Source organism: Felis catus, chromosome X, assembly GCF_018350175.1.
Source record: "Felis catus isolate Fca126 chromosome X, F.catus_Fca126_mat1.0, whole genome shotgun sequence".
Classification (NCBI taxonomy): Eukaryota; Metazoa; Chordata; class Mammalia; order Carnivora; family Felidae; genus Felis; species Felis catus.
The window spans coordinates 110,888,670-111,032,540 of NC_058386.1; the positions used below are offsets into that span (position 1 = coordinate 110,888,670).

The 143,871-nt window shown below is 48.0% G+C and overlaps 2 protein-coding genes, 3 long non-coding RNA genes and 1 other non-coding gene across 11 annotated transcripts in view; 4 read left to right on the forward strand and 2 right to left on the reverse strand.

Moving 5' to 3' along the window:
- Window positions 1–21,330: 21,330 nt before the first annotated feature.
- On the forward strand, window positions 21,331–21,403 carry TRNAR-UCU. The gene has a single exon. It is a non-coding gene; the product is annotated as a tRNA-Arg (tRNA).
- A 3,027-nt stretch (window positions 21,404–24,430) lies between these two features.
- On the forward strand, window positions 24,431–49,117 carry LOC123383350. Its single transcript, XR_006592956.1, has 3 exons — window positions 24,431–25,286; window positions 47,411–47,622; window positions 48,591–49,117. It is a non-coding gene; the product is annotated as an uncharacterized LOC123383350 (long non-coding RNA).
- Window positions 34,694–39,371, reverse strand: LOC123383349. The gene is made up of 4 exons (XM_045050723.1): window positions 38,871–39,371; window positions 37,113–37,304; window positions 35,331–36,524; window positions 34,694–34,930 (listed from the first exon to the last, which is right to left on the reverse strand). The coding sequence occupies exons 1-4, from the start codon at window positions 38,919–38,921 to the stop codon at window positions 34,694–34,696; spliced, it is 1,674 nt and encodes a 557-aa protein (XP_044906658.1). The 5' UTR covers window positions 38,922–39,371.
- A 9,352-nt stretch (window positions 49,118–58,469) lies between the features above and the next one.
- LOC101095962 (small integral membrane protein 10-like protein 2A) lies at window positions 58,470–59,480 on the forward strand. The gene has a single exon (XM_006944025.5). It carries the CDS (start codon window positions 58,731–58,733, stop codon window positions 58,956–58,958), a length of 228 nt encoding a protein of 75 aa, XP_006944087.1. The 5' UTR covers window positions 58,470–58,730; the 3' UTR covers window positions 58,959–59,480.
- Window positions 59,481–79,683: 20,203 nt separating this feature from the next.
- On the reverse strand, window positions 79,684–116,072 carry LOC109496775. Of its 4 annotated transcripts, none has more exons than XR_006592820.1 (4): window positions 113,119–116,072; window positions 109,124–109,215; window positions 108,192–108,398; window positions 79,684–108,033 (listed from the first exon to the last, which is right to left on the reverse strand). It is a non-coding gene; the product is annotated as an uncharacterized LOC109496775 (long non-coding RNA). The 4 variants fall into 4 exon arrangements; XR_006592819.1 differs by lacking the exon at window positions 109,124–109,215 and adding an exon at window positions 109,258–109,404; XR_006592818.1 differs by having other exon boundaries at window positions 109,124–109,404.
- A 22,582-nt stretch (window positions 116,073–138,654) lies between these two features.
- Window positions 138,655–143,871, forward strand: part of LOC123383310 — a 10,114-nt gene continuing 4,897 nt past the window's right edge. The window contains exons 1-3 of one of the 3 annotated variants that reach the window (XR_006592888.1): window positions 138,655–138,972; window positions 142,682–142,962; window positions 143,688–143,871. The exon at window positions 143,688–143,871 is cut by the window's right edge and continues 23 nt beyond it. This is a non-coding gene — a long non-coding RNA (uncharacterized LOC123383310). Of the gene's footprint in view, window positions 138,973–139,034; window positions 142,963–143,687 lie in introns of those variants that run through there. The other 2 variants (XR_006592889.1, XR_006592887.1) reach the window with 2 other exon arrangements.

Genomic DNA, 143,871 nt, shown 5'->3' on the forward strand with positions numbered 1-143,871 from the left:
TAGCACTTAATGGTGATTTGTTGTAACTGAATAAGTGCTCTGGCAGAAGCCCCTACAACTTTAAATAACTTGAATGAGATTGTTAGAAACAGGACAAGTTAATTTCAAAGCTGGAAACATTTCCACCTCTTAAGAGGTATGAATTTGCATACTTCTCTGAGGCAGATATTCCTTTGTTCTGAAAAAACAAATGAAGTGTCCTTCAGTCTAACAAAATACAAGCCTGTCAGTTCCCATCCATCCCACTCCATCCCACCCCAAAATCCTCAGGCCTTGGTAACCTCATGGCCTCTTTCTCCAAATCTAGGCTGAATTCTGGAGGTCTGTCTTATTAACCTTAAAAAATAAACTGCCAGTTATTTTACCAGCAAAAAAAAAAAAAATGTGTTTATTCAGGAATAGCAGAGAATTGCAATCTGGGACAAGGAAGCTGCAGCAAAACCATAGGCAGGTCCGGAGAACAAAGCTTAGGAAGGCTCTTTATAGAGGAAAGGGGGCAGTTGGAAGGGCGGTTGTAAACAAGAAGTCCATTGGAGTAAACTGGGAGTTGGAAGTATAGTGGCCTCTCATTGGTTGAGCTGTGACTGCCTCTCATTGGTTGGGCTGTTGCCGGGGTGTAAGGGGAAGAGGAAGACTTCCTTCCTCCTGCTGGGGTAGTGAAGCAGTAGCCATGTGCAAGGTCCTTCTCTTCCTGTTGAGCCTGTAATTGAGAGGAATGGTAGGGCGTGAGAGCCCCCCACCCCCACCCGGTCCAACCTCCTGACCCCAGTTTAGTGAGGTTTCCCTTTATTAATTTTTATAGTCTGGTCCTCCCCGAGGCTGTCAGGGCTAAATCTAGGGTAGTTACAGACTTATTTTCAGAGGTGTTTTCCCAAATCTAAGTCTCTCTAGTCAGATATTCCCTCTCCCCCATCTCCCAAGTATACTCCTCAACATAATACTGTTTCTTCTCTTGTTACCCAAAGTTCTACTCTTCTCTCAGCAACCAAAAACTTCCATCATGCCTATTCTGGAATGGCCGCTGCATAACTATCACTCTTTATATTCTCAACACCTTTTCTGAACAATTTTTTCCACCTCCTTACCTTTTTTTTTTAATTTTTTCATGTTTATTTTTGAGAGAGAGACAGAGACAGAGCATGGGGTGGGGGGGGCAGAGAGAAGGGGAGACCCAGAATCTGAAGCAGTCTCCAGGCTCTGAGCTGTCGGCACAGAGCCCCACGCGGGGCTCGAACTCACAAACCGTGAGATCATGACCTGAGCCCAAGTCGGAGGCTCAACCGACTGAGCCACCCAGGCGCCCCACCACCCCCTTACCTTAATGGAAACCTGATTTCCCTCTGAGGACACCATTTCCCTTGCAGCCTTCGCAACACAACATATTCCATAGGCTGGGAGGTGGGGTTAGTGTCCTCCACATTGGGGAACACCGCTGTCAAACATTGCTCCCTCCTTTGAAGTCCATTCTGTTCAGCTGTGCTAATGCCTCCTCATCTTGGTCCCTGTGACTGACTTAACTTCTGGCCACTCTTCTATAACCACTGGAGACTTTAACGACTGGCTCTTAGTCTTCCTTACTACTGTAAGCCCTGCCGCCATTTTCCTGGGGGCCTCCAACGTCCACATGGCCAACCCACCCATTACCTTTGATCTCCTTGTTTCCAAAGACCCCGCTCCTCCACTCAGCCACCCACTCCCAACAGTTATGCTCTAGATTACTCTTGTAAGCAGCAGAAATATATCTTAATTCAAACATCTCATTAGGCCATTGTCCCCTTAATTATCCCACACCACCTGTTTTGTTTGGTTTTGTTTCCCAAATGAAGTCACTTATGTTAAGCTCCACCAGGCCTTAACGCCTAATTACAGTTTCAACCTCTCCCGGGAGTGGAGTTTTAAACCAATCAGTCTGGAAGGTCCTGATCAGCACTAGTGAGGTCATCTGCACGATAAAAGTGACTTTGCTTGGAATAAATCTTTTCTTCTTTTGCTAATAACTTCCTTATCCCACCCATTTCGGCCTATAAAAGCCTTCCATTTTGTATGACTACCCGGAGCATGCTTCTGTTCACTAGAAGGGATGCTGCCTGATTCATGAAATCGCTGAATAAAGCCAATTACATCCTTGAGTTTACTCAGTTGAATGTTTGTCGTTTAACTCTATCAACACGATCCTGTTCCTTCTTCCATGTTAACAGAACCCACTGTTTCCCACTATCCACTTCTCAGGGAATGTGATTCATCAGTTTAGGGGTAAACCTTGATGAATCCAAAAGAATGATTTTCAAATTGTTGTCCCCAGGAGGTCCCTTTCCAAAGTCCCACAAGGTCAAAACTATTTGCATAAATAGGAGTCTTTTTTTGTTCCTGTGTGGACATTTTTAAAAACATTTTTTTAATGTTTATTTATTTTTGAGAGAGAGAGAGAGAGAGAGAGAGAGAGAGAGAGAGAGCATGAGCAGGGGAGGGGCAGAGAGAGAGGGAGACACAGAATCCAAAGCAGGCTCCAGGCTCTGAGTTAGCACAGAGCCCGACGCGGGGCTCGAACCCACGGACCGTGAGATCATGACCTGAGCCGAAGTCGGACGCTCAACCACCGACTGAGCGGCTCAACCACTGACTGAGCCACCCAGGCGCCCCCAAAATATAATCTTTTAAAAATAGAAAGTATGGTGGTAGTCTCAAAAAAACAGAACTGGCTCAGTGGAGTTGCAAACTCCACTCGCTGCTTGCTTCATGTAACTTGACTTTCACCTGAAGGAATGACAAGCTGTGGTCATTTGGACTTGAGTATTTGTCAGATACTTTTTTGCATAAATTAATAGTGTGCGTCTGGTACTTTCAGAGAACAGTCTTTGTTCTGAACTGCTATCGACTGTGACAAATGCCCCTGAGATATCAAAGATCAGAATCAAACGATTCCCAGTAGATGTGGGAACATGGAGGTCCTGCCATCTTTCTTGAAAAATTTCGGTGGATGGTGGGGGTGGAATACAGGTTAAGGTAGGTTGAGAAGCGAATGAAAAAGAAAAGGGAAGCAGTGAGAATAGACAGCTCTTGGGAGAAGTTTAACAGTGAAGAGGGATGCCTGGGTGGCTCAGTCGGTTAAGCATCCACCTCTTAATTTCGGTTCAGGTTATGATTTCACAATTTGTGGGTTCGAGCACAGAGCCTGCTTGGGATTCTTTGTCTCTCTCTCTCTCTCTCTCTCTCTCTCTCTCTCTGCCCTTCCCCTCATCTCTCTGTCTCTCTCTCTCTCAAAAATAAATAAATAAACATTTAAAAAAACAATGAAGGGGAAAACATAGAATAATAGCTGGAGGGGGAAGTAGGGTCAAGGAAAATTGTTCTAGACACGTGAAAGGCGTGAGCATGTATAAATAATGATGGCATGGAGAAAATTAAGAGGTATTGACTGAAGATACAGAAGAGAGAGGGAGTAGTGGGCAAGATTCAGGAGAAGAGGTTGGGATCTGGGACTCAGTTGATGATGGAGGTGGTGTGCTTGTGTGTTGGTTGAGCAGGGGTAGTAGGAGTTTCGAAGAAGGTGGAGAAAGTGTGAAGTTGTCATTGCTGAAATTGGGAAAGCAAGTAGAACAGAGAAATAAAGTAGTCTTGCCCGGCATGGTGGATCTCACCCATTCCCATTGCCTCTACCATTTCTATGTTGCTGGTTCCCAGACCTATGCCTCCAGTCCATGCATTTCTTCTGACCTCCGGGCCCACGTATCTTTTTTTTTTTTTTAAGTTGTATTTATTTGTAGTCTCTACACACAACGTGGGGCTTGAACTCACAACCCTGAGACCAAGTCACATGCTCTTCCGACTGAGCAAGCCAGGCACCCCCAGGCCCACATATCTAATTGACCGTCGGATATCTCCACTTGGGATATCCAAATACAGGCGTTTTACTCACCACATCCAAAATCAAACTCATGATCCTCTCTCCCAAACCAGGTCGTCTTTCAGTGTTGCTGACCCCAGTGAATGACCCCATCATCCAGCTGGTTATGGAAGACACGATCCTAGGAATCATCCTTATTTAGTCCATTTTCCTCACCCTCCACATTCAGTCAATCACCAAATCCTATTGGTTCAATTTTCTTAACATATCTTAAATCTATTCACATCATCCCATCCCCTACTACCACCCTAATTCAGGGCGGTATGACCCTGAATCTGGGCTATTGCCATATTCTCCCACCTGCCTCCCCAAGTCTTCATTCTATTTTCTATGAGCAGAGTGATCTTTTTCAACAAACACCATGTCACACTGCCGTGTAAACCCCTTCGATAGCTTCCCATTTTCCTCCAGGATAGAAACCAAAACTCGTAACTCTCCTTTACTTCCGTCCCCCCTCCACCTTCTGTTGCACAGCTCATATTCCCAATCTCTCATCCTGCTGCCCTACTTCCCCCCCCCCATCGTGGTTATCACTTTCCAACAGTCCGTGTACTTTATTATGACTGTTGTTTATTCTGTCTCCCACCTGTAGAATGAGACCCCCTCTAGGAGACCCTGCATCTTTGTGGGGTACACAGCTTGATCCGTGTTATGATCCGAAGTGTGCCCCGCCTAAAATTCGTATGTTGAAATCCTGACCCCCCAGTACCAGAGAACGTGACCGTACTGGAGAGAGGGCCTTTAAAGAGGTAACTAAGGTAAAGTGAGGTCACGTGACCAGTACCCTCGCAAGAAGAGGAAATTAAGACACAGATGTGTACAGAGGAACACCACGTGAGGACACAGGGAGGAGACAGCTATCTCCAAGCCAGGGAGAGAGGCCTGAGAAGCAACTAACCCTGCCGACGCCCCGGCATCCAACTTCTCCCTCCAGAAACCTGAGAAATTAAATTTCTGTGGTCTAAGCCCCCCGGTCTGAGGTGCTTTGTTATGGCAGCCCTAGAAAACTGAAACAGTCCCGAACAGGAGAGCTCCTGATGCATAGGAAGCACTCAGCAAACGTTTGCTAAAAGAAGAGATGAACGTGCCACCTTCCGCGACCCAGCCCCTGCTGCCCTCACTCACCTCATCTCCTGCCACTTTCCCCCTGGATCTCTCAACTCCTTCCAGACGGAACTTTTCTGAACTCCTCAGATGTGTCAATCCCCGGTCCCCCACTCAGAAACTTCGCGTGTCCTTCCCTCTGCCCGGAGTGCTCTCTTCCCACGTCACCCTATGCTACACATCAGCACCATGACTTCCCACTATGCATCCTTCGGGGGTCAAAGTCAATTTAAAAACCATATTCTCCAAATAGATCAATTAAAGTATAATGGGTGTGCAATACGCCGCACTTACTTCAAGTGTACAGTTTGACACGTTTTGACATGTGTACACAACCGTGAAACCATCCGCACAATCAAGACAATGAACATATATGTATCCGTCCCAAAATTTCCTCATGACCTTGTTTAGTCCCTGCTTCCCTGCTTCCCCCCCACTCTCCAATCAACCACTCATCTGCTTTTTGTCACTGTAGATTAGTTTGCATTTTAGAAAAATGACTCGGGGGCACCTGGGTGGCTCAGTCGGTTGAGCATCTGACTCTTGATTTTGGCTCAGGTCATGATCTCAGGGTCGTAGGATCGAGCCCTGCATTGGGCTCCATGTTGAGCGTGGAGCCTGCTTAAGTTTCTCTCTCTCTCTCTCTCTCTCTCTCTCTCTCTCTCCCTCTGCCCCCTCCCCTGCTCACTCTCTCTTTCTCTAAAAGAAAAGAAAAAGAAAAATGACTTTATTGAAACTAATATGACACTACGTGAACTCGACTGGAATGAAAATTTTTCTAAATGATTTTACGGAGATGTAATTGACATACAAAATACTGTACATATTTAATGTACATAGTGTGCCTTTTTTAGAGACTTACATAAACGGGATCATGCAGCGTGTTGTTTTTATTTTGCTCTGGCTTCTTTGACAGCGTAATTATTTTGAGACTCACCTATGTTGTTGTGTGTATCAATAGTCCATTCCCTTTTATTGCTGAGTAGTATTTCATCGTATGTACTTACCACAGCTTGTTTATCCATTCACCAGTTGGTGGACATTTCTGCTGTTTCTAGTTTGAAGCTAGTTTGAAGCTGCTGTTTCTAGTTTGAAGCTGCCATGAACACTTGTGTACAATTAGCTTTAATCCTATTACTTTCTTGGAAATGTGTCCTATCTCCCAGATTAACTGCGGCCCTCCTGTTCTACTCTCATTTATTCATGTCTTCCCTTTCTGTGAATGTGTGTTTGCTTAGGAGGACTATGTTGGTTTGGGCGAATGACTTGGAGAAATCGCTCATGAGATAAATCACCACGGTGAGACCAGAAGGATTCGTTTTTCTCTTGAGGAGCGAGATGGGGATAAGAGGAAGCAGAGAACAAAATCTTTGGATCTGTCTGTTATAATTTGACAAACACCCAGTATTTGGACAGTTTCAAGTGTATTGGCCTTTTTGTTTGAGAGATTGGTAAAAGACAATAAGATCAATTTTAACTATATTTTTTTAACTTTTTTTTTGAGAGAGAGAGAGCATAAGTGGGGAAGGAGCAGAAAGAGAGAGAGGGAGGGAGAGAAAGAGAATCCCAAGCAGGCTCTGGTGCCATCAGCACAGAGCCCAACACGGGGCTCAAACTCACAAACCATGAGATCACGACCTGAGCAGACATCAAGAGTCAGACGTTTAACTGACTGAGCCACCCGGGCACCCCTAACTATACTTTCTTTTAAACAAAGAAAGTGTCTAATGCTGTGCATTTTGCTTGCTGTGGGGTCCTACCCTTTACACAATCTTCCTACGTCCTTTATCCAAATATCCACCAGCGAAGGGCTCCTACCCACCCTCTTCTCCCTGCGTTCCCCCCACTAACATGGACAAACCTCACCTCCTCTCAGAACTCCCTCTTCTCTTCCGTGACTGGCTGGATTTGATCCAACAGCTCTGGACCTAGTGACCCAATGGAGGTGAGAGACCCACCCAGCAGCCTGGCTCGAGTTCCAGGCATACAGAGCCCTGTTTCCAATCCTGCTGGTCCTAAAAATATACCGACCATTGGCAGGTGGCTAGGCTATTTTCAACCTTGGGGGCCTCAGGAATCAAGGGATTCATGCCAGACCAGGAAGCAAAAAAGCAAGCCCTTATCGGTGGGCTTCAGATAAAAACAGCTGTCTTGTGGCATGGCCTCAGCTGAGTCTCGATTGTCCGTGTACTGGCATTGCTAGTTGTTTCCCTTTTTAGGCTCAATCATATTTTCCGTTCCCTCTCTAAGCGTGAACCTGGGACAGTGAATGCAGATATCGGGAGGGGAGAGTGGGAGGCCAGAGAAACATTTTGTTTTTCAACTTGCCCAACTCCGTGTAGTGCTCAAGTTACAGAGGAGCTCCGAAATAAGTTAGAGCTGCTCAGAAGTGTCTCTACAGTCTCAGGCGTCAACATCATGCATGTCTAGAAAGTGGGTCATGGTGTCTGTTTCTGCTGGCAAAATTAAAGGACTATTATTATCATCTCCATTTTATGGAGGAGGAACCCTGAGGAACAGAGAGGTTAAATAACTTGTCCGAGTCAAAAGGAGCAGCTAGGAAGTGGCAACGCCAGTGCCAGGGTACAAACTCAGATCTGGTGGACTCCAAAGCTTATGCTCTTGATCACTGGTGTTTCTAAACCTGTGGTCCTCAACTTGTCTCCCAGAATTGTACTAAGTGGGTGACCACCTCATATACAAGTACAGTTGACCCTTGAACAACACAGGTTTGAACAACGCGGGTCCACTTATACGCAGATTTTTTTTTTAACGTTTTATTTATTTTTGAGACAGAGAGAGACAGAGCATGAACGGGGGAGGGGCAGAGAGAGAGGGAGACACGGAATCGCAAGCAGGCTCCAGGCTCTGAGCCATCAGCCCAGAGCCCGACGCGGGGCTCGAACTCCCGGACCGCGAGATCGTGACCTGAGCTGAAGTCTGACGCTCAACCGACTGAGCCACCCAGGCGCCCCCCCTTTTTTTTTTTTTTTTATAAATATACTGTGCAGTACTGGAAATGGATTTTCTCTTATGACTTTCTTAATAACATTTTCTTTTTGTTGTTGTTGTTTTCATTTAAACTTTACTTAGCCAACATACAGTGCAATGTTCGTTTCAGGAGTAGAATTCAGTGATTCATCACTTACATACAACACCCGGTGCTCATCACAAGTGCCCTCCTTAGTACCCATCACTCATCTAGCTCATCCCCCACCCCCCTGCCTCCATCAACTCTGTTTGTTGTCTATCGTTAAGAGTCTCTTGAGGTTTGTTTCCCTCTCTCCTTCCCCCCTCCCTTATATGCATCTGTTTTGTGTCCTAAATTCCACATATGACTGAAATCATATAGTATTCATCTTTGTTTGACTTATCTTGCTTAGCATAATACCTTCTAGCTCCATCTATGTGCTTGCAAATGGCAAGAGTTCATTCTTTTTGATGGCTGAGTAATATTCCATTGTGTATATAATATATACACAATAATATATAATATATATACCACAACTTCCTTATCCATTCATCTGTCAATAGACATTTGGGCTCTCTCCGTAGTTTGATAATGTGGTTATAAACATCGGGGTGCATATATCCCTTCAAATCAGCATTTTTGTATCCTTTGGGTAAATACCTAATAGCGCAATTGCTGGGTCGTAGGGTAGTTCTATTTTCAGTTTTTTGAGGACCCTGCATACTGTTCTCCAGAGTGGCTGCACCAGTTTGCATTCCCACCAGCAGTGCAAGAGGGTTCCCCTTTCTCTGCATCCTGGCTAATACCTGTTGCTCCTTGTGTTGTTAATTTTAACCATTCTGACAGGTGTGAGGTGGTATCTCCTTGTGATTTTGATTTGTATTTCCCTGATGAGCATCTTTTCTTGTGTCTATTAGCCATCTGTATGTCTTCTTTGGAGAAATGTCTATTCATGTCTGTTGCCCAATTCTTTTTTTTTTTATTAATTTTATTTTTTTTAATTTACATCCAAATTAGTTAGCATATATGTTGTCCATTTCTTAACTCGCTTATTTGTTTTTTGGGTGTTGAGTTTGATAAGTTCTTTATAGATTTTGGATCCTAACCCTTTATCAGATATGTCATTTGCAAGTATCTTCTCCCATTCCATAGGTTGCCTTTTAGTTTTGTTGATTGCTTCCTTTGCCGTGCAGAAGCTTTTTATCTTGATGAGGTCCCAATAGTTCATGTTCGCTTTTGTTTCCCTTGCCTCCAGTGACATATCTAGCAAGAAGTTGCTCCCGCTGAGGTCAAAGAGGTTGCTGCCTGTGGTCTCCTCCAGGACTGTAATGGTTTCCTGTCTCACATTCAGATCTTTGATTCATTTTGAATTTGTTTTAGTGAATGGTGTTAGAAAGTGGTCCAGTTTCATTCTTCTGTATGTCACCATCCAGTTTTCCCAACACTATTTGTTGAAAAGACTATCTTTTTTCCATTGGATATTCTTTCCTGCTTTGTCAAAGATTAGTGGACCATATAGTTGTGGGTTCATTTTTGGGTTTTCTATTCTGTTCCATTGATCTGAGTGTCTGTTTTTGTGCCAGTACTATACCGTCTTGATGACTACAGCTTTGTAATATATCTTGAATTCTGGAATCGTGATGCCTCCAGTTTTGTTTTTCTTTTTCAGGATTGCTATTTGGGGTCTTTTGTGGTTCCATACAGATTTTGAGATTGTTTATTCTAGCTCAGTAACATTTTCTTTTCTCTAGCTAACTTTATTGTAAGAATACAGTGTGTGATACATACAACATACAGAATATGTGTTAATCGACAGTTCCCATTATCAGTAAGGCTTCCTGTCAATAGTAGGCTATTAGCAGTTAAATTTGGGGGAGTCAAAAGTTCCATGTGGATTTTTGACTGTGCAGGAATCAGTGCCCCTAACCCCTGCGTTGTTCAAGGGTCAACTGTACTGTCATGCAATTTCAGCCTCATAATTTGCATTTCTATCTACAGTCATAATAATACAAAGAGTACCGTCTTGATTATTTTGGATCCAAGAGAAAATAACAGATCTAAAGTGTAAATGATGTATTTGCTCCAAACAAAGGCAGATAATATCATAGTTAATTCAGAGGCAGCGTTTTAATAATGCACATACCAATATACACTTGGGGAAAGTGATGTAGTTTCAGCAAAACACCATCATCCATCAAGTTAATGTTAGTGATTTTGAATTTTATTGATTTTATGGTTTCGTTTGCATTTAATATGCAAAATCCTTCTGGTTTTAAAGTTGTTTAACTATTGTAAGCATAAGGAGTATGTCTCATTTTACGTTAGCGTATATTTAAGTAATATTAAAATAAAAAATCAACACCAAGGGTCCGAAGCATTTTTTTTTCCCAAAAGAAAGCATCCACACACTGCTCATATTTGAGAAGCTGCCGTACAGGGTGTTAAAGACTGTAAAGAGTTGCATGAGTGTCCAGGGATCCCTGCTATTGGAATTTTGTTTTTGTTGCTGTCATTACCTTGGAGATATCTCAAGGGTGCAAGGTGACCCTGGCCTCTTCAACCACTGGTACTTGTATGCAATGCAGCTGTGGGTCTTTGGCATTCCTCAACTCACGAGTCTAGTTACCAAATCTTAGTAATTTGCGTTTTCTGCCACTGGTAGTAGACTGTACTATTTTCTCACTTATTTATCCAAATAAAAATGACGCAGGGACGCCTGAGTGGCCCCGTCAGTTGAGCGTCCCACTCTTGATTTCGGCCCAGGTGATGATCCTGGGGTCGTGGGATCAAGTCCCACGTCGGGCTCCACATTGAGCATGGAGCCTGCTGAAGATTCTCTCTCTCTCTTCCTCTGCCTCTCTCCCCCACTCGTGTGCTCTGTCCCTTTCTCTCTCTAAAATTAAAAAAAGAGAGAGAGAGAAAGAAATGGAACCAAATCAAAGCTCCCTAAGGAAGAACCAGAAAGCAGACACGTGGAAAAATGCTTATGGTGTCATATTAAGCACCCCCCAAGAAAGGTGTGGGGGAGGAAAAGCATTTGGACCCAGGGCTTACAGTCAGGGCTGGGACTTTGTGGTGCTCACTGTTGCATATTCAGTTCCTAGAACAGTGAGTGCCTGGTACATGATATGGCCTAATAAATACCTGTGGAATGAACGAACGAACTGTGGAAAAATCTGGAAGCAGCTGAACAGGGACTGAAGGAAGCATCTGTGAATGAAAAAGATTGGGAATGTGTTAGAGCAGAGGGTCTTGGTCTCTCTCTTTCTCTCTCTCTCCCTCTCTCTCTCTCCCCCCCCCCCCACCCCACCTTCCTCTGTCCTTCCTTCCTTTCTCCTTTCTTCCTTTTTTCCCTCTCGTCCGTCTCTCTGAAAAATTGTGCTGTTACATTTATAATTAAAACATGGGAAAATAAAGACATTCTGTCGGTCTTACAGAAAAATGCACAGTAAATATTTCAGTAAGGCACACCAAAGGAACCAAGGATGTATTATTAAAGTATAATCCGGCACTAAGCAGGCTTTACTGGGAATGTTCCTGGGTCCTTTTATTATGCTCTAAGGAGGAAATATGCAGAACATTTTGAAGCATTCATGCTTGTCAATTAAACATAAAAGAAAGGGGCTATTTGGCAATGGGTGAAATGGCATGCGTGCTTCAACACGTGAGCCTAATAGACCTGCTGCAGAGAGCTTGACAAGTGACTTCGTTAGGATTTGTTCTCGAAATAATTTACTTTATGGTGTACAGGTAACAGACCTTACTTCAAGCTTTTGTATTTAGACCCTTGCAGTTTTAGATGTACCTTGAAAGTGTTCCACCCTCCTTTTCTTTTCTTTTTTAATGTTTATTTATTTATTGAGAGACAGAGAGACAGAGACAGAGACAGAGAGAAAGGGAGAGAGAGAATCCCAAGCAGGGCTCCTGGGTCCGCGTAGAACCCGACATGGGGCTCGAGCCCATGAAACATGAGATCATGACCCGAGCCGAACGCTGAGCCAACTGAGCCACCCGGGCGCCCCAAGAGTATTGTAAGAATTAAATGAGATAACTTAGCCTTCGGTAAGTGTTAGTTATTGCTGGTGTCTTTACTGATAACTATCTCAGAGAGTCTTTTCCACAACCTTGGAAAGCAGACAGCATAGGCTAACATTTCCCCTGTGAGCATAGTGAAAGAGGGGTTAAGTGGCTTATAAGTAGCACGCTCACATCTGGAGCTCTGATATTCTGCCATGTGGTGCATTAGGCAACACCTTCAAGGTCCTTTCCAATGCTAAAATTCTGTGATTTCTATAGAAAGGAGTCTCATGGCCAGCCTTTTAAAACGTTTAGTCTGTTTCATCTCAGAGCACAAGAAAGTAACAAAGTGTAGGGCTCTCACGTAGGTGACACCGAAGGGAGCCAGCTTCCTAATACTAATAAACCAGTGGTGTCCCATCTGCTGCATTTAATTTATGCAAATTTAACTGTGGGTTCATGCCGCCCCTCCGTCTCCAGCCAATGCAGGAAAAGAAAAGAAATACAAAGAACAATTCCATTTGCCATCCTATTCCGTAAGTGGATGCCACAGGATGAGCCGGAGATAGAAGCAAAACATCTGGACAGGACACACACAAAAGCGCGCTTTTGGGGGGAATTTGTAGGACTCTTCAAGAATAGTCTTCATGTGACTTGGAATTGACATGCTGACTTTGTAACTTAACCTTGGCATTAGATAGAACACTGCCACTGCTACTAATAACTCCTACCATTTACTGAGCGATTAGTAGACGCCAGAGTGCTAAGTGCCTCATGTCACGTAATTACCAGAACAATCCTCTGAGGTAGGTACTTAATTATCCTCAGTTGAAGCAGGAATTTATAATAATAGTAGTAATACTAACAGCTACAACTTCTTGACTGTCTAACAGCTCAGAGAGGTCACTTGCCCAGTCTTCATAGTCTTTAACATCAGACCCAGAGGTAGAGCCCACATGACGAGCTTATACAGACATCACTCGTAAAATGTGAAAGGCACTGACAAGTGATTTCTCGCAGGACATCATAGTTCTGTGGGAACTCGTGACCACAAGCCCTAGAACGTCATATGGAATGTGCACGTTTATGTGAGAACAGACGTTTAAATCTTGGTCAAGGGGCGCCTGGGTGGCTCGGTCGGTTGAGCATCCAACTCCTAAGTTTGGCTCAGGTCACGTTCTGTGTAAGATTCTCTCTCTCTCTCCCTCTGCCCTTCTCACCTGCTCGCATTTGCTCGCTCTCTCTCAAAATTAGAGTAAAAACTTACGTTAAAAATATATATATAAATAACTCCTGGTCAAGAGCTGTTGGCATCCCTGTCAGCCCCATAGCAATTGAGCTGAATTGTTTCTGTTTCTCTAAAACTATCCGTATGGGTCCTTTGAAAAGTTTTTTACATTTTTAAAAAGGGTTTATTTCTTTTTCTTTCTTTCTTTATTTTGAGGGGGAGGTGCAGAGAGAGAGGGAGAGAGAGAGAACCTCAAGTAGGCTCTGCACAGTCATCATGGAACCCAACGCGGGCCTTGCACTCATGAACTGTGAGATCACGACCTCAGCCAAAGTCAGACGCTTAACCAACTGAGTCACCCAGGCACCACCTAAATATTTGTTTATCTTTGAGAGAGAGAGAGAGAGAGAGAGAGCAAGCAGGAGAGGGTCAGAGAGAGAGGAAGACAGAGGATCCCAAGCTGGCTCTGTGCTAACATCAGAGAACCCGATGCGGGACTTGAACTCATGAAACATGAGATCATGACCTGATCCGAAATCAAGAGTCAAATGCTTAACTGAATGAGCTACCCAGGCATCCCTGTATGGGTCCTTTTTAAAATTTATGTTGGGGGCACCTGGCTGGCTTGGTCGTGGAGCATGCGACCCTTGATCTCAGGATTGTGGGCTCAAGCTCCATGTTGGGTGTAGAGATTACCTAAAAAAATAAAACCATTTTTTAAAAAGTTATTTTGTAAGGTAGCTATTGTTTTTTCTTTTTTATTACTAAAAGTCTGTTCAACTGAATCAATCCCCAAAGTTTTGAAAAGCATATAATTTAGAAACTCTGAGACGGTTTTAAGCTAACTTTAAACTGTTTTCCATTCCACAGTGGGCTAGAAATTTGAAAGCCAGTCTCAGCACTACTCTCTATGGTCCTCAGCTTTCTTTTCCTAAAACTGAGATAGTAAGATTTTTGTCCAGACCTACTGGTATAAATTGAAATATTCCTGGATTCTCTTAAATACGTGGATAATTCTACTCCTTATACATGGCTAATTTTTGTTTTACCAGTTACTAATTCTAAATATTGCCTGTGATACGAGGAGTGAAACTGTCAAAAAGGTCTTCAGGATTTAAGGGATGCTGGTTTTCACAATGATGTGTTGTGCCATCAAATATGGAAACAAGTTGTAGGCCTAAAAGTTAATGGCAAGAGTCCATCAACACTGAGTACGGAAGCAGGGATTTTCCGAACAATTGTGGCAACAGCTTGGAAAATATTTTTCCCTTCTATGAGCTCGATGTTATAGGTAAAATCTATTTCATACTTTTTATGTCTCCCTGAGAATCCAATTTAGCTCTTGTGCTGTCTCACACATATTTGTAGTACCTTCTGATCATATCTTTATCTAAGAGCTTTCTTGTTTTCTGATTGCTCTTTTTGGTTTTATCCACGTGATGTGTTTTCTAATCTTCCTGGGGGTGCTAAATAAAGTATCTTTTAAACAATTTTTTAATGTTTATTTTTTGGGAAGGAAAGAGAAACAGAGCATGAGGGGGGGAGGGGCAGAGAGAAGGAGACACAGAATCCGAAGCAGGCTCCGGGCCCTGAGCTGTCAGCACAGAGCCTGACGTCGGGCTCGAACTTACAAACTGCGAGATCATGACCTGAGCCGAAGTCAGATACGTAACCAACTGAGCCACCCGGGCGCCCCAATAAAGGATCTTTTTAAAGATCATTTTTGATCCTTTAGATCCTTTGATCTGCTCCCTTCAGGATATTTCTTTGTTCATTTTGGACTTCTTTTTTTATTTTTTATTTTTTATTTTAGAGAGAGAGTGCAAGCAAGGGATAGGGCAGAAGGAGAGAGAGAGAGAGAGAGAGAGAGAGAGAGAGAGGATCTTAAGCAGGCTCCACCCTCAGTGTGGAGCCCGACGTGGGGCTCGATTCCATGACCCTGGGATTATGACCTGAGCCCAGAGCAAGAGTTGGACGCTCAGCTGACTAAGCCACCCAGATGCCCTGTCTTGGACTTCTTTTATGTTGCCATTTCTTTCAAATATTTGGTGTTCCTTCGTTGGCTATTTATATTTATATTTATATTTATATTTATATTTATATTTATGTATTTATGACTAGGGGATTTTGATGAATAGGAGATACAGTTTTGCCTTTGAATAGAACTATTTACCCCAAGATCGTCTGCCTTGAAAGGACTGCCTGACTGCAGGCTCTGTATAAGTAAATGGGTCCCCAGCAAGCAGGCTTTCCTTTGGGTAATGGACGGAGCAGCCAGCGCGGGTCATTCTCCCAACACCGCACTGCTGACGAGAGGTGGACTTTATTCTTAGTTCATTTTATCCCTGAGTGCTGCTTTCTTTTCTTCTTTAATTCTGGGGCTGCTGTGGAGGTCAGAAGGCTCTGTTCTGCCTCTCTCCCTGGTCCCAGTACTCATTCTTGAGGCCCCCCCAAGGTATATTTTTTTGCTTTGTAAAGAAAGCAGTCACTGGGGTGGGTGCTGGTTACCAATGCTACTTCTTACACCTTCTGTTTCAGCCATTCCACTCTGACTTCCATCCCTCAATGCACTCAGTTTTCCATATCTGTTAATTTCAGGACCTATGAGCTAGTCCTATGAGCTTTCTGTTGCATTCGCTATTGTGCCTCTAGAACAGCTTCTGGCATTGAGTAGGTGCTCATGAAGCGCTTAATTCGTGATCAAATGACAAGTGGACGGGCACCAAATTATGGAAAGCCTCGGCGCCAAGTTTTTGATTAGATGTGCCATTTAATGCAGGTCAGCTGCCCTTAGGTTGGCTGGTTGGTTTGGGTTCTATAATCTTGGCCCCAAAAGAAACAACCACTCTCCAGGCAGGCAATCACTACAAGAAGAGATTCTGAGAAGGTAATGCTGGCTAAGCAGGGACCTGGACGCTAGAGAGTTGGGAAGGTTGTCTTTTTTTTTTAATGTTTATTTTATTTTTGAGAGAGAGCACATGTGGGGGAGGGACAGAGAGAGAGGGGGACAGAGGATCCGAAGCGGGCTCCGATGTGGGGGGCTGGAACTCACGAACTCTGAGATCATGACCCGATCCGAAGTTGGACGCTCAACCGACTGAGCCACCCAGGTGCCCTGGGAGGGTTCAGTGTTGATCCAGGGAGCTAGTGTCCCTCTGGACGCAGGTCAGCAGTGTGAAGAGAGGGGTTCTTTCAGAGACTTCTGGCAGTAGTATTGTGGTAGGTCGAATAATGTACCCCCAAAGATGTCCAGTTCCCAATCCCCAGCATCTGGGGATATGTTATATTACTTGGCAAGGAGGAATTAAGATGTAGACAGAATTACGGTTGCTAATTAGCTGACTTTGAGATGGGAAGATTATCCTGGATTATCCAGGTTGGCCCAAAGTAATCACAAGATTATAAGTGAAAGAAGGAGTCAGGGAAGTCTGTGTTGGGGTGATTTGGTATGAGAAAAATTCAACCCATCTTGCTACCTTTGAAGATAGAAGAAGAGGGTCACAAGCCAAGGAATGTGATGGGCTCTAGAAGCTGGAGAAAGCAAGGAAACAGATTCTACCGTGGAACCTCCACAAGGGAACGAAGCTGGGCACCTAAATTGAATCAGCAAAAATAAATACAGTAAGGAAGATTCAGAAGATCGAGGGCCTTCTTTTCTCTGGCTTCAAATTTCTCATCAGCAAAATGGTGGATTTTTAATAGATCAATGATGTTCAAATCTTTTTTAGTCACTGTGATGGGTAATCTTATGTATTGACTTGACTGGACCCCAGGGTGCCCAGATATTTGGTCAAACACTACTCTGGATGTGGCTGTGAGGATACTTTTGGATGAGATTAACATTTAATTTGGTAGACTGGGTGCTTGCTTCAGCAGCACACATATTAAATCGGTAGACTGATAAAATCGGATTGTCTTCTCTGGTGGGGGTGAACCTCACCCGATCAGCTGACAGCCTGAATAGACCAAAAAGGCTGACCCTTCCCAAGTAAGAGAGAATTCTTCCTACCTAATGGTTTTTGAACTGGGACATTGGCTTTTTCCCTGCCTTCAGACTCAAATTGAAGTAGCTGTTCTTTCTACGCTTCACGCCTGCTGGCCTTTGGACGAGAAGTACATCATTGGTTCTCCTGGTTCTCAGACCTTTGTACATGTACTGGAACTAAACCATCAGCTCCTGTGGGACTCCACATTGTCAACTCACAGATCTTGGGACTGATGAGCCTCCATATTCATGTGAGCCAATTCCTTATGATAAATCTCTCTCTCACTGATATTGTGATTTTTTTTATTTTAGAGAGAGAGTATTGTGCAAGTGGGGGGAGGGGGAAAAGGAGGGGGTGAGAGAGAGAGAGAGAGAGAGAGAGAGGGAGAATCCTAAGCAGGCTCCACACTCAACACGGAGTCTAATGCAGGGCTCCATCCTATGACCCTGGGATCATGACCTGAGCCAAAATCAAGAGTCAGACACTCAACCAACTGAGCCACCCAGATGTCTCTGATATTGTGATTTATAATAAGAAATATACATTTGGTCTTTGTCCCCATTCCTGACACAGGGCTCCTGAAGCTCCTGAGCATTAGTAGTATCTTTTGTTCTAATGAGATGACTCTGGTTGGGGTCCTGGATTAGGACTGGTCACCAGAAAGACCAAGCCAAGATTAGAAGCTTGGAATTTTCAGTCCTGCCCAACTCTACCCCCCACCCCCACATCCTTCAGAGAGGAGAAAGGAGCTGGAAATGGAGTTAATTATTGATCGTGGCTACATGAGGAAGCCTCCATAAAATCCCAAGTCAGTGAGCACATTCACATACCAGAAGGGTGACACATCCCAACTCCACAGGGACAGAAGTGCCTGTGCTCAGGACTCTCCCAGACCTGGCCCAATGTATCTCTTCATCCGGCTGTTCCTCTGTGTCCTTTTATCATATCCCTTAATAAACTGGTGAATATAAATGTTTTCTTGAACTCTATGAGCCATTCTAGCACATTAATCAAACCCAAGGAAGGGAGTCTTTGGAACCCGCAATTTATAGCCTAGTTGTTAAAAGCACAGTATCTGAAGTGGGATACGAGCAGTCCTGTGAGACTAAGCCCTTAACCTGTGGGATATAATGCCCCATCCAGGTAGATAGTGTCAGAATTGAGTTGAATTGTAGGACACCCAGCTGGTGTCACAGAGAGTTGCTAGGTAGGGGAAAACCCCACCATATCTGGTGTCAGAGGTGTTGTGAATATTCTGTGTGATAGTAAGGAAAGACACAGAAGGAGGAAAGGAAAACTGTAGGTTTGTCCAATTCTCTCTCTCTCCCCCTCTACCTAGAGAACTTGGCCTAATACAGCCACCAAAGCCCAATATAAATAACAGATACCAGTGAAAATGCTTCAGCTCTGACACGGTTGAGTGGGTCAACCCACTCAGAGCCCCTGTCTCCTTCTGGGCCCCAGAGCTTTGATGAAAACCATTTGTCTCAGGTCACCACTTAGCTCTTAAATTTGATGAATGTGTTTCGTTTTCTCTTAAGGATATAAATCGAAAAGTAAAAATATCCCAGTGTATCCTCTTGCCTTGATGTCCATTTATGTTAGTTGCCTATCACTGCTGTAACAGATTACCACAAACTTGGTGGCTTCAAACAACAATTCATTATCTTATAGTTTTGTAGGTTGGAAATCCAAAATGGCTCTCAGTGGACCAAAATCAAGGTAATGAATTCCTTCTGCAGGCTCTAGGGAGAATCTGTTCGCCTGCCTTTCCTGCTTCTAGAGGCCATTTGCATCCTTTGCTTCGTGGCCTCTTCTTCCATCTTCAAGTCTCTCTCACCCTCACCCCCATTCTCCTGTCTCCCTCTTTGACTCATAAGGACCCCTGTGGTTACATTGAGCATGCCTGAAAAATTCAGGATAATCTCCCATCTCAAGGTCATCTGATTAGCAACCTTAATTCCACCTAGAACCTTAACTGCCCCTTGCCATGTACCAAAGCATATTCACAGGTTGTGGGAATGAGGGCATGGACATCTTTGAGGGGACGTTATTTTGCCTACCACACTATTCCTTAACGGTGGCCGCTGATAGTTTTTTTCAGAAACGTTTTATGTATATACAAGTGCTGATTCATGTGCAGTGCTCACAATTCATGCACATATGCAGATATTTTTAAACGTAACATGGTTCTGTAACTTTATTTTTTCTTTGATTAAAAATATATTTTGAGGGGCGCCTGGGTGGCTCAGTCGGTTAAGCGTCCAACTTCGGCTCAGGTCATGATCTCGCGGTCTGTGGGTTCAAGCCCCGAGTCGGGCTCTGTGCTGACAGCTCAGAGCCTGGAGCCTACTTTGGATTCTGTGTCTCCCTCTCTCTCTGCCCCTCCCCTGCTCATGCTCTCTCTCTCTCTCTGTCAAAAATAAATAAACATTAAAAAAATTAAAAAATATATATATATATATTTTGAGTCTGTCGGGTTTTCCATGTATAGTATCATGTCATCTGCAAAAAGTGAAAGCTTGACTTCATCTTTGCCAATTTTGATGCCTTTGATTTTCTTTTGTTGTCTGATTGCTGATGTTAGAACTTCCAACACTGTGTTAAACAACAGCAGTGAGAGTGGACATCCTTGTAGCAACGTGGATGGAACTGGAGAGTGTTATGCTGAGTGAAATAAGTCATACAGAGAAAGACAGATACCATATGTTTTCACTCTTAGGTGGATCCTGAGAAACTTAACAGAAGACCATGGGGGAAGGGAAGGGGGAAAAAAGTTACAGAGGGAAGGAGGCAAACCATAAGAGACTCTTAAAAACTGAGAATAAACTGAGGGTTGATGGGGGGTTGGAGGGAGGGGAAAGTGGGTGACGGGCATTGAGGAGGGCACGTGTTAGGATGAGCACTGGGTGTTGTATGGAAACCAATTTGACAATAAATTTCATATATATATATATTTTAATAACATCCTTTATAGAACCACCCAATATTTTTATCCACTTAAACAGAAGAGGGTTACTACTTTTAACCATAAAGGGCATCGGTTAATTAAAATTATCCATCAGAGATGGGTCTCAGCCCATAGTAGCGTCAGCAGGCCATCAGAGTCTCATCCAACAATGCAAAGATGAAAGTTACTCCTCAGGGTGCAGCAAAGCAAGAGGAATCAGATGCCGGTACTCTGATGATGCAGTACATCTGACTCCAGTGACTACAACAATGTCTTCTCTGCAACGAATTTTTCTTTTTTTATTTTAACATTTATTTGTTTTTGAGAGACAGAGCATGAGCAAGAGAGGAGCAGAGAGAGAGGGAGACACAGAATCTGAAGCAGGCTCCAGGCTCTGAGCTGTCAGCACAGGGCCTGACGTGGGACTTGAACCCACGAACCAGGAGATCATGACCTGAGCTGAAGTCTGACGCTCAACCGACTGAGCCACCCAGGCGTCCCTAATTTTTCTTTAAAATTAAAAAGGAGGGGCACCTGGCCAGCTCAGTTGGGGGGGACGTGTGACTCTTGATCTTGGGGTTGTGAGTTTGAGCCCCACTTGGGGTACAGAGATTACTTTAAAAAAAACTTAAGGGGCGCCTGGGTGGCGCAGTCGGTTAAGCGTCCGACTTCAGCCAGGTCACGATCTCGCGGTCCGGGAGTTCGAGCCCCGCGTCGGGCTCTGGACTGATGGCTCAGAGCCTGGAGCCTGTTTCCGATTCTGTGTCTCCCTCTCTCTCTGCCCCTCCCCCGTTCATGCTCTGTCTCTCTCTGTCCCAAAAATAAATAAACGTTGAAAAAAAAAAACTTAAAAAAATGGATAAAATCAAAAAGGAAATATACACATTGTGAAACTAATTGAGAGTGTAAGAGGATGTATATTGAAAAGGAGGTCTCCTTACCACAGGGCCACAAAACTACTGCTACTAATCATACCTTGTATGGCCTTCTGGAAAATTTTCAGCATAGAGAAACACATATCTATGTGTGTATCCTTTTGAGGGCATGAATAGAAAGCGAATCAATCATCCCACACTTATTTCTCTGTGAAATTGGCTTTCCAAAGAACTTTTCACTTTGACTTAATTATAGATTCACTTGTAGTTGTAAGAAATGAACCCAGGTCGGGGCGCCTGGCTGGCTCAGTCGGTAGAGCATGTGGCTTCTGATCTCAGGGTCATGAGTTCAAGCCCCAGGTTGGGCACGGAGCCTACTTAAAAAAAAAACAAAAAAAATGAACCCAAGTCTGTCTGAACTTCGAAACCACTGTTTCTCAACTTTGGCTGCACAACACTGGCACCTGGAGAGCTTTAAAAAATACTGATGCCTGGGTTCCACTGCCAGAGATTCTGATGGAACCGGCTCAGGTTACAGCCTTGGCATTGGGAGTTTTAAAAGCTCCACAGGTGACGCAAATGTGCAGCCAGGGCAGAGCTCTTAATTTCTACAGTCCCCAGTCTCCAGGGCGGGGAACGGGGTTAGTGTGGGTGAGATGGTGAGAACATCTGTTCCCTGAGCTAACTCAGCCCAAGCAAGAACTTGGAGCCAGAGGCGTAAAATTAGGAGAAAAGCAGGTTCTCCTTAGAGTGCCCAGACACATGGTAGGGTCCCTGTGGATGTGGGACAGGGGGTTAAGCCAATTCTATGAGAATCTCACGTGACAGGGTGATCCCAGTTGACATCTGACTTTTACGGACCCCTTGCCCGCCCCAGGCGGTCACGCATTCCCTCTATAACTGCTCTTCGATAGCCTTGGGCAAGGCCTCCTTTTCCAAAGTGTCAAGGCTCAAGAGCTTGAAATATGGAAATAAAATATTTCAAACTTTCCGTTGAAAACAGGGAGGCATGCTCCATATGAGAATAAGTGGGTCTGGCTCAGGGTGGGGTCCTGCGTCTCTGCAGGAGGGTCGGGAAAGGCAGCGTGGAGGGCAGGGCCCAAAGTACCGACCCGGCCAGTCTCCCGGGAGGTCGTAGGCAGGGTTGTTTCCTCTTCGGAGGGCTTCTGCACCTCCGCCCGGCTCCCAGCCTTCAGGAACCCCCTGCAGGAACGCTGAAGCGGCCCTCCCTCTGCCAGAGACGCACCGAAATAGGAACCTCACCAGCGTGGGCATTAGAGGTGCCACTCTCACAATCACAGGACAGCCCAGGAGAGGCAGCGACAGGGTGACTGGATGCGTACTTTGAGGAGTACAGCTGGCCCACACCGGGGACAGGAGCCACCATTTCTTGACTGCTATGTGCCAGGCGCAAGCGCTTGCCCTTGCAATAGGATACCGTTCCCCAAAGAGACGATCTTCCCTGTCCCCTGGCTTTTTATTTCCTTTTGATTAGGGTATCATTTAGATTCAGTAAAATTCACCCTTTTTAGGTGCACGGTCCCGTGAATTGTATCACAGAATCGCCACCAGAATACGATGTGGAATGTTCCATCACCTCCAGAAGTTTCTGCACACCCCTTCCCAGTCAATGCCCTAGCCCCATCTGGAGCCCCTGGAGACTACTGGTCTGATGCCTATATTTCAGGGACCGCAGCTCAGGGCCCAAAACTTGAGGCAAAAGACACTCATTACCCCATATTCTGAGTTCAGAGGACCAGCAGCTGTTAGGACCAGCCACCAGCCCCCCGATCTCGCTGGGGAGAAACCAGCTCTCTGCCCCAGTGCCCAGCTGATATAAGAGGTCTAATTTGGGGCTTCACAATGTTTTCCTTCCCCAAGCAGAGAGAGGAGACACTCTAAGAGACCTGCTCATAAAAGTAAGGCTTGGAAGTGACCCAGCGTCTTATTAAGACGGGGTTTCCCTGAAACCTGTGAAGAGAACGCACTGGCACTGTGCTTGCTGCTGCCGGGGCAGAGAGGAAGAAGCTTCTGGAGCAGTGGAGGCCTGGGGGATTGGCAGGCAAGGCCAAGAATAGGCCCCTGGATGTCCTGATTCTTGCGTATATGGCTTATGTCTGCAAGGCCAGCAATTGTCCCAAAAGGAGAGATCAGATTGACCCATGGTCTGGCCAAAAACTACCATAGTATGAGGGCGATGAGTTTCACAGCTCAACAGAATGTGGTATTATGCCTCCATCAGGGGCACAGCGCAGTTGAGGGATATTTACTGGGAAATAGGAAATAAATAAAATGAAACCATTTTACATATGAACCCCAGTGAGTTGAGACACCTCAATAACTGTTACACTTTCTTTTAAAAAAAAATTTTTTTTAGGGGCGCCTGGGTGGCTCAGTCGGTTAAGCGTCCGACTTCAGCTCAGGTCACGATCTCGCAGTCCGTGAGTTCGAGCCCCACGTCGGGCTCTGGGCTGATGGCTCGGAGCCTGGAGCCTGTTTCCGATTCTGTGTCTCCCTCTGTCTCTGCCCCTCCCCCGTTCATGCTCTGTCTCTCTCTGTCTCAAAAATAAATAAACGTTGAAAAAAAAAAATAAGCACACATACCAATTTTTTTTTAATTTTTTTTAATGTTTATTTATTCTTGAGAGAGGTAGAGAGAGATAGAGCATGAGTAGGGTAAGGGAAGAGAGAGAGAGAGAGAGAGAGAGAGAGAGAGAGAATCTGAAGCAGGCTCCAGGCTCTGAGCTGTCAGCACAGAGCCTGATGCAGGGCTCGAACCCACGAACCGTGGGCTCATAACCTGAACTGAAGCGGTACGCTTAGCCAACTGAGCCACCCAGGCATCCCAATTTGTTACACTTTCAATGCCTCTAGTAATCCTAAAAACACCTTATAAGGTAAGTATTCTTGTTATTCCTAGTTTATGGATGAAGGAATTGAAGAACAGAGAGGGCACGTAGTGTGTCCAAAGTCACAGAGCAGATAAATAAATGACAGGACCATGACTTGAAGGCAGGTCCACTCAACCCTGAGACCTATGTGCCGTCCATGACATGTGTGTGTCAAGGACGTGGGGAGGAGAAGACGTCATCATGCGGTAACAGTGAGATTCCAGTGGAGACTCAAGGGCGTCCAGTGTAAGTGTTAGGTCTCTGTATCCTTCCCATTTGGTGACTTTCCTCCCTCTTTAGCTACCAGGGGCCTGCTTCTTCAGAATAAATCTGCACAGGCTCTGGTTCATTCCCTGCTTTAAGATTCTGTCAAGATATACTTCCCGGTGCCTGGGTGGTTCAGTAGGTTAAACGTCCCACTTTGGCTCAGATCACTATCTTATGATTTGTGAGTTCGAGCCCCACATCAGGTTCTGTGCTGACAGCTCAGAGCCTGGAGCCTGCTTCGGATTCTGTGTCTCCCTCTCTCTGCCTCTCCCCTGCTCTCTCTCTCTCTCTCTCAAAAATAAACATTAAAAAGAGATAAACTTCTTGTCACTTCCAGTTGGAACCCCTCAACTCACTCTGACCACACACCCTAACCGAAAGCCACCTCCTTGCTTGGGACTCTACAGTTGTATCCGTCCCTCATGCCTGTTCCCACTCTTTATGGAAGACTCCAGCTTTACTTCTCAGATCGTCACTGTCTGGGTGGCCCCACTGCAGTAAACTGGGCCTTGGCCCTCAGATCTAACATAAAGGTTTTCCCTTCCGTATGAGCGCACAACTCAGTATGAGTCGACAGGTTAAAAAAAAAAAAAAAACACACATGTGGTACTCAGTTTATGTACAGCACAAAAGTCTCTTCCGTGATAGAAAACAATAATCTTAAAAATATGGTTACAATAGGGGCACCTGACCGGCTCAGTCGGCAGAGCCTGCGACTCTTGGTCGCAAGATTGTAAGTTCGAGCCCCATGTTGGGTGTAGACATTACTTAAAAATAAAATCTTAAAAAATATATATGGTTACTGTAGCCCTAGAAGAAGGGGAAAAAAAACTCCACCTTAAGCTCCTTGCTAAGTGCCTGCTGCATGACTTATTAAAGTGTTGCAGGAATCCCATTAATGTCAATATGAAAATTCCTTTCTTCAGAGCATTCGTGTAAGAATAGCAACAAACACTCAGCATTCATTTACGAAGATTTTAAGCTGCGAGCAACACCATCCTTTAAGCCGATCCAGTTGCACGGGTGCTCCCAAAGCCATGCTAAGATCGTCTCATCAGGATTCACTAGGCCTGAGGATTTTCTGTGTTAAAAGGTGGGTGTCAGGAAATGCCATAAAACTTTGTTAAGCTGATATGAATTAGCAAAAATGCTGCAGCCACTGTGTATAATCTTTGTTTCTTTGGTGAAGATATTGGCCAAGCCACATCTTGATGCTGTGGGTCTATTGTCTCCAGCTACTTACATTTTATTTGATTGATTGATTGAGACGGGGCGGGGGGGATGAGAGCAAGCAGGAGAGGAGAGGGGCAGAGGGAAAGAGAGAGAGAGAGAGAGAGAGAGAGAGAGCCGGACACAGGGCTTCACCTCACGACCATGAGATCATGACCTGAACCTAAGTCAAGAGTCAGATGCTTAACTGACTGAACCACCCAGGCGCACCACTACTTGCATTTTAAATGAACAAGATGGTTTTACTAAATGATGATACTTTCTAGGCAGTTGAGATATCATAGAATGTGGCATCATTCCAAAAAAAAACAAAAAACAAAAAACAAACAACAAACTGTAGAAACAAAAGGATCGCAAATGAGTCAACACTCAAGTTTGTACAGTCCAGGACCCTGGTATTGATAGCGACCAAGAGACCAATGATAGAAAAGAATGTAATCAGACAGCTTTAGACTCAGGAATTCATGCAAATATTTTCTTAAAGTTATCACGAGTCGAGCTTAAACGATCGGGTAACAGAATTGCCAAGAATTACGCGCCCTTCTGTGCTGCTGGGTATTAACTGCTTTTGACGCACTGTCTCGCCTTGATGTCTGCCTTCTGGATGCTCACTGATGATGATTTGTCTGACTCTGAGATAAGTCTCAGTCGGTTCAGGCTGCCATAACAAATACCATAGACTGGGTGGCTTCAACAACAACAAACATGTATTTCTCATGGCTCTGGAGCCTGGAAGCCCCAAATCACGGAGGCAGCATGACCAGATTCTGGTGGTGATTGGTGAGGGCTCTCTTCCTGGTTATAGCCTCACATGGCCATTTCTTGGTCCATGCACTATCACCTTGAAAGTGAAGGCTTCATGGAAACCCATTTGAAAATAAATTTCATATACTGAAAAAATAAAATAAAATAAAATAAATAAAATAAAAAAAAAAAGAAAGTGAAGGCTTCAAAATATGAATTGGGGGAGGACACAAATATTCAGTCCATGGCAACGTACTACTGTCCTGTTTCCACCTACAGCTTCTTTGTTCTCCTCGTCATATGAGTGCTGGCCTTGGTGAGTAACCAGCTTGCTTGAACCTCCTTCCCAGTGGTAACTGAAGGTAAATGGACACTGGAACCTTTGGAGAAGCATCGGGGGAGTATTCATTACATATGATTTCCATGGCACTGCAGAATGCTTCCCCAAAGGTACTCATCCTTCCCTTCAATTGCCGGACTCTGGGTCTGTGAACTGACTTAGATCTCGAAACCGGACGAAGGATCATGATTTTCTGTTGCAATGGCTGACACCGGCCTTTTGCTCCCCACATTGAAATTTCTAGGGCGTGTACAAGTCAACTATCACCCTAGTTGGCCACACTCTCGCTTGTCCCTAAGAATACCATGTCTATTCACCATCACTACAGATTACTGCAGGTCAAGGCATCCTGGGTGCTTCTCCAGTTTTGTGGCCTGTATTAGTCTACTCAGGCTGCCATATTAAAGTACGACAGACTGGGTGACTGAACAACAGGAATGTATTTCCTCACGGCTCTGGAGGCTACGAATCTGACATCAAGGCGTCACGAGGTTTGGTTTCATCTGAGGCCTCTCTCCGTGGCTTACAGATGGCTGCTTTCTCCGTGTCTTCACATGTCTTCCCTCTGTGGGTGTCTGCGTCCTGATCTCCTCTTCTTGTAAGGACACCAGATATTGGATTAGGACCCACCTCTATGATCTCATTTTGCCTTAATTATCTTTTCAAAAACACTATCCAAACTGTATCCAAACACAGTCGTTTGAGGTACTAGGGGTTAAGACTTCCACACATGAACTTGGGGAAGACGCAATTCAGCCCACGACAGGGCCTATTTTGATAATGACTTCGATCTTGCCTAGGCCAGTTAAGTATCGTCATTGGCTCCTGCCAGAACCTTCATTGACGTAAGGGGGCCCAGCTCCACCACAGCATCTCCTACTGTCAGTCCTGGTCTACAGACGACAACCACCATTGACCTTCACACACAGGGAAACTGGTGCCCCTGCTTACTGGTGCCTTCCTGGTGAACGACTGTCTCCTGGGCCCTCCAGGGAACATAGCCAGGTAGCAGATTATCTGGGCTCACATTGTAACTTCACTATCAAATTGCCACATCTGTGACACCTTGAACTTTCTGATTCCTTCCCCAACATGTAATCTGTTCTGGCATGTTCACTTCATTGATTGCAGCCATTGTTTGTCCGCCCCATTCCCCTGTTCCCCAGCTTCAAGCAGGACTGGATCCACAGGTCATTGCCAGGACATTAAACCTTGAACCCTGGGAGAGTGTTCCTATGTCAGTGAGTTCTCTCCTCTCCCCCTTATGTTTCTCCCCCTGGGAAAACCTGACAGTCCTAAGATAGGGGCATCCCCAGGCCCAGACCCGGACCCAGTGCTAACCGTTTCCTGTTACACTCGATGGATAAGGAGAGGTCAGCTGGGAAATCACTATTTATGGAAAATGTGAGGGTCTCCCTGGGCCCCTGAAGAGGAACCATGGACCCCTAAGAACCTGGAGGAGAGGAAGGTGGCCCTTGATATCATGATGATGTAGGACATGTCTGTGAGAAGGCTTTGGTTGCGTGACCGGATTCAGTGGCCTCTGGTCCTTAATTGAGCTCCTTACCTTCCCCTTTGCTCCCGTCAGTTGTCTTACTGGTTCCACCACCGGCCCCCAGTTTTGTAGCCTATATTAGAGCACTGGGGGGGAGTGCTCTTCATGCCCACGCTCTTACTGGTGCCTCCTAGACAGTCCCCACATCCGTTCGGCCCCGCTTTCGCTTCAGTGGGTCCCCTCTGCTCCAGCCCCAAGGCACCAGCCCCAATTCCGATCTCCTGCCCCCTCTATCCGGGGATTGCAGGGGCCCCGGCGCAAGTGCCCGGCTGATTCAGGAACCTCTTTTCTCTTCCTGCTGTTGGTGTCTCCTTCTGTCTCGTGGCAGCTGAGAGCATGTTGTCATATAGTCAAAGGTAACAGTTAGACTTGCACGGAACCACTCCTTTAGGGTCCTACCAAAGGACTTGTGAATCTTGAAAGTTCTGCCTTGGAATTAAAGCCTGCAGTTTTGTCTACTCCCTAATTTGGGTGGATGACGACATTCCTCCCTCGGACTAAAGACAGACGATTACTGAATGAGCCACCAGGGGGCAAAACTGCCTTAGTTTAGTAAATTCTAACTGTCTCCCTCTGTGTCTCTTTTTTTTTTTTTTCTTTAATGTCTTGAGAAATATCCACGTTTTTAATTTTTTTAACTTTTATTTATTATTGAGAGACAGAGCGACACGGAGCATGAGCAGGGGAGGGGCAGAGAGAAGGGGAGACGCAGACTCCGAAGCAGGCTCCAGGCTCTGAGCTGTCAGCACAGAGCCCCATGCGGGGCTCGAACCCATGAACAGTGAGATCATGACCTGAGCCGAAGTCGGTTGCCCAACCGACTGAGCCACCTAGGCACCCCACTAACTGTCTCTTTCTTATGACTAAGTATGCAACATTTGGAAAATATAGATAAACCAAGAGTAGAAAATAAAAATCACCTGATAGCCCATACCTCTGATAACCACTCAGAACATTACAACATTTTGTTTACATTCTTTTTCCCCTTTACCTAAATGTAAATAAAACTTTTTTTTTAATTTTTTTTTATTATTTTTATTTTTTTTAACCTTTTATTTTTTTATTTTTGAGACAGAGAGAGAGCATGAATGGGGGAGGGGCAGAGAGAGAGGGAGACACAGAATCGGAAGCAGGCTCCAGGCTCTGAGCCATCAGCCCAGAGCCCAACGCGGGGCTCGAACCCACGGACCGCGAGATCGTGACCTGAGCTGAAGTCGGACGCTTAACCGACTGAGCCACCCACACACCCCTAAATAAAACTTTTTAAATGTACTATTTCTCTACATACTATCTTGTTTCTACTCTGTAACAAAATCTTGTAAAAATCTTTCCTAGGTGTTATATATCCTTCTATGGCATTATTTTCTATTTAATTATCAAAAAAAAAAACCCTATCTAACATCATTGTGGTTAAATTTTTGTACATATAGAAGGGGAGGAAAAATTTTCCCTCTAACTTTCTAGATTATAAGTTCAGAACTCTCCCTGATAATAAAAGATAGAGGGGGCGGCTCAGGTGGTTAAGCATCCGACTCTTGATTTCAGATCAAGCCCTGATCTCACGGTCTGTGAGTTCAAGCCCCAAGTTGGGCTTTGTAGTGACAGTGTGGAAGCTGCTTGGGATTCTCTCTCTCCTTCTCTCTCTCTGCTCCTCCCTTGCTAGTGCTCTCTCTCTCTCAAAACAAATAAATAACCTTAAAAAAATAAAAGATTAACAGAAGAAAAACAATTTAAATAATATGTATATCCAGGAAAATGGACTAATTCCCCCAAATGGCCTAAGCTACCACTTTCAATACTATCTCCAGCTAAAGATAATGATGTTGGAGGTAGGAGGTGCCAGTTATGAGAGACTATGAGAAAAAGATTTAAGTTGCTGTCTTTTCCTTTGGTAAGTTTCTGGAGATTCAGAGTCATACCCTTCCTGGTACAGCGAAGGAGAAACCCATTCAAATGGAGATTTCTAGAGTGCCTGGGTGGCTCAGTTGGTTGAGTGACTCTTGATGTGAGCTCAGGCCTTGATACCAGGGTCGTGGGATCGAGCCCCATGTTGGACTCCACGTTGAGCATGGAGCCTACTTGGAGTTCCCTCTCTTTCTCTCTCTCTCTCCCTCCCTCTGCCCCTCTCCCACACACACACGTGCTCCCTCTAAAATAAAAAAAATTTTGGGGCGCCTGGGTGGCTCAGTCGGCTAAGCGTCCGACTCCGGCTCAGGTCATGATCTCACGGTCTGTGGGTTCGAGCCCCGCGTCGGGCTCTGTGCTGACAGCTCAGAGCCTGGAGCCTGTTTCAGATTCTGTGTCTCCCTCTTTCTCTGACCCTCCCCTGTTCATGCTCTGTCTCTGTCCCAAAAACAAATAAATGTAAAAAAAAAATTTTTTTTAATAAAAATAATTTTTAATTATTTTTTAATAAAAAATAATTTCCAAAATGGAGATTTCTCTTATAAATGTAAATGTCTCTTGCAGCTCCTGGGTGGCTCAGTCAGTTAAGGATCTGACTCTTGCTTTTGGCTCAGGTCATGATCTCACAGTGCGTGGGATCGAGCCCCTTGTCGGGCTCTGCGCTGACATTGCAGGGGCTACTTGGGATTCTCTTTCTCCCCTCTCTCTCTCTCCCCCTCCCCCTGCTTGTGCTCTCTCTCTCTCTCTCAAAATAAATAAATAAACATTTAGAAATAAGTAAATGTAAATGTCTTTTATGAAGGGGTAACTTCTTTGTTTTCAGAGCCTCTCCTATGTCTGCAGCCTCTCAAAAATAATCAGCCCAAAATAAATATGCCAAAGAGGCAAAATAATTGGGGACAGCAAAGTCTGCTCCCCTTCAACATCATTGATAAGCCCTTCATTGTAAGTTACCGATGACTCTAAGAGGGATGGCAATGCCATCCTTTTATGTTCGGGACACACATTGCCAAGTTACTTTCCACAAAGAGGGTGACAGATACTCTTTGCCCTGTCATTTGCAACGCTGTTCCTATTGTTAAAACAACGAAATTCAACCCAGTAAAATTTAAAGATCTAATTGGCTTTATTAAACTACTTATGAATCGGACAGCATTCCATCTAGCAAACAGAAAGGAGATCCCGAGGGCTACGGAACGGGAAAGGTTTTTAAAAGTAAAGAGGGAGCAGGGGAAAAAAGGAAATCATTATAGCAAAGAATCCATTGTTTTAGGCAAGGTCATCCTCCTAAAGGAAACGGAAAGCGTCTATCAGTAAATTTCCTAGTGCTGACCAGGAAATTCCCGTGTTGACTGGCGAAAGGTTACATTCCTAGGATGGTTGAAGCTGCAGTCGGGTTGGGTATTAATCCTGGGTTTACTGACTTGGGGCCTTAGTTTAGTGGCTCCATTATGGCCCTGCGGTTTTCTTTGTAGCACTAGCTTTCGAAATCTCTGCCAATTTGACAGGCAACATATTGCATCATAGTTGGTTTAAATTGTACCTCTTCAACAATCAGATGTAGAACAAATATTTACGGAGCGTTGATTCGGTCTCACGCTCCGGACACTGGAAACCCAGGGAATAAGGCACCAATAAGCCCGCAGATACGGGTTGCAGAGGAAATAAACCGGGTAGTGTGTAATAAATAGAATGTAAGGGGCATGCTCCTTAGCTACTGTTGGGAAGAAAACAAAAATTCCTTTCCACCTTCTAGGTTCTTTGGCTGGTCTATTAATTCAATTGATGTAAAACAGATGTAAAAGTAGATTTCCAAACCGAGCAAGCCAGCCTACCGAAGAGAATCTCTCTTAAAATAGGGTAGGGAGGCCACGAAGGAGGCAGAATTTATGCGCGTCCTCAGTGGGTGAAACTGTAAACGACAAACTTCTCAAGCCGGGTGCAGCCCTCAGCCTGGACTTAACTCCCTCCACATTCTCCACTGTGAAAGCCAACCCGGGAACAAATTTCAGTCCCACATTTACATATTAACCCAACCAGTCCCAGTTAACCTAGTTTCAATCCCTGTTTTGCTTTGAGGACCTACAGGAGAACTAGGCTTGTTGTTAGGAACCAAGTTCCTAGGCCCTAGGGAACGAGATTTGGCGCGAAGAACCACACGGCACTCCGACTTCGGCAGAGAGTCTGTACTGGTGCACCAGGGCTCCCCAGTGTTAGAAAGCGGGAGAGCCCCGATAAACGAGGTTACAGGTCTTTTATACCATTTGAGTTACATTTGCATACAGGCTGGTGGTAGGCTCCCTTCCCGGTGGTGGTTAGGGGTGTGGGTAATTTTGTCCTGGGGAAGCTTGGGAAATGAAGTTTCCTTCGGCTGATGCAACTTGGAGCCCGGGTTGCGAAGCGGCTGGGAACTTTCCGGTTAGGGTTGGGCGCGTAAGCAGGGTTACAGAAGCGAGATGAAAGCGGTTATTTATGTAGCAACCTGTACCTGTCTTGCGTAGGGAAAGGTGGGGGGTACAGCTCTCCCGGGGTCCGGATGTCTAACCGCAGATATCCTGTTTGCCAACTGGTTTTGTTACTTATGTGGAAGTACAAGCCCTGCAAGTGCGGCGTTACCGAAACTGAAGATAGGGTGGGGGTGTGTTATTAAGCTAAGCAGGGGTCTTTCATTCCCCCATTTTCTTTTGGCGTCGAATGAAACCTTTCATTCGATTGTATCTGGCCTTTCTGTGTCAAATTGTCTTAGTTGGTGGTACTGTTGAGTTAGGACCAAGGCCTGGATGACAGAGAGTCTCTCCCTTATGAATTGTACCAAGCGGTTGAGGATGCAAGGTCCGAACAACAGTATTAATAGTAGGAGTATTAAAGGGCCTATGAGGGAGGAGACTAGAGTGGTAAACCAGGGGGATTTGTTATACCATCCCTCAAACCAGCCTTGTTGAGATTCGAACAGCTTTTGTCTCTGTTTGAGTCTTTCCCTCAGCTTGGCCATGCTGTCTCTCACTATTCCTGTGTGATCAGCATAGAAGCAGCACTCTTCTTTGAGGGCAGCACATAACCCGCCTTCTTGTAAGAACAACAGGTCAAGTCCCCTCCGATTTTGTAAGACCACTTCTGAGAGGGAGGTTAGGGATCTTTCTAGTGCCGAGATGGATTCTTCTAGTGCCTGTATGTCAGAATGCATAGCAATTTGTAATCGCTTGAACTGATTAGTCTCTATGAGAGCTGCGGTGCCTGTCCCTATGCCAGCTGCTAAACTTCCCATAGTTAATCCCCCTAGGAGCAGTGCTACGGTGAGGGAAACTGGCTCTCTCCGGAATCTGCTGCCGGGTTCGTAATGGCCATAAATATATTCTGAGTCATGGTAGAAGATTTTTGGCCAAAGTTCAATTAGGATGCAATAATCTGTAGTAATATTGAGTACCTGGAGTGAGATGCATGGCGTGAGTCCGGTGTTACAGACCCAGTATGTTCTGTTGGGAGCGGTCAAATAATAGGGGCCCTGCCCGACTGATGTTACGGTCTGGCTGCAGAGATTCTGGTGTGAGGGTGGAACTTTGCCAATGCATAAGCCTTGGCCGGTGACTTCAGTTAGAGTGAGGCCGTGTCGAGGTGTAGTGCTACATTTCAGTGGGGCATTAGTGTGGTTAGTAAAATTTCCAATTATAGCAACTCCCTGATAGTAAGGGGGTTTAGCAGTTAGGCAGAGCCAACAGTTCTGAGTTTGATTTGGGGCCGTGAGGTTGAGAGTTAAGTATACCCCTTGTACAAGGTTTAGGAGTCTGTCTCCCGTGCCCGGTCGAGAGGGGGAAGTTGGGTGTCCTAGATTAGGGCTTAGAGTGGAATTAGCAGGGTTGACCCTCGGTGTCTGAGTTGGGGCCCTTGGTGGCTAGACTGGGATGGCTAGCTGGACCGGGGCCTTTTGATCGGCCAATACTAGGTTGGGCCTACGGTTTGGGTGATGGTATCTATTTTTAATTTTATTTTTAGAACAACTCCTCTATCTTTTCCCGGTAGATACCATCGGAGTCCCCATGTATAGCCCGTCTGCCATCCGAGAGCCCGTTTTCCTGAGTCTGTAAAGGTAATCTTAAGAGGTAGGGACAGGGGACTTTCCCAATAATGATACCCTTCAGTGCCCTTTTTATAGTAGCAAGTGTGTCCATCAGGGTCAGGTTTAGTGTAATTTCTTGTAATGGTAATTAAGTCCCAAGAAGAGGTTGGTTGCCAGTAGGCATCGCCAGTAGTTTCGCAGCCCCATGCCGAGCAGAAATATTCTTCATATCCCCCACATCGGTGTGCAGTGGCCCTATCTCTATTGTCTCGAGGGCAGACATAGAATTCTGCCTGGGCTAATCTACATCTGGCAGTGGGACTACTGCATCCATGGGCAGTCATCTGTTGGGTTCTTTCCCCCATGTGGGACTGCAGGTCCTTGGGGCTTTTAGTCGGGATATCCCAAGTGTCTAATCCAGCTGCCAGTTGGCAAAAATCAGGGGTAAGTGGGGGCCACCAAGTATTAAGTGCATGGTTGCCTTGGACCTCCCAGACAACTTCCCCACTCTGGGAGTAGACTTGCCAAGTCAAGGTATAAACCTGGTGTGGGTTCCCCTCCCCGACATTTTTAGCTCCAATTCCTGCCCCCAAGCTTGTGAGGGCCCACAGAAAGACCATTCCTGTTGGGGGTTTCATTTTGGGTTTGTACAGGGACAGGGTGGATTAGCAGTCAGACACGGGAGAGTCTTATCTTAAGAGGGTCCTCCGAACGGTGGAGCTTCCAGGTTTCAGGAGTTTCCGGTCCAGGGGTCCTTGGGGCTACCTTGGCGTGCGATGCATGAATCCAGGTGGCGATCCCGTCAACCTTTATGGCAGTGGGCGTGGTCAGCAGGACGAGGTAAGGTCCCTTCCAGCGAGGCTCCAATCCTTGAGAGCGGTGCCGCCGGACGTACACGGAGTCTCCTACCTGGAATGGGTGGCTAATTTGTGGATGTCCTGGCCGGTACAGTTCGGCCAGGGGGGTCCAGATTTGGGCCTGCACCGCTTGCAGCCCTTTTAGTCGGGCCTGTAAGTCAGTCTTAGGATCGGAGGGGGAGAAGGAATTGAGCAAGGTTGACAAAGGGGGGGGGTCCTCCATAAAGGATTTCATATGGGGTGAGCCCGAAACGGTTGGGCGTATTTCGGGCTCTTAACAAAGCCAGAGATAGGAGGCGTCTCCAATCTTTTAAGCCAGTCTCTAAGGTCAATTTAGTAAGGGTCTCTTTTATTGTTCTGTTCATTCTTTCTACCTGTCCTGAGCTCTGGGGTCTATAGGCACAATGTAATTTCCAATTAATCCCCAATGTCCTGGCGAGTCCCTGACTTACCTGGGAAACGAAGGCCGGCCCGTTATCTGACCCAATTACCTTGGGAAGTCCAAATCTGGGGAAGATTTCTTCTAAAATTTTCTTGGCTACCATGTGTGCCGTTTCTCGTCGGGTGGGGTAGGCTTCTACCCATCCTGAAAAGGTGTCTACAAACACTAGTAGGTACTTATATCCCGCATAGTGAGGCTTTACTTCAGTAAAGTCTATTTCCCAATAGACTCCCGGGCGGTTACCACGAGTCCGTCTCCCTTCTGGCACTCGGGTAGCCCCAGCGTTTACCTGTTGACAGACCTTACAGGCGGAGGTCACCTGTTCTATGAGGGTACTTGCCTTAGGGATTAAGAAGTCAGTTTTTTCAATCAGTAACTTCAGCTTCCGACTAAAGTGTGTCCAGGCGTGCATTTGTTGGATCATTGCCATGGCTTCTTTTTGGGGAAGGACTATCTTTCCTTCTTTTTCCCAGTCTTTAGTGTTTTGATTCTGTATAGCCCCTATGGCCTTTGCTTCCTCCTGGTCTTCTGGGGTATAAGTATGTATGATGGTTGTAAGATTGGTCTCTTCGGGTTTTGTGGCCAGGGTCAACGTTTCTGCCACAGCGACTTGCCTGGCCACTTGGTCTGCCTGTCTATTTCCTATTGCAATTGGGTCTTGTCCTTTCTGATGCCCGGGGCCATGAATTATGGCTACTTTTCGGGGAAGAAAAAGGGCCTTTAACAATGCAATTATTTCAGCTTTGTTTTTAATTTCTTTTCCTTCTGAGGTTAGTAGGCCCCTTCTTTCATAAATACTCCCATGTGTATGAGCCGTTGCAAAGGCATATCGGCTATCTGTGTATATGTTAGCCTTTTTCCCTTCGGATAGTTCTAGGGCCTTGGTGAGCGCTATTAGCTCAGCCTTTTGCGCAGACGTACCAGGAGGTAGTGGTTGTGCCCATATGATGTGGTGGCCATCTACTACCGCCGCTCCCGCCCTTCGGGTACCTGAGTCGATGTAACTGCTCCCGTCCGTATACCAAGAGTGATCCGCATCCGGGAGCTCTTGATCTTTAAGGTCTTCCCGTGTTCCATGGGTCTCAGCCAGTACCTGCCGGCAATCGTGTGTGCTCGGTTGGTCTTCTGGCGCCGGCAGCAACGTGGCAGGGTTTAAGGTAACCGGAGGGCCAAATTGGACGCGGTCCGTGTCCAGTAGGAGGGCCTGATAGTGAGTTAGGCGTGCGTTGGTTATCCATCGGTCCGGTGGCTGCCGCACTATGGCCTCTAAAGCATGTGGGGTGATAACAGTTAGTGGCTGTCCAAGGGTTAATTTGGCAGAGTCCTTGACCAGCATAACAGTAGCTGCCATGATGCGAAGACATGGGGGCCACCCGGCTGCCACAGGGTCCAACTTTTTGGACAGGTATGCTACTGGTCTCTTCCAGGGCCCTAATTTCTGGGTTAGGACTCCTTTTGCAATTCCTTGTCTCTCGTCTAGGAAGAGGACAAAGGGCTTGGAGGTGTCTGGCAACCCAAGAGCCGGGGCGGAGAGGAGTGCCTCTTTTAGGGCCTCAAAGGCTGACTGATGTTTTTCCTGCCAGGTGAAGGGTGCACTCTCTTTCGTGAGGGCATATAGGGGGGTGGCTAGCTCAGCGAATCCGGGTATCCATAAGCGACAGAACCCAGCAGTTCCCAGGAATTCACGTACCTCTCTGGGGTTCTGGGGCGGCGGAATGCGAGCCACAGTCTCTATACGCCCAGGGGTGAGCCATCTTTTCCCTTCACTCAGTATGTACCCCAGGTAGGTTACCTTGGTTTGGCAAATTTGGGCCTTCTTGGCGGATGCCCGGTATCCTTTTTCTCCTAATTCCCGGAGCAGATGTCTGGTACCTAGTATGCAGGCTTCCTTTGTGGGGGCGGCTAGAAGAAGGTCATCCACATATTGGAGTAGAGTTACTTCTGGATGTTGGGTCCGGAAGTCAGTCAGGTCCCTGTGAAGAGCCTCATCAAAGAGAGTGGGGGAGTTTTTGAACCCTTGGGGTAAGCGGGTCCAGGTTAATTGGCCTGAAATTCCTTTTTCAGGGTCCCTCCATTCAAAGGCAAACAGTTCCTGGCTCTGGGGGGCCAGGGGTAAACAAAAGAATGCATCTTTTAGGTCTAGTACCGTGTACCAAGTGCGGTCTGGGCTCAGGGTGCTGAGCAAGTTATAAGGATTGGGGACCGTAGGGTGGATGTCCATTGTCCTTTTGTTGATTTCTCTTAAATCTTGGACGGGCCTGTAATCCCGGGTGCCAGGTTTTTTTACTGGCAAAAGAGGGGTATTCCAGGGTGAGCGGCAAGGTCGCAGGACCCCAAGCTCTAGAAATCTGGTAATGTGTGGCTGAATGCCCATATGGGCCTCCTTGCTCATGGGATATTGCCTGATGGATACAGGCATTGCCGTGGGCTTTAGGTCAATTATGATTGGGACTTGGCATTTGGCTCGACCGAGCCCTCCCGTTTCTGCCCAGGCCTGGGGAAAGTCCTGCAGCCAGGCTTCGAGGAGGTTAGTGGTGACCGGGGTTTCAAAGAGTCTGTGTTCGTCTTGTAAGGACACAGTTAAAACTTGGATAGGCTGGCCGTCCCGGTTTAGCACTTGGGCCCCCGCTTTAGAGAAGTGGATCTGAGCTCCAAGCTTGGTTAGGAGGTCTCGTCCTAGAAGGGGGTATGGGCATTCGGGTACTACCAGAAAGGAGTGTGTCACCGTCCCTTGCCCTAAGTCAACTGTACGGCGGTTAGTCCATTTGTGAATTTTTCTTCCTGTCGCTCCTTGGACCCAAGAGGTACGAGAGGACAGAGGCCCGTTTGCCTTGGTTAAGACCGAGTGTTGAGCTCCTGTGTCCACCAGGAAGGTGGTGGGATGCCCCCCTACAGATAGGGTTAGCCGGGGCTCGGGGGGGGGCTCCGGAGCCCTGACATCCCTATTCGCTCTCTTCGCCTAAGGCGAGCACAGAGGCAGGTTTCTTTGAGTTCCTGGGGCGCTTAGGGCAGTCTTTGATCCAGTGCCCGCGTTCTTTGCAATAGGCACACTGGTCTTTTTCTACTTTGGGCCGCCTCTTCATTTCCCCTGACTTTCCTGTTCTATTTTCTGTCACTACAGCTGCCAGGATTTTGGTTAGATGTTTATCTCTCTTTCGATCTCTCCGTTCCTCCCGTGCTTCCTGCTCTTTTGCTAGCCTAGCCTCCTTTTCCTCTGGAGTCTCCCTTTTGTTATATACCTTTTCTGCCTCCCTAACTAGTTCCTGCAACCCATAGGTTTGAATCCCATCTAGCCTTTGGAGCTTTCCTTTTATATCAGACGCTGCCTGATCTATGAATGACATGGCCACGGTAGCCTTATGTTCTGGAGCCTCGGGGTTAAACGGAGTATACATCCGAAACCCCTCTAGAAGCCGTTCCATAAAGGCTGCGGGGCTTTCCTCTTTTCCTTGGATTATGGTCCTTACCTTGGCCAAATTGGTGGGCCGTTTTCCTGCCCCCTTGAGACCCGCCAACAGAGCCTGGCGATAGATTCAGAGACTCTCCCTACCTGGAGCCGTTTCATAGTCCCAGTCCGGGCGGGTGAGGGGAAACCCCTCATCTATTTCGTTGGGGAGCTGAGTTGGAAGACCTCCAGGCCCCGGCACATTTTTCCGGGCCTCTAGGAGAACTCGTTGCCTTTCCTCGGTAGTCAAAAGGACCTGTAAGAGCTGCTGACAGTCGTCCCAAGTAGGCTGGTGTGTGAGGAGGATAGATTCTATCAGTGAGGTTAGGGCCTGGGGTTCTTGGGAAAAGGAAGGGTTATGAGTTTTCCAATTATAAAGATCAGATGCAGAGAATGGCCAATACTGGACAGTCCGGTTGACAGTCCGGAGAGGAAACAGGGAAGATTGCCAAGTGGGAGGGCCGTTCGGGTCGTCCGATCGCCGGAGACGGAGGCGGGGGGTCCGAGGTGGGGTCTGGGGAGTTAGATCGGGTGGGGCTGGAGTAGAGGATGGGGCTGACGTGTAGGCGGGGGAGGAAGTTGGGGAGGGGGAGGAGGAACTAGGGGCAGAAGGGGAAGTAGGGGGTACCGGGGACAAGACGGGGGCCAGGGGTAAATTATAGGGTGGGGGTTGTAAGAGGGGGTTGTGGGGCGGCGAAGACAAAGCGTCTAGGAGGAGAGGGTCCCTTTGGGACTCATCGGGAAGAACTGGTTTGGGCGGATCTGAAGTTTGGGCTGAGGCTCGGTTTTTTGAGGTTTCCAGGGGTAGGAGGGTAGACTGAGATGTGGGGCAGGAAGGGAGGAAGGGTTTCACCCATGCCGGAGGATTCCGGATGAGATCCTCCCAGGTGAGGATATAGGCCACTTGATCTGGATGACCTTGTGGTCCAGGATCCATTACCTTCATCTTAACCTGTAATATAACAGAGAGGTCAAAAGTCCCGTCCCGGGGCCACCCTACGTAGAGGGTGGGCCACTCCGACGAACAAAAAGTTCGCCACCGACCTTTTCGAACCTCAACGGATAGATTGTGGGCTCTTGCCTGGACGTCCGAGAAATGAGTCAGAGTGAAAGATAGAGGAGTAGTCAGTGTCTGTCCCACGGCTGCGTCGTCCCGTCCACGCGTCCACGCATGCGCACTCACACACACACGAATATGACTACAATATCGATACAGATCAGACAACACAGACTAGACAACAACCAAGGAGCCGCGCGGCCAGGTATTCAGATTCAGATGGCAGGGGAGGCCTGCCTTCGGATTTGGGGAGTCTGACGAACTGGTCAGTTCTCCCCTACAAGCACCACTGAGGCGTCCCTCGGGGCCGGGGTGTGAAGGTTCAGGACACGTCTGTCCTCCTTCAACACTCCTAATGAGGTGGCCGGCCGGCCTCAGAGTTCAGAGTACAGAGACAGAACACAATACCTGTATGCAGACAAAGGTACAAAGGTCCGTCCTCGGTCAGTCCGTCAGTGGTGGCCCGGGCCGAATAGTCGTCTACCGACGGGGCCGGGGTTCTCCGGCCGCCTCTCGATTCCTGGCCAACGCACCAAATGTTGGGACCCAAGCCCCTAGGGAACGAGATTTGGCGCGAGGAACCACACGGCACTCCGGCTTCGGCAGAGAGTCTGTACTGGTGCACCAGGGGTCCCCAGTGTTAGAAAGCGGGAGAGCCCCGATAAACGAGGTTACAGGTCTTTTATACCATTTGAGTTACATTTGCATACAGGCTGGTGGTAGGCTCCCTGCTCGGTGGTGGTTAGGGGTGTGGGTAATTTTGTCCTGGGGAAGCTTGGGAAATGAAGTTTCCTTCGGCTGATGCAACTTGGAGCCCGGGTTGCGAAGCGGCTGGGGACTTTTCCGGTTAGGGTTGGGCGCGTAAGCAGGTTTACAGAAGCGAGATGAAAGCGGTTATTTATGTGGCAACCTGTTCCTGTCTTGCGTAGGGAAAGGTGGGGGTACAGCTCTCCCGGGGTCCGGATGTCTAACTGCAGATATCCTGTTTGTCAACTGGTGGAAGTACAAGCCCTACAAGTGAGGCGTTACCGAAACTGAAGATAGGGTGGGGGTGTGTTATTAAGCTAAGCAGGGGTCTTTCCTTGTCTCTTCGCCGTTGGAACTCGGCCCCCTCTTAATCTTCCTGCGAACACGAATCTAGTGTCTCTACCGGAGTCTGTGTCTCCCAAATTGCAATTTTAGTTGCCCAACCCAATGCCCATTTGCTTATATTCTCAGTGGATTCTTTCTTGGTTGAGACAGATTAGCAGGAGGAAAAACCAAAGTTTAATAACATGTTCTTTAACAAGAAAACCCCAGGCCCAAGTTGGTGTCACGTAGACCGAGTTCCCGAACTGGGGGTGAATACCTAATCTAACTGCAGTTTCAGCCTCCCCCCAGAAATGTGGTCTTAAACAGTCAGGAATTTTTCGGTCAGCACCAAGGAGTCAGCGTCCTGATTCTCCAAAGAAAGGTGAGGTTTTTTTTGGCTTTGTTTTTTCCCTAGTGACTTCTTGCCCCACCCCCCTGTTAAAACCTTCCACTTTGTGGGACTCCTTGAAGCGCCCTCTATTTGCTAGATGGGATGGGGCCCAATTCATGAATCGTTTAATAAAGCCAATTGAATCTTTTAAATGGACTTGGTTTTTTGTTACTAACAATGTGTATCTCTGGTGTATGTGGGAAGAGACCCAGAAAACCAGGGTAACTCTACAAAATGGCTGAAGGCATCACCTTAACTACCGCCTTCAGCTGAAGACAAAAGGGGGGAGTGCCTGCTGGCTCAGTTACGAGAGCATGTGACTCTTGATCTCAGGGTCGTGAGTTCAAGCCCCACATGGGGTATAGAGATTACAAAAAAAAAAAAAAAAAAGTAAATAAACTAAAAAAGAGGAAGATGTTGGGGGTGGGGAGTCAGTTTGGGGAGGCTAACAATGGGGAAAAGTACGGTGGACCAGGGTAAGTTTGTTAAGTTTGTTATGCAGATTTAAATCGTTACCCTTTCCACTGGTAAACGTTTGTATAGGTTTCGAGCCATCCCCCTCTTCCTGGAACAGAGGAGGAGACACTCTTACAAATGGAGATTTCTCCTATAAATGGAAATGTCCGATACAAAATGATGAGGGGGATAAGGCAAGCTGATACCCCACAAATGCCACCCCCGCCTTGGGATATGTGTGATATTCCTCAGGCACGCCTGGCTGCCCAAGGACAAAGGAAAGGAAAGAAAACGAATGGTTAACTGATAGAGATCACAGTCCTGCAGGACAGAAATCTCCATCAGTTTACAAATATCTCAGTAAACTACAAGCAAAGGGCAATCTTATCAATAGCCTAACCTCCAGACATCTGTGGACTCAGTTTCCTGGAGCCCCAACGTCACCCTCCCCTCCATAGTGATGTGGGGAACAAAGGCAAGAAGGAAGTGGCAGTCAAATTAAATTTCCTTATAACTTGCAGCCCTTTGACACATCCTTGAGGCAAATACGGAGTGTGACCTTTCTCCGGGAACCCCCTACTGTCTTAATGTTAATGCCTAACTAGAGGGAAAAACAATCTTAGCTTGACAATAGCTAGGCCTCCAGTAGCCTGGGAGTCTTCTTTAGCATATGAAAATCTCTGGAAGCTTCCCCTAGGTTTTAGGTCCCCCAACTCCCAACTATAGAGCCAGTCTCTCCTCAGGGTCCCAGGGCAGCTCTTCCGGCCCACGGGTCCTGTCCCTGTGCTTTCATAAAATCACCTTTTTCGCACCCAAGACGTCTCAAGAATCCTTTTTTTGGCCGTCGGCTCCGAACCAACCCCATCACCCCAAAAACCTCATCACAAAATGGCAACTTATAACTGGGTTTGGGGAGAATAATAAATATGCCAGAGAAGCGTATTTTGGGGTGGCGAAATTTGCTCCCCGTCACTGCTGATGAGGTTAAACGTTGCCTTCCCTTAGGCTCTTCAGCTACCCTGTTTCTTCTATCGTGAACTGGGGTGCGGTGGGGAGTGGGGGTAAAGGGAAGCTGACAAGAAGCTTGCTGCCATGATACGGATGTCCTACATCTTGGAAAGCGCACACTCCAGTCCTCGGCCATCCTCTCTGGGCTGCGACAGTGAAATGCTGAGGTGGCCTGCCTCCTGTCTCACCGCAAAAGCAGACACAAGTGCATCAGGCCCAGAATGGGTACACCCCCAACACACACACACACACACACACACACACACACCCAGGGTAAGCCACTGCTTGTGATGAGGGATGGCCAGAAGGAAATGATCACCCCAAACCCCTGAGCAGAAGCCCCGGGCTCTCTCTTCAGCCTCACACGGACTCACAGGTGGGAGGCTTTAAGCCTGAACATTTATAATTATAACGACAGCGCATGATGTGGAAAGGTTGGGGTTCAGAGGTCAGGAATTCTAAGGAAAGGGAAAGACCAATAGTTAACTGATAGAGGTCACAGTCCTGCAGGACAAGTCTCCATCCGTTTACAAATGTCTTAGTACATTACAAGAAAAAGGCAATCTTGTCAATAGCTTAATCTCCAGAAACCTACAGACTCCGTTTTCTGGAGCTCCAACATCACCCTCCCCTCCATAGTGATGTGGGGAACAAAGGCAAGAAGGAAGTGGCAGTCAAATTAAATTTCCTTATAGCCTGCAGCCCATTGACACATCCTTGAGATAGGCAGAGTATATAACATTTCTCCAGAACTGCCTACTGTCTCAATGTTAATACCTTACCACCCAGAAAACAACCTTAGCTTCTGGACAATAGCAAGGCCTCCGGCATCTTAGGAGTCCTCTTTAGCATATCAAAGCCTTCTGGAGGCCTCTCTTTTACCTCCCTCTCTCCCAATTCCATAGAATATAATCAGTCCCTCCTCACAACCCCAGTACAGCTCTTTCTGCCCCAGGGTCCTATCCCCGTGCTTTAACAAGATCACCTTTTTGCACCAGAGACGTCTCCAAAATTCTTTTTGGCTGTCAGCTCCTGACCCCCACCACTCCAAAACCCCATCAGTTTTATTAAAGTACAGGCACAGGACTTGTGGGCAGAAAGAGCTGTGCTGGGGTTGTGAGGCATGGCTGATTCTATACTTGCAAGTTGGGAGGGAGTTAGGGATAGCCTAAGTCTTTAAGGAATTTGGAAGCAAGGTTTCCAGGACCTTGAGGGGTCATTTACTAGTGTCTAGTAAACTGTTAGTCATGAGACCCTTCAGATATATGTCAGTGGGCCGTATGCTTGGAGGATAATTGTTCACATATATGGGGGGGGGGGGCGTGTAGAGATAAAGGAAGTTTCCAAAGGGTTTTTATATATTATGGGGCACCTGGGTGGCTCAGTCGGTTAAGTGTCCGACTTCGGCTCAGGTCATGATCTCACAGTTCGTGGGTTCAAGCCCCGCATCGGACTCTGTGCTGACAGCTCAGAACCTGCAGCCTGCTTCGGATTCTGTATCTCCCTCTCTCTGCTCCTCCCCTCCTCGATCTCTCTCTCTCTCTCTCTCTCTCTCTCAAAGATAAATAAACATTTTTTTAAAAATTAAAAAAAAAGAAGACTTAACAGGATCCTGGAGGTCAGGATAATGTTAAGCTAAGATTGCCTTTTGCCCTTAGCAAAGTGTCAACATCGAGGCAGCTGAGCTCCTAGAGGGAGGTCAGTCTGCCTGTTTCAAGGACTTGTCAGTGGGCTGTAAGTAGTAAGGAAATTGAATTTTTTTGTCTTGCCTTTGTTTCCCACATCAATGCACACTCCAACTGTGGAAAAGTCCACTGGGTACCATAGTTCTCCCTCTGCTCCTGTGGTTTTAGTGGGATCACTGTATGAGTTTCAGGTGGACAGCATAAAGGCTTGGCCTACATATATTGTGAAATGATTACCACAATAGGTTTAGTTAACATCCATTATCTCATATAGATACAATAGAAAGAAATGGAGAAAAAAATGTTTTCTTTGTGACGACAGAACTCTTAGTGTTAGCGAGCCCTCCTGCTCATCTGTAGACCCCAACAGTTACAATCAAAAAGAGACAAGACCGCTTAACTCATGCTTCAACTAGGACCCATTGCGCTTATTTCTTATTGCATTTTCTTGGGGCATTGACAACGACTGGAACATTCCAACCGCCAGACCAGAAAAGCCCCGACAGCAGTGGAATGAATGCCCAGAAGACCACACCCAACGCATCCCCTTCCCTGCCCGCGATCATGGACTGAATACATACGGACCGCACCCCCACCCCCACCCCCATACCTCCCTCCCACCCGCCGATGCTGGCACCTGAAATACATTTCTCTCTTTCTCTTTTCCAAACCTTTGTCTCTTGAGTTATTTGGCTTCTCTCGTGACGAACTTATCAGAGTTTGGCAACAATTTGGCAAACTCCACCAGGAGCTGTGGTCTCGATTTGTCCAGCACCCTCAGGATTCTCTGGGCCAGAGCAGTTGGCCCCACAGCACAAGGGCTCACCTGTTCCATTTCCAGAGTTAGTAGCCATGATGGATCAGTCGGTAAAATTAGGATTCACTCTCTTAAACTTCCCTATCGCACAGCTGTTTAGCTGTAGTCATGTTGTATATTACATCCCTAGTACTTACTTGTCTTATACCTGGAAGTTTGCACCTTTTGAGCACCTTCCCCAAGGGCACCTCCCTGCCACCACCCCTGCCCCTGGTAACTACAAGTGTGATCTCTTTTTCTGGAACTTGAGTACCTTAGTTCTTGATCCCTGTCTTCTGGGTGGGCAAAGGAAGGGTTGTTACCATGACAGTAGGACAGCAAGCCATGGAGCCCTACGTAGAAGCGACTATGACTGTGGTGGCTGATTCAAAGGGGTCACCGAAGTCGAAATACAGTGTCAGAACCAAGGATGAACAGGTAGGTAGGTAGGTAATGAAAAACATCAGACGTTCATTTGTTGAGCCCAAGTGGGCAGCCATTCAGAATCGGAAGCTTGGCTTACTGTTGCAGACCTCTGTCTCCCTCCACACCCCCGGATGACTGCTTCCTCCCCCACCAGGACTTCAGCTGCTTTATAAAGGGGTACAGAGGGGAACTTGCAGGGGGGAGGACTTCAGCTTTTATGACTGTTGGCAACAAGCAGCCGAGTCCCCAGCAAAGGGCGCTGGTCACAGACGTGGCCAAGGGCTTGAGGTGTCCGTGTGTGAGGAGACACAGGGGGAGGAGAGAGATGTGCAGGTACCTCTCGGGGCTGGGAGAGGAAGGAGGAAAAGCCTCCAGCCCTTTCCCCCATGCTGACCTCCTCCAGTCCTGTCCCCTCCCCATTCCCTCCTCCCAGGCAGAAATGCCCAGAGCTGCTGAATTTAACTGATTAGGGTCTGGGTCAAGCTCTCAGTGAAGAGAAGCACTTCAAGTGACCCTGTGGATGGGGCCCTCTGTACCGATTCAATCCACTGTTGTGAAAATGTGTAAGGACAGTGATGTGTTCCAGGCTTGTACTACAAATGCTCATAAAGCATAAGAGAATCTCCCGCTCAGGGCACTGACACAAGTCGACAAATGCCCCTGTGATTTATTACAGTGCGTGTGAGGGGGTGGCTGTCAGTATTTAGCGCGATCAACTCCCTGGCTCCACACTCCCGCTCCATGGGCAGGACTCGGCTGCTCTCACAAGTTCGGCCAATCCTTCCCTTGATGAAACCTGTTATATTTTTACCGACCCTGGGGCTGTTGTCGATGGCCTAGCCATTTAATCTGCCAGTTGAAAGAGTTAGACTGGCAGATTAAAGACACCTTTCGGGGCACCTGGGTGGCTCAGTCACTTGAGTGTCCGACTTCAGCTCAGGTCATGATCTCGTGGTTGGTGCGTTTGAGCCCCACGTCGGGCTCTGTGCTGACAGTGCAGAGCCTGCCTGGGATTCTCTCTCCCTCTCTCTCTGCCTCCCCCTCACTTGAGCTCACTATCTCTCTCTCTCTCTCTCTCTCTCCCCGCCTCAAAATAAATAAACTTTATTTTTTAAAAAGACACCTTTCTTGGGGCACCTGGCTGGTTCGGTTGGAAAACCATGTGACTCCGGATCTCTGGGTTGTGAGTACGAGCCCCACTTTGGGTATAGAGACTACTTAAAAAAAAAAAGACACCTCTCTTTGGAGTCACAGAGTGTGGAAACCGACTACGGATGCTTATGGGACTGTCTGGGTCACTCACAGAGATGCCCACAGTAAAGGGCCGTTCTCCAATGAGACCAACTAAAATCAAGCTGCTGATCAAGCCTGCACTACCCAGATTGCCATCAGACATGGCGGCACATCTACCATCAGGGACTGGGCACAAAGTACAGGGCCCTATGTTTCTGATGCAGAAGCCACGGCGACAGGCCACATTTGTGACTCTTGCAACGAAGGAGACCACGTTGCACTCGGCATTGACCCTGCTCGCTCCTGACGGGTTGACTACATCAGACCTCAGACTGTGTGTACCTCTCGGTGCTACCAATGGTCTCACCACTTTTGATACGTTTTCAGGTCACACGTTGCCGTTCCGGTCTGATCAGCTGACTCCCAGCACACTGTTGCGGCTTCCGTCGGTCTTATCTGTGGCGTGCTTTCCGCTCTCCAATCCACTTGCAGCCTGGCAAACGGTGCGTCTTTTTTCCTCAGGCGTCACCCCGGAACGGGCCAATAGTCAAAACGGTTTGATGCACTTTCCGCACTGCATTAGTATCTGCTATCGTGGAGCTCTGGAACGCCACCTGCCTCTGCTTCCTCTGGGTCCTCACACCTTGGTGGGGCAATTTGGTCACTGAATGCAGGTCCCCAGCAAGGGATCTCTTGGCGACGCTTAGGATGAAAACAGCAGGGGCTGATTGAAGGTAAGACGAAGTTACAGGTGTTTGTACGGGACATGGCGACTGTGTGGCGGTGGAGGAAAAGTGCCAACGCTAGGAGCTTGGGAGAGAATTCCGTTAGACCTCTGAAGGATAGGGGACAATTAATACTGCTTTTGTTCCCTGGGTCCGGCATTGCCACTGGAGTCCAACAGCAGCTGCACTGGCACTCCGACCTGCTGCTGAGTCTGTAGTCCCCTTCCACGTGCTATGAAAACAGAAAAACTCATGTGCATATGCTGGCCGGAGACTATTTTATTCCTGACGCCATGAATGGCAGCTCCTGAAAAGTCACACGTGTCAACACGGGATGCAGTACAATTCCTATGCTTGTGACACTTGGGTGGCCCTGGGTTATGTGTGATGGCTAACAGTCTGGCCTTGGACTATATCCTTACAGTTTCTTTTTTTTTTTTTTTTAATTTTTTTTCCAACGTTTATTTATTTTTGGGACAGAGAGAGACAGAGCATGAACGGGGGAGGGGCAGAGAGAGAGGGAGACACAGAAATGGAAACAGGCTCCAGGCTCTGAGCCATCAGCCCAGAGCCCGACGCGGGGCTCAAACTCACGGACCGCGAGATCGTGACCTGAGCTGAAGTCGGACGCTTAACCGACTGCGCCACCCAGGCGCCCCTAGCCTTACAGTTTCAAAGAAGACTTAGTCCCCGGGGACTTTTTCAGAGTTGGGTGAGACCAGGACTCTGGGAGGCAGGGATGAAAATCGTTTATAAGACAACTTAAGCAGATTTGACCCCACACGCTGGTGTTCTGATGAATCAGTGGCATGCTCATGTAAAAATTCAAATTTGGCTAAGAATGTGATGGGCTAAAGGGTGCAGTGTTGGGGGAGGCAATCCACCACGGGCCGGGCCGTCGGTGCCTTCGCACATTTTTTTGCCGGGCATGCCAAGACTGGAAGGCCCTGACTGCTCTTTACCTGGCTTTTCTCGAGATGGTTTTTGCGTCACGGCAAACAGCCTTGAGGGATGAGGTGATGTCTCCCCCCACACAGACAAGGCTTGTTTCCACTTGCTGTCCTACACTGGAGTCCACTGCGTGCGCCAACACCCATGATAAGTCTGCTGCATCACCTCCGTGGGACTTCGGGAGCGTGGGAAACCAGCACGGGCACTCGGCAGATCCCCTGGAAGTTGCTTTGCTGGGAGTAATAAGGTCATTTTCTCAGACTCGGGAATCTTGTGTCTTTTGCCAATATCGGCGAAGCAGTAACAAGTTAACTTTTTAGCCTATACCTATGGTAAACTCTCAGAGCTGGTAGAATTCTTGACATCACCCTGTGTTTTCATTTCCTTACCAGCGACTTCCAAAGAGCACAGGTTTTTCATTTTGATAAAGTCTAATCTACCAATTGTTTCTGTCTAATCTACCAATTGTTTCTTTTGTGGATCATACTTTTTTTTTTATTTTTTTTTCAACGTTTTTTATTTATTTTTGAGACAGAGAGAGACAGAGCACGAACGGGGGAGGGGCAGAGAGAGAGGGAGACACAGAATCGGAAACAGGCTCCAGGCTCCGAGCCATCAGCCCAGAGCCCGACGCGGGGCTCGAACTCATGGACCGCGAGATCGTGACCTGGCTGAAGTCGGACGCTTAACCGACTGCGCCACCCAGGCGCCCCTGTGGATCATACTTTTATGTCATGTATAAAAACTCTTTGCTCAATCCCAGGGCACACACAGCTTTTCCTGTGCTTTCTTCTGAGAATGTTTGCAGCTTTATGTTTTACATTTAGATTTGTAATCCAGTTTGGATGAATTTTTGAATAAGGTGTTATTTTTTAGGTCAAGGCACAATTTTTCTTTTTCTTTCTTTCTTTCGTTTTTTTTTTTTTTTTTTTTTTTGACTATTGACGTTCAATTATTTCAACATGTTTGCTGAAAGGCAAAAAAAGCTTTGAATTGCTTCTTCATCTTTGTAAAGTATCAACCAGCCATATATGTGTAAGTCGATTTCTGGACTCTATTTTGTTCCATTGATACGTGTGTTTATCTCTTCTTCAATACCATGCTGTTACATTATGGTATGGTAGTTTACAAAATAAGGGGCGCCTGGGTGGCGCAGTCGGTTAAGCGTCCGACTTCAGCCAGGTCACGATCTCGACTTCAGCCAGGTCACGATCTCTAGGTCGTGAGTTCGAGCCCCGCGTCAGGCTCTGGGCTGATGGCTCAGAGCCTGGAGCCTGTTTCCGATTCTGTGTCTCCCTCTCTCTCTGCCCCTCCCCCGTTCGTGCTCTGTCTCTCTCTGTCCCAAAAATAAATAAACGTTGAAAAAAGAAATTAAAAAAAATAAATAAATAAAATAGATAAAATGCAAACATAAGACTTCGTCCTATTTATGTTACAGAATGTGTTTCCTGCAGTGTGGAAGGAGAATATAATTCACATTGCACACTGTATGAAATCGCCATGAAATATTAAATAATTAGACGGTTGGGTTATAAATGCTTTATATTATGCAGAAACCTTTGGTGTTTTAGTGATATTTGGGAAAATTGTTTTGGATGAGATGAGAAGCATTATTATTTTTCCCATTTAAATGAACAAAAGAGGGGTGCCTGGGTGGCTCAGTCTGTTAATCGTCCGACTTCAGCTCGGGTCATGATCTCACGGTCCGTGAGTTCGAGCTCCGCGTCGGGCTCTGTGCTGCCAGCTCAGAGCCTGCGGCCTGCTTCGGATTCTGTGTCTCCCTCTCTCTCTGCCCCTCCCCTCCTCACACTCTGTCTCTCTCTGTCTCAAAGATAAATAAAAACATTAAAAAAATTTAAAAAAAATAAATGAACAAAAGATAGAATTCTGCCATCCAAAAATGTGACATCCAACATATTTCCAGTAATAGATTAGTTCAAATAATGAAGAGTGCCTATACAGTCTTTTTCCACACTTAAAATTCTAAATAAAACAAACAGCAACAACAATGTTGGGGTTCAGAGGTGCCTGGCTGACTCAGTTGGTAGAGCATGTGACCCTTGACCTTGGGGTTGTGAGTTCAAGTCCCATGTTGGGTGTCGAGATTACTTTTTTTAAAAAAGGTAGGGTTCAGGGCAGTCTGCCCTAAAATATGCCACTTTGGCATATTGATTATTTTGAATTAAAGTTACTTAAGAGAGCGGTATGGACTCCATGTTGGGCGTGAAAACCTAGTGAAAAAAAAAGAGGACATAGGCAGAGGAGGTGGGAGGGAAGAAATAATAAAGTCACTTAAGAAAGAGCCAGTGCGAGAAGGACACTCTGCCCCCCCTCTGCCCCCCTGAAAACAGGAAATTAATTTCCCATGTGAAAGGTACCATCCCTGTACCAGGAGAGTAGAAGGCATCCTTATCACCAGAAGTAGGGAATTCAGAGCCAAGAAGGCTTTATAAACAAACTCTGTTACTTCACCAATTCACTGCCCTAATCCCAAACTTCTTTGTCTCATTAGGTTCTTCACAAATGTATTGTTTCTTTGTTTAAAACGTATAAAAGCTGCCTGCGTTGGTCATTTCTTGAGTCTTGTGTTTTTATGAGCTCCCGTATGTATGAAATGAAATTTGTTTTTCTCTTGTTAATCTGTCTTATGTCAATTTAATTATTAGACCAGCCCAGGAATCTAGAAGGGAAGAAGGGAAAACTTTTCCTCTCCTACAATCACATGCTCCCACTTCACATTGTACAACTATGCTTTGGACAAAACAAATCCCACTCAACTTCTTCTCAAAAGTCTCACACATGATCACATCCAGTTCTAAATTCAAGACTGTTGAGGGGCGCCTGGCTGGGTCAGTAAGTAGAGCATGTGACTCTTGATCTTGGGGTCCAGAGTTCAAGCCCCACATTGGCCATAGAGCTTATTCAAAAAAAGAAAATGTAAAAGTGTAAAAATGATAGCTGAACAATGTTCATCCTTCTTTAAGTTTGTCACAATCGTGTACTGATATTCTGTCATTTGTGGGCTAAACTGTAAATTTCAACTACCATCAACACACCGTATATAAGGGGCAGGGCAAAGAGAATACATTAACATACCAACACGCGCGTGCACGCGCGCGCGCACACACACACACACACACACACTCCAAAATAAAGAAAAACATATGAACAACCACTTCCATTTTGTTTCTGAAACTAGTTACAAGGCCATAGTTGATATTTATAACTTTTCTTCTACTACCCATTCTGTTTTCTCTTGCCCTCAACCAGTCTCTCAGCTACCAAGTTCTCTTTGCCTGGTGGACTGAGGCAAAGCTTCATTTCTGAGAGATATGAGCCCTTTGTAGTCCTGCCTATATGGTGTTGCTGTCATCTTTCATCAACTTTTACCACTGAACATTGCAGTATTGGGGGGGGCGCACCTTCAGGCTTAATCCTCCCTGCCTGCATTGCATAAAAGCAACCAAACATCCCTTGATGATCAGGATCAATCACACCAATCAAAGTCCTATTTTTCCCGTTGGCCCAGTGACATGTGTAGCTTAAATAGCTCGGCTGCAGTCTCAACATTCATTCAGTTCAATGGAGTCTTGTAGTTTCTACTGGTAGACTAATAATCAGACCCCTAAATCAGCAGAGGCTAAAATCAAGGGAACAGATAGAAACTACCTGCAAATGGATGTTGAACAGGCAATCCACCATTCCAGATGATGAAAAATAAGACATGGCCGGGATAAGGTACGACCAGTGTGAATTCTCTTGAGCTCTTTCTTGCCTTATTTTGCTGTAAAATGAGTTCTGTCATCAGAAGCAGTGTTGTATGGGATATCATGATTGTGCGGAGGCCCACAAACGCGGTATCTGTTGAGGTGTTGTAGGCGTGGAAGATAAATCCACACTGCAGCACCCTCCATGATGGAAGGGGCCCATTGTAATCACCCTCCCAGCAGATGGCTGATTGGAGCCTCCTCCCGCCAAAAGAAAATGGTACATTTGGAGGAGGTGGGGGGTGGTCGGCGTTGGCCTCTGCTCTTGGCAGGTTGGAATTGGACACCTCAATTGTTCTGATAGCTAGATCAGACTTGGTGAGGGGAAGTCCATATAACTGAGCCCATGGAAAGCCTCTGTCTCTGCAACCATGACCACTTTTTACATGGCCCCTGAGCGAGCCATATTGTTCACATGATAATTGTGAGTCCTCGAGAACAGTTCATGACCCCTGGTGGGCATGTATATGGAACACAAATGTGTTTATACCCTGTGGCCATTAGAGGGCCCACCACATATGACTTTTTATTGGTTAAATTTTTAGGGAACCCTGACTAATACAACTGGTTATAGAGAGGTCCCTGTATCAGCAGGCTAGGGTGGCCATAACAAAGTACCACATGCCGGGTGGCTTAAAAAGCAGAAATTTATCTTCTCATAGTTCTGGAAGCTTAGAAGTCAGAGATCAAGATATCGGCAGAGTTGATTTCTTCTGAAGCCCTCTTTCCTTGGCTGGTTTCTTCATGTATCTTCACACAGTCTTCCCTCTGGGCCTATCTATGTCCTAATCTCCTCTTCTTATAAGGACACCAGTCATGTTGGATTATCACTTACCTTGATGACCTCGTTTCACCTTAATTACCTGTTTAAAGGCCTTATGTCTAAATATAGTCACATTCTGTGATACTGGAGGTTAGGACTTCAACGTACGAATGTGGCGGGGACACAATTCAGTCCGCTGGAGTCCCCATGAAACCATAAGTGTGGGTCGAGAAAAGGAAGGCAGTGTGGCAAAGACATACGAGGAGTGTGAACCATTGCTCATGAACCTTACGTGTGCCCCTAGAACCAGCTGAAGGCCAAGTCATATATACCACTTCTTTTCAGGATCCTCCTGTATCCTCCACTAGCCAAACAAGTACATCCATCAGGGATGTGATGGGGATCACTACCGTGGAATTTTTAGTCTCGATGGTAGCCCTAATTTCTGGGAGTCCTCCATGCATATAGCATTGGTTTTGGTCTGCTCTTTGGAGAGGACAGCATAGTGGTTAAGAGCATGGATTCTGGTTTAAATTCTGGTTCCACCAATTACAAACAACCTTGGGCCAGTTGCTTAAACTTTCAATGCCTTGATTTCATTTTCTGTAAAATGTGTATAATAGTGTCTACTTTGTAATGTTGTTGTTGTTGTTGTTTTGGTGACGTTGTTCTGAGGAATGATATGTTAGTATACGTAAAGGGTTTGGAAGACCGACTGACACAAAATAATGTATGTTTGCTATTACTGCTAGGATTGTAAAGGAGAGTAAGTTCCAGCCTTCCATCTGGCCCTTCCTAACAGAAAAATTCTCACCCCACAGGTCAGGAGGCCAGTTGGGGTGTTTTGCCAGTTGCTGGTTACCTCTGTTACAACTGAAAACCCGGGAACTTGAGGGGTGCCTGCGTGGCTCGGCCAGTTAGGCGTCCAACTTCGGCTGGGGTCATGATCTCGCGGTGCGTGAGTTTGAGCCCTGAGTTGGGCTTGCTGCTGTCAGGGGGGAGCAACCTTTGGATGCTCTGTCCCCTTCTCTTCGCCCCTCCCCCACTCATGCTCTCTTTCTCTCAAAAACAAATAAACGTTAAAAAAAAAGAAAACCCAGGAACTTGGGAAATTACTACAGAGTGAATTTGTATGCCCCCTAGGCCCACTATGAGTGGGATTTAAGCCAAAACTCCATTTATCACTTGCCCTCCTTTAGCCCTTGCTCTGTGGGCAATAGTGTTGCTCTGAGTCCCCTGGATTAGTGCTAGCTCAGAGCCATAGTCCAATAATCCCTGGACAGTATGGATTTTTATTTCTCCACTGAACGGTTACCTTGGGAAATCACTGCAGGTCCTTTGGGGGATAGTTAGGAAGATTTACAGTACATAATTATGATGTTACCATAGCAGCCTTCCTTGTGGTACCTGGCCTCCACTTCATCCTAGGGACTCTGGGGATATGACCTGCGGGGTTGGTGACCCAACTTTCTGTTTGCCAGAATTCTTTTCATTAAATGGGCCATGCTTCTGTTTCAGTCCTAGGGCTCCCATGATCTAGTAACCACCACCAAAGATCACTGTTGACCAAACCATTTTGATTGACGCTCTGCCCTGTAGCTCTCTTCCCGAGCATGGCTATCAGTTAGCTTTTGCTATGAAAACAACGCCTCAAAGTTTAGAGGCTTAAAACAACCATTCATTTATTTAACAAGCTGTTGGTGATTGACAGCTTGGGCTGGCCTACTCGGCTCGTGTTGGCTGGACTGTCACGTGTCTGTGGTCAGTTGCTGCTGGTGGTCTTGGTGACACGACCCCTAGGGGTTGGTTGGCCGTCAGTTGGGGCTACAGGGATGATTGGGGCATAAGGCTCATCTGCTTTGATCACGTGGTGCCGGGGTTCCAAGACTAGCAAGAGTACATGCCCCAGCGGGTAAACACCTTCCTCGCTTTTGCTTGCACTGTCTTTGCCAGGGTCCTATGGACCAAAACAAGTCATATAGCGGATTCAAGAAAAAAAGACACAGGCTACCTCTTGATGTAAGGATCTGCAAGGTCAATGCAAAGTTAGGGGATTCAGGGAGGGGAAACATTTGTCTCTATTTTTACTGTCTGCCACAGTCACCAATTCCACCCCCCCCAACCCCACCCCACCCCATTCCAGAGCCCTTGTCCTTTTAAACACATCACTCAATTTCTTTTTTTATGTTTATTTATTTTGAGAGAGAGAGAGAGAGAGAGCAAGCAGGAGACGGACAGAGAGGGAGAGAGAGAATCCCAAGCAGGCTCCGTGCCTACACGGAGCTCAATCCCATGAACCATGAGATCATGACCTGAGCTGAAATGAAGAGTCGCTTGCTTAACTGACGGAGCCACCCAAGTGGCCCCACTCATTTTCTTTAGAGAAACACTGTCCATTTTCATCCAGGAGATAAACTCCTCCACTAGGTGGCGGGCAGTGGAGGGGAGGTGGTAGAAATGCCCTTATTCAGCATAAACAGCTCCCTTAATGCCATCCTCCCACTTCAACCCTCCATACCCGGCAATGTGAAGGTGCTTCTTCCATGAAACCGACTTCTGCTCCTGCCCCACCCAGGCTTTGCCTGAGATGCGCTGGGCTGTGGTGCCCCCCACCAGGACTGAGTCTTCAGATTGAGCCAATCCGCATTCATCTGGGGAATTTCTCAAACTCTTGGTCCTTTATCCTCACCCCTTTCATTAATTTCACGAATCAGTTTACTTTGCACTTCTTTCTGATGGTTTCTATTTGATTTGGAGGGGTAAACGCCTGCGTTCAATTCAGTGCCTTCTGCTACAACAGCCTCTGATTACATTTAAATCTATTACCTCTAGACCAATATAGCAGTTAATGTGTTCTTTCCACATACGTTAAGAGTGGGTGATTCAGAGAGAAGAATTAAGGCATATGCCCTCTATTGTGGGTAAGAAGAACCAGGAGACTTGTATAATTTCCTAAAGACAATAATTTTGGCCCATTGCTACTATTTCATATTTAGTGTGTGGTGTGAGGGAGGAGGCGTTTTGCTTAGTGCATCACCTGAGGCTATTTTGTCTACTCTGGTTTTGCATGGGGCTATGGTTGAGATTTTTATCATGATCAGTCTGCTTGTTCTGTCCTGCCTGCCTTAGGAAAAAATTTAATATAAAAATAAACAAAGGGGTCACGACCTGGGCAGCCTGTGGGGCAGGGAGCCAAGGGAAAGGGAGGAGAAGCCTGCCTAACTATCCCCTTCTTCACTGTCACCCCTGCCCCTGAGGTCTCCGGGATCCATTAGCCTGAGTGTTCATTGGTACAACCTTTTTACTGGGGAGTGGGAAATACTGAATAAAATTAAGCCTGCAAAACTTTGACACGGTAATTCCTTTTATGCAAACATGCAAGGGTATATGCACATATAATGTTTAACCTTGCTAGTAATCACAATATGCAAATGAAAACAGTGAGATATCTTTTTACCTATCAGGATATCAGTGATTTGAAAGAAAGTGAATGCCCATTATTAGGAAAGTCGAAAGTTTTCATAGGTACATTAGTACAAGCTGTGTGGAAGGCAGTTCTAACAACATGTATCAAAATCCATAAACAGATGAAAACCTTTATTTATTTATTTATTATTTTATTTATTATTTTAGTTTTTTTAATTTACATCCAAGTTAGTTAGCACATAGTGCAACAATGATTTCAGGAGTAGATTCCTTAATGCCCCTTATCCATTTAGCCCATCCCCCCTCCCACAATCCCTCCAGTAACCCTGTTTGTTCTCCATATTTAAGAGTCTCTTATTGAAAACCTTTTTGTAAAGATTTTATTTTCAAGTAATCTCTATACCCAACTTGGGTCTCACACTCACAGCCCCGAGACCAAGAGTGGCATGGTCTACCGAGTCAACCAGGCACCCCAGATGAAAACGTTTTGATCCAAGAATTCCACCTCTAGGAATGTAATCCAGGGAAATATCAGAGAAGCATACAAAAATGTGCACGCAAAAATATTAATCTCAACATTGTTTATGCTAGTGAAAAATTTGAAACCATCCAAATATCGATCAGTTAATTATTGGCCATCCGTAAGGAATAATACACAGTTGCCATAAGGTATCAACATGGAAAGATATGTAAGATACATCATTATGTTTAAAAACAATTGTCAGGGCAGTATGTTTATGATTCCATTTCTTGTTTTGTGATTTGTGTGTGATACATGTATATATGCCTTGATATTAATATATGTAAATAATTGATAAAACATATACCAATCTGTTAATAGTCTTTCTGGGGGTTGTGATCTGAAGAATTGTACTTTTCTCATAATACATATTTACAATGTTTTAATGTTTTACAAGCAATGAGTCAAATAATACTGAAAGATTAAGAAGTTTAGAAAATTTGCTCAGCTTCACTGATAATTAAATGAGTGCGAATTAGAGGAGCAATGAGACATAATTATTGCCTTTCATATTGGCAGAAAAAATTCCAATTCAATGTTTCGTAGAGCCCGGGTCTCTAAACTTCTTTGATCAAGCACATATATTAAAAAGTAAAACTTTTTGACCTTGAGCACTCTCTCTCTCTCTCTATATATATATATGTTTATATGATTTTTTTTTATAAATAAAGATAGGCTTATATTCCTCATTCTCTTCTGCCACTTGAAAATTCATGCATACAATGATGCATACCGCATAAGAAAAACTGGAAACATTCAGAATGTTCATTCAATAGGGGACTGGTTAAATAAATTATTGAACATTATTAGTCAGCCTATATATTGGGGTAGTGATCAGTCGTCCAAGAGACTGAGGTACTTATATATTATTGACATGGTAAGAGCACTATATGAACATATCAGGTTTGAAAGTATATACAGAAAACCCAACCGGAGTTCATGGAGGGGGCAGGGTGAGGAATGTGCAACTTAGCAGGGACTCTGATTTCTAATTGTGCTGTTGAAAACCTCTAGCAACTTGTTTGTATAACTTTTCCCATGAGAAGAATAGTAAAGACCTAAAACAAAATTTTCCAAAGTCACTTGAATCATTAAAACAGAATGTACACATTTTACAGTGGAGAAAATGGGTAGGTTTTGTGTGTGCGTACTCGCTCCCAGTTGAGGATTGAAAGAATTCCTAAAGGGATGTGAGCCAACAGAAAACGGGTTCACGCTTCTAAGCTATTCAAGATCACGTTTATGAAGGAAATTGTCTAACGTTTTGAGCAAGTTTTGTTTTGCTTCCGTTGAAATTTAAAACACTTTAAAAAAAAAAAAAAAGGACCCACCGGGAGGTGGAAGCCGGGTCTCCCGGGAAAGCCGCGCGCTCCTCCCCCTCCCTCCCCCGCCTCCCCCAGCTTGAGTCCCCCCTTCCCCGTCCCCCTCCCCTCCGCGTCCAGGGGCTCGCGATCTCCGGCGCTCCGCCCGCCTCGAGGCAGCTCAGCTTGGTGGCCCTCGCGGAGGACTGACGATCGCGGGTCGCCGCGGCCCGAACGCGGCGGGGAAGGAGAGCGTCCGCCGGGCAGCGCGGCTGACATCTGCGGTCACGGGGTCGACCTCCCGCGCGGAGAGCGGCCCCGTGCGTCCCTCCGTGAGTCGATCGGTGGGTCCGTGCAGCCGGCTCAAAGCCCCGGGCTCCCGGCACCAAATGGGAGGCTACACCAGACCGATGGCGGCGGCGGCGGCCCTGTCGGGCCCGGGGGTGCGGCTGTCGCCCTCGGCGGCGGCCCGCGGCTCATACGGCGCCTTCTGCAAGGGGCTCACGCGCACCCTGATCACCTTCTTCGACCTGGCCTGGCGGCTGCGTACGAACTTCCCCTACTTCTACGTGGTGGCCTCGGTGATTCTCAACGTCCGCCTGCAGGTACATATTTAGAGCAACTAACTTTGTGGCATTCGGGGTGGGGGGCCCGGCGGGATGGCTGGCTTCCACCCACCGGCTCGCCAGCCCTAGAGCAAAGCGGCCAGTTCGACTCTCCCGCACGCAGACTTGCCGGTCTGCCTTTCCACTGCCTTATCTTTTCATGTAAATGGGCGGCTAGAAATCATCGTTTGCCCCGAGCCCACAGTACAACCAGGAAAGCCTAAGATAGAATGAAAAGGTGATTCTCTAGGAAATAGATAATTCAAGGAACAAGGAAAGAACTTTAAACTCGGAAAATCCTCACAAATACTTGAGAGGCTCTTGCATCCATAGAAACACAAAACAGCCCAAACGGTAGGAAATGACAATGGTCACAGGATGCCCGAAGGGGGAAAACAAGAGGAAAGGTTGCTAAGAACTTAAAGGTAAACTAACCGTACCATAGGGGTGCAACTAGGAGGCAAATCTTCCAAACGAGAAAAAGGGGTGAACAGACTTTCAACGGAAGGGAATGAATTCTGAGCAATAGATGGGTTGAGTTAGACGCTGGAGGAAATGCGTATGATCTGGAAGGCATACATTTCTTCATCCCCAAAGAGAAGCCAGTGGCGAACGGAAACTGCAGAGGAGAACGAACCTTTCAAACTGTACAAGGAAGGCATGCTTCAAATATAAAGCAACCTCGGCCGGGGCCTGGTTTTGAACAGTTGCCAGGAGTGGAAGAAAGGGAATCCGGCTTGGACACTGATTGGCACGTGCACCATGACTCTGCGGTCACAGAGGAGACCAGTCACCCGGTTCAACTCAGCTCTTCAGTGAACGATATCGGAATAACCATTTCAGTGGAAATATACGTTACGGTTTTCCGTTTTTAGGCTGAATCTGTCCGCTAAGGAGGGAAGACAGTTATGGTTGTAGAACCAGACGGCAATGTTAGCCGCTCGCACAGTGTGGGAGTCCAGGCAATCAGCAGGCAGGCAGAGAGGAGGAAATGGAACAGTGGTGTTATTCTCAGAAAGCAGGAAGTCCAGATTCTGTCTCTAGTTGAAAGAATAAGGCAGGTTTGGGGGATTGTATTATTCAAGTCAACAAAGTAGCTAACAGGAGATTTAAAAATAGTGATTCAGCCATTTTGAGCGGGTAGGAGGTTCTGGGAGGGCAGGAAGTCAAAAAATTCCTCCTGTTATCAAGTCAAAAAATAGTAACAAAAGCATATTCTCAAGGAAGAAAAAAGGTAACCACTAAACAGACGTGTAAACGTTTTGGCTGCTGGCTGGGGGGAACTGCGTTGAACGGGATGGGCGGGGATTTACTGCTTTTCATTATATGCCTTTTTTATTATTTGATTTTTTGAAAACCGTGTATGGATTGCTTTGATTCAAAATGAAAACTTATTGGGGCGTCTGGGTGGTTCAGTCGGTTGAGCATCCAACTCTCCGATTTCAGCTCAGGTCATGATCCCGGGGTCAAGGGATCGAGCCCTGTGTCCAGCCCGTGCTGAGGGTGAAGCCTGCTTAAGATTCTCTCTCTCCCTCTGCCCCTCTCCCCTGCTCACTCTCTCTCTAAAGTAAAAAAAAAAAAAATTGCAGATCTTCAGTCCCCTAAATCAGAACCTGCATTTAAAAAAAATTAAAACTGGGGCGCCTGGGTGGCGCAGTCGGTTAAGCGTCCGACTTCAGCCAGGTCACGATCTCGCGGTCCGTGAGTTCGAGCCCCGCGTCGGGCTCTGGGCTGATGGCTCAGAGCCTGGAGCCTGTTTCCGATTCTGTGTCTCCCTCTCTCTCTGCCCCTCCCCTGTTCATGCTCTGTCTCTCTCTGTCCCAAAAATAAATAAACGTTGAAAAAAAAAAAAATTAAAAAAAAAAAAAAGAAAAAAAATAAAAAAAATTAAAACTTATTAAAAACTGCATTTACTGCAATTAGAAGGAAATTTGGGGGAGGGGGAGCTGGTAGACCCCCAAGGCAAAACTTTAAAACTAAAAATGGCCAGTAATCTTCAGGTAGCCCAGAGCTTCCTCACTCTCTGAAACTGCACAGGCAAATTTCTGCAGTGTCGCAGTTAAGGTAAAAAAAAAAAAAAAAAAAAAAAGCGAAAGAGAGAGAGAGAGAGATTTATTTTATAAAACTTATAAATTTTCAAAACTGTTTTCCGGTTTTGTTGAGATATAAGTGGACATCTAACATTGTGTAAATGTAAGCTGTGTAGTGCGTTGATTTGATACCCTCCTATAGCTGACACCTCTATCACATCACATAATTACTGTTTTTGTGGTGAAAACATTCCAGATTAGTCTCTTCTCAACCTTCAAGTATATGACAGAATATTGTTAACTGTAATCACAACTCTGTCTTAGCTCCCTAAAGTTCGTTCTGGGAGTTCGTGTTTTTGGACCAACACGGAGGTCCTCACTTCCCCCACCCCCCCATCCCCGCCCCCAGTAAACACCATCCCATTCTGTTTCTGTGGGTTTGGCTGTTTTAGATTCCCCATTTGAGTGCGGTCATACAGAATGTTGATGGACATTTGGACGAGTGCCTCAAGATGTTTAGACAAGATGCCTACATTTTAGTGTTGGTCATAATAGCGAGACAGTGGAAATTAACGAAATGTCCACCATTAGTGTAGGGGCACAGGGCAGGCCGCCCCAAGATGGGCCGCTTTGGCATGAACACTATTTTGAGTCAAAAGCAATCCAAACCCAGCACATGCAGGAAAAACTCTTCACCTCCCCCTCAACTGCCTGTCTTTACCGGGAAGAGAGCTGGGAACAGAGATTCCTTTTTACTTAAGAAACTTCTCTGCATAACAGGGCGACCTTTGTTTTCCAAACATCTCCTCCCCGCTTCCAGCTAATGGTCTTTCTCCCCTTTTATTTTTAGGCCCTACCCCTCTTCTTAGCTCCTATAAGCCTCATGTTGCCTCACTGTTTTTGTAATCTCAGGTGTGTGTGGATTCCCCATATGTCTGCTATTAAATTTGATTTTCTGTTAACCTGTCTTCTATCGATTTGATTCTTCGTCTGGCAAGAAGGACCTCGAAGGGCAGAGGAACTTCCCAACTGTAAGCTTGGTTGAATAAAAATAGCACAACTGTATAATGGAGTACTGTGTAGCCATCAAAAATAAGGGATTCTAGGGGTACCTGGGTGGCTCAGTCGGTTAAGCATCTGACTCTTGATTTCAGCTCAAGTCATGATCTCAAGTTCCTAAGTTCGAGTCCCACATCAGGCTCTGCACTGACAATGTGAAACCTGCTTGGGATTCTCTCCCTCTCCCTCTCTCTCTGCCCCTCCTCTGCTCATGCGCGCAATCTCTCTCACAAAATAAATAAACTTAAAAAAAATAATTCTATTTTATAGAAGTGGAATGAATTTAATAGATGGGAAGTCATGTCACAAATGGCTTATGATTGAACCAGAGGGGGGAAGTGCACGCACGCACACACACACACACACACACACACGTATATATGTGTGTGTATTTGCGCACTCCGCTTATATAGAAATAAGAATACTTGGGGGGCGCCTGGGTGGCTCAGTCATTTAAGTGTCTGACTTCCGCCCAGGTCATGATCTCGCAGTCTGTGAGTTCGAGCCCGGCTTCGAGCTTTGTGCTGAAAGCTCAGAGCCTGGAGCCTGCTTCAGATTCTGTCTCCCTCTCTCTGCCCCTCCCCCACTCACGCTCTGTCTCTCCCTCTCTCAAAAATAAAATAAACATTAAAAAAGCATTCTTTTTAAATTTTTTTTCAACGTTTATTTATTTTTGAGACAGAGAGACAGAGCATGAACGGGGGAGGGGCAGAGAGAGAGGGAGACGCAGAATCGGAAACAGGCTCCAGGCTCTGAGCCATCAGCCCAGAGTCCAACGCGGGGCTGGAACTCACGGACCGCGAGATCGTGACCTGGCTGAAGTCGGACGCTTAACCGACTGTGCCACCCAGGCGCCCCTAAAAAAGCATTCTTTACAGCAGATATTCAAATGAAAGCAAATTGGTTTCAATGTAGAAAGTGTAACTAGTTATATACCACTTCTCAGAAAACACATCTTTTTGCCCATTATCAAAGATCAAATATGCACATTTCTAAACAGTCACAGTTTAAAATTTTAACTTGCAAAGAGCAGGGGCTTTTGGTTTCACTTTTCAAATTATTTCTCCTAATTCACTGCAGGGATAATTTCTCTCATCCCACAGATTAAAAAAAAACAAAACAAAAAAAAACGAGTGTAAGGACAGCATCCTCCGATTTATTAACCTCTTTCCATGCTCCTCAGACCTTCAAGAGCTGAATATCTCTGGCATCGTTTAGCACAGGCTTGTTGTAGAGTTAGATGCAGTTCTCTTGAGCTCTGCTAACACTACCCTAGAGCAACAGAAAATATCCTTTAACCCAAACTTTCTATGCAATTCTCTGAAAGCACCAGATGGGAGGGAGTGCCTCTCTTAATGCCCACGATTTTCTACTTTGACTCTATCATTTCCCCCTTCCACGTCCTCTCCTAAGACCGAGCATCTGACTTGACAGACACAGATGTCAGACTCCAGACCCTGGACTTCTTCAGCTTGGGCTTTCTTTTGTGACCCTTGAACCCCCTTCCTTGGATGCAGTTCCATGACTGCCTTCAGACTCACACTGGATTTGGTCATTTGAATGACTACTAGCATTGACACTCTTCTTCAGCAACTCAAAGACACTGTCTCTAGAACCCTTGTCTCCAGTGTAGGGTGGAAATAGTTGGAGAGTTGTAAGCATTGTCTTTCAAGTTACGACTTACCATAAGTCCCCCTTTGGGTGTTCTTACTGCAAATCTAAGAGCTTCACTTCAAATCCTCCTTGAAAAGTGCTTGAGAACCTGGAGGTCAGGTTTATAAAGCCAAATTTTGTTGAACCAAAGAATCTAAATGATCCTGGGTAAGGTAACCAAAGTCTCATAAGGTGGAGGCTCCAGGACGAGCAAGGATATCCAATATTCCAGGGCTTTACTGGATGCTAATGTCTTTCCATCACCTGTATTTCTACCCCAAATACTCCTGTGGTGTGGGGTACTGAATCCCACTGATTTCTGGCAGTTCCCAAAAGGTGGGGATGTTAAGTAGAAAAATAATGTAGACAGTAATAACCTTCTACTCCTTGGATTCTTAGCATGTACAAACACCCTTCGTCCTTTCAAAGGATTCCAAAAATACTCCCTCCTGGCATAACTTAATTACTCCATGTACAACCAAGAACTACCCATACAAACATTTTTAGTTGTAGGTGAGGTCATGGGGCCTCCGTTTACAGTTCAGTTTCTCCCGGTGATGAGTCTTCTCTAGCTCGCTCATTATCCCAACTGGATATTGATATTCTGCAATTCTATGGCCAAATGGTGAATTCATCACCACCACTCTATCCTATTTGCAAGACTAAATAAGAGGTGAGAGAGTTGAAAAAGCAAATAATCATCAGTGAAATACAGGTAGAGGGTAATCATTAGGGAAATACAGGTAGAGAGTGAAGTCCTCAGTTCTGCGGTGGCCACGAGGTCCTGTCATTTATGATTTCTCTATCAATCTCACGTTATTTTTGTCTTTCTTGTGGGGGAAGCTCAGTCCTTCATTCCTGAGGAGTCTGAGCCCTTGATGGTCCTTGGTAGGGTTGCAATGCATGTGGGGATTCCCTGAGTCTCATCCATATTCCTCCTCGTCCTCATTCTATAGCATGAACACCATGATCACCTGTTTTGAGTGGCTTCAGGAGCTAAGAGTGGCTTCAAATTTGGTGGAACCATGGTTTCATAGCATATTGGGTGTGTTTCTTCTAGGGAACTAAAACCTCTAAACTAGCAGAGTTGTAGGAGCTAGAAGTAAAATGTTGCAGATGGGTCAGGTGTAATGACCTTTATTTCCACCCCCTCATTCCCCGGCTTGCAGATCTTGGTAGTGGGAGAAACAGCACTATATACTGGCGGCTGGTTCATACTATTTATTACATCCTTGCAGTCTCTGCCGTGATTCTCCTATCAGGGCGTGTCACAGGCTCCATACAACATACTGACTTACCCCCAAACATTTTGGGCACCATTGGATCAGCTAGATGATAAAGGCCAAGGTGCAGACTTACTGGCATGGTAGCCTACACCAGCTTGGAGAGCCTGTGTTAGCTGTCGGCCCACATTAGCCTCTGGGCTGGGATGGTGGCAAAAATCTGCAATTCCCATAAGGATTAGCTATCAATTTTACTTGCTCTGTTCATAAGGAGGTGGAGCTCTAATGGATTCCATTTGCCCCTTCTTCCCCTATACCCCCTTCTCCAGGGACCAGGTAACCAATGTGGCAGTATATAGGAGGCAGGCACTGGTCTCTGGCTGGAGATTTCTGAAGTCAGGAGACTTGCTGGAGCCACCTGTACCAGCGGGGTGAATAGGAAGAAAAGGGTGGGACAATCCTCCCCTCCATGCCTCTGCAACCCTCAGGGGGTGCAGAAGATAACTTTAGTATTTTCCGTGACACCATGTGCTGTAGCATGGAGGTTGGAAGAGCCAACAGAACCTCAGGGTAACCCTGACAGCTACCAGCCAGAGAAGGAACACTCACTCCATCTGGAGAGAGGACTGGGGGACTTGGTCTGCTGGGTTTCAAAGGACACCCGGGGCACCTGGCTGGCGGCTGGTTCAGTTGGTAAAGCATGTGACTCTTGCTCTCAGGGTTGTGAGTTCAAGCTCCACGTTGGGCATAGAGCTTAAACAAACAAACAAACAAACACCAAAATGTACCCCCTCTGAGAGGGTTCTCAGCCACAGTAGGGGGTGAGGGGCATGCCCTGAGATCGAACATCAACAACAACAATAACAGAAAGTATGGACTCAGAAATGTGTAAATGCTGCCTGATGCTAAGCATACCCAGGAACTGGTAGAATCATCCCAGAGGAGGCGTACAGAGTCTCACTCGGCCTGCTGAGTGGCAGACCCAGGGAAGAACTCCATTTTCCCCTAACCTCCATCAGCACCCCCTCTACTCTGTGGTAGGTACCACTGCAGGGGTTCTCTGGGTCCCGTGAGACTAGCATTGACTTAAAGGAAGTTACATTAGCCTCTGAAAGGTTTGGGACTGTCCTGCTCCCAGTTGCAAGTTGCCAAGGTCAGTGGGTACAGGCACTTTCAGGGCAAGGCCAAGGGAAACGTTCACAAGTGTGATAACAAATTTCTTGCACCTGACTGTCTCCCCATTCTAAGGATTCTGGATCTGTGTAATTATGATTCATGCATGGGAATTGTATGTGAGCTATTCCTCTAGCTGTTAGGCTGGTATGGCGACTCAAATACTAGACACTTCTGCTGGCCAGACTTAAGAAACTTTCTGGTTATACAAATCAACTAAGGCCTTGGCGGAATGTCTATAGATTTCATTCCTGGGAACTCCAAGCTTAATTACCCATAGTCAGAGATCTCTGCGTGGGTAGTAGTCTCTTCAGGCTGCCATAACAAAATATCACAGCCTGGGTAGCTTAAACAGCAAACATTTATTTTCTCATACCCCTCTTGGACAGAAAGTCCAAGATCAAAGTGCCAGCAAGTTCGTTTCTGGTGAGGCCTCTCTTTCTGTTACAGAAACTGAAGGCAGGCCATCCCAAGATGGGCCACCCTGGTATGAAGATTATTCTAAGCTGAAGGCAGTCAAGACCCTGGGGGCTCAAGAGAAATTCTTGTCCCTCCTTTACACAGAAGAATCTAAATTGGGGGTCTTTCCCACAGTGAGGGTTATTACCAGAGATGAATATTATCTGAGTGACCCATCTGTATGGCAGGCAAATATCCAATTACCAACATCTGCTGTTATTGCCCTGTGAAGTGCATTGCTTCTCTCTGAAGTCCCAGACCCCTGCCCCTTCTCCTTAGTTCAGGATCAGATGTATACCTCATTTTGCCTGACTGTCTTTGGAATTTCCATGTCTGTGTGGATTCCCCATTCATATTTCTATTCAATTTGATTTTCTCCTGTCAATCTGTCTCTTGTTAATTTGATTCTTAATCCATCTAGAAAGACCCTTGAAGGAGAGAAAAATTCTTCCCAACGCGATCTTATAGACAGCTGCCTTCTTATTGTGTCCTTACATGGTGTTTTTTTTTTATGTGTGTGTAGACAGGGATCTCTCTGCCTCTTCTTATAAGGACACCAGTCCTATAGGATTAGGGCCCCACCCTTATAACCTCAATTTAACCTTAATTACCTCCTTGGAGTCCCTATCTCTGAATAGAGTCACATTGGGAGTTAGGGCTTCAACATTCACAGTGAGGGGGCCAGAGGGACACAATTCAGTGTATAACAGCATGGCAGAAGACTCCCGGATGTCTGTTAGGGTAACAATACCCACTTTGCTGCTGATGTTAACTGCCACCTCCTAGACTCTATTCCTGGCTCTAACACACTACAAACCAGAGAGCCCATTTTAATGGCACCTACTTTTCGCTGGCATCCTCAGTCTAGAGAGGACAGCTAGCAGAAGTGCTTTTGAAAGCTTCTGATGCTTCACTTATTCACTAGTTTCTTGAGGCCAAGGTTACAGGACAGACACATTTCTTTGGAGGGCAAAGCCAGGGAGTGAATGGGTAGATGCTCATGGGACCCAATACTGTAGTCTCATGTTCAGAAGTTTTGAATTTCTTCCCCTACATGATGCCAGTGAGTCCTAGCCCCTCAATGCCATATATCACAGGCTAGCATCTGGTCCAGATTGGCATTAGACAGCCCAGAAAATAGAATCACAGCCTGCTGCTTAAGCCCATCACAGCAAACAAAATTCATGAATGTCCATCACTCACTCTGCATTTAACTCTGTTCCTTGACTGACACTGTTTCTCACTTCCGACCCCTGGATGACATGCCTTGAGTCAATCTAGAAAGATGACAGAATCTTTGGATCGTGAGTAATTATATTCTCCATAAGGTGGCTCCTCCCTCTCCACACACAAACACAGAACAGACAGCAATTACTGACTGACATCGTGAATTGACCATTTAATCCTCGGGGGGTTTGGAACAACCCTGTCCAAACCTTGTCCCGGTTACAAGTAGTTGACTTCAATATCCATTGTCCCCCCAACACACACAATGATTAATGCAAGCTAATAATGATTCTACCATTCCCTTTGTCAGAAGATGGAAAAAAGCCCCACTGATCCAATCAGGACCAGTGAAATGTGAAAAGTGCACTACGGTGCTACCAAGAAAGCTTTCCTCTCTCCTAAGAAGTAAATGCCAGGAGGCATGGTTTCCACACCCCCCCATCCCCCCCCCCCCCAGACATCGTTAGATCTGAATATGGCCCCTGGGAACTGCTGTAGCCATCTTGCTAAGAGCCGACAATGGAACCCAGTCCTGGAGGGTGAAAGATCCCAAGGAATGGCAAAGAGCTAGAGCTGGAGCTCCGTGTCTGGAGCCTGCTATACTTCTGGAATAATTCCCTGATGATACTAAAAAAAAGAGAAGCTCTTACTAAGTGTGTAAGATGAGTGTGTGTGAGATGCTGGATCTTGCCCAACACGAATTATTTGAGTTGCTGAAGTTGAAACCAGCATTCAGATTGTCACTGATTTATTGAAGGCGTTTAATGAAAATAAACAGGATGATGAAACTGAGGCTGAGGAAGGGGAAGTGACTTGCCCAACGTCACTTTGGAAGTTAGCAGCTAGACGAGAATCCTGGTATTGGCCTGGGAGAGTCTGAAACTCTCCAAATATCTTCGGATGCTAATGGCAAACAGTAGGGATGAGAGAAAAGGTTTCTTAAAATGACAGGATTTCAGAAAGCATCTCTCTAAATAGTTCTTCATCAGATATAGTTTTCAAAGTAGTCCTTCTCGAAGAATGTATCAACTGGTGGGTGGTCTGGGAAAACCCGGCTGTCTTGGCTTGACGTATCTTTGTGCCCGTCAGGTCTGAGGAGACGGTGCTGTGGGGAGAGTAGTTGGCTTCATGGCCACAAGAGGCTCCATGGGGAAAAGGATGGCTGCCCTCTCACCTCTCCCCTCCCTGGTTACACATCATTTTCCCTCAGATCTCCACTTCCCAGGCTGGAAACCTGGCCTGCGAGGAATACACAGAAACAGCCCAGGAACTCCCTGGTCCAAGGCAACATATCATGAAGGACACTCATTTGACTAGACTGTGTACTACTACCACACTCAAGTTCATCCAGTAACTGTTCAACTTTTCTACCTTCAAGCACTGACTAAACCAAGAAATAGACTGCCATCTTGAGGTCGTTTATAGCAGAGGAAAAAGGGTTCAAGCATTTGTTGTGTTCACACTTAGGCAAATCATTTTCCCTATTCAAACGTAAATTTCCTCGCCCATAAAATAAGGGTGTGGTCCTAGATCATTGGTTTCCAAACTCACCCCCACAAGGCATCTATTCCTTTAGTGGTTTGTAATTAGGTTGCTCATCAGAATTACCTATGATCTTTGAAAATATATATATATATGTCCATGCTTTACCCCTAAATATTCTGGTTCACTAAGCATGGGGCAGAGTCAGGGCCTGGACACATGTGTAAAACAAAAACAAAAAACATTCCACAGGTGCTTCCAAAGTACTCCTATGTTAGAAATCTGTGATGTACATGGTAATAGGTGCTTCTCCAACAATGCCAACCATATTTCCTCGGTCTTGGGCTCTGGAAACCTTTACTCTTCGAATGTACACTGTGGATTTCCAATAGGTGTTAATGGTATGCAGCATTCTCAAAGGTGTTTGACCACAGAACCAACACCTACTAATAGTTCAGACACACCAGTGTTTCTCAGATCACAGGAAAACCCTAGATTAGGTGTCTTGGTGACCTCGGGCTGCCAAAACAAAATACCATAGATTGGGTGGCTTAAACAACAGAAATCTACTTCTCTCAGTTGTGGAGGCTAGAAGTCCAAGATCAAGGTGCTGGCCAAATCAGTTCCTGTTGATAGCCCTCTTCCTAGCTGGTAGATGACTGTTTTCTAGCTATGTTGTCTATGGCTTTTCCTCCATGTGTGTGAGCTGAGAGAAAGAGAGAGAGAGAGAGAGAGAGAGATCTTCCTCTTCTTTAAAAAATTGTTTTAAGTGTTTATTTTTTGAGAGAGATAGAGTGCAAGTGGAGGAAGGACAGAGAGGGAGGGAGACAAGAATCTGAAGCAGGCTCCAGGCTCTGAGCTGTCAGCACAGAGCCCGATGTGGGGCTTGAACCCACGAACTGAGGGATCATGACCTGAGCTGAAGTTGTACGCTTAACCGACTGAGCCAACCAGATGCCCCTCTCTTCCTCTTCTTATAAGAACACCAATCCCATCTGATTAGGACAGCACCCTCATGACCTCATGTAACCTCAATTCCCTCCTAAAAGCCTTATCTCCAAATACAATCATGTTGGGGTTAGGGCTTCAACATATGAAATTGGGGGTGGGGACACAAGTCAGGCTATAGTAGTAGGAGATATCCAAGGCTACTCTGAGTCTCCAGTTTAGGATTCTCAGTGAACTATTATGTTTTGATGAATCATTGTTCCTGATATTAAGGACCTTCCCATGGGAAAATAGCATAAACTGACCCCACAGGAGTGTATTTTCAGTGTTCTCATTGCCTCTGATGAAGGATATTGCCAAAGAACAACGTATCACTGTGATGACCAACAGGAACCAATATTCTAAGCCCACTCGGAGTGCTAGGTCCATATCCCATTTTCACTTCTAACCTAGATGGAGCCAAGCCATGCCTTATTTATCATCACAAAGCAACAAGTTTTACTGATCCCAGACAGCGGTCTAAAACCCTATTTGTGGGGCACCAGGGTGGCTCAGTCAGTTATGCATCTGACTTCGGCTCAGGTCATGATTTCATGGTTCGTGGGTTCGAGCCCCGTGCCGGGCTCTGTGCTGACAGCTAAGAGCCCGAAGCCTGCTTTGGACTCTGTCTCTCCCTCTCTTTCTGCCTGTCCCCTGCTAGCACTCTGTCTCTCTCTCTCAAAAATAAACATCGAGAAAATTTTTTTAAATAGTAAAAATTAAAAAAAACAAAACCCCATTCCTGCATCTGAACTTTGCACAACATTCAAGTTGTGGGCTAAATATTCGTTTTCCCTTCCGCTCTCCTGGAGGATAGACAGGAGATTCCCTTTATTTTTTTCTTCCTTTTTGGGTCCAAAGAGGAAAGACCGAGCTGAAATTCCAACTCCTTGCAAATTCACAGATGGTTCCTTTACATCCAGTTTTTTATTCCATTTTCACCCACAGAAGGGATCCACACACCTTGAGTAAGCTCATATCCCACACGCAGACATTGTTCTTATGTATTAGCTCATGTCCTTTCGTGAGTCCACATTCTGCTTTTGAGACTCTGCGTTAGGTATTGGCTCATATTTCCATACACAGACTGTGGTAGATTGATCACAAAGGCCACAGCAGTCCCTCCCCTCCTTGGGAGTGCACAGCACTGGGACTTCACCATTCCTTCCATTGGGAAGTGGAATCTATTTCTCCACCTTCTTGAATCTGGGGTGGCCTGTGACTTCCTTGACCTATAGAAGGCAGTGGAAGGGGCACTGTGGGGTTTCGGAGCTTCATCAAGGAGACTTTGAAGCTTCCATTCTTGTTCTCCTGGAGCTCCAAGACCTCAATGTTAAGAAGCCTGGGAGCCTAAATCTCCTGGGAGCTGTGAAATATATACAGTCCTGAGCCACGGTGCGACTGGAGCTGAGCACAAGGCCAGGCCAGGCATGTTCACCCATGACACCCACCCCCACCCCCCGTCTAAAGCTACCCTGGAAAATACTGACTTGCTATCTGGATCTGACACAAAGGACCAATGGCTCTTGGCCCTGTGTTCTCCAGGGCCCCATATTGCTGGCCGCTGGGCAGTGACTCAGAGTCCCTGATCCCCACCTTCATAGAAGCAGTCCACAAACCCTCCTCAGGGCGAGGTGCAGAGCTGGGGCCGGGCTCTCTCCAATACACCTTTTTCAGGCTGCCCGTTGCTGTTTTCTGGATTCTTGCCATCAAAGCTGTCCTGCAGGTTTACTATCACCAGAAATCCATTGTATAAATGTGTGCGTGAGTAGGCAGGGCGGAGAGGAAACAAGGAGTACACATGGTGGTCAGCCTGGGCTCTGCCCTCCCTGAAACTAGGCCTTGACCCTCACATTCCAGAAGAGGCAGCCCTACCCATCTTGGTTCACAGGACCTGATCTGCTCTGTTTCATGGTCTGGAACTCCTCATGATCTACCACCAATGGCTGCATACACATCTTCTAGATGCCAACGTGTCATCCCAATGGCACAAGGAAATCATGTCCCAAATAGAAAGGACTGAGGAAAAATGAATGCACCTGATGCATTGATGAGGTGGGATCGCGGTCGGGTTTCCTTCCTCACCAATTCCTGTTCTCCTTACTGTGAAGCTCAACTGAAAATAGGAGTATTAATTGACCCAACAAATGGGGAACCTGACTGGCAGTATCTACCAAAGCTAAACACAAGGATCCCTTGTGACCCAGCAAGTGTAACTCTAGGTTCTTTCCCGTACAGAAATATGTACAGGTTATTCAGCAAAACATGAGTGCAAGAACTGACTGTGCGGAGCACAGAAAGAAGCAGAGAGACCAGTAAGGAGGCTATTAGAAGAATCCAGGAGAGTGGTAAAGGGAGTCTGAACAAGGGTAGTAACAGTGCAGGTGTAAGAAAGTGGTCAGTTCTGGTTGCGTGTTGAAGGCAGAGCTGAGGATTTGCTGATGGGCATGGAAGAAACAGAGTCAAGAAAGATACCGAAGTGTTTGTCTTGAGCAATAGAAAGGAAGGAGTTACCATTTACCAAGGAGGGAAAACAGAAAGAGCAAGCATGGGAGGGAAAAAAACAGAGCGTTGAATAAAACTATCACAAATACTAAATAATTCAACTTATTTTAAAAAGTAAGCCTATGAAATCAGTGAAACTAAGTTTCCCTTAAATGTTCCAATATACAAGCAATATCAAAACTGAGTAAGAGTTCTACTTAAAATTCCAACTCCAAACCCATAACTCGATTGCATAGTTTAAGTTGGAACATCAGGAGCCACATCACGTTCGGGCCAAGCTGTTTTGGCAGCGGGGAAGGGGCATGACCTGTAGCATTATCTCATAAAAGCACATGATTTCTGAAGGACACTGGAGTGTCACGGCCCTAATTAAATAAGTTATGTGCATACATGTGATTATGATGTTAGAGAAGGTAATGACATCATCAGAGTGCTGATTCAATGTTGTGGTGTTGCTAATGTACTAAAAGCAAATGCCGCTCGTAAAATCATATAATCCCTCTTTTTATCTTTTCAACATCGGTGGAGGTGACATGATTAGTTTCTCCTGGTCTCACCATATAGCAAATTCAGCGATTTCTTAACATCTAATCCTCCATTCGTCCCCTCATCATGGTGCATCACTCTTTGAATGTGCCGCTCTGGATTCTGTGGGCTAATATTTGGGGTGTATGTTGGCTAACATGGGGGTTAATGCTGCAGGCAACATCTGCAGCCTGGTGCCAAGAACCGCTGGCTGAGACACATGAATAAGCAGGCAAAGGTGGTCACAGAACCTCACGCAAGGGGCCTCCAGAGGCCGAGAGTCAGCTAAGAAATTAGAAAGGCTGAGACAACAGCAGGGACACCCCCGCTCCAGAGGTTAGGGACCTCCCCCTCTCCACGTGTAGCAGGCTCCGCCACCTCCCGGAAGACCCAGGGCCCGGGGCTCCTCCCCCAGCCCCGCCCCTCGCTGGCCGTCCAACGCGGGGGGGACCCTCGGCGGCCCCTCGATTCCGAACCCGCCTCCTCTCGCGAGCCTGAGGCGCCCCCGCCCCGGTATCCCTGGTCCTGGCGCACCTCCCTCGTGTTGCGCCTGCGCGGCGCGCTGGCTGTCTTGTGGGCAGAGCCTGCGCAGACGTCGGGTACCGCCCATAACCCCTCCCCCCGCTCCTGCCCTGGTCTCGAGTCCGCGGAATGCACTTTTGCTGGTGCCTAGCAATGTAGTGCTGTACTAACGGGATGTCATGGTGTGTGGTAAGGTAAGAGTGAATAAATGCCTCAGATAAAATCATACCCTCCACCTGAAATAGGACCAATGGGGATTGGGTCCCAACCTAATGTGAGGCTCATTATGTAACACAAGAGAGGATCTTACAAGGGGTATAAAGTTCAGCTATAGTTGGAGAACAGGAGAAGTGATTTGCATTCCGCGTACTGCTGAACCTCTCAGGCAGGACAGTGAGACATTGCAGCTTGGGCCCCTCTAGACTGGATGGCAGGAACAGAGCTGCTGACACCTGCACCCAAACAAAGTCTTTATGAAACCCTAGGGAGACACGTGTGCCCAACCACCCAGTGTATTTACACGCGGAACAGACTGCCCGGGTCGCGAGCCCCTTTCCCTTGGGAGATTTTAACGACCACGATGATGTGTTGAGGTTTTTAAAAAATATTTTATTTTCGAGTAATCTCGACACCCAACGTGGGGCTACAGACTGAGCCAGCCAGGCGCCCCACAGGGATGTTTCAGCCGCGGTAAGCTGTGTGGGAGACACGCAATGTTAGCTACTGGAAATTTTATGCAAGAACTGGAAAGTGTGCATGTGTTTAAAGAACAAGCTGCCAAAAAACGTTACTACCCACTTAACTAATTTAACTCTGCGTTGACAAAGCCTTTATAAGCAAGACCCATCATGAAAGATGCCCCAGAGGCAAGGGACCGAGATTCTACTGCTGGCTTCGCCAGGCATTCACTGTGTGCTTGCTGCTTCTAGTTTTGGTCCTACTGATTTCTGGACCGACCTTCTATACAACCATGCTGGTCCTGCTCCTTCTGACTTACCCTTGGAAGTATCAGCAAATTCCCCCACAACTGCCACAATCCCCATATACGTGCTTATGGCCTTGGTGAAGTGCCCGAAAGGGTCACTTTTCCTAGGGAGGTAGTAGATTACCTAATCGCTTGAGGGGACTACTTGCATGAACAAAGGGGAGACCTTAACAAAGACAGGGAACTTCCACTGTGGCCTGGAGAACCCGTTCGCCTGGCACCAAGTCCCCGTTGTTAATGCATCAAATTCCACACTTCAGAGCGCTGCCCTGGTTCAGGCGATGATGCACACAGCAGAGCTACAGACTCTGTGACCATGCTGGCGTTCATGTGAATAAAAGAATTCTACAAGAGAGATTTTCTGCAGCACATCAATTTTATTGGAAGAACACAAGTATTTTACAAAATGCAAGATACTTGAGCAAGAAATACATTTTAAAGACGGAAGTGAGCATAGCTCAGGGACACTCAACAGTATGTCTTCTCAATGATATTGCTTGTAGTGAAAGGATATCAACTAGCCTTTTCAGGATATCACTCATTCGTGGGGTGCCTGAGTGGCTCAGTCGGTTAAGCGTCCGACTTCGGCTCGGGTCATGATCGCACAGTCCGTGAGTTCGAGCCCCGCGTCGGGCTCTAGGCTGACAGCTCAGAGCCTGGAGCCTGCTTCTGATTCTGTGTCTCCCTCTCTCTCTCTGACCCTCCCCCGTTCATGTTCTATCTCTCTCTGTCTCAAAAATAAATAAACATTAAAAAAAATTTTAAAAAAAGTTATCACTCATTCTTTTTTTATAACGATATTTGTTTATTTATTTAATTTAAGCTTCATGCCCAGAGTGGAGGCCAAACTGGGGCATGAACACAAACCCTGAGAGCAAGACCCTGAGATCAAGAATTGACCTCAGATCAAGACTTGGATGCTCAACCGACTGAGTGACCCGGGTGCCCCTGTAATAATTTTTTTTTTAAGTAATCCCCACACCCAATGTGGGGCTCGAACTTAACAACCCCACGATCCACAGTCACATGCTCTACTGACTGAGCCGGAGAGGCCCCCACGATATCACACATTCTTGGGGTCTAGTCCCAAACTCTAAATACAACAAAAGTATCATTGGCTCAACTATGATAGGTGAAAAGCATCAAAGCAAGTAGCTGTGGCAGGGGAACTGGGTCATACAGTAGACAGAAGGGTGTGGGACACGCTCAGAGAAAACATGCCGACTGGAAAGACCAATCAGCCGGAAACTGCGGCCCTCCACCCCGTAGGAGAAAAATACACTGTACATCCATGGGTTGACAAGTTCTCATATGCAAAATAGTTTGCAAGATTACTTGCACAAGCACAAAATCACAAATTGTAAACACTGACAACATACCGAACGCACGCCAATACCAAAATCACATTAACCCAGTGTCCATGTCTTGTCATATGACAAGTTGCTGATGTCACAGGGCCACTCCTTGAGTCCAAGTCCTCCAGGGGAAGTTCATGGCTTCTGTAGCACTGCTGCAAGTCAATGAAATTTAAAATCCTATGGACAATAAAGGTCACCCTTGTACATCGCCAATACAAATGCGACATATAAAGGGAACAAGCAAGGCAAAACAATAAGAAAGGAGCAGTCATCTCCCTTTTCCCTGTATGGACACTTCCTTCCCCTTCAGTTTGAAAATCTAAAACCATTTGAGGAGAACACTCATCTGTACTCACGGGAGGCTCTTTTTTTTTATTGTTTCTTCAACCACTTTACTGAGGTATGGAGACGTACGAGCGACATACGATAAGCTGTACATAGTTAATGTATACAACCTAATGAGTTGAGGGATCAGTGTACATCCATGTATCAACCATCACCATCAATTATGTCATACGCATATCTGCCCCCTCCAATGTTACATTTCACCCTCACTAGTCAGTATTTTTCTTTGTAATAAGAAGGCAACCAAAGGCAGAAGACCTACCCTAAGAGGGCAACTGTTTCCGTATGCATTTACTCTGAGCTCTGGAGGAGAACTCCTGGTGTCTCCTTGCGGCTTTAACCATATCCCACATCCTATGGGTCGGCACCCCAACGGCACAACCCGTCATCTACCCGGAGGGTAGAGTGGCATCTACACCAGGCCTTTTGGCATTCTGTGAGGCCGCTGTGTCTGACTGATGGGGGAGACTGAGGCAGTCAGTGAGTCTCCTCCAGAGTCACTGACCTCAGCCCACTGATGTCCTTTTCTGAAGCTGGAAGGAAGCCTTACAGTGGGTGTGCATATGAATGAGAAGAGACCAGGCAAGCTCGGAAGGCCAACCCCAATCTCACCTGGCAGGTGGTCTGCTTGGCAGGGGTCCAATTCATATATGGTGCTCCTCCAGTGGGCACAATGGATGGGGGGTAAGCTCAAATGCAGATGGGCTGGATGCCACCACGTAAACTGTCCAGGAATGCACACGATTTACACGTTCCTCCCGCCCATTTCGAGAGGCCTGCGCACTAAGTATCCATCACACAGGCTCCGAGTCCTCCCCTCCTACCAAGTATTCTGTCAGGTCCTGTGTGCCACAAGACAGACAGATCCTCAGCTGATCCAGGGTACTCGAGAAAGAGAGGCCGCGAGAGGGGAAAGTACAGCTCAACTTCCAGCGACCACTGACACCAGCATAGTGACTCAAATCCTCTCTTAACAAGGTTTCTACTTTCCTTGCTCACTGCAGTTGACTCTCCGGATCACAAACAAGCCCCCTGAGGACACAGGCACGGGCAGGAACAGAAGCAGGCCAGAGCACAAGCCACTGCTCATGCATCTTAACATTCAGGTGAAGGTACTCTTGGCACAGATGGCTCTAGAGGAAGCTCTATACACAGGCCTAACGTTGGCCAGTACGCGGGGCTCACCAGTCGGGGTTGGCGTGCAGGTACCAAGGGGGCCTGGTCTCTCATGGGAGCATGGCATCAGGGCAAAGAAAATACAAAACAAGAGCTAAACTATCCCCATTGAAAAGGGGGACACGACCTCCCCCTTCCCTTCTCTGGGAACACGGACTTTGGAAAACTTGTCATTGTGCGCTCTCTGCCTCTTCGCAAACCTTTTGAAAAGCTAAACAAGCCTCTTGACAGTTTGAAAACCCAGCCTCCTGACACATGGAGGGGGAAGCACACACCACAAGCAGTGCCCAAGAGCCAACACACATCCGGGACAAGGGAAGAAAATGTCCCTGGAGGATCAAAGAGGCATAAGCAACGGCAGCTCCTTCTCAGAAGGGCCTCAGGTGATTGTCACCTGCAACAAGACAGCAGGGGGAAGGACGACCCACCCTACCCCGTGGCCTTCCTTCCCTCACAGGCCCATGGTACCACAGAGTAAGGATGAAACAGCAGAGCCGTGCCTGCTGGCAAACCCACACTCCACGGGGAACGTGGAAAACAACACCCTGTTCTCCTAATGAACGTGTCAACTCAACAAGACAGGCATAGCGTCTCATATCACATCCACCAATGTCCATTGTCTTCTCGCCCCCAGTTATGCTGACCCCAGGGTAGTGCGTGAGAAGGGACAAAGGCAGGGGACACACCCCTGAACCCACAATGCCTACCACAACTTTCACTCCAAGTCCCTCGGCCCACCCAAGGTCAAGATTCCTTCTCTTCCCAGGGTGTCCTCAGAGCCTTTGTGGGCCCCAGATTTCACTAATCAAGTGAAATCAAGAGCCTGAAAATGGAGGCTGATAACCACAAAGGCACATTAGCAAATGTCCTTGATATTCTAAAGGTCCCCTGCCTCATGGAAGCTTCATTGACAGCACCCACACGCCGCTCCTCTTGCCGCCATGTGCAGAGTATGGTCAGCAGAAGAGTGCAGAAAGCTTAGATGGAAATGCGTGGATACAATTCCAACCACATTGCCATCCACAAAATGAGGATTCGTAACGATTCCTAGGAGGCCATTGCTCTGTATGATAGACAAACTCTTTTAGCTTCTTTGTATTGGAAGCCTGAGAACCAGACATGACCCATTTCTTCCCGGGGAACTAATATCTGCCCAGTCGCCAGATGCTGCCATTGCCCCTGAACCCACAATGCCTACCACACTTTCACACTAAGACACACTACCCACCCCCTTGCAAGTCTCTTTACACTCCCAGAGTTTACTCATATATCCCTTCTGGACCCTAGGTTTCACTAATTGGGAGAAATGAATGGCCCGAAATGGCGTATAGAAACAAAGGCCCAACGATGAATCCTCCACCCTGGACACCTGACCCAGGAGACTCCCGGACATCCAGCTCATCAGCTCATGTCCGTGAGAATCTAAACGTCCCCTGCCTCATGGAAGGTTCATTGACAGCACCCACACGCCGCGCGTCTTCCCGCCATGTTCAGAGTATGGTCAGCAGAAGAGTGCAGAAAGCTTAGATGGAAAGGCTTGGATACAATTCCAACCACTTTCCAATACACAAAATGAGGATTCCTAACGATTCCTAGGAGGCCATTGCTCTGTATGATAGACAAACTCTTTTAGCTTCTTTGTATTGGAAGCCTGAGAACCAGACATGACCCATTTCTTCCCTGGGATCTAATATCTGTCATGCCCCAGAGGCTGCCATTGCCCCTGAACCTACAATGCCTACCACACGTTCACATTAAGACCCTCGACCCCCGCTGTCAAGTTTCAGTAAATACTCATATCCCTTCTAGACCCCAGGTTTCATTAATCAAGAGAAATCAAGAGCCTGAAACATCACAAGGAAACAAAATAGGAAGGATTAATCCTCTAACCTGGACACCTGACCCAGGAGGTTCCCGGACATCCAGAAACATCTGCACATGTCCATGAGAATCGAAACGTCCCCTGCCTCATGGAAGGTTCACTGACTGCACCCACGCAGGTGCAGGTACCAAGGGTGCAGGTCCCAAGGGGTGCAGGTACCAATGGGGCCTGGTCTCTCATGGGAGCATGGCATCAGGGCAAAGAAAATACAAAACAAGAGCTAAACTATCCCCATTGCAAAGGGGGACACGACCTCCCCCTTCCCTTCTCTGGGAACACGGACTTTGGAAAACTTGTCATTGAGCGCTCTCTGCCTCTTCGCAAACCTTTTGAAAAGCTAAACAAGCCTCTTGCCAGTTTTAAAACCCAGCCTCCTGACACATGGAGGGGGAAGCAAACACCACAAGCAGTGCCCAAGAGCCAACACACATCCGGGACAAGGGAAGAAAATGTCCCTGGAGGATCAAAGAGGCATAAGCAACGGCAGCTCCTTCTCAGAAGGGCCTCAGGTGATTGTCACCTGCAACAAGACAGCAGGGGGAAGGACGACCCACCCTACCCCGTGGCCTTCCTTCCCTCACAGGCCCATGGTACCACAGAGTAAGGATGAAACAGCAGAGCCGTGCCTGCTGGCAAACCCACACTCCACGGGGAACGTGGAAAACAACACCCTGTTCTCCTAATGAACGTGTCAACTCAACAAGACAGGCATAGCGTCTCATATCACATCCACCAATGTCCATTGTCTTCTCGCCCCCAGTTATGCTGACCCCAGGGTAGTGCGTGAGAAGGGACAAAGGCAGGGGACACACCCCTGAACCCACAATGCCTACCACAACTTTCACTCCAAGTCCCTCGGCCCACCCAAGGTCAAGATTCCTTCTCTTCCCAGGGTGTCCTCAGAGCCTTTGTGGGCCCCAGATTTCACTAATCAAGTGAAATCAAGAGCCTGAAAATGGAGGCTGATAACCACAAAGGCACATTAGCAAATGTCCTTGATATTCTAAAGGTCCCCTGCCTCATGGAAGCTTCATTGACAGCACCCACACGCCGCTCCTCTTGCCGCCATGTGCAGAGTATGGTCAGCAGAAGAGTGCAGAAAGCTTAGATGGAAATGCGTGGATACAATTCCAACCACATTGCCATCCACAAAATGAGGATTCGTAACGATTCCTAGGAGGCCATTGCTCTGTATGATAGACAAACTCTTTTAGCTTCTTTGTATTGGAAGCCTGAGAACCAGACATGACCCATTTCTTCCCGGGGAACTAATATCTGCCCAGTCGCCAGATGCTGCCATTGCCCCTGAACCCACAATGCCTACCACACTTTCACACTAAGACACACTACCCACCCCCTTGCAAGTCTCTTTACACTCCCAGAGTTTACTCATATATCCCTTCTGGACCCTAGGTTTCACTAATTGGGAGAAATGAATGGCCCGAAATGGCGTATAGAAACAAAGGCCCAACGATGAATCCTCCACCCTGGACACCTGACCCAGGAGACTCCCGGACATCCAGCTCATCAGCTCATGTCCGTGAGAATCTAAACGTCCCCTGCCTCATGGAAGGTTCATTGACAGCACCCACACGCCGCGCATCTTCCCGCCATGTTCAGAGTATGGTCAGCAGAAGAGTGCAGAAAGCTTAGATGGAAAGGCTTGGATACAATTCCAACCACTTTCCAATACACAAAATGAGGATTCCTAACGATTCCTAGGAGGCCATTGCTCTGTATGATAGACAAACTCTTTTAGCTTCTTTGTATTGGAAGCCTGAGAACCAGACATGACCCATTTCTTCCCTGGGATCTAATATCTGTCATGCCCCAGAGGCTGCCATTGCCCCTGAACCTACAATGCCTACCACACGTTCACATTAAGACCCTCGACCCCCGCTGTCAAGTTTCAGTAAATACTCATATCCCTTCTAGACCCCAGGTTTCATTAATCAAGAGAAATCAAGAGCCTGAAACATCACAAGGAAACAAAATAGGAAGGATTAATCCTCTAACCTGGACACCTGACCCAGGAGGTTCCCGGACATCCAGAAACATCTGCACATGTCCATGAGAATCGAAACGTCCCCTGCCTCATGGAAGGTTCACTGACTGCACCCACGCAGGTGCAGGTACCAAGGGTGCAGGTCCCAAGGGGTGCAGGTACCAATGGGGCCTGGTCTCTCATGGGAGCATGGCATCAGGGCAAAGAAAATACAAAACAAGAGCTAAACTATCCCCATTGCAAAGGGGGACACGACCTCCCCCTTCCCTTCTCTGGGAACACGGACTTTGGAAAACTTGTCATTGAGCGCTCTCTGCCTCTTCGCAAACCTTTTGAAAAGCTAAACAAGCCTCTTGCCAGTTTTAAAACCCAGCCTCCTGACACATGGAGGGGGAAGCAAACACCACAAGCAGTGCCCAAGAGCCAACACACATCCGGGACAAGGGAAGAAAATGTCCCTGGAGGATCAAAGAGGCATAAGCAACGGCAGCTCCTTCTCAGAAGGGCCTCAGGTGATTGTCACCTGCAACAAGACAGCAGGGGGAAGGACGACCCACCCTACCCCGTGGCCTTCCCTCACAGGCCCATGGTACCACAGAGTAAGGATGAAACAGCAGAGCCGTGCCTGCTGGCAAACCCACACTCCACGGGGAACGTGGAAAACAACACCCTGTTCTCCTAATGAACGTGTCAACTCAACAAGGCAGGCATAGCGTCTCATATCACATCCACCAATGTCCATTGTCTTCTCGCCCCCAGTTATGCTGACCCCAGGGTAGTGCGTGAGAAGGGACAAAGGCAGGGGACACACCCCTGAACCCACAATGCCTACCACAACTTTCACTCCAAGTCCCTCGGCCCACCCAAGGTCAAGATTCCTTCTCTTCCCAGGGTGTCCTCAGAGCCTTTGTGGGCCCCAGATTTCACTAATCAAGTGAAATCAAGAGCCTGAAAATGGACGCTGATAACCACAAAGGCACATTAGCAAATGTCCTTGATATTCTAAAGGTCCCCTGCCTCATGGAAGCTTCATTGACAGCACCCACACGCCGCTCCTCTTGCCGCCATGTGCAGAGTATGGTCAGCAGAAGAGTGCAGAAAGCTTAGATGGAAATGCGTGGATACAATTCCAACCACATTGCCATCCACAAAATGAGGATTCGTAACGATTCCTAGGAGGCCATTGCTCTGTATGATAGACAAACTCTTTTAGCTTCTTTGTATTGGAAGCCTGAGAACCAGACATGACCCATTTCTTCCCGGGGAACTAATATCTGCCCAGTCGCCAGATGCTGCCATTGCCCCTGAACCCACAATGCCTACCACACTTTCACACTAAGACACACTACCCACCGCCTTGCAAGTCTCTTTACACTCCCAGAGTTTACTCATATATCCCTTCTGGACCCTAGGTTTCACTAATTGGGAGAAATGAATGGCCCGAAATGGCGTATAGAAACAAAGGCCCAAGGATGAATCCTCCACCCTGGACACCTGACCCAGGAGACTCCCGGACATCCAGCTCATCAGCTCATGTCCGTGAGAATCTAAACGTCCCCTGCCTCATGGAAGGTTCATTGACAGCACCCACACGCCGCGCGTCTTCCCGCCATGTTCAGAGTATGGTCAGCAGAAGAGTGCAGAAAGCTTAGATGGAAAGGCTTGGATACAATTCCAACCACTTTCCAATACACAAAATGAGGATTCCTAACGATTCCTAGGAGGCCATTGCTCTGTATGATAGACAAACTCTTTTAGCTTCTTTGTATTGGAAGCCTGAGAACCAGACATGACCCATTTCTTCCCTGGGATCTAATATCTGTCATGCCCCAGAGGCTGCCATTGCCCCTGAACCTACAATGCCTACCACACGTTCACATTAAGACCCTCGACCCCCGCTGTCAAGTTTCAGTAAATACTCATATCCCTTCTAGACCCCAGGTTTCATTAATCAAGAGAAATCAAGAGCCTGAAACATCACAAGGAAACAAAATAGGAAGGATTAATCCTCTAACCTGGACACCTGACCCAGGAGGTTCCCGGACATCCAGAAACATCTGCACATGTCCATGAGAATCGAAACGTCCCCTGCCTCATGGAAGGTTCACTGACTGCACCCACGCAGGTGCAGGTACCAAGGGTGCAGGTCCCAAGGGGTGCAGGTACCAATGGGGCCTGGTCTCTCATGGGAGCATGGCATCAGGGCAAAGAAAATACAAAACAAGAGCTAAACTATCCCCATTGCAAAGGGGGACACGACCTCCCCCTTCCCTTCTCTGGGAACACGGACTTTGGAAAACTTGTCATTGAGCGCTCTCTGCCTCTTCGCAAACCTTTTGAAAAGCTAAACAAGCCTCTTGCCAGTTTTAAAACCCAGCCTCCTGACACATGGAGGGGGAAGCAAACACCACAAGCAGTGCCCAAGAGCCAACACACATCCGGGACAAGGGAAGAAAATGTCCCTGGAGGATCAAAGAGGCATAAGCAACGGCAGCTCCTTCTCAGAAGGGCCTCAGGTGATTGTCACCTGCAACAAGACAGCAGGGGGAAGGACGACCCACCCTACCCCGTGGCCTTCCTTCCCTCACAGGCCCATGGTACCACAGAGTAAGGATGAAACAGCAGAGCCGTGCCTGCTGGCAAACCCACACTCCACGGGGAACGTGGAAAACAACACCCTGTTCTCCTAATGAACGTGTCAACTCAACAAGACAGGCATAGCGTCTCATATCACATCCACCAATGTCCATTGTCTTCTCGCCCCCAGTTATGCTGACCCCAGGGTAGTGCGTGAGAAGGGACAAAGGCAGGGGACACACCCCTGAACCCACAATGCCTACCACAACTTTCACTCCAAGTCCCTCGGCCCACCCAAGGTCAAGATTCCTTCTCTTCCCAGGGTGTCCTCAGAGCCTTTGTGGGCCCCAGATTTCACTAATCAAGTGAAATCAAGAGCCTGAAAATGGAGGCTGATAACCACAAAGGCACATTAGCAAATGTCCTTGATATTCTAAAGGTCCCCTGCCTCATGGAAGCTTCATTGACAGCACCCACACGCCGCTCCTCTTGCCGCCATGTGCAGAGTATGGTCAGCAGAAGAGTGCAGAAAGCTTAGATGGAAATGCGTGGATACAATTCCAACCACATTGCCATCCACAAAATGAGGATTCGTAACGATTCCTAGGAGGCCATTGCTCTGTATGATAGACAAACTCTTTTAGCTTCTTTGTATTGGAAGCCTGAGAACCAGACATGACCCATTTCTTCCCGGGGAACTAATATCTGCCCAGTCGCCAGATGCTGCCATTGCCCCTGAACCCACAATGCCTACCACACTTTCACACTAAGACACACTACCCACCCCCTTGCAAGTCTCTTTACACTCCCAGAGTTTACTCATATATCCCTTCTGGACCCTAGGTTTCACTAATTGGGAGAAATGAATGGCCCGAAATGGCGTATAGAAACAAAGGCCCAACGATGAATCCTCCACCCTGGACACCTGACCCAGGAGACTCCCGGACATCCAGCTCATCAGCTCATGTCCGTGAGAATCTAAACGTCCCCTGCCTCATGGAAGGTTCATTGACAGCACCCACACGCCGCGCATCTTCCCGCCATGTTCAGAGTATGGTCAGCAGAAGAGTGCAGAAAGCTTAGATGGAAAGGCTTGGATACAATTCCAACCACTTTCCAATACACAAAATGAGGATTCCTAACGATTCCTAGGAGGCCATTGCTCTGTATGATAGACAAACTCTTTTAGCTTCTTTGTATTGGAAGCCTGAGAACCAGACATGACCCATTTCTTCCCTGGGATCTAATATCTGTCATGCCCCAGAGGCTGCCATTGCCCCTGAACCTACAATGCCTACCACACGTTCACATTAAGACCCTCGACCCCCGCTGTCAAGTTTCAGTAAATACTCATATCCCTTCTAGACCCCAGGTTTCATTAATCAAGAGAAATCAAGAGCCTGAAACATCACAAGGAAACAAAATAGGAAGGATTAATCCTCTAACCTGGACACCTGACCCAGGAGGTTCCCGGACATCCAGAAACATCTGCACATGTCCATGAGAATCGAAACGTCCCCTGCCTCATGGAAGGTTCACTGACTGCACCCACGCAGGTGCAGGTACCAAGGGTGCAGGTCCCAAGGGGTGCAGGTACCAATGGGGCCTGGTCTCTCATGGGAGCATGGCATCAGGGCAAAGAAAATACAAAACAAGAGCTAAACTATCCCCATTGCAAAGGGGGACACGACCTCCCCCTTCCCTTCTCTGGGAACACGGACTTTGGAAAACTTGTCATTGAGCGCTCTCTGCCTCTTCGCAAACCTTTTGAAAAGCTAAACAAGCCTCTTGCCAGTTTTAAAACCCAGCCTCCTGACACATGGAGGGGGAAGCAAACACCACAAGCAGTGCCCAAGAGCCAACACACATCCGGGACAAGGGAAGAAAATGTCCCTGGAGGATCAAAGAGGCATAAGCAACGGCAGCTCCTTCTCAGAAGGGCCTCAGGTGATTGTCACCTGCAACAAGACAGCAGGGGGAAGGACGACCCACCCTACCCCGTGGCCTTCCCTCACAGGCCCATGGTACCACAGAGTAAGGATGAAACAGCAGAGCCGTGCCTGCTGGCAAACCCACACTCCACGGGGAACGTGGAAAACAACACCCTGTTCTCCTAATGAACGTGTCAACTCAACAAGGCAGGCATAGCGTCTCATATCACATCCACCAATGTCCATTGTCTTCTCGCCCCCAGTTATGCTGACCCCAGGGTAGTGCGTGAGAAGGGACAAAGGCAGGGGACACACCCCTGAACCCACAATGCCTACCACAACTTTCACTCCAAGTCCCTCGGCCCACCCAAGGTCAAGATTCCTTCTCTTCCCAGGGTGTCCTCAGAGCCTTTGTGGGCCCCAGATTTCACTAATCAAGTGAAATCAAGAGCCTGAAAATGGACGCTGATAACCACAAAGGCACATTAGCAAATGTCCTTGATATTCTAAAGGTCCCCTGCCTCATGGAAGCTTCATTGACAGCACCCACACGCCGCTCCTCTTGCCGCCATGTGCAGAGTATGGTCAGCAGAAGAGTGCAGAAAGCTTAGATGGAAATGCGTGGATACAATTCCAACCACATTGCCATCCACAAAATGAGGATTCGTAACGATTCCTAGGAGGCCATTGCTCTGTATGATAGACAAACTCTTTTAGCTTCTTTGTATTGGAAGCCTGAGAACCAGACATGACCCATTTCTTCCCGGGGAACTAATATCTGCCCAGTCGCCAGATGCTGCCATTGCCCCTGAACCCACAATGCCTACCACACTTTCACACTAAGACACACTACCCACCGCCTTGCAAGTCTCTTTACACTCCCAGAGTTTACTCATATATCCCTTCTGGACCCTAGGTTTCACTAATTGGGAGAAATGAATGGCCCGAAATGGCGTATAGAAACAAAGGCCCAAGGATGAATCCTCCACCCTGGACACCTGACCCAGGAGACTCCCGGACATCCAGCTCATCAGCTCATGTCCGTGAGAATCTAAACGTCCCCTGCCTCATGGAAGGTTCATTGACAGCACCCACACGCCGCGCGTCTTCCCGCCATGTTCAGAGTATGGTCAGCAGAAGAGTGCAGAAAGCTTAGATGGAAAGGCTTGGATACAATTCCAACCACTTTCCAATACACAAAATGAGGATTCCTAACGATTCCTAGGAGGCCATTGCTCTGTATGATAGACAAACTCTTTTAGCTTCTTTGTATTGGAAGCCTGAGAACCAGACATGACCCATTTCTTCCCTGGGATCTAATATCTGTCATGCCCCAGAGGCTGCCATTGCCCCTGAACCTACAATGCCTACCACACGTTCACATTAAGACCCTCGACCCCCGCTGTCAAGTTTCAGTAAATACTCATATCCCTTCTAGACCCCAGGTTTCATTAATCAAGAGAAATCAAGAGCCTGAAACATCACAAGGAAACAAAATAGGAAGGATTAATCCTCTAACCTGGACACCTGACCCAGGAGGTTCCCGGACATCCAGAAACATCTGCACATGTCCATGAGAATCGAAACGTCCCCTGCCTCATGGAAGGTTCACTGACTGCACCCACGCAGGTGCAGGTACCAAGGGTGCAGGTCCCAAGGGGTGCAGGTACCAATGGGGCCTGGTCTCTCATGGGAGCATGGCATCAGGGCAAAGAAAATACAAAACAAGAGCTAAACTATCCCCATTGCAAAGGGGGACACGACCTCCCCCTTCCCTTCTCTGGGAACACGGACTTTGGAAAACTTGTCATTGAGCGCTCTCTGCCTCTTCGCAAACCTTTTGAAAAGCTAAACAAGCCTCTTGCCAGTTTTAAAACCCAGCCTCCTGACACATGGAGGGGGAAGCAAACACCACAAGCAGTGCCCAAGAGCCAACACACATCCGGGACAAGGGAAGAAAATGTCCCTGGAGGATCAAAGAGGCATAAGCAACGGCAGCTCCTTCTCAGAAGGGCCTCAGGTGATTGTCACCTGCAACAAGACAGCAGGGGGAAGGACGACCCACCCTACCCCGTGGCCTTCCTTCCCTCACAGGCCCATGGTACCACAGAGTAAGGATGAAACAGCAGAGCCGTGCCTGCTGGCAAACCCACACTCCACGGGGAACGTGGAAAACAACACCCTGTTCTCCTAATGAACGTGTCAACTCAACAAGACAGGCATAGCGTCTCATATCACATCCACCAATGTCCATTGTCTTCTCGCCCCCAGTTATGCTGACCCCAGGGTAGTGCGTGAGAAGGGACAAAGGCAGGGGACACACCCCTGAACCCACAATGCCTACCACAACTTTCACTCCAAGTCCCTCGGCCCACCCAAGGTCAAGATTCCTTCTCTTCCCAGGGTGTCCTCAGAGCCTTTGTGGGCCCCAGATTTCACTAATCAAGTGAAATCAAGAGCCTGAAAATGGAGGCTGATAACCACAAAGGCACATTAGCAAATGTCCTTGATATTCTAAAGGTCCCCTGCCTCATGGAAGCTTCATTGACAGCACCCACACGCCGCTCCTCTTGCCGCCATGTGCAGAGTATGGTCAGCAGAAGAGTGCAGAAAGCTTAGATGGAAATGCGTGGATACAATTCCAACCACATTGCCATCCACAAAATGAGGATTCGTAACGATTCCTAGGAGGCCATTGCTCTGTATGATAGACAAACTCTTTTAGCTTCTTTGTATTGGAAGCCTGAGAACCAGACATGACCCATTTCTTCCCGGGGAACTAATATCTGCCCAGTCGCCAGATGCTGCCATTGCCCCTGAACCCACAATGCCTACCACACTTTCACACTAAGACACACTACCCACCGCCTTGCAAGTCTCTTTACACTCCCAGAGTTTACTCATATATCCCTTCTGGACCCTAGGTTTCACTAATTGGGAGAAATGAATGGCCCGAAATGGCGTATAGAAACAAAGGCCCAAGGATGAATCCTCCACCCTGGACACCTGACCCAGGAGACTCCCGGACATCCAGCTCATCAGCTCATGTCCGTGAGAATCTAAACGTCCCCTGCCTCATGGAAGGTTCATTGACAGCACCCACACGCCGCTCCTCTTCCCGCCATGTGCAGAGTATGGTCAGCAGAAGAGTGCAGAAAGCTTGGATGGAAACGCGTGGATACAATTCCAACCACATTCCCGTACACAAAATGAGGATTGCTAACGATTCCTAGAAGGCCATTGCTCTGTATGATAGACAAACTCTTTTAGCTTCTTTGTATTGGAAGCCTGAGAACCAGACATGACCCATTTCTTCCCTGGGATCTAATATCTGTCATGCCCAGATGCTGCCATTTCCCCTGAACCCACAATGCCTACCACACTTTCACACTAGGACACTCTACCCACCCCTTGCAAGTTTCTTTACACTCCCAGAGTTTACTCATATATCCCTTCTGGACCCTAGGTTTCACTAATTGGGAGAAATGAATGGCCCGAAATGGCGTATAGAAACAAAGGCCCAATGATGAATCCTCCACCCTGGACACCTGACCCAGGAGACTCCCGGACATCCAGCTCATCAGCTCATGTCCGTGAGAATCTAAACGTCCCCTGCCTCATGGAAGGTTCATTGACAGCACCCACACGCCGCGCGTCTTCCCGCCATGTTCAGAGTATGGTCAGCAGAAGAGTGCAGAAAGCTTAGATGGAAAGGCTTGGATACAATTCCAACCACTTTCCAATACACAAAATGAGGATTCCTAACGATTCCTAGGAGGCCATTGCTCTGTATGATAGACAAACTCTTTTAGCTTCTTTGTATTGGAAGCCTGAGAACCAGACATGACCCATTTCTTCCCTGGGATCTAATATCTGTCATGCCCCAGAGGCTGCCATTGCCCCTGAACCTACAATGCCTACCACACGTTCACATTAAGACCCTCGACCCCCGCTGTCAAGTTTCAGTAAATACTCATATCCCTTCTAGACCCCAGGTTTCATTAATCAAGAGAAATCAAGAGCCTGAAACATCACAAGGAAACAAAATAGGAAGGATTAATCCTCTAACCTGGACACCTGACCCAGGAGGTTCCCGGACATCCAGAAACATCTGCACATGTCCATGAGAATCGAAACGTCCCCTGCCTCATGGAAGGTTCACTGACTGCACCCACGCAGGTGCAGGTACCAAGGGTGCAGGTCCCAAGGGGTGCAGGTACCAATGGGGCCTGGTCTCTCATGGGAGCATGGCATCAGGGCAAAGAAAATACAAAACAAGAGCTAAACTATCCCCATTGCAAAGGGGGACACGACCTCCCCCTTCCCTTCTCTGGGAACACGGACTTTGGAAAACTTGTCATTGAGCGCTCTCTGCCTCTTCGCAAACCTTTTGAAAAGCTAAACAAGCCTCTTGCCAGTTTTAAAACCCAGCCTCCTGACACATGGAGGGGGAAGCAAACACCACAAGCAGTGCCCAAGAGCCAACACACATCCGGGACAAGGGAAGAAAATGTCCCTGGAGGATCAAAGAGGCATAAGCAACGGCAGCTCCTTCTCAGAAGGGCCTCAGGTGATTGTCACCTGCAACAAGACAGCAGGGGGAAGGACGACCCACCCTACCCCGTGGCCTTCCTTCCCTCACAGGCCCATGGTACCACAGAGTAAGGATGAAACAGCAGAGCCGTGCCTGCTGGCAAACCCACACTCCACGGGGAACGTGGAAAACAACACCCTGTTCTCCTAATGAACGTGTCAACTCAACAAGACAGGCATAGCGTCTCATATCACATCCACCAATGTCCATTGTCTTCTCGCCCCCAGTTATGCTGACCCCAGGGTAGTGCGTGAGAAGGGACAAAGGCAGGGGACACACCCCTGAACCCACAATGCCTACCACAACTTTCACTCCAAGTCCCTCGGCCCACCCAAGGTCAAGATTCCTTCTCTTCCCAGGGTGTCCTCAGAGCCTTTGTGGGCCCCAGATTTCACTAATCAAGTGAAATCAAGAGCCTGAAAATGGAGGCTGATAACCACAAAGGCACATTAGCAAATGTCCTTGATATTCTAAAGGTCCCCTGCCTCATGGAAGCTTCATTGACAGCACCCACACGCCGCTCCTCTTGCCGCCATGTGCAGAGTATGGTCAGCAGAAGAGTGCAGAAAGCTTAGATGGAAATGCGTGGATACAATTCCAACCACATTGCCATCCACAAAATGAGGATTCGTAACGATTCCTAGGAGGCCATTGCTCTGTATGATAGACAAACTCTTTTAGCTTCTTTGTATTGGAAGCCTGAGAACCAGACATGACCCATTTCTTCCCTGGGATCTAATATCTGTCATGCCCCAGAGGCTGCCATTGCCCCTGAACCTACAATGCCTACCACACGTTCACATTAAGACCCTCGACCCCCGCTGTCAAGTTTCAGTAAATACTCATATCCCTTCTAGACCCCAGGTTTCATTAATCAAGAGAAATCAAGAGCCTGAAACATCACAAGGAAACAAAATAGGAAGGATTAATCCTCTAACCTGGACACCTGACCCAGGAGGTTCCCGGACATCCAGAAACATCTGCACATGTCCATGAGAATCGAAACGTCCCCTGCCTCATGGAAGGTTCACTGACTGCACCCACGCAGGTGCAGGTACCAAGGGTGCAGGTCCCAAGGGGTGCAGGTACCAATGGGGCCTGGTCTCTCATGGGAGCATGGCATCAGGGCAAAGAAAATACAAAACAAGAGCTAAACTATCCCCATTGCAAAGGGGGACACGACCTCCCCCTTCCCTTCTCTGGGAACACGGACTTTGGAAAACTTGTCATTGAGCGCTCTCTGCCTCTTCGCAAACCTTTTGAAAAGCTAAACAAGCCTCTTGCCAGTTTTAAAACCCAGCCTCCTGACACATGGAGGGGGAAGCAAACACCACAAGCAGTGCCCAAGAGCCAACACACATCCGGGACAAGGGAAGAAAATGTCCCTGGAGGATCAAAGAGGCATAAGCAACGGCAGCTCCTTCTCAGAAGGGCCTCAGGTGATTGTCACCTGCAACAAGACAGCAGGGGGAAGGACGACCCACCCTACCCCGTGGCCTTCCTTCCCTCACAGGCCCATGGTACCACAGAGTAAGGATGAAACAGCAGAGCCGTGCCTGCTGGCAAACCCACACTCCACGGGGAACGTGGAAAACAACACCCTGTTCTCCTAATGAACGTGTCAACTCAACAAGACAGGCATAGCGTCTCATATCACATCCACCAATGTCCATTGTCTTCTCGCCCCCAGTTATGCTGACCCCAGGGTAGTGCGTGAGAAGGGACAAAGGCAGGGGACACACCCCTGAACCCACAATGCCTACCACAACTTTCACTCCAAGTCCCTCGGCCCACCCAAGGTCAAGATTCCTTCTCTTCCCAGGGTGTCCTCAGAGCCTTTGTGGGCCCCAGATTTCACTAATCAAGTGAAATCAAGAGCCTGAAAATGGAGGCTGATAACCACAAAGGCACATTAGCAAATGTCCTTGATATTCTAAAGGTCCCCTGCCTCATGGAAGCTTCATTGACAGCACCCACACGCCGCTCCTCTTGCCGCCATGTGCAGAGTATGGTCAGCAGAAGAGTGCAGAAAGCTTAGATGGAAATGCGTGGATACAATTCCAACCACATTGCCATCCACAAAATGAGGATTCGTAACGATTCCTAGGAGGCCATTGCTCTGTATGATAGACAAACTCTTTTAGCTTCTTTGTATTGGAAGCCTGAGAACCAGACATGACCCATTTCTTCCCTGGGATCTAATATCTGTCATGCCCCAGAGGCTGCCATTGCCCCTGAACCTACAATGCCTACCACACGTTCACATTAAGACCCTCGACCCCCGCTGTCAAGTTTCAGTAAATACTCATATCCCTTCTAGACCCCAGGTTTCATTAATCAAGAGAAATCAAGAGCCTGAAACATCACAAGGAAACAAAATAGGAAGGATTAATCCTCTAACCTGGACACCTGACCCAGGAGGTTCCCGGACATCCAGAAACATCTGCACATGTCCATGAGAATCGAAACGTCCCCTGCCTCATGGAAGGTTCACTGACTGCACCCACGCAGGTGCAGGTACCAAGGGTGCAGGTCCCAAGGGGTGCAGGTACCAATGGGGCCTGGTCTCTCATGGGAGCATGGCATCAGGGCAAAGAAAATACAAAACAAGAGCTAAACTATCCCCATTGCAAAGGGGGACACGACCTCCCCCTTCCCTTCTCTGGGAACACGGACTTTGGAAAACTTGTCATTGAGCGCTCTCTGCCTCTTCGCAAACCTTTTGAAAAGCTAAACAAGCCTCTTGCCAGTTTTAAAACCCAGCCTCCTGACACATGGAGGGGGAAGCAAACACCACAAGCAGTGCCCAAGAGCCAACACACATCCGGGACAAGGGAAGAAAATGTCCCTGGAGGATCAAAGAGGCATAAGCAACGGCAGCTCCTTCTCAGAAGGGCCTCAGGTGATTGTCACCTGCAACAAGACAGCAGGGGGAAGGACGACCCACCCTACCCCGTGGCCTTCCTTCCCTCACAGGCCCATGGTACCACAGAGTAAGGATGAAACAGCAGAGCCGTGCCTGCTGGCAAACCCACACTCCACGGGGAACGTGGAAAACAACACCCTGTTCTCCTAATGAACGTGTCAACTCAACAAGACAGGCATAGCGTCTCATATCACATCCACCAATGTCCATTGTCTTCTCGCCCCCAGTTATGCTGACCCCAGGGTAGTGCGTGAGAAGGGACAAAGGCAGGGGACACACCCCTGAACCCACAATGCCTACCACAACTTTCACTCCAAGTCCCTCGGCCCACCCAAGGTCAAGATTCCTTCTCTTCCCAGGGTGTCCTCAGAGCCTTTGTGGGCCCCAGATTTCACTAATCAAGTGAAATCAAGAGCCTGAAAATGGAGGCTGATAACCACAAAGGCACATTAGCAAATGTCCTTGATATTCTAAAGGTCCCCTGCCTCATGGAAGCTTCATTGACAGCACCCACACGCCGCTCCTCTTGCCGCCATGTGCAGAGTATGGTCAGCAGAAGAGTGCAGAAAGCTTAGATGGAAATGCGTGGATACAATTCCAACCACATTGCCATCCACAAAATGAGGATTCGTAACGATTCCTAGGAGGCCATTGCTCTGTATGATAGACAAACTCTTTTAGCTTCTTTGTATTGGAAGCCTGAGAACCAGACATGACCCATTTCTTCCCGGGGAACTAATATCTGCCCAGTCGCCAGATGCTGCCATTGCCCCTGAACCCACAATGCCTACCACACTTTCACACTAAGACACACTACCCACCGCCTTGCAAGTCTCTTTACACTCCCAGAGTTTACTCATATATCCCTTCTGGACCCTAGGTTTCACTAATTGGGAGAAATGAATGGCCCGAAATGGCGTATAGAAACAAAGGCCCAAGGATGAATCCTCCACCCTGGACACCTGACCCAGGAGACTCCCGGACATCCAGCTCATCAGCTCATGTCCGTGAGAATCTAAACGTCCCCTGCCTCATGGAAGGTTCATTGACAGCACCCACACGCCGCTCCTCTTCCCGCCATGTGCAGAGTATGGTCAGCTGAAGAGTGCAGAAAGCTTGGATGGAAACGCGTGGATACAATTCCAACCACATTCCCGTACACAAAATGAGGATTGCTAACGATTCCTAGGAGGCCATTGCTCTGTATGATAGACAAACTCTTTTAGCTTCTTTGTATTGGAAGCCTGAGAACCAGACATGACCCATTTCTTCCCTGGGATCTAATATCTGTCATGCCCAGATGCTGCCATTGCCCCTGAACCCACAATGCCTACCACACTTTCACACTAGGACACTCTACCCACCCCTTGCAAGTTTCTTTACACTCCCAGAGTTTACTCATATATCCCTTCTGGACCCTAGGTTTCACTAATTGGGAGAAATGAATGGCCCGAAATGACGTATAGAAACAAAGGCCCAACGATGAATCCTCCACCCTGGACACCTGACCCAGGAGACTCCCGGACATCCAGCTCATCAGCTCATGTCCGTGAGAATCTAAACGTCCCCTGCCTCATGGAAGGTTCATTGACAGCACCCACACGCCGCGCGTCTTCCCGCCATGTTCAGAGTATGGTCAGCAGAAGAGTGCAGAAAGCTTAGATGGAAAGGCTTGGATACAATTCCAACCACTTTCCAATACACAAAATGAGGATTCCTAACGATTCCTAGGAGGCCATTGCTCTGTATGATAGACAAACTCTTTTAGCTTCTTTGTATTGGAAGCCTGAGAACCAGACATGACCCATTTCTTCCCTGGGATCTAATATCTGTCATGCCCCAGAGGCTGCCATTGCCCCTGAACCTACAATGCCTACCACACGTTCACATTAAGACCCTCGACCCCCGCTGTCAAGTTTCAGTAAATACTCATATCCCTTCTAGACCCCAGGTTTCATTAATCAAGAGAAATCAAGAGCCTGAAACATCACAAGGAAACAAAATAGGAAGGATTAATCCTCTAACCTGGACACCTGACCCAGGAGGTTCCCGGACATCCAGAAACATCTGCACATGTCCATGAGAATCGAAACGTCCCCTGCCTCATGGAAGGTTCACTGACTGCACCCACGCAGGTGCAGGTACCAAGGGTGCAGGTCCCAAGGGGTGCAGGTACCAATGGGGCCTGGTCTCTCATGGGAGCATGGCATCAGGGCAAAGAAAATACAAAACAAGAGCTAAACTATCCCCATTGCAAAGGGGGACACGACCTCCCCCTTCCCTTCTCTGGGAACACGGACTTTGGAAAACTTGTCATTGAGCGCTCTCTGCCTCTTCGCAAACCTTTTGAAAAGCTAAACAAGCCTCTTGCCAGTTTTAAAACCCAGCCTCCTGACACATGGAGGGGGAAGCAAACACCACAAGCAGTGCCCAAGAGCCAACACACATCCGGGACAAGGGAAGAAAATGTCCCTGGAGGATCAAAGAGGCATAAGCAACGGCAGCTCCTTCTCAGAAGGGCCTCAGGTGATTGTCACCTGCAACAAGACAGCAGGGGGAAGGACGACCCACCCTACCCCGTGGCCTTCCTTCCCTCACAGGCCCATGGTACCACAGAGTAAGGATGAAACAGCAGAGCCGTGCCTGCTGGCAAACCCACACTCCACGGGGAACGTGGAAAACAACACCCTGTTCTCCTAATGAACGTGTCAACTCAACAAGACAGGCATAGCGTCTCATATCACATCCACCAATGTCCATTGTCTTCTCGCCCCCAGTTATGCTGACCCCAGGGTAGTGCGTGAGAAGGGACAAAGGCAGGGGACACACCCCTGAACCCACAATGCCTACCACAACTTTCACTCCAAGTCCCTCGGCCCACCCAAGGTCAAGATTCCTTCTCTTCCCAGGGTGTCCTCAGAGCCTTTGTGGGCCCCAGATTTCACTAATCAAGTGAAATCAAGAGCCTGAAAATGGAGGCTGATAACCACAAAGGCACATTAGCAAATGTCCTTGATATTCTAAAGGTCCCCTGCCTCATGGAAGCTTCATTGACAGCACCCACACGCCGCTCCTCTGGCCGCCATGTGCAGAGTATGGTCAGCAGAAGAGTGCAGAAAGCTTAGATGGAAATGCGTGGATACAATTCCAACCACATTGCCATCCACAAAATGAGGATTCGTAACGATTCCTAGGAGGCCATTGCTCTGTATGATAGACAAACTCTTTTAGCTTCTTTGTATTGGAAGCCTGAGAACCAGACATGACCCATTTCTTCCCGGGGAACTAATATCTGCCCAGTCGCCAGATGCTGCCATTGCCCCTGAACCCACAATGCCTACCACACTTTCACACTAAGACACACTACCCACCGCCTTGCAAGTCTCTTTACACTCCCAGAGTTTACTCATATATCCCTTCTGGACCCTAGGTTTCACTAATTGGGAGAAATGAATGGCCCGAAATGGCGTATAGAAACAAAGGCCCAAGGATGAATCCTCCACCCTGGACACCTGACCCAGGAGACTCCCGGACATCCAGCTCATCAGCTCATGTCCGTGAGAATCTAAACGTCCCCTGCCTCATGGAAGGTTCATTGACAGCACCCACACGCCGCTCCTCTTCCCGCCATGTGCAGAGTATGGTCAGCAGAAGAGTGCAGAAAGCTTGGATGGAAACGCGTGGATACAATTCCAACCACATTCCCGTACACAAAATGAGGATTGCTAACGATTCCTAGGAGGCCATTGCTCTGTATGATAGACAAACTCTTTTAGCTTCTTTGTATTGGAAGCCTGAGAACCAGACATGACCCATTTCTTCCCTGGGATCTAATATCTGTCATGCCCAGATGCTGCCATTTCCCCTGAACCCACAATGCCTACCACACTTTCACACTAGGACACTCTACCCACCCCTTGCAAGTTTCTTTACACTCCCAGAGTTTACTCATATATCCCTTCTGGACCCTAGGTTTCACTAATTGGGAGAAATGAATGGCCCGAAATGGCGTATAGAAACAAAGGCCCAATGATGAATCCTCCACCCTGGACACCTGACCCAGGAGACTCCCGGACATCCAGCTCATCAGCTCATGTCCGTGAGAATCTAAACGTCCCCTGCCTCATGGAAGGTTCATTGACAGCACCCACACGCCGCGCGTCTTCCCGCCATGTTCAGAGTATGGTCAGCAGAAGAGTGCAGAAAGCTTAGATGGAAAGGCTTGGATACAATTCCAACCACTTTCCAATACACAAAATGAGGATTCCTAACGATTCCTAGGAGGCCATTGCTCTGTATGATAGACAAACTCTTTTAGCTTCTTTGTATTGGAAGCCTGAGAACCAGACATGACCCATTTCTTCCCTGGGATCTAATATCTGTCATGCCCCAGAGGCTGCCATTGCCCCTGAACCTACAATGCCTACCACACGTTCACATTAAGACCCTCGACCCCCGCTGTCAAGTTTCAGTAAATACTCATATCCCTTCTAGACCCCAGGTTTCATTAATCAAGAGAAATCAAGAGCCTGAAACATCACAAGGAAACAAAATAGGAAGGATTAATCCTCTAACCTGGACACCTGACCCAGGAGGTTCCCGGACATCCAGAAACATCTGCACATGTCCATGAGAATCGAAACGTCCCCTGCCTCATGGAAGGTTCACTGACTGCACCCACGCAGGTGCAGGTACCAAGGGTGCAGGTCCCAAGGGGTGCAGGTACCAATGGGGCCTGGTCTCTCATGGGAGCATGGCATCAGGGCAAAGAAAATACAAAACAAGAGCTAAACTATCCCCATTGCAAAGGGGGACACGACCTCCCCCTTCCCTTCTCTGGGAACACGGACTTTGGAAAACTTGTCATTGAGCGCTCTCTGCCTCTTCGCAAACCTTTTGAAAAGCTAAACAAGCCTCTTGCCAGTTTTAAAACCCAGCCTCCTGACACATGGAGGGGGAAGCAAACACCACAAGCAGTGCCCAAGAGCCAACACACATCCGGGACAAGGGAAGAAAATGTCCCTGGAGGATCAAAGAGGCATAAGCAACGGCAGCTCCTTCTCAGAAGGGCCTCAGGTGATTGTCACCTGCAACAAGACAGCAGGGGGAAGGACGACCCACCCTACCCCGTGGCCTTCCTTCCCTCACAGGCCCATGGTACCACAGAGTAAGGATGAAACAGCAGAGCCGTGCCTGCTGGCAAACCCACACTCCACGGGGAACGTGGAAAACAACACCCTGTTCTCCTAATGAACGTGTCAACTCAACAAGACAGGCATAGCGTCTCATATCACATCCACCAATGTCCATTGTCTTCTCGCCCCCAGTTATGCTGACCCCAGGGTAGTGCGTGAGAAGGGACAAAGGCAGGGGACACACCCCTGAACCCACAATGCCTACCACAACTTTCACTCCAAGTCCCTCGGCCCACCCAAGGTCAAGATTCCTTCTCTTCCCAGGGTGTCCTCAGAGCCTTTGTGGGCCCCAGATTTCACTAATCAAGTGAAATCAAGAGCCTGAAAATGGAGGCTGATAACCACAAAGGCACATTAGCAAATGTCCTTGATATTCTAAAGGTCCCCTGCCTCATGGAAGCTTCATTGACAGCACCCACACGCCGCTCCTCTTGCCGCCATGTGCAGAGTATGGTCAGCAGAAGAGTGCAGAAAGCTTAGATGGAAATGCGTGGATACAATTCCAACCACATTGCCATCCACAAAATGAGGATTCGTAACGATTCCTAGGAGGCCATTGCTCTGTATGATAGACAAACTCTTTTAGCTTCTTTGTATTGGAAGCCTGAGAACCAGACATGACCCATTTCTTCCCTGGGATCTAATATCTGTCATGCCCCAGAGGCTGCCATTGCCCCTGAACCTACAATGCCTACCACACGTTCACATTAAGACCCTCGACCCCCGCTGTCAAGTTTCAGTAAATACTCATATCCCTTCTAGACCCCAGGTTTCATTAATCAAGAGAAATCAAGAGCCTGAAACATCACAAGGAAACAAAATAGGAAGGATTAATCCTCTAACCTGGACACCTGACCCAGGAGGTTCCCGGACATCCAGAAACATCTGCACATGTCCATGAGAATCGAAACGTCCCCTGCCTCATGGAAGGTTCACTGACTGCACCCACGCAGGTGCAGGTACCAAGGGTGCAGGTCCCAAGGGGTGCAGGTACCAATGGGGCCTGGTCTCTCATGGGAGCATGGCATCAGGGCAAAGAAAATACAAAACAAGAGCTAAACTATCCCCATTGCAAAGGGGGACACGACCTCCCCCTTCCCTTCTCTGGGAACACGGACTTTGGAAAACTTGTCATTGAGCGCTCTCTGCCTCTTCGCAAACCTTTTGAAAAGCTAAACAAGCCTCTTGCCAGTTTTAAAACCCAGCCTCCTGACACATGGAGGGGGAAGCAAACACCACAAGCAGTGCCCAAGAGCCAACACACATCCGGGACAAGGGAAGAAAATGTCCCTGGAGGATCAAAGAGGCATAAGCAACGGCAGCTCCTTCTCAGAAGGGCCTCAGGTGATTGTCACCTGCAACAAGACAGCAGGGGGAAGGACGACCCACCCTACCCCGTGGCCTTCCTTCCCTCACAGGCCCATGGTACCACAGAGTAAGGATGAAACAGCAGAGCCGTGCCTGCTGGCAAACCCACACTCCACGGGGAACGTGGAAAACAACACCCTGTTCTCCTAATGAACGTGTCAACTCAACAAGACAGGCATAGCGTCTCATATCACATCCACCAATGTCCATTGTCTTCTCGCCCCCAGTTATGCTGACCCCAGGGTAGTGCGTGAGAAGGGACAAAGGCAGGGGACACACCCCTGAACCCACAATGCCTACCACAACTTTCACTCCAAGTCCCTCGGCCCACCCAAGGTCAAGATTCCTTCTCTTCCCAGGGTGTCCTCAGAGCCTTTGTGGGCCCCAGATTTCACTAATCAAGTGAAATCAAGAGCCTGAAAATGGAGGCTGATAACCACAAAGGCACATTAGCAAATGTCCTTGATATTCTAAAGGTCCCCTGCCTCATGGAAGCTTCATTGACAGCACCCACACGCCGCTCCTCTTGCCGCCATGTGCAGAGTATGGTCAGCAGAAGAGTGCAGAAAGCTTAGATGGAAATGCGTGGATACAATTCCAACCACATTGCCATCCACAAAATGAGGATTCGTAACGATTCCTAGGAGGCCATTGCTCTGTATGATAGACAAACTCTTTTAGCTTCTTTGTATTGGAAGCCTGAGAACCAGACATGACCCATTTCTTCCCGGGGAACTAATATCTGCCCAGTCGCCAGATGCTGCCATTGCCCCTGAACCCACAATGCCTACCACACTTTCACACTAAGACACACTACCCACCGCCTTGCACGTCTCTTTACACTCCCAGAGTTTACTCATATATCCCTTCTGGACCCTAGGTTTCACTAATTGGGAGAAATGAATGGCCCGAAATGGCGTATAGAAACAAAGGCCCAAGGATGAATCCTCCACCCTGGACACCTGACCCAGGAGACTCCCGGACATCCAGCTCATCAGCTCATGTCCGTGAGAATCTAAACGTCCCCTGCCTCATGGAAGGTTCATTGACAGCACCCACACGCCGCTCCTCTTCCCGCCATGTGCAGAGTATGGTCAGCTGAAGAGTGCAGAAAGCTTGGATGGAAACGCGTGGATACAATTCCAACCACATTCCCGTACACAAAATGAGGATTGCTAACGATTCCTAGGAGGCCATTGCTCTGTATGATAGACAAACTCTTTTAGCTTCTTTGTATTGGAAGCCTGAGAACCAGACATGACCTATTTCTTCCCTGGGATCTAATATCTGTCATGCCCAGATGCTGCCATTGCCCCTGAACCCACAATGCCTACCACACTTTCACACTAGGACACTCTACCCACCCCTTGCAAGTTTCTTTACACTCCCAGAGTTTACTCATATATCCCTTCTGGACCCTAGGTTTCACTAATTGGGAGAAATGAATGGCCCGAAATGACGTATAGAAACAAAGGCCCAACGATGAATCCTCCACCCTGGACACCTGACCCAGGAGACTCCCGGACATCCAGCTCATCAGCTCATGTCCGTGAGAATCTAAACGTCCCCTGCCTCATGGAAGGTTCATTGACAGCACCCACACGCCGCGCGTCTTCCCGCCATGTTCAGAGTATGGTCAGCAGAAGAGTGCAGAAAGCTTAGATGGAAAGGCTTGGATACAATTCCAACCACTTTCCAATACACAAAATGAGGATTCCTAACGATTCCTAGGAGGCCATTGCTCTGTATGATAGACAAACTCTTTTAGCTTCTTTGTATTGGAAGCCTGAGAACCAGACATGACCCATTTCTTCCCTGGGATCTAATATCTGTCATGCCCCAGAGGCTGCCATTGCCCCTGAACCTACAATGCCTACCACACGTTCACATTAAGACCCTCGACCCCCGCTGTCAAGTTTCAGTAAATACTCATATCCCTTCTAGACCCCAGGTTTCATTAATCAAGAGAAATCAAGAGCCTGAAACATCACAAGGAAACAAAATAGGAAGGATTAATCCTCTAACCTGGACACCTGACCCAGGAGGTTCCCGGACATCCAGAAACATCTGCACATGTCCATGAGAATCGAAACGTCCCCTGCCTCATGGAAGGTTCACTGACTGCACCCACGCAGGTGCAGGTACCAAGGGTGCAGGTCCCAAGGGGTGCAGGTACCAATGGGGCCTGGTCTCTCATGGGAGCATGGCATCAGGGCAAAGAAAATACAAAACAAGAGCTAAACTATCCCCATTGCAAAGGGGGACACGACCTCCCCCTTCCCTTCTCTGGGAACACGGACTTTGGAAAACTTGTCATTGAGCGCTCTCTGCCTCTTCGCAAACCTTTTGAAAAGCTAAACAAGCCTCTTGCCAGTTTTAAAACCCAGCCTCCTGACACATGGAGGGGGAAGCAAACACCACAAGCAGTGCCCAAGAGCCAACACACATCCGGGACAAGGGAAGAAAATGTCCCTGGAGGATCAAAGAGGCATAAGCAACGGCAGCTCCTTCTCAGAAGGGCCTCAGGTGATTGTCACCTGCAACAAGACAGCAGGGGGAAGGACGACCCACCCTACCCCGTGGCCTTCCTTCCCTCACAGGCCCATGGTACCACAGAGTAAGGATGAAACAGCAGAGCCGTGCCTGCTGGCAAACCCACACTCCACGGGGAACGTGGAAAACAACACCCTGTTCTCCTAATGAACGTGTCAACTCAACAAGACAGGCATAGCGTCTCATATCACATCCACCAATGTCCATTGTCTTCTCGCCCCCAGTTATGCTGACCCCAGGGTAGTGCGTGAGAAGGGACAAAGGCAGGGGACACACCCCTGAACCCACAATGCCTACCACAACTTTCACTCCAAGTCCCTCGGCCCACCCAAGGTCAAGATTCCTTCTCTTCCCAGGGTGTCCTCAGAGCCTTTGTGGGCCCCAGATTTCACTAATCAAGTGAAATCAAGAGCCTGAAAATGGAGGCTGATAACCACAAAGGCACATTAGCAAATGTCCTTGATATTCTAAAGGTCCCCTGCCTCATGGAAGCTTCATTGACAGCACCCACACGCCGCTCCTCTTGCCGCCATGTGCAGAGTATGGTCAGCAGAAGAGTGCAGAAAGCTTAGATGGAAATGCGTGGATACAATTCCAACCACATTGCCATCCACAAAATGAGGATTCGTAACGATTCCTAGGAGGCCATTGCTCTGTATGATAGACAAACTCTTTTAGCTTCTTTGTATTGGAAGCCTGAGAACCAGACATGACCCATTTCTTCCCGGGGAACTAATATCTGCCCAGTCGCCAGATGCTGCCATTGCCCCTGAACCCACAATGCCTACCACAACTTTCACTCCAAGTCCCTCGGCCCACCCAAGGTCAAGATTCCTTCTCTTCCCAGGGTGTCCTCAGAGCCTTTGTGGGCCCCAGATTTCACTAATCAAGTGAAATCAAGAGCCTGAAAATGGAGGCTGATAACCACAAAGGCACATTAGCAAATGTCCTTGATATTCTAAAGGTCCCCTGCCTCATGGAAGCTTCATTGACAGCACCCACACGCCGCTCCTCTTGCCGCCATGTGCAGAGTATGGTCAGCAGAAGAGTGCAGAAAGCTTAGATGGAAATGCGTGGATACAATTCCAACCACATTGCCATCCACAAAATGAGGATTCGTAACGATTCCTAGGAGGCCATTGCTCTGTATGATAGACAAACTCTTTTAGCTTCTTTGTATTGGAAGCCTGAGAACCAGACATGACCCATTTCTTCCCTGGGATCTAATATCTGTCATGCCCCAGATGCTGCCATTTCCCCTGAACCCACAATGCCTACCACACTTTCACACTAGGACACTCTACCCACCCCTTGCAAGTTTCTTTACACTCCCAGAGTTTACTCATATATCCCTTCTGGACCCTAGGTTTCACTAATTGGGAGAAATGAATGGCCCGAAATGACGTATAGAAACAAAGGCCCAACGATGAATCCTCCACCCTGGACACCTGACCCAGGAGACTCCCGGACATCCAGCTCATCAGCTCATGTCCGTGAGAATCTAAACGTCCCCTGCCTCATGGAAGGTTCATTGACAGCACCCACACGCCGCGCGTCTTCCCGCCATGTTCAGAGTATGGTCAGCAGAAGAGTGCAGAAAGCTTAGATGGAAAGGCTTGGATACAATTCCAACCACTTTCCAATACACAAAATGAGGATTCCTAACGATTCCTAGGAGGCCATTGCTCTGTATGATAGACAAACTCTTTTAGCTTCTTTGTATTGGAAGCCTGAGAACCAGACATGACCCATTTCTTCCCTGGGATCTAATATCTGTCATGCCCCAGAGGCTGCCATTGCCCCTGAACCTACAATGCCTACCACACGTTCACATTAAGACCCTCGACCCCCGCTGTCAAGTTTCAGTAAATACTCATATCCCTTCTAGACCCCAGGTTTCATTAATCAAGAGAAATCAAGAGCCTGAAACATCACAAGGAAACAAAATAGGAAGGATTAATCCTCTAACCTGGACACCTGACCCAGGAGGTTCCCGGACATCCAGAAACATCTGCACATGTCCATGAGAATCGAAACGTCCCCTGCCTCATGGAAGGTTCACTGACTGCACCCACGCAGGTGCAGGTACCAAGGGTGCAGGTCCCAAGGGGTGCAGGTACCAATGGGGCCTGGTCTCTCATGGGAGCATGGCATCAGGGCAAAGAAAATACAAAACAAGAGCTAAACTATCCCCATTGCAAAGGGGGACACGACCTCCCCCTTCCCTTCTCTGGGAACACGGACTTTGGAAAACTTGTCATTGAGCGCTCTCTGCCTCTTCGCAAACCTTTTGAAAAGCTAAACAAGCCTCTTGCCAGTTTTAAAACCCAGCCTCCTGACACATGGAGGGGGAAGCAAACACCACAAGCAGTGCCCAAGAGCCAACACACATCCGGGACAAGGGAAGAAAATGTCCCTGGAGGATCAAAGAGGCATAAGCAACGGCAGCTCCTTCTCAGAAGGGCCTCAGGTGATTGTCACCTGCAACAAGACAGCAGGGGGAAGGACGACCCACCCTACCCCGTGGCCTTCCTTCCCTCACAGGCCCATGGTACCACAGAGTAAGGATGAAACAGCAGAGCCGTGCCTGCTGGCAAACCCACACTCCACGGGGAACGTGGAAAACAACACCCTGTTCTCCTAATGAACGTGTCAACTCAACAAGACAGGCATAGCGTCTCATATCACATCCACCAATGTCCATTGTCTTCTCGCCCCCAGTTATGCTGACCCCAGGGTAGTGCGTGAGAAGGGACAAAGGCAGGGGACACACCCCTGAACCCACAATGCCTACCACAACTTTCACTCCAAGTCCCTCGGCCCACCCAAGGTCAAGATTCCTTCTCTTCCCAGGGTGTCCTCAGAGCCTTTGTGGGCCCCAGATTTCACTAATCAAGTGAAATCAAGAGCCTGAAAATGGAGGCTGATAACCACAAAGGCACATTAGCAAATGTCCTTGATATTCTAAAGGTCCCCTGCCTCATGGAAGCTTCATTGACAGCACCCACACGCCGCTCCTCTTGCCGCCATGTGCAGAGTATGGTCAGCAGAAGAGTGCAGAAAGCTTAGATGGAAATGCGTGGATACAATTCCAACCACATTGCCATCCACAAAATGAGGATTCGTAACGATTCCTAGGAGGCCATTGCTCTGTATGATAGACAAACTCTTTTAGCTTCTTTGTATTGGAAGCCTGAGAACCAGACATGACCCATTTCTTCCCGGGGAACTAATATCTGCCCAGTCGCCAGATGCTGCCATTGCCCCTGAACCCACAATGCCTACCACACTTTCACACTAAGACACACTACCCACCCCCTTGCAAGTCTCTTTACACTCCCAGAGTTTACTCATATATCCCTTCTGGACCCTAGGTTTCACTAATTGGGAGAAATGAATGGCCCGAAATGGCGTATAGAAACAAAGGCCCAACGATGAATCCTCCACCCTGGACACCTGACCCAGGAGACTCCCGGACATCCAGCTCATCAGCTCATGTCCGTGAGAATCTAAACGTCCCCTGCCTCATGGAAGGTTCATTGACAGCACCCACACGCCGCTCGTCTTCTTGCCACGGGCAAGGTATGATCACCAGAAGAGTGCAGGAAGTTTTGATGGAAACGCGTGGATACAATGCAACCAGTTTCCCGTACACGACATGAGGATTCCCAGTGATTCCTAGTTGGCCATTGCTCTGCATGGTAGACGTACTCTTTCAGCTTCTTTGTAAAGGGAGTCTGACAACCTGACAGCCCCACACTGGGTAGCACTAAGGAGAACAGTAGGATGGCCTCTCAAAAAATTAATAATTGAGCTCCTATATGATGTATCAATCCCGTATCTGGGCGTTTATGTAAACGACAGGAAGCCACTATGTCAAAGACACATACTCATTCCATATCCTCACTACAGTATTATTCTCACCATGTATGACATGAGAGACTTGTGAGCATCCATCAACAGTATAAATGGATAAAGGAAATGTGGTACATGTATCCAATGAAATAATACTCATCCGTGGAAACGTGCGCCTATAACAGGGAACCGGTGTGACAACGAATCCACTCCATTTCAAAGGCCTTACCTCGTGCTCCTTCGGCAGCACAGGTGCAAAGGCCTTACCTTCAGGTGTTCGATATCCATTCCCTTTCTGTCACCGACATACATAAGAGGAATGAAAATCCACTTCAGGCTAACAGGGTTTGACATGAAATACTTCACACCAAGAATTCATAACTCATTAACATCCCCGCTGGGAAGTACACATTCATTGAGTACAGGCCTCATAATGCAACTGATGTGGCAGGCTCCAGAGTGGACTCCTGGGAAAGAGCCACCAAGCCAGATCCCACCTTAAATTGGGAGGGTCACCTTGTCTTTCCCTCAGGGTGCTGAGTTTGAGATGCCACCAGTTAAACAGTCACCCTTTTGGAAGCGTCAACCTTGGGACTTATTTTGTTAAGTGCCAGTACTCAGAAGACTTACCCATAAAACATTCATCTACGTCTTCCCCATCCCTCCCCCCAATGAAATGACCCAACATGACTTTGATGGGCAGTGGGCGCGCACCAGTGTATGTGCAAGAAGGAGGAGGCATCACAGTCGTTAAGTTGTACAACTGCTTTTGACAAGCAAACAAGCCATTCTTGTTCACTTTTGTACCTCCCGCCTGGGGAAGGAACATGTGTTGGGGCACAGAGTTTTCTAAGTACCTCAGGTCTCAGGTTTTCACTGGGTAGGAAGTCGTAATGACCCCCATCTCCCACGGCTTGAAAGTAACTGAACCAAGTATAGGGATAAAGGAAAAGTCTCTGAAATGTCAACATGCTGTGGAAAGGCTACATACGTTAGTGTCTAACCACAAACAAATGTGGATCCTTTGGACTTTGGGCAGTGCACATCAGGCTCTGCGATGCCACCTTCTGGATAAAACTGGTGCGAACAAAGCAACAGAGGAACCAGAGGTGTGTCTGACTCTAGAGGTCCCGAGGGTCTTTGAATGCACCTTAGAGCCATTCGTCTTTATGCTTAACACTCTCACACCCAACCGTCAACGTCTTCACCTGATTTTCACCAAATTAACCCCTGCCCAGCAAAGAAGTAACTTTATACAGAGAAGGAAAGACAGGAGACCTTTGGGCACTGCCAGTTACCAAGCACCCTCCAGCCCCAACTTGACGCTGAGTGACATCAGCTTCCATGTCAGACGTCCAAGGCAGCCAGGAAAGAATGCAGCTCAGAGAAAGGCAGGGTCTGGGATGCTGGGCTACCTCCTGGCATCACAGCAGAGTTAGAGAGGTCCATTTCCAAAGAGATGCCCAAGACCCTCTGAGAATAGTTGCTGGCCCTGTGAAAGGAAACAAAATGTAGCTGAAATTACAGCAAAAGGCTCAAGAAATGAAGTGCAAGTGGGGTCTGCACAGGTGGCAAGAGGATCTAAACCAAGCCATGATCCTTTGCTCCCATACACACATTCTGGAAATGGTGTCCTAATTTCTTCAGTACCTCCTGTGTGCTGAGCACTTCCTAAAGACGATCACGCTTGACTTTCACACCACGCCTGAGAGCAAGAGCAAGGTGTCATTTCCATTTTGCAGATGTGGAAGCTGAGGCTCAGAGATGACAGGAAGAAAGGGCCGAGGGTCTTTCAGACTCCCATACTGGAAACGTATTGTGAACGAAACACGATGGGTGACACGGTCTCGGCAACATCTGCAAAGCCAAAAAATAGCTAGAATGTACGGAAGGGGAAACCTGCAAAGAAGTATTGACCCACATGTTGCTCGAACCGTTAGCCTGTGCTTCTAGGACGGCTGCCACATAAATGCCCGCCCACCCACCCCAGCGGGGGTGGGCCGGGAGACTGTCACCCTCTGGCACCCACTTGGTGTACAGGTCTCATCTTTCTCGCCTCGCCTAGGTAGGTACTCCTGGCTTTCAATTAATTCAGATCCGTGACTTAAAAAAGTGACATTCAGACCTGAAGAAATGCACCTGAGCAGTGCTCCCACAATCTCGGAGTTCCTGAAGTTTGTGTCTGACCATCCCATCCAGTCCATCCTGCTTCTGCATGGTAGTAGAAAGCGATTACCAGAAGGATAACAAGGCTCAAGATCAGGGTCTTTCGGACATCTGGCGTATTCTAATAAAGCCAACGCGTGTGTAACAGTGGCACGCAACAGTAAGCAGAGGAACACGAAGAAGGTCTGGAAGAAAGATGCCGCTGACTCCTTGAGGAAATTGACTCAAGACATGGAGTCTCTACCACGGAGTTAACAAGTAGTGTCTAGGGAGTGACCCCGACCTTGTGGGAAGCGCCCATGTTAGAGACTCAGGGATGGGATTTCCACACCATCTGGAAGAAAGGTACAGCGGACAGGAGACAAGTGCTATTCACCCAACACCTCTGGCCTCACACAGCCTAAGGTTGCTCTTACCTGTATGGCTGGTCTTGACTCTCGGTTCAGGGTCCTCTCCTCTCATTACGGGCCCACCGGCTGACCGGAACTGGACGTTCCCATCACAGATCCTGAGGGAGGGGATGACGGTACAAATCTACAAAGAGCCTTACCTGTGGAAGGTCAGCTTGGGACCGCTGCAGGAAAATCAGGTCACTTGGAAACTCACAACACGCGTGGATGGGGCAAACTTCCTCCTTCCCTCATCCAGAGCAATTTCTGAAAGTGGTTGCTGGGGCCAGAGGACCCAATCACACAGCCTGTGTGAAGTAGGCCAAAAGAGTGAAGGAGAACGTAAGGCAGGAACTGCATGAGTCAACCCACAAGGTGAGACTGCGGCTTCAGAGGCTGGCTGATTGTCCCCTCAGCACGAACCATGGTGCGTCCCGCCTTCATCACCCAGCACAGGGGAATTCTTAAATATTATGTTAAGAGGTATCACCACTCAGTGGCGAGAAGGGGTGTCTCAGAACTCCCATGTCGCTCTTCACTAATGAAACCGTCCACTCATACACAATTGCGGGTAACAAACCTTTGGAATGGGTGGTGGTGTTCTCACTTTGTCACCAATGGCTGACACTGACATACCACGCAAGACGATGGCTAACAAATCATTCAAATGGGTTTTGTGTTCTACTTAATAGACCACGAAATGCACCTTACGATGGCTGGGCCGCTATACTAGACTTCGTAATCGGTAACATAGTAAGGTCCAAAACTGCTAGAAAGGAAAATGAGCTAAGTTAATCACAACAAATTCCCGAAGCATTTCACACATTGCATAATGCCCCTACCACCTGACGTTGAACGTAGGTCTCCGAGGGGGAAACAACGGGAACAAATTGGACATTTGGTTACATACACATCGGAGAATCTGCTCTCAATGTGCAAGAATGCCCCTAGGATACTACAGGCAATGGGCAAGTAATGAAAGCACCTTCATTCCACACTTAGATTTTGTTCAAGATCTAGGACTCTGTCTCAAAAGTCAGGATTGGTGAGGCTAGTTGAGGGTCCCCGTTCCCGAAGTCTGCTTTCCTGTCAGTACCGACGACAGTCAAACCCAAATACCAGCAGTGGGCCTTTCACCGGTCTAAATGTAATCAAAGTACGTTTTACAGACCTCCAACGTGTCACCGATATGAGTCATTAAATCGTTCCTACGTGAGCTAAGATACCAAATTCAAGTCAATATCAAGAATCAATCAGCAAAAAGGCTAATAAGGCAAACCCAGCTATCACCATTATCAAAAGGAAGTCCCTGTTGTACTTAACACCAAGTATCAGATGACACTCAGGGATGAGGGCGCTCAGGGTCGTGAGCAAAACAACAGCTTCCCTCTCAGTTAATTCTCCCCTTGTATACACATTAGGTCTGACACGGGAAGGGAGGTGTATGAGGAGAAGCAGGCAGCCACCGACTATTTCCTAAGCCAATATGCTAGCCCTTGGGGCATTAAGGCACGGTCAGCTCTTGTGGCTAAAGAGGCAGGGACAGCACCCTCTGCGACTGGGGTGCAGTAGGGTGCAGGGAGAGCGGCATCTCCAGTCTAGCCCAGGACCCCTAACAAGGAGGAATGGAGGTGTCAGGGAACAGACTGTTTGCAAATACGATACCACAAAGTGATCTTTTCTATGGGAGAACACGGAGGAAGGAGCACCTGGGTCAGCATTTAAAGACATAACAAGAAAAAAAAGAAAAGAAAAGAAATACCACTATGTCACGTGCACAATCAGGGTTCTAATATAATATTCAAAAGTATGCACTGCGACCAGCAAGGGCCATTCAGTTCTAGAACACAGAGAGCAATGCTTCTGGGGGTGAATTTGCTTGTAAATAAATTGAAAATGCCCCGTGACGTTCAAAGCAAATGCACTAAAGACTAAGTACAGAATTGACCTGAGTAAAGTTGATAAGTGTCATGTGATTATCATGAGAAATGAAACCCAGGACGAAGCCAACGGAATTCCGGGATGGCCGGTGACAGGCACTTCCCGGAATTCGCGGTCAGGAAACAGCACCGTCAGCCTGATGGTCAGTACCTGCTATTTTTTACATTGGAAAGAAAATTTTAAGTAGACCCATGAAATAAAACACTCAGAGCCGGTTTTTCAGACACATTTTAATAGCAGATAAGACGAAAGGTTGGGCTCCCGGGCCACCGGGAGCCAGTCACTGTCATAAAGCAAGAAGCACACACATAATTAAAACAATCTTTTCCTCATTTGTAAATTAACGATAACGCCAAAACTGGTTAACACAAAGCTTACGCAAAGGGCCTGGAACCACATTGAATGGAACAAAGTCATAGGAGTCCCAATTCTCTTGTACACCCAAATCCCCAACTGTATGAGAGGCAAGCATTCACCAGATTGTTTTGAATTGTGATTTGAGATCACCTCAAAACGTTTATTATTATTCATTTTGAAGGCTTTATTTTTAAGCACTCTCCACACCAGTGTGGGGCCTGCAATCACAACCCCCCCATCAAGAGTCACAGGTTCTATCACTGAGCCAGGCAGTTTCCCCAGAAAGCCTCTGTTTTTAAGAGAATTTATCCATAGCGAACAAGACCAGGATTTAGCAAAATAAATTGTGTCAAACACGCCATTATACTGGAAACATAAGGCACCCCATTAGACGTTGAATGCCTCCTCTGTAAATTGAAATTTACACCAAGCACTTTAAAGGAAATCTATGAGGAGCGCCAACATCAAAATTCAATTGGCTGCCTTAAGGCGAACATGGAAAATTAAATGCCAAAACAGTGTTCAGTCTTGGCTAACAAGAGCGGCTAGGAGACATTCGGCGTGTGAAACGTTCACGTGTCCAGCCGGACAAATTGTTCCACGGTGCACGCTGAAAATACTTTCACCTTTGGAGAACGCATAGGAAACACAGTCGAAATAAAAAACCAAACTCAAACGGATGCAATGTTGCAAGATCACAGGGAAAAGACACCCCACTGCCATTACGTTATCCCATGAAACAAGAACTAAGATCCTGAGCAGATCATTCCCATCAGGGATTTAAAGCACCAAGGCCCTGCCAAGCCGACCCAATAGGCTACCTTCTCATTCGAAGACGGCAATTAATAGAACACCTTTTTTTTTTTTTTTATGGAAAACACGTGAAAAGCTTCCGGACCGCTATTGGTTGGATACAATGATAGGAAAAACACGAACACGTTACAGAAAACTGCAGCTTTCAGTGATGACTGAAGACAATTCCCGGTGGTCAGTGAACAAGCCCTGAGCCCACCACGCCATCTGTTTCCCCACTTTCATGTTGGCATTATCAGGCGGTTCCCCCGCCTTTTCAAGGCAGCATATGCAGAAGACCATTCCAAATTTTCAACAACTGATAGGAAACACACAGTCATGTTCAATGAAAGACAAAACTGCCCTCAAAGACAGGCATCGGCTGGCTGTCGTAATCACACACGTGCCCCCCTCTCCTTACTTTCAGTTTCCTTTTGTTTCACATCAAGATAAGAGATAGCCGGTCACCGAGACACCTCACGCAAATGGCCAAGACCCAGATGTAAACAACAGTCGGCGACAAGTCCCGTCCCCAAACACCGTACCGTGGAAACCAAAAGCGGCTCCCAGGCAGCCAACAGCCATCGTCCTGTCTGAGACCCACTCAGGCTCAGCCAACCGCACCCTTTTTTCTGCATTTTTAAGCTGCAAACACCACAAAACCTGAAGACCACGAATCGGGAGGGGGGGGGTACGAGACCCACACTCAGACAAATGAAATGATCTGAAAGACTCATCATGTTGTCACATAAAGCACAACAATGTCCCCAAAGGCAGCTAAGGGCCCTTCCCTTGTCATCAATCCGGAAGCCCATGAGACACATCTGGCAACGTGTCTTAGGACACACCATCCGCCCTCCCCCCCCCCCCCCCGATTCTCTTAAACTCACACTTCAAACAGCCAATTATGAGAGAAAGCCAATTAAACTTACACTTGTGAGATCGGAGCATGGTCAACCGCCATATATCCACAGTACCCGCCATATATCCACAGTACCCGCCGTATTTCGTCATCACTGAGGGGAACGGTCTACGGAAGCCTCGTTGCACAATCCAAACCGTCATCGGCCTGCTCACGTGGTAGGGCTTCATTGCCGGGTGCTTGCCATCCTTCAATGGCCCCGCCCTCAGACATCAGCTTGGAGGGCCTGCAGTGATTGACAGGCAGACTGTCCATTCTCTTAGGTCTACGAGTGGAAACCGCCATACTTCCAGGTCCAAATAAATCACTCAAATATTTGTTCATATTTTTGTCTTTGTACATCCGTGTCTGTCCCTCAATGCCGACCCCCCCCCCCCCCGCCTTGTTAGACCTTCGCACATACCTTTTCCTTTGTTTCCAGTCATCTCGCACTTCGGAAATCTGGCTCACCTAGTGTATCCTGACTTGGCTAAATGCGTCCTCCTCCAGGAAGCCTTCCATGCTTACTCCTCCCATCTTCACAGAGTGCACACCACCCCTGGCAAAGACCCTCTCGTGCCGGCACTATCCTTCCCCCATTTGTCAGGCGGGTCGGGGGTGTTGTGAGGCTTTATTGTGTAAACATTGTCACGCAACTACTGCGATGGTTAATTTTTGGTGTCAACTGGACCGTCCGTGGATGCCCGAGTTAAACATTATTTCTGGCTGTGTCTGGGAGGCTGTTTCTGCATGAGGTTTGCATTCGAATCGGTCACTCAGGAAAGTAGTTTGCCTTGCCCGCTGTGAGTGAGCATTATCCCAGGCACCGGGGGCCAGAATATACCAAAAGGCACAGGAAGGAAGAATGGTCCCCTTTCCTTCTGCCTCACTACTGGAGGCGGGACATTTCATCTCATCTCCTCCCGCTCCTATTTCTTTTCTAAGTAGGCTCCACACCCACTGTGCGGCTTGACCTCATGGCCCTGAGATCAAGAGTCATGCCCTAGTGACCGAGCCAGCCAGGTGCCCCACTTTTCCTGCTCTTAGACTGGGATTCATATCATTGACTCCCCTGGTTTGAAGGTGCTCAGGCCTTCATTCTCAGACTGAGTTACCCCACTGTCTTTCCTGGCGTTCCAGCTTGTAGATAGGAGATCGCGGGACTTCTCGGCCTCCATACACGTATGAACCAAAGTCTTCGTAATATATTCCCATCGGTTCTGTTGTCTGCAGAATGCTGACTAATAAATTGGGAATATCGCGGCTAGCTGCAGCTGTCACAGATGGCTTCATAGGCCTCAAATAGAACTCTGGAGCAACAGCGAAACCAAATAAAGTAAAATGACTTCCAAACTACGGGGGATGAAAGGAAGACACCAGAAGCAGACAGCCTGATAGTTGGGCAGTGTTAAGGACCCAGCCGTTGGCCCAGATGGGTGTCTTATCCACGGAGTCTGGCTGCCGCTCATTTACAAACTCAGTGAGAGCTTGTGGTTGAGCTGGGTTGGGGGTAACAGGTTAACAAAGATCTAGAGGGCAACAGAGTGGTTGCAGGCTTTGCCCAGCAACCAGTGAAGGGATGGTTTGGGGCAGTTAATCCACATGAGGGGAGACAGGAAGATAGCCTGGAGCTGTTGATGTAAATGCCGTCCCAGGATCTGCCAACCCCTTCAACACTCGTCTCTAAGGCTTGTCCCTCTGACTGGTTCTGTGGACGGACACGTGCTGGATCCTTTCAATGCCTGGCGTGTGAGAACCTGTAACACACACGTCCCGTTTCTCAAATCGCCTACGTCTCCCTCGTCCTTGGGTCACCAATCGTTCCTGTCCCATTCACACTCAATCCCAGGCCAACGCCCTGGGCTGCTTCTACCTGTGCGGGAAGCACTAGCAATCACTACTTATCTGCTGTGCATTGCGGCCAGTGGTTGCGTCTGTGGGCTGCACCTTTGCTGCTGGGATTCACACACCAGCTCTTCCTCCTCTCAGCTGGGTGACGTCAGATGATTTTTGTGCTTCAGTTTTCTCCTCGGGTACGTGAATGTGCCAGTAAGAACCAGCTCACTCGGCTGAGGGAATATTCGTTGAGTTCACGCAAAGCCCTCTCCTGCTGCCTGGAGCCTTCCCATCCCAATGTAGCCCATATAAATCTGTAGTTTCTAGACACCGTTCGGAGCACATAATCCGCATCTTACAACACACTACCTAGGTCTCCGATTGTTGGTTCCACAGCTTGACTGCTTTCGTCTGCGGTCATTTCTCCATGCTAATTAATAAATCAACCAGTCCTGATTTTTTCACTTTCCTAGGCCTCATACCACGTGCTCATTTTAGCAGCACAGATCCTCCATCTGTCTCATGTCTCCCTTCTAAATGCATCACCACTTTCCCACATATAATCATAAAATAGAGCTCAGTACACAGCACAGCGTATATGGGGATTCGGTATGTACCTGTGTAGGTCCTGAAAGAGAACCTTTCCCCGGGAGATCTCCAGAAATACTCCCTCTTGAGGAGTTCCTAAACCCTCTGGTCCAATGACGGGTTGTGCCCGAAGGCACAATGGGAGAGGTGCTCCCATAGAGGAGCTGGCAAAGGGCTCGGGAAGATGTGGTTGCCTGTCTCAGGCCAGTCTCTCAGGAACGTGCCCCAGGCTGAAATGTGTACCCCTGAGACTTGCTGTGGCTTGTGAGAGAGGAGGTAGGTTAACGGACTAGGGACCTTTCCGAGGACATGAGGAAGTCATTTGCTTTCCTTGGGAGGATCCGTGGGTGCCGAGTGCTGGGAGAAGTCACCAGACCGAAGGCTGAGACTGTGCTGTGCCCGTCCCGCCGAGGTCCAGAAAGGCAAGTCGGCCTCCAAGTCCTGAGCGCCCACACATGCACACACACTCGCATGTAATTGTGACACTGTGATAGACGGAGATCTCAGGACCTCACAGACGGGCACAACTCGCTGACGTACCACAGACAACGCCTGAGACTGTCTTCCACTAAAGAAATACAACTTGCCAACAACCTCGAGGCCCACACCTGGCCCCTTTTAATCACAGTGTTCTGTGATTAAAGGTCACCGTCTCCTGACTTCCCTAATAATCTCTTCCTTTTCTGTTTAGTTTCACTGACTAAGCTTGATTCCATAACTATTCAGCTTTTCATTACTTTTCACTCATGGAAAGTTTGTCTTCGGCCTGAGGAATATCGGTGAGTATTTTCCGCAAGTCCTACTTCTGGTGACAGATTCTCTCAGGTTTTCCCCTGTGGTGCTTATAAGAAGACCTTTATTTCATCTTCATTCTTGAAATGTGTTGTGGCGGGGGGAGGAGTCTCCCGCTGGGAAGTGTATTCTTTCAGCGCATAGAAGACGACATTTCATTTTCTATTCTTTTGCTTTTTTCTCTTTTTTACTTGAGAAGGCAGCTCTCAGGCCAATTTGCTTTCATCCTCTGAAAGCTGACAACTACTCTATTCGCCTTTGGTTCTCAATAGCTTTCCTAAAATGTGCTCACGTGTAGATTTCTTGCATTTTTCTCCACGAGGAGCCTGTTCTCGGCTCCTATCTGCTCATGTACTGCTTTGCTTCGTTCTCTTTCCTATTTGCCTGGAAGCCCAAGGAAATAGCATCTCTTTCTTTCATATGATCCTCCTTGTGTCTTACGTAATCTGTCTTTTTCGTATGTTTATCTTTCAGTGTTTCGTTCTGGATATTTTCTTACGACACATCTTTTGGTCCACTGTTTACCTCTTGAGCTTGTCTCACCTATGCTTAGACACGTCCGCTGAAGGAGGGAGTCCCCGTCCCCGACTCCCGGGTCAGTGTCTGCCAGCCTGAAAGGCCAAAGCCCAGAGGGTGGCTGAGGCTTGCTCCCGTGTGGAGCCTGGCAGAGAGGAAAGGACTCTCATCCTGGACGTGTGGGGTTAGCTCTCCAGGCTCCGGGCAAGAGGGTGACGGTGTAGCCGTGAGGCAGGCAGGCGGAGGTCCGCTGAGGGGAATCTGGGTGCAGCAGGCTCTCGTGAAGGAAACAGCCTCACAGTACAAGCATGTGGATGTGGCAGACCAGGCTGAAAGTCCCCACCCAGACCACTGTCACTATTTCACCTGGCACAGCTCCCTGAAACAGTCTCCTTCAAGGGCATTATTTATTCCGCCCGCCTGGGAGGTAGGTGTGGGAAAGCTCTATCATCAGGGATTTCCTGGCAAAACAAAAGTCACAGAGGATTGTTTCACGGCAAGGTCACCTTAGGTCGCCGGCATCTTGTATTGTAGGTGGGGTAAGAGATAGGAAAAACCAACGAGTAAATAATAATGTATTTGGGAACATATTGTCGAGACAAGTCACCCGCATCGCCCTTCTGTTTCAAAAATTTCCACACTGATCTGGGTTGTTTATTGTTCCATATGAAGGTCAAAATCAACTCATCTGATCAAAAATATCCTCTTTGTGTTTCTGGTAAGATTATTTGGGGGGAGGGGGTAGCGAATGCTGCACATAATTGGATTAAACGCACTATTTGCACATCGCCTGACTCCATCACTGGTCACGTGTGGGAAGTATAATTTAACTGAGGGAAATTTAATGTCTTTAGGATGTTGAGTCATTGTATCCCAGATCTGGAATATCAGTCCATTAGTGAGACTGTGATTTTGGATCCCTTTAGCGTTAAGACACTCCCTCATGCGTTTTCTTTACAGTGAAAAAATACATTCCTTGTACTCTTAACGGTGAATTGTTATTCCGAACAGGGCGTTTAACATCATTGTGCATTTTATCCGATTATATCCTGTACATATGAAAGCTGGTGATACATGTATATTAATCTGGAATGGCAAATTTCCCCGTATCCTTTCCAATTTGATAAAAGTAAGCACTAAACCTAACATGAGGCTTGAACTCAAAACTCCGAGATCAAGAGCTGCGTACTCTGGGCTGCCTGGGTGGTTCAGTCAGTTAAGCATCAGCCTCTTGATTTCAGTTAGCTCATGTTCTGATATCCCAGTTCGTGAGATCCAGCCCCCTGGACTCGGTGCTGATAGTGTGGCTCCTGATTGGGATTTTCGGGATTTTCTCTCCCTCTCTCTCTGCCCCTCCCCTGCTCGCTTGCTCTCACAATAAATAAATAAACTTAAAACAAAAAAAAAAGAGTTGCACACTATACTGCCTGAGCCAGCCAGGAGCTGGCTGTTAAATTTGTTAAATTTGTTAAATTTGTTAAAATCCTACGCATTCTTTTCCTTTTTTCTTGATGTACGAACATGTATAAAGTCACGGTTGGAAAACATCCAACCACTCTTTTGCTTCTCTTTCAGTTTCCATATGGATCATTGTCTTTTTGCCTCTTAATATAGCATATTAGCTTCTTAACTCCCAACTCTTGTTACATGCCTCAGTCCTGGTGCATCGTTCTTAAATATGCTCTCTGGATTATGTTAGCTAAATCAACATCTGCAGCCTGGGTGCCAATAACCTCTGGCCGACAAGATGCATAAGCAGCAAAAAGTGGCCGCAGCAGCTCATGCAAGGGGCATCCAGAGGCAATGGGTCGGCGAAGGAACGCGAAAGGGCGGGTGGCCTGCAGGCACGGTGTGCACCAGAAGCGCTCCTGAAATAGGAAGCACCTGGCCCGCCCTTCCCCGCGTGCAGCCGACTCCCCGCTCACCAAAGAAGACCGGCTGTCCTGGGCTCCTCCCCTGGCTCCGCCCCTCTCCCACAGACCTCGGCCCCGCCCCTCCATTCTGACCCCGCCTCCCCGAGCGGCCTGTAGGCCCGACCCACCGGGTGCGTTCGCGCCCTAGGGCACCCACCGCTCCGTGACGCCTGCGCCCTGGCGACCACCCGGCCTCGTGGGCGGAGCCGGCGCCAATCCCGCCTTCCGCCCCCACCCCCCGCCCCGGGCCCGCCTCCGCGCACACGCACTTCCCGCCACGCCTCCCCGCCCAGCACAGCCCCGCCCCGCCCCGCACAGCCCAGCCCAGCCCAGCCCGACCAGCGCGAGCGGGAGCGCGGCGCGATGGACGGCCGAGTGCAGCTGATCAAGGCCCTCCTGGCCCTGCCCCTGCGGCCCCAGACGCGGCGGTGGAGGAACCCGATTCCCTTCCCCGAGACCTTTGACGGCGACACCGACCGCCTCCCGGAGTTCATCGTGCAGACGGGCGCCTACATGTTAGTGGACGAGACCCTGTTCTCCAGCGATGCCCTGAAGGTGACGTTCCTCATCACCCGCCTCACGGGGCCGGCCCTGCAGTGGGTGATCCCCTACATCAGGAAGGAGAGCCCCCTCCTCCATGATTACCGGGGCTTCCTGGCCGAGATGAAGCGGGTGTTTGGCTGGGTGGAGGACGAGGACTTCTAGGCCGGGAGCCCCTCGGGCCTGGGGGCGGGTGCTCGGGGGAGGGTGCGCTGCGCCCGTCGCCGCCGCGCAGATGGCCGCGGGCGGCGCCTCGCCGCGCCTCGCCCTCCCTCCCCCTCGCCGCGATCGCGCGGCCGCGCTCTCCCCCGCGCTGCTGTCCCCTCCCGCGTAGTGCTTGCCTTTGTTCCAGGAATAGCGCTCCAGGTCCCCGCTGCCGCCGCCGGGCCCCGCTCGGGAGCGCGCCGCCGCCCCCTGCGGCCAGCCGGGCCCCTCCCGCGCAGCACACTTGGCCTCGGGCCCGCGCTCCAGCTGCGGGCTGGGCTCCCGTTCCACGCCGGACAGACCACCCACAGCCCGGCCGCCGCGGGCCGCCTCCGCCAGACTGACCGCCAGGCCTGCGGCGCCGCGCGCGGAGACCCGCGCTGAGGCCGGGCCGCCGTCGCCACCCAGCGCACACCGCCGACACACTGCGGCCCGCAGCCATCTGGACTCAGCCGACAAGCGTCTGAGCTGGCCACGGCCCCTGGCTCCTGGCTCCTGGCCCCTGGCCCCTGGCCAGCGATTCCAGCAGCTCGCCACCCACCGCGCCCCGGCTGGAGGGCCGGGCCGGCCTCTCACCTGCAGCGGGACCCACTCCCTCCCACCTCCCGGAGACCTCTTCTGCTCCTGCCAGATGGCCGCCGGGTCCCAGGGGTGCCTGGCAGCCAAATCCAGTCACTCGTTTCCTCCTGTGGACCTGTTAGTTTTGCCCACAATCCAGTTCTCTTCTCAATTCGCGGCTGTCTCTCTGACGTGTGCCTTTTGTTCAACACAGTAATTAAGCCCTGCACTCTGCCCGGCTCTTCTACACTACCTGGACAAACGTCTTTTCCTTCTTTTCAATAAATGTCAGACGCTGTGCAAAAGAAATTGAGTCTCCGTGAGTGTGGCACCTCTCCCTCCCTGGTCCAGTGCGTGGGGTCCGTGGCCCGTTGAGCAGGCATGTGTGTCCCCTGTCATTCTGTGGCCGACGTCGAATCCTGCATGGTGCAAGCGAGCCGACGGTCCTGCGCTGGTCCCGGGGACGGGCACCCCGCTGGTGGCCGTTGGGGCCCAGAGGCTGCCTCGTCCAATCCAGTCGGCTGCGTGCCCCTTAGGAAATGGACCTCGATCTGAGTTTGGCCAAGGCGAGAGCAGGAAAAGTCGACTAGGAGGCTTCTGGAAAAGAATTCCTCATTTCCAGAATGCTGCTTGAAAGCACAACACCTTTTTGTGGCAAATCATGAATCCCACACGTTTGTTGCTGAACACCTGTCAGACTATTTAATTCATTATTCAGGGAATCCGCAGAATGACAGGTTCTTTAGAAAAAGCACTTACATTTACAAAGCCTTGACTGGGTGAGTGGTAGAGAAGGGAATGCACCAGTGGCATCGTTCGCTGCGTACAAACCTGGTTGGGGAGCCTCAGGACGATAAAATTCTAAGTTTCTCTGAAGGGCAGAATAGGAACAAAGACATTACTTCTTACTGTTTCTCTGTATGCTAACCTCTGAAGTCTGTGCGGACAATAGCCTCTGCTACCTCGTCTGTGGCTGGGAAGGTTAAATATCCTGGTAGGTTTAGATAAGAGATGGGCTTATAGGGCAGCACTCTTGCATATTGAGTTCATAGAATCCAACCTCTGACTCATTTCTGATTTAGTGATTTTCTCTGAACACGTGAAGGGAGTGGGAAAGGCTGAGCTTAGTCTGTGCATGAGTAGATCTGTCATGTTGTAGAAAACAAAATGGACTTGTGAGAAGCAAAGAGGACTAATGCTTACAGGCCAGTAGTCAGCCTCTGCCTTCTGTCTGCATTTGAGACTCTTGGCTTTGGTGCCTGGGTTAGATTGGTGTTAATGACTGCTTGCGTTTCTTCGTCTTTGTGCAGTTCTACAGTAGTCTCTTGTTACAACCATCTATTTGCACAATCTTTATAGTTACTACTTTCTGAACAAGTCGACCCCTGAGACATTGCACCTGCCGGTACATTTCCCTCCATTGGTGTCCTGTCTCTGTTCACAGTAGTGAAAGTCTTGACAGGTGCATCACTACCACATCACAGGTTATCCGCACTTACCCACCACCGGTGATGGAGTCCTCACATCTAAGCAGCTGGTAGGTAATCGCACTCCGAAATCCTATCTCGTAATCTGCTCTTAGGACCCGTTCTAGCCCCAAATACACTTTAAGTTCCCTCAGAAACAGATGTCGTAACACCTGTAAGGGAGGAAGAGAAGGATTCAGCAGAGGGAGGTTTTAAAGAAACATGGCAGTGGCGACTGAGGCCTCAGTTGATTCTACAGTGACCTCTCAAGCTGGAATAGCCATTCAGAAAAGTTATGGATTGAGGAGCTGAGGCCAGGCCTTGGTACCTCCATGCTGAGTAGTCATTAGATATGGTCTTACCTGAAGGCAATAGGTACCCCTGGGCCAGGCAACTCCCTTCAACCCATAGCAGTTACTGGGGAGTGATTCAGCTGTGGCTCTCAGAAGCCTAGGCTCCCAGCAGCTGGGGGAAGGACTATCTCAGGCCTAAATGTGGGATCTGGGCGGCACTTAAGCCAGGAACTTCACTCATCAATAGTGGAATGGAGTCAGCATGGATGGAACATAGTTCAGCATTTTAGCTTTTTAATGTTTATTTTGAGAGAGAAAGAGAGCCAGGGAGGGGCAGAGAGAGAGGGGGAGAAAGAGAACCCCAATCAGGCTCCACCCTGTCAGCGCAGAGCCCTATGCGGGGCTCAGTCCCACGCACCGTGAGATCGTGACCTGAGCTGATATCAAGAGTCGGACACTTAACTGACTGAGCCACCCGGGTGCCCCTAGTTTTTTTTTTTTAAGTAATCTCTCTGCCGAACGTGGGGCTCAAACTCCCCCAAATCAAGAGTCGCATGCTCTACCTACTGAACCAGCCAGGTACCCCCATAATTCAGCATTTTAAAGGAATAAGAAAGGTCTATGGCAGCCAATTTGGGGAGATTTTGTAAGGCTTCACATAAGAAACAATATGTAGAAAAATGCATCATGTTTTGGTTGTTAAATAGATATTAACTCAAAAAAAGCTTACATATGAATGCACACACACACACACACACACACACACACGATTGGGTAGGTATGAAGAAAACTATAGAAATATGCACACTAAGTTAGCATTAGTCACAAGAGGTGGGAAAGGGTTGGTGCCAGAGATGGGGTAGGGCCTTCAGGGAAGAGGACCCGCACAAAAAAGGAAAGCATAAAAGGGGGGGGGAGGCTGCACTAAAATGAGAGGGGGTATCGTATGTCCCTGAAAAGTGGAAAATCTATGGAAACTTGTGAGGATGATACAGGCTTAATCAGGGTTCTAACAAGAAACCCACGGCGCACACAAATGGGGTAATAGAGGAGAATTAAATGAAGGGATTATGAAAAAAGTGTGCGTACGGTCAGAGGAAGTTGTGATAGATTGGATAATTGTTCTGCAAATATTCACTCCCACCCCCACCACTCTCGGCGTGGAGTGTACCTAGCTGTCTCTCTGAATCTAGGCTTTGTCATACACTTGTTTTTATCAAGGCAGTGTGAGCAGACATGATGTGAATAGAGAACGTCAATATGCTTGTGAGGTTTTGTTGGTCCTTCATTCCCGTGATTGCCGTGAGAAGAGTTTGCCCCAAGTACTCACTGATCCTTTGGTCTGGACTACAGGGATACATTTGCTTCTGGATACATTTGCTTCACACCGAAGCAAACCGAGATGCAATTGGCATCGTAGAGCCAAGCCCACCTTTAAGTTTTGAGGAATTTCTTATACACCGTTATTGTAGGGCAACGAGAAAGGTCTTTGTGGTGGGGTGCCTGGGCGGCTCAGTTGGTTAAGCGTCCAACTCTTGATCTAGGCTCAGGTCATGGGCTCATGGTCTTTGGGCTAGAGTCTCAGTCTCTGTCAGTGTAGAGCCTGCCTGGGATTATCCCTCCCTCTCTCTCTCTGCCCCTCCCCTGCTCACACTTGCTCTCTGTTTCTCTCTCTCTCTCAAAATAAATAAAATAAAACTTCAAACAAATAAAACAAGAAAGCCCCTGGAGGGCATTTGTTGTCTTTGGTAGAGGAACTCAGCCACAGTCACCACTCGGTCTGGTAGAGATGGAGGTCTCTCATTGGCCAAACTCAATCAGAACTCAACAATCTCAACAATTCGGCAACTCAGCAAACTCAAGCAGAAGCCAGAGGGCAAGTGAGTCGTTCATGCTGTCCAAAAGGGTCAGCGTCCTGGGCACAGAGTACGGTGGAGGAGAGTAATTACACAAGGACAAATGGAAGATATCCAAAAGATACATGAACAATCAATGCCAAGTGAGGGACATTTGAAGAGATGCACAATCACACTGGCAATCAGAGTTGGGAGTGTGTATGTGTGGGTGTTTTTAACTTAATTAACAGGCACTTATTTCTCTCAGCTCTGGAGGTTGGAAGTCCCAGATCCCAGTGTGGGCAGATTCTGTATCTCCTGACGTCTCTCTCCCTGGCTTCTATAGGCCACCTTCTTGCTGTGTCCTCACCTGGCCTTTTCTGTGCACATCACTGCTTTATTAAGAAAGGAGAGAACTCAGGAACAGCCAGTGCGAAGAGACGCGGAGGGCAAGGTGTGTGGGAAGGGGCACAGAGCTTCCAGGCCCTCTCAGAGCACACCATTCTCCCCAAATTGCCGTATGCTCACGTATCAGGAAGCTCCCACACAGATTTTAAGCAGAACAAAAACAGCCTCCCATTTCAAAACTACTAGATTGGTAAAAGTAAACATACTGACAATATCAAATGTTGAAGGATGTGGGAAAATGAGAGTTCTCACAAAATGCTGGTTGACAGTGGAGAACAAAATTTGAGATGAATGTGGCAATACCTCGTAAGGTTTATGACATGCATGCCCTACCAACAAGCAGTTCCAATAAGAACGTTGACTGCAGCATTTTTAAAAAAGAAATGTGTATATGAGGGGCACCCGGGTGGCTCAGTCGGTTGAGGGTCCAACTCTTGATTTCGGCTCAGGTTATGATCTCACAGTTCATGGGATTGAGCCCCGCATTGGTCTCCTCACTGAGCGTGGAGCCTGCTTTGGATTATCTCTCTCCCTCTCTCTCGACCCCTCCCCCTTCTCAAAATAAATAAAAATTTTAAAAATAAATAAAAAAAATTTTTTAATTAATAAGAGGGGCGGCTGGGTGGCTCAGTTAGTTAGGCATCAGACTTTGGCTCGGGTCATGATCTCGTGATTCACGGGTGTAGAGATTCCTTAAAAAAATAAAATCTTAAAAAATACCATTTATGATAGTATTATACATTATCAAATACCGAGGAATAAATCTATAAAATATTTTCAATACCTTGACACTGAAACGTATGAAATATTACTGAACTAATTTAAATAACAAAATAAATGGAAAGATATAAGATGGTAATGAATTGAAAGACTCAAAATTGTTACAATACATATTCTTCCCAAATTTATTTCTAGATTAAATGCAATTCTAATAAAAATCAAGCAGGTCTTAGAAGACAATACAAGAAGATATCTCCAGGGGGCCTGGGTGGCTCAGTTGGTTAAGTGTCTAACTCTTGATTTAAGCTCAGGTCATGTTCTCACGGTTGTGAGATCGAGCCCCCATATCAGGTTTCACAATGAGTGTGGAGCCTGCTTAAGATTGTCTCTCTCTCTCTCCCTCTCTCAAAAAGACAGTCATAGAATTTCCCCCACTTCCTGACAACATCCAATCCAGAACAAAGCCTCACTTTTTAAAACTGTCACCCAAATTACCTAACACGAGCCAAGTTCGGTAAGTTTCTTCTAACATCTTACTGAGATGCCCCGTGGCTCTGCACGGTTTGTGTTTTCCCTTGCTCCAAGGAGTAACAGACCCAACTCGCTCAATTATAGGTGTGTTCCTGATGGCCTTTGGCTGGAGTAGTAACACCAAAAACATATAAAGAGCTGCTGCTGGTCAATAAGAAGATAGATAAACCAGTTTAAAAATAAGCGAGGGGCGCCTGTGTGGCTCAGTCGGTTAAGCGTCTGACTCTTGATTTCAGCTCAGGCCATGATCTCACCATTCGTGAAATGGAGCCCCGAGATGGGCTTGTGCTGACAGTGGGACCCTGCTTAGGATTCCCTCTCTCCCTCTCTCAAAGGCTCAAAATAAATAAACTTAGAATAGGTGACGCTTTTGAATGGATATTTCATAAAAGAAGGTACCAAGTGGCCAATAAATGTAGAAAGAGGTACTCAAGGGGCACCTGGCTGGCTCAGTCAGTAGGGCATGAGTCTCTTTTTTTAATGTTTTAAATTTTCTTAAGAATGTTTGCTTATTTATTTTGAGAGAGAGAAAGAGCATGAGAGAGGGAGGGGCAGAGAGGGGGAGAGAGAGAATCCCAAACAGGCTCGTGACTTGAGCCGAGATCAAGAGTCGGAGGCTTAACCTCCTGAGCCACCCAGGCGCCCCTACCTGTGCTATTCTAAAAGGAGTGGACAGAACTGTGGACTTCATCTTAAAGTGATGATGAATAAGTTCATGTGCATGAGGCACTTCTGGCATTTCTTTGTACATATTAAGAGCTCAATACACGTAAGTCTTCGTTACTTTCAAGTATTAGATATTAGCGTGTTCTAGTGTAGGCAGAGAGAACGGGGCTGGCCTTGATGTTACGGCTACTCACACAGCAAATTCTTTGCTCCTTGTCTTTATGGACTTGATTGCACAAATTGTGTGGATGTCAATTCATTAAATAATGGGTTTAAACGTCCCATAGTGGTCTGAGGTTCCAGGGTTGCCCGAGAGTGTCCTCCTCAACGTGCTCGGTGGTCGAATGACCTGCTACAACTGACACACACAGAATATCCGTTAAACTTATTTGAGCGATGGGGCGCTTGGGTGGCTCAGTCAGTTAGGCGTCCGACTTCGGTTCAGGTCGTGATCTCACGGTCCGTGACTTCGAGCCCCACATCCGGCTCTGTGCTGACAGCTCAGAGCCTGGAGACTGTTTCCGATTCTGTGTCTCCCTCTCTCTCTCTGCCCCTCCCCCAGTCATGCTCTGTCTCTCTCTGTCTCAAAAATAAATAGACATTAAAAAAAAACTTATTTGAGTGATTATTCAGGGGTTGAGATGAGATGATAATGGCAGTAAACACCTGAGAAGGGTGGTGCTAGTCATGGTGTTACCCACCGAACTCTGACTTCCAAGACAGGCTGCGTGATTCCATGAAGATAGAATAAAACTGAAAGTCAACGTGAAGGTTCCTATCCTTAAACCTTAACCTCACGTTGTCTTTACAACCCGTTCAGAATCACATTAGATGAACTCCCTCGCTCAAAGTTTCTTGGCGAACGTGAACGGCGCCTGGGTGTCTCAGTCGGCTAAGTGTCCGACTTCCGCCCAGATCAGGATCTCGCAGTTCATGGGTTCCAGCCCCACATGGGGCTCGCCGCTCTCAGTGCAGAGCCTGCTTTGGATCCTCTGTCCCCCGTCTTTTCTCTGCCCATCCCTTGCTCACACTCTCTCACTCTCAAAAAAAAAAAAAAAAAAAAAGATTTCTTGGTGGAAGGAAATGTGGCTTCCAAATTTGTGGGTGGTTACATCTGAAGTTTTGTCTGATGTCTGACCCTTTGATCTCCTCTCAATATCTCACGGGCAGGCGTTCTTTCTCTTTCATTCACCATTGTGCCTAGCAACTCTGCTAACTCATTACTTGAATATACTTGTATGTTTTCTTCGGAGCAAATGGGAAAACCTCGGTGTTTGTAGATGTTGAAAAGGTCTAAATTTAACTTCACCATTGTCTTCATCCCTAAGGTGTCATTTAACATCAAATACCTGAAAGTGGGTTGATAGACTTTCATAGTACAAGTTAAATATTGTTCCTCATAGAGACCTAAAAATGATAAAAATTCCTAGCTGAATTATTCCCATACCCTCTGGTGTCAACAGTTTCCACCAGCCCCATCACTTGAGGGGATGAGAGTGGGGTTGGGAAACAGAAGAATGTTTCCAACTGTCTTGGTTATAGTAAGGTAGAGGAGAGGAGAAGAGAGGGAGAAAGTAACTATTCTCTAAGAGCCTCATCTTATTGGTGACAGAGGCGAAGCAGGATGAAAGAGAGCCTTTTGCTGTGGGAAAGAGTATTTGTTGAGATACTACATCTTCTTGAAAATTAAAAATTTAAGGGGCGCCTGGGTGGCGCAGTCGGTTGAGCGTCCGACTTCAGCCAGGTCACGATCTCGCGGTCCATGAGTTCGAGCCCCGCGTCGGGCTCTGGGCTGATGGCTCGGAGCCTGGAGCCTGTTTCCGATTCTGTGTCTCCCTCTCTCTCTGCCCCTCCCCCGTTCATGCTCTGTCTCTCTCTGTCCCAAAAATAAATAAATGTTGAAAAAAAAATTTAATATAGTAACCGAGGCAAAGAGACATTTCTTCACATTACTAGTAAGAATATGATTTGAAAACAATCTTTCTGGAGTGAGATTTTGACAGGTCAAAATAGGTACAGTGTTATATGGACTTTGGTCTATGTGTTAATTTTAGAAATCTATCCTAATCTTACAAAGAACGTGTTTGCTTCGAGGGTAACTAAATATGCCCTCTTCTGCTCAGATAGCAGAATAGGTACTATCGCGGTCAAGGCCCAAATGACAGGCTTACTGTTTCCTTAGGTCCAACAGGGCACTGACATTATAAATGTTCCCCTGTTGGCCATCTGGCAGCGTGCTCTCAGCTGCCACGAGACAGAAGGAGACACCAACAGCAGGAAGAGAAAAGAGGTTCCTGAATCAGCCGGGCACTTGCGCCGGGGCCCCTGCAATCCCCGGATAGAGGGGGCAGGAGATCGGAATTGGGGCTGGTGCCTTGGGGCTGGAGCAGAGGGGACCCACTGAAGTGAAAGCGGGGCAGAACGGATGTGGGGGCTGTCTAGGAGGCACCAGTAAGAGCGTGGGCATGAAGAGCACTCCCCCCCAGTGCTCTAATATAGGCCACAAAACTGGGGGCCGGTGGCGGAACCAACAAGAGAACCGACGGGAGCAAAGGGGAAGGTAAGGAGCTTTGGGCCCAGGCCAGGACCTTGCAGTCCGGACTTTGTGATGAGCTGCAGTGGTGGCAAGATAGAAGGGTCTCGATGCCCTAACTGGGTCTTGACTGTTCGGTACACTGGTTTTTTTTGTTTTTGTTTTTTTGTTTTTTTTTTTTTTTTTTGCTTCCTGTTCCATCGTGACCACTTCCCCAGGCTATTAAATGGTTTGAGATCATGACAGGCTTTCACTCTATTTCACTGTGTTTTGATTGATCTCTGTCCTTCCCACACCTGGTCCCATTAGATGTGTGACTTTTCATTTAAGAATTTTTCCTGCTCAAAAGGGCTTGATGGAGTACCCAAGGAGTAACAGTAGCTTCATGATGGAAGACAAAGCAGTGTCTCAACTCCTGAAGAAGCCGGGTATCCGTCCCCTGGGAAGGCTCCTAGAAGAAGATTCAAACTGCTGGTATTCTATAAGCCTGCCCCTTCGGCTCCAGGCTTCTGGTGGACAGATACATCATGGGCACTCACAAAGGGTCCATTTAGAATTCCCTTCCTACCCCCTCTCTGTCCTCTGGGATTAAGGGAAGAGAGAGCCATTTCATGAGTGTGTTCTACCAAGATTCCCTTGAGACCTGAGACTCAGGGCACTGAAGCACTCCAAGTCCACTTGGTCAGGCTTTAAATTTTTGTGGATTTCACCGTCACAAAATTTGTGTATTGTTATCTTAATTCCAGCTTTCAGGTCATTATTGGCTCCAACCAGCAAAAATAAGTCAATACATCGTTAATTGCATTTCTCTCTTGTTCCTCTTATATTCATCTTCTTTTTTGTCAGTCTTTATATCAGTCCCCCCTTCTAAGATAAGGCTTCTCGATGGGTGTGGAGTCCAGTCCAGTGCAAGAGGGAAGCGAGGGGCAACGAACTGAGAATGTAACTGCAAGGTGGAGGGGTGGGGGATTGCAAAGTAATGACAAAGAACCTCCTTTCTTCCTGACAAATACCATTCCTTTGTCCTTTTCTGGACTCTTGCTAAAGTGTGCATGATAGATTCTGGCAAACTAAGACCCTCTCCAAGACATTTTCAGCATGAAAGATGACCGGGAAGGGTACAACTCGAAGAGATGAGGGCACGATCCCTAACACAGCCATGCTGGCAGGAGGAAGAACACTGCAGGGAGAGGAAGGGGAGTTAAGGACATTGTTTGAAGGACACCCAGAAGTCCCTGCCCATGACACCTACCTCTCTAGAGCCAGGTAGACAAATATCATGGGGGACATGCTAGGCTGACTCTAGAAACTGTTTCCAAACCACGTGAGCAGGGTCTACATTTAAAAGCAGGGCGCTTGGGGCGCCTGGGTGGCGCAGTCGGTTAAGCGTCCGACTTCAGCCAGGTCACGATCTCGCGGTCCGTGAGTTCGAGCCCCGCGTCAGGCTCTGGGCTGATGGCTCGGAGCCTGGAGCCTGTTTCTGATTCTGTGTCTCCCTCTCTCTCTGCCCCTCCCCCGTTCATGCTCTGTCTCTCTCTGTCCCCCCAAAAATAAACGTTGAAAAAAAAAAATTAAAAAAATAAATAAATAAATAAAAGCAGGGCGCCTGGGTGATTCGGTCTGTTAAAGCATCCAACTCTTGATTTGGGCTCAGGTCATGATCTCCTGGTTCTTCAGATGGAGCCCCGCGTGGGGCTCCAGGCTGACAACTCGGAGCCGGCTAGGGATTCTCTCTCTCCTTCTCTCTGTCGTCATCGTCGTCGTCGTCGTCGTCCTCCTCCTTCTTCTCTCTCTCTCTCAAAAATAAATAAATAGGGGCGCCTGGGTGGCGCAGTCGGTTAAGCGTCCGACTTCAGCCAGGTCACGATCTTGCGGTCCGTGAGTTCGAGCCCCGCATCGGGCTCTGGGCTAATGGCTCAGAGCCTGGAGCCTGTTTCTGATTCTGTGTCTCCCTCTCTCTCTGCCCCTCCCCCGTTCATGCTCTGTCTCTCTCTGTCCCAAAAATAAATAAACGTTGAAGAAAAAAAAATTTTTTTTTAATAAATAAATAAATAAACAAACTGTAAACCAAACACTGAATATGCTTAACACAATCATCCTTGAAACCCACGCAGGAGAGCTGACAGCTAGCACCTCCACTTGGGATCTCATAATTAGCCAGCTTTCAACTGTTTTAAGAACCCTGTGAACCATGACAACTTTATTATATTAAGTAACTCAAAATATTCCCTCTGATATCAAGACTGTGATGTATTACAAGCCAAATTGAAAGTAAATGATGCCTTCCACTACTTCTTGGAATACAGACATCATCATATATATAATTCAGATGTTCCCCTAGCTCCGTGTACAGTCTATGAAAAACTTCACAGGAATGACAAAAGATTCCCTGTTCAAAACAACGGGTGCACAGAAAGTGATAAAGGAAAACAATACTGTTTTAGGAACCTGATGGATTCTTTTTCATGTTCTTGAAAAATCACCCATTTAGAAATAAGGCAGATTGAACTGAGTGCTCCTCTATAAGCCCACCTTTTATCTGACTCTATCAGGATATTTAACCTTCCCAGCCACAGACGAGGTAGCAGAGGCTATTGTCCGCACAGACTTCAGAGGTTAGCATACAGAGAAACAGTAAGAAGTAATGTCTTTGTTCCTATTCTGCCCTTCAGAGAAACTTAGAATTTTATCGTCCTGAGGCTCCCCCACCAGGTTTGTATGCAGCGAACGATGCCACTGGTGCATTCCCTTCTCTACCACTCACCCAGTCAAGGCTTTGTAAATGTAAGTGCTTTTTCTAAAGAACCTGTCATTCTGCGGATTCCCTGAATAATGAATTAAATACAGTCTGACAGGTGTTCGGCAACAAACGTGTGGGATTCATGATTTGCCACAAAAAGGTGTTGTGCTTTCAAGCAGCATTCTGGAAATGAGGAATTCTTTTCCAGAAGCCTCCTGGTCGACTTTTCCTGCTCTCGCCTTGGCCAAACTCAGATCGAGGTCCATTTCCTAAGGGGCACACAGCCGACTGGATTGGACGAGGCAGCCTCTGGGCCCCAACGGCCACCAGCGGGGTGCCCGTCCCCGGGACCAGCGCAGGACCGTCGGCTCGCTTGCACCATGCAGGATTCGACGTCGGCCACAGAATGACAGGGGACACACATGCCTGCTCAACGGGCCACGGACCCCACGCACTGGACCAGGGAGGGAGAGGTGCCACACTCACGGAGACTCGATTTCTTTTGCACAGCGTCTGACATTTATTGAAAAGAAGGAAAAGACGTTTGTCCAGGTAGTGTAGAAGAGCCGGGCAGAGTGCAGGGCTTAATTACTGTGTTGAACAAAAGGCACACGTCAGAGAGACAGCCGCGAATTGAGACGAGAACTGGATTGTGGGCAAAACTAACAGGTCCACAGGAGGAAACGAGTGACTGGATTTGGCTGCCAGGCACCCCTGGGACCCGGCGGCCATCTGGCAGGAGCAGAAGAGGTCTCCGGGAGGTGGGAGGGAGTGGGTCCCGCTGCAGGTGAGAGGCCGGCCCGGCCCTCCAGCCGGGGCGCGGTGGGTGGCGAGCTGCTGGAATCGCTGGCCAGGGGCCAGGGGCCAGGAGCCAGGAGCCAGGGGCCAGGGGCCAGGGGCCGTGGCCAGCTCAGACGCTTGTCGGCTGAGTCCAGATGGCTGCGGGCCGCAGTGTGTCGGCGGTGTGCGCTGGGTGGCGACGGCGGCCCGGCCTCAGCGCGGGTCTCCGCGCGCGGCGCCGCAGGCCTGGCGGTCAGTCTGGCGGAGGCGGCCCGCAGCGGCCGGGCTGTGGGTGGTCTGTCCGGCGTGGAACGGGAGCCCAGCCCGCAGCTGGAGCGCGGGCCCGAGGCCAAGTGTGCTGCGCGGGAGGGGCCCGGCCGGCCGCAGGGGGCGGCGGCGCGCTCCCGAGCGGGGCCCGGCGGCGGCAGCGGGGACCTGGAGCGCTATTCCTGGAACAAAGGCAAGCACTACGCGGGAGGGGACAGCAGCGCGGGGGAGAGCGCGGCCGCGCGATCGCGGCGAGGGGGAGGGAGGGCGAGGCGCGGCGAGGCGCCGCCCGCGGCCATCTGCGCGGCGGCGACGGGCGCAGCGCACCCTCCCCCGAGCACCCGCCCCCAGGCCCGAGGGGCTCCCGGCCTAGAAGTCCTCGTCCTCCACCCAGCCAAACACCCGCTTCATCTCGGCCAGGAAGCCCCGGTAATCATGGAGGAGGGGGCTCTCCTTCCTGATGTAGGGGATCACCCACTGCAGGGCCGGCCCCGTGAGGCGGGTGATGAGGAACGTCACCTTCAGGGCATCGCTGGAGAACAGGGTCTCGTCCACTAACATGTAGGCGCCCGTCTGCACGATGAACTCCGGGAGGCGGTCGGTGTCGCCGTCAAAGGTCTCGGGGAAGGGAATCGGGTTCCTCCACCGCCGCGTCTGGGGCCGCAGGGGCAGGGCCAGGAGGGCCTTGATCAGCTGCACTCGGCCGTCCATCGCGCCGCGCTCCCGCTCGCGCTGGTCGGGCTGGGCTGGGCTGGGCTGTGCGGGGCGGGGCGGGGCTGTGCTGGGCGGGGAGGCGTGGCGGGAAGTGCGTGTGCGCGGAGGCGGGCCCGGGGCGGGGGGGGGGGGCGGAAGGCGGGATTGGCGCCGGCTCCGCCCACGAGGCCGGGTGGTCGCCAGGGCGCAGGCGTCACGGAGCGGTGGGTGCCCTAGGGCGCGAACGCACCCGGTGGGTCGGGCCTACAGGCCGCTCGGGGAGGCGGGGTCAGAATGGGGGGCGGGGCCGAGGTCTGTGGGAGAGGGGCGGAGCCAGGGGAGGAGCCCAGGACAGCCGGTCTTCTTTGGTGAGCGGGGAGTCTGCTGCACGCGGGGAAGGGCGGGCCAGGTGCTTCCTATTTCAGGAGCGCTTCTGGTGCACACCGTGCCTGCAGGCCACCCGCCCTTTCGCGTTCCTTCGCCGACCCATTGCCTCTGGATGCCCCTTGCATGAGCTGCTGCGGCCACTTTTTGCTGCTTATGCATCTTGTCGGCCAGAGGTTATTGGCACCCAGGCTGCAGATGTTGATTTAGCTAACATAATCCAGAGAGCATATTTAAGAACGATGCACCAGGACTGAGGCATGTAACAAGAGTTGGGAGTTAAGAAGCTAATATGCTCTATTAAGAGGCAAAAAGACAATGATCCATATGGAAACTGAAAGAGAAGCAAAAGAGTGGTTGGATGTTTTCCAACCGTGACTTTATACATGTTCGTACATCAAGAAAAAAGGAAAAGAATGCGTAGGATTTTAACAAATTTAACAAATTTAACAGCCAGCTCCTGGCTGACTCAGGCAGTATAGTGTGCAACTCTTTTTTTTTTGTTTTAAGTTTATTTATTTATTGTGAGAGCAAGCGAGCAGGGGAGGGGCAGAGAGAGAGGGAGAGAAAATCCCGAAAATCCCAATCAGGAGCCACACTATCAGCACCGAGTCCAGGGGGCTGGATCTCACGAACTGGGATATCATAACATGAGCTAACTGAAATCAAGAGGCTGATGCTTAACTGACTGAACCACCCAGGCAGCCCAGAGTACGCAGCTCTTGATCTCGGAGTTTTGAGTTCAAGCCTCATGTTAGGTTTAGTGCTTACTTTTATCAAATTGGAAAGGATACGGGGAAATTTGCCATTCCAGATTAATATACATGTATCACCAGCTTTCATATGTACAGGATATAATCGGATAAAATGCACAATGATGTTAAACGCCCTGTTCGGAATAACAATTCACCGTTAAGAGTACAAGGAATGTATTTTTTCACTGTAAAGAAAACGCATGAGGAAGTGTCTTAACGCTAAAGGGATCCAAAATCACAGTCTCACTAATGGACTGATATTCCAGATCTGGGATACAATGACTCAACATCCTAAAGACATTAAATTTCCCTCAGTTAAATTATACTTCCCACACGTGACCAGTGATGGAGTCAGGCGATGTGCAAATAGTGCGTTTAATCCAATTATGTGCAGCATTCGCTACCCCCTCCCCCCAAATAATCTTACCAGAAACACAAAGAGGATATTTTTGATCAGATGAGTTGATTTTGACCTTCATATGGAACAATAAACAACCCAGATCAGTGTGGAAATTTTTGAAACAGAAGGGCGATGCGGGTGACTTGTCTCGACAATATGTTCCCAAATACATTATTATTTACTCGTTGGTTTTTCCTATCTCTTACCCCACCTACAATACAAGATGCCGGCGACCTAAGGTGACCTTGCCGTGAAACAATCCTCTGTGACTTTTGTTTTGCCAGGAAATTCCTGATGATAGAGCTTTCCCACACCTACCTCCCAGGCGGGCGGAATAAATAATGCCCTTGAAGGAGACTGTTTCAGGGAGCTGTGCCAGGTGAAATAGTGACAGTGGTCTGGGTGGGGACTTTCAGCCTGGTCTGCCACATCCACATGCTTGTACTGTGAGGCTGTTTCCTTCACGAGAGCCTGCTGCACCCAGATTCCCCTCAGCGGACCTCCGCCTGCCTGCCTCACGGCTACACCGTCACCCTCTTGCCCGGAGCCTGGAGAGCTAACCCCACACGTCCAGGATGAGAGTCCTTTCCTCTCTGCCAGGCTCCACACGGGAGCAAGCCTCAGCCACCCTCTGGGCTTTGGCCTTTCAGGCTGGCAGACACTGACCCGGGAGTCGGTGACGGGGACTCCCTCCTTCAGCGGACGTGTCTAAGCATAGGTGAGACAACCTCAAGAGGTAAACAGTGGACCAAAAGATGTGTCGTAAGAAAATATCCAGAACGAAACACTGAAAGATAAACATACGAAAAAGACAGATTACGTAAGACACAAGGAGGATCGTATGAAAGAAAGAGATGCTATTTCCTTGGGCTTCCAGGCAAATAGGAAAGAGAACGAAGCAAAGCAGTACATGAGCAGATAGGAGCCGAGAACAGGCTCCTCGTGGAGAAAAATGCAAGAAATCTACACGTGAGCACATTTTAGGAAAGCTATTGAGAACCAAAGGCGAATAGAGTAGTTGTCAGCTTTCAGAGGATGAAAGCAAATTAGCCTGAGAGCTGCCTTCTCAAGTAAAAAAGGGAAAAAAGCAAAAGAATAGAAAATGAAATGTCGTCTTCTATGCGCTGAAAGAATACACTTCCCAGCGGGAGACTCCTCCCCCCGCCACAACACATTTCAAGAATGAAGATGAAATAAAGGTCTTCTTATAAGCACCACAGGGGAAAACCTGAGAGAATCTGTCACCAGAAGTAGGACTTGCGGAAAATACTCACCGATATTCCTCAGGCCGAAGACAAACTTTCCATGAGTGAAGAGTAATGAAAAGCTGAATAGTTATGGAATCAAGCTTAGTCAGTGAAACTAAACAGAAAAGGAAGAGATTATTAGGGAAGTCAGGAGATGGTGACCTTCAATCACAGAACACTGTGATTAAAAGGGGCCAGGTGTGGGCCTCGAGGTTGTTGGCAAGTTGTATTTCTTTTAGTGGAAGACAGTCTCAGGCGTTGTCTGTGGTACGTCAGCGAGTTGTGCCCGTCTGTGAGGTCCTGAGATCTCCGTCTATCACAGTGTCACAATTACATGCGAGTGTGTGTGCATGTGTGGGCGCTCAGGACTTGGAGGCCGACTTGCCTTTCTGGACCACGGCGGGACGGGCACAGCACAGTCTCAGCCTTCGGTCTGGTGACTTCTCCCAGCACTCGGCACCCACGGATCCTCCCAAGGAAAGCAAATGACTTCCTCATGTCCTCGGAAAGGTCCCTAGTCCGTTAACCTACCTCCTCTCTCACAAGCCACAGCAAGTCTCAGGGGTACACATTTCAGCCTGGGGCACGTTCCTGAGAGACTGGCCTGAGACAGGCAACCACATCTTCCCGAGCCCTTTGCCAGCTCCTCTATGGGAGCACCTCTCCCATTGTGCCTTCGGGCACAACCCGTCATTGGACCAGAGGGTTTAGGAACTCCTCAAGAGGGAGTATTTCTGCAGATCTCCCGGGGAAAGGTTCTCTTTCAGGACCTACACAGGTACATACCGAATCCCCATATACGCCGTGCTGTGTACTGAGCTCTATTTTATGATTATGTGTGGGAAACTGGTGATGCATTTAGAAGGGAGACATGAGACAGATGGAGGATCTGTGCTGCTAAAATGAGCACGTGGTATGAGGCCTAGGAAACTGAAAAAATCAGGACTGGTTGATTTATTAATTAGCATGGAGAAATGACCGCAGACAAAAGCAGTCAAGCTGTGGAACCAACAATCGGAGACCTAGGTAGTGTGTTGTAAGATGCGGATTATGTGCTCCGAACGGTGTCTAGAAACTACAGATTTATATGGGCTACATTGGGATGGGAAGGCTCCAGGCAGCAGGAGAGGGCTTTGCGTGAACTCAACGAATATTCCATCAGCCGAGTGAGCTGGTTCTTACTGGCACATTCACGTACCCGAGGAGAAAACTGAAGCACAAAAATCATCTGACGTCACCCAGCTGAGAGGAGGAAGAGCTGGTGTGTGAATCCCAGCAGCAAAGGTGCAGCCCACAGACGCAACCACTGGCCGCAATGCACAGCAGATAAGTAGTGATTGCTAGTGCTTCCCGCACAGGTAGAAGCAGCCCAGGGCGTTGGCCTGGGATTGAGTGTGAATGGGACAGGAACGATTGGTGACCCAAGGACGAGGGACACGTAGGCGATTTGAGAAACGGGACGTGTGTGTTACAGGTTCTCACACGCCAGGCATTGAAAGGATCCAGCACGTGTCCGTCCACAGAACCAGTCAGAGGGACAAGCCTTAGAGACGAGTGTTGAAGGGGTTGGCAGATCCTGGGACGGCATTTACATCAACAGCTCCAGGCTATCTTCCTGTCTCCCCTCATGTGGATTAACTGCCCCAAACCATCCCTTCACTGGTTGCTGGGCAAAGCCTGCAACCACTCTGTTGCCCTCTAGATCTTTGTTAACCTGTTACCCCCAACCCAGCTCAACCACAAGCTCTCACTGAGTTTGTAAATGAGCGGCAGCCAGACTCCGTGGATAAGACACCCATCTGGGCCAACGGCTGGGTCCTTAACACTGCCCAACTATCAGGCTGTCTGCTTCTGGTGTCTTCCTTTCATCCCCCGTAGTTTGGAAGTCATTTTACTTTATTTGGTTTCGCTGTTGCTCCAGAGTTCTATTTGAGGCCTATGAAGCCATCTGTGACAGCTGCAGCTAGCCGCGATATTCCCAATTTATTAGTCAGCATTCTGCAGACAACAGAACCGATGGGAATATATTACGAAGACTTTGGTTCATACGTGTATGGAGGCCGAGAAGTCCCGCGATCTCCTATCTACAAGCTGGAACGCCAGGAAAGACAGTGGGGTAACTCAGTCTGAGAATGAAGGCCTGAGCACCTTCAAACCAGGGGAGTCAATGATATGAATCCCAGTCTAAGAGCAGGAAAAGTGGGGCACCTGGCTGGCTCGGTCACTAGGGCATGACTCTTGATCTCAGGGCCATGAGGTCAAGCCGCACAGTGGGTGTGGAGCCTACTTAGAAAAGAAATAGGAGCGGGAGGAGATGAGATGAAATGTCCCGCCTCCAGTAGTGAGGCAGAAGGAAAGGGGACCATTCTTCCTTCCTGTGCCTTTTGGTATATTCTGGCCCCCGGTGCCTGGGATAATGCTCACTCACAGCGGGCAAGGCAAACTACTTTCCTGAGTGACCGATTCGAATGCAAACCTCATGCAGAAACAGCCTCCCAGACACAGCCAGAAATAATGTTTAACTCGGGCATCCACGGACGGTCCAGTTGACCCCGAAAATTAACCATCGCAGTAGTTAGGGCAACCTCACAAACCCTTGCGTGACAATGTTTACACAATAAAGCTTCGCAACACCCCCGACCCGCCTGACAAATGGGGGAAGGATAGTGCCGGCACGACAGGGTCTTTGCCAGGGGTGGTGTGCACTCTGTGAAGATGGGAGGAGTAAGCATGGAAGGCTTCCTGGAGGAGGACGCATTTAGCCAGGTCAGGATACACTAGGTGAGCCAGATTTCCGAAGTGCGAGATGACTGGAAACAAAGGAAAAGGTATGTGCGAAGGTCTAACAAGGCGGGGGGGGTGGGGTCGGCCTTGAGGGACAGACACGGATGTACAAAGACAAAAATATGAACAAATATTTGAGTGATTTATTTGGACCTGGAAGTATGGCGGTTTCCACTCGTAGACCTAAGAGAATGGACAGCCTGCCTGTCAATCACTGCAGGCCCTCCAAGCTGATGTCTGAGGGCGGGGCCATTGAAGGATGGCAAGCACCCGACAATGAAGCCCTACCACGTGAGCAGGCCGATGACGGTTTGGATTGTGCAACGAGGCTTCCGTAGACCGTTCCCCTCAGTGATGACGAAATACGGCGGGTACTGTGGATATATGGCGGGTACTGTGGCTATATGGCGGTTGACCATGCTCCGATCTCACAAGTGTAAGTTTAATTGGCTTTTTCTCATAATTGGCTGTTTGAAGTGTGAGTTTAAGAGAATCGGGGGGGGGGGGGGAGGGCGGATGGTGTGTCCTAAGACACGTTGCCAGATGTGTCTCATGGGCTTCCGGATTGATGACAAGGGAAGGGCCCTTAGCTGCCTTTGGGGACATTGTTGTGCTTTATGTGACAACATGATGAGTCTTTCAGATCATTTCATTTGTCTGAGTGTGGGTCTCGTACCCACCCCCCCTCCCGATTCGTGGTCTTCAGGTTTTGTGGTGTTTGCAGCTTAAAAATGCAGAAAAAAGGGTGCGGTTGGCTGAGCCTGAGTGGGTCTCAGACAGGACGATGGCTGTTGGCTGCCTGGGAGCCGCTTTTGGTTTCCACGGTACGGTGTTTGGGGACGGGACTTGTCGCCGACTGTTGTTTACATCTGGGTCTTGGCCATTTGCGTGAGGTGTCTCGGTGACCGGCTATCTCTTATCTTGATGTGAAACAAAAGGAAACTGAAAGTAAGGAGAGGGGGGCACGTGTGTGATTACGACAGCCAGCCGATGCCTGTCTTTGAGGGCAGTTTTGTCTTTCATTGAACATGACTGTGTGTTTCCTATCAGTTGTTGAAAATTTGGAATGGTCTTCTGCATATGCTGCCTTGAAAAGGCGGGGGAACCGCCTGATAATGCCAACATGAAAGTGGGGAAACAGATGGCGTGGTGGGCTCAGGGCTTGTTCACTGACCACCGGGAATTGTCTTCAGTCATCACTGAAAGCTGCATTTTTCTGTAACGTGTTCGTGTTTTTCCTATCATTGTATCCAACCAATAGCGGTCCGGAAGCTTTTCACGTGTTTTCCATAAAAAAAAAAATGTTCTATTAATTGCCGTCTTCGAATGAGAAGGTAGCCTATTGGGTCGGCTTGGCAGGGCCTTGGTGCTTTAAGTCCCTGATGGGAATGATCTGCTCGGGATCTTAGTTCTTGTTTCATGGGATAGCGTAATGGCAGTGGGGTGTGTTTTCCCTGTGATCTTGCAACATGGCATCCGTTTGAGTTTGGTTTTTTATTTTGACTGTGTTTCCTACGCGTTCTCCAAAGGTGAAAGTATTTTCAGCGTGCACCGTGGAACAATTTGTCCGGCTGGACACGTGAAAGTTTCACACGCCGAAGGTCTCCTAGCCGCTCTTGTTAGCCAAGACTGAACACTGTTTTGGCATTTAATTTTCCATGTTCGCCTTAAGGCAGCCAATTGAATTTTGATGTTGGCGCTCCTCATAGATTTCCTTTAAAGTGCTTGGTGTAAATTTCAATTTACAGAGGAGGCATTCAACGTCTAATGGGGTGCCTTATGTTTCCAGTATAATGGCGTGTTTGACACAATTTATTTTGCTAAATCCTGGTCTTGTTCGCTATGGATAAATTCTCTTAAAAACAGAGGCTTTCTGGGGAAACTGCCTGGCTCAGTGATAGAACCTGTGACTCTTGATGGGGGGGTTGTGGTTGCAGGCCCCACACTGGTGTGGAGAGTGCTTAAAAATAAAGCCTTCAAAATGAATAATAATAAACGTTTTGAGGTGATCTCAAATCTCAATTCAAAACAATCTGGTGAATGCTTGCCTCTCATACAGTTGGGGATTTGGGTGTACAAGAGAATTGGGACTCCTATGACTTTGTTCCATTCAATGTGGTTCCAGGCCCTTTGCGTAAGCTTTGTGTTAACCAGTTTTGGCGTTATCGTTAATTTACAAATGAGGAAAAGATTGTTTTAATTATGTGTGTGCTTCTTGCTTTATGACAGTGACTGGCTCCCGGTGGCCCGGGAGCCCAACCTTTCGTCTTATCTGCTATTAAAATGTTTCTGAAAAACCGGCTCTGAGTGTTTTATTTCATGGGTCTACTTAAAATTTTCTTTCCAATGTAAAAAATAGCAGGTACTGACCATCAGGCTGACGGTGCTGTTTCCTGACCACGAATTCCGGGAAGTGCCTGTCACCGGCCATCCCGGAATTCCGTTGGCTTCGTCCTGGGTTTCATTTCTCATGATAATCACATGACACTTATCAACTTTACTCAGGTCAGTTCTGTACTTAGTCTTTAATGCATTTGCTTTGAACGTCACGGGGCATTTTCAATTTATTTACAAGCAAATTCACCCCCAGAAGCATTGCTCTCTGTGTTCTAGAACTGAATGGCCCTTGCTGGTCGCAGTGCATACTTTTGAATATTATATTAGAACCCTGATTGTGCACGTGACATAGTGGTATTTCTTTTCTTTTCTTTTTTTTCTTGTTATGTCTTTAAATGCTGACCCAGGTGTTCCTTCCTCGGTGTTCTCCCATAGAAAAGATCACTTTCTGGTATCGTATTTGCAAACAGTCTGTCCCCTGACACCTCCAGTCCTCCTTGTTAGGGGTCCTGGGCTAGACTGGAGATGCCGCTCTCCCTGCACCCTACTGCACCCCAATCGCAGAGGGTGCTGTCCCTGCCTCTTTAGCCACAAGAGCTGACCGTGCCTTAATGCCCCAAGGGCTAGCATATTGGCTTAGGAAATAGTCGGTGGCTGCCTGCTTCTCCTCATACACCTCCCTTCCCGTGTCAGACCTAATGTGTATACAAGGGGAGAATTAACTGAGAGGGAAGCTGTTGTTTTGCTCACGACCCTGAGCGCCCTCATCCCTGAGTGTCATCTGATACTTGGTGTTAAGTACAACAGGGACTTCCTTTTGATAATGGTGATAGCTGGGTTTGCCTTATTAGCCTTTTTGCTGATTGATTCTTGATATTGACTTGAATTTGGTATCTTAGCTCACGTAGGAACGATTTAATGACTCATATCGGTGACACGTTGGAGGTCTGTAAAACGTACTTTGATTACATTTAGACCTGTGAAAGGTCCACTGCTGGTATTTGGGTTTGACTGTCGTCGGTACTGACAGGAAAGCAGACTTCGGGAACGGGGACCCTCAACTAGCCTCACCAATCCTGACTTTTGAGACAGAGTCCTAGATCTTGAACAAAATCTAAGTGTGGAATGAAGGTGCTTTCATTACTGGCCCATTGCCTGTAGTATCCTAGGGGCATTCTTGCACATTGAGAGCAGATTCTCCGATGTGTATGTAACCAAATGTCCAATTTGTTCCCGTTGTTTCCCCCTCGGAGACCTACGTTCAACGTCAGGTGGTAGGGGCATTATGCAATGTGTGAAATGCTTCGGGAATTTGTTGTGATTAACTTAGCTCATTTTCCTTTCTAGCAGTTTTGGACCTTACTATGTTACCGATTACGAAGTCTAGTATAGCGGCCCAGCCATCGTAAGGTGCATTTCGTGGTCTATTAAGTAGAACACAAAACCCATTTGAATGATTTGTTAGCCATCGTCTTGCGTGGTATGTCAGTGTCAGCCATTGGTGACAAAGTGAGAACACCACCACCCATTCCAGAGGTTTGTTACCCGCAATTGTGTATGAGTGGACGGTTTCATTAGTGAAGAGCGACATGGGAGTTCTGAGACACCCCTTCTCGCCACTGAGTGGTGATACCTCTTAACATAATTTTTAAGAATTCCCCTGCGCTGGGTGATGAAGGCGGGATGCACCATGGTTCGTGCTGAGGGGACAATCAGCCAGCCTCTGAAGCCGCAGTCTCACCTTGTGGGTTGACTCATGCAGTTCCTGCCTTACGTTCTCCTTCACTCTTTTGGCCTACTTCACACAGGCTGCGTGATTGGGTCCTCTGGCCCCAGCAACCACTTTCAGAAATTGCTCTGGATGAGGGAAAGAGGAAGTTTGCCCCATCCACGCGTGTTGTGAGTTTCCAAGTGACCTGATTTTCCTGCAGCGGTCCCAAGCTGACCTTCCACAGGTAAGGCTCTTTGTAGATTTGTACCGTCATCCCCTCCCTCAGGATCTGTGATGGGAACGTCCAGTTCCGGTCAGCCGGTGGGCCCGTAATGAGAGGAGAGGACCCTGAACCGAGAGTCAAGACCAGCCATACAGGTAAGAGCAACCTTAGGCTGTGTGAGGCCAGAGGTGTTGGGTGAATAGCACTTATCTCCTGTCCGCTGTACCTTTCTTCCAGATGGTGTGGAAATCCCATCCCTGAGTCTCTAACATGGGCGCTTCCCACAAGGTCGGGGTCACTCCCTAGACACTACTTGTTAACTCCGTGGTAGAGACTCCATGTCTGGAGTCAATTTCCTCAAGGAGTCAGCGGCATCTTTCTTCCAGACCTTCTTCGTGTTCCTCTGCTTACTGTTGCGTGCCACTGTTACACACGCGTTGGCTTTATTAGAATACGCCAGATGTCCGAAAGACCCTGATCTTGAGCCTTGTTATCCTTCTGGTAATCGCTTTCTACTACCATGCAGAAGCAGGATGGACTGGATGGGATGGTCAGACACAAACTTCAGGAACTCCGAGATTGTGGGAGCACTGCTCAGGTGCATTTCTTCAGGTCTGAATGTAACTTTTTAAAGTCACGGATCTGAATTAATTGAAAGCCAGGAGTACCTACCTAGGCGAGGCGAGAAAGATGAGACCTGTACACCAAGTGGGTGCCAGAGGGTGACAGTCTCCCGGCCCACCCCCGCTGGGGTGGGTGGGCGGGCATTTATGTGGCAGCCGTCCTAGAAGCACAGGCTAACGGTTCGAGCAACATGTGGGTCAATACTTCTTTGCAGGTTTCCCCTTCCGTACATTCTAGCTATTTTTTGGCTTTGCAGATGTTGCCGAGACCGTGTCACCCATCGTGTTTCGTTCACAATACGTTTCCAGTATGGGAGTCTGAAAGACCCTCGGCCCTTTCTTCCTGTCATCTCTGAGCCTCAGCTTCCACATCTGCAAAATGGAAATGACACCTTGCTCTTGCTCTCAGGCGTGGTGTGAAAGTCAAGCGTGATCGTCTTT

Excerpts from the sequence above, each read along its gene's own strand:
- LOC101095962 (XM_006944025.5), top strand. The coding sequence starts at position 58,731 with ATGGGAGGCTACACCAGACCGATGGCGGCGGCGGCGGCCCTGTCGGGC.
- LOC123383349 (XM_045050723.1), bottom strand. The coding sequence starts at position 38,921 with ATGAGGGGTTTCCCCTCACCCGCCCGGACTGGGACTATGAAACGGCTC. Across the intron at positions 37,305-38,870 it reads GGACTATGAAACGGCTCCAG|GCTCTTCACAGGGACCTGAC; the intron begins GTAGGGAGAGTC and ends CTCTTTGATGAG. Across the intron at positions 36,525-37,112 it reads CCCAAATTTGCCAAACCAAG|GCCCTCCTACTGGACACGGA; the intron begins GTAACCTACCTG and ends ACTCACTATCAG.